At 41.7% G+C, this 144,179-nt stretch overlaps 4 protein-coding genes and 1 non-coding gene across 6 annotated transcripts; 3 read left to right on the forward strand and 2 right to left on the reverse strand.

The window, feature by feature from the left end:
- The first annotated feature begins 5,088 nt into the window (after positions 1-5,088).
- On the forward strand, positions 5,089-26,826 carry TMEM181 (transmembrane protein 181). Its single transcript, XM_065732858.1, has 17 exons — positions 5,089-5,154; positions 10,282-10,385; positions 14,379-14,434; positions 15,720-15,810; positions 16,374-16,492; positions 17,112-17,231; positions 19,115-19,195; positions 20,147-20,246; positions 20,955-21,085; positions 21,307-21,398; positions 22,064-22,121; positions 22,752-22,854; positions 22,950-23,001; positions 23,642-23,724; positions 24,030-24,119; positions 25,553-25,619; positions 26,571-26,826. Exons 1-17 carry the CDS (start codon positions 5,147-5,149, stop codon positions 26,647-26,649), a joined length of 1,434 nt encoding a protein of 477 aa, XP_065588930.1. The 5' UTR covers positions 5,089-5,146; the 3' UTR covers positions 26,650-26,826.
- A 3,966-nt stretch (positions 26,827-30,792) lies between these two features.
- Positions 30,793-34,005, reverse strand: DYNLT1 (dynein light chain Tctex-type 1). The gene is made up of 5 exons (XM_065732674.1): positions 33,939-34,005; positions 33,002-33,043; positions 31,776-31,899; positions 31,504-31,581; positions 30,793-31,206 (listed from the first exon to the last, which is right to left on the reverse strand). The coding sequence occupies exons 1-5, from the start codon at positions 33,963-33,965 to the stop codon at positions 31,136-31,138; spliced, it is 342 nt and encodes a 113-aa protein (XP_065588746.1). The 5' UTR covers positions 33,966-34,005; the 3' UTR covers positions 30,793-31,135.
- Positions 34,006-35,541: 1,536 nt separating this feature from the next.
- Positions 35,542-66,443, forward strand: SYTL3 (synaptotagmin like 3). 2 transcript variants are annotated; one of them, XM_065732697.1, is made up of 17 exons: positions 35,542-35,810; positions 39,503-40,051; positions 41,445-41,660; positions 43,863-43,927; positions 46,465-46,516; positions 47,850-47,916; positions 48,486-48,558; positions 51,976-52,100; positions 54,455-54,598; positions 57,287-57,465; positions 59,703-59,805; positions 61,639-61,809; positions 62,011-62,125; positions 63,227-63,335; positions 63,845-64,047; positions 65,265-65,425; positions 66,054-66,070. In XM_065732697.1, exons 2-16 carry the CDS (start codon positions 39,942-39,944, stop codon positions 65,393-65,395), a joined length of 1,863 nt encoding a protein of 620 aa, XP_065588769.1. In that variant the 5' UTR covers positions 35,542-35,810; positions 39,503-39,941; the 3' UTR covers positions 65,396-65,425; positions 66,054-66,070. The 2 variants fall into 2 exon arrangements, with proteins under 2 accessions (XP_065588769.1, XP_065588759.1); XM_065732687.1 differs by having other exon boundaries at positions 65,265-66,443.
- EZR (ezrin) lies at positions 66,378-100,674 on the reverse strand. Its single transcript, XM_065732710.1, has 13 exons — positions 100,524-100,674; positions 84,412-84,495; positions 78,620-78,715; positions 77,596-77,870; positions 76,958-77,041; positions 76,196-76,342; positions 73,341-73,437; positions 71,344-71,507; positions 70,059-70,189; positions 69,321-69,481; positions 68,945-69,037; positions 68,163-68,411; positions 66,378-67,819 (listed from the first exon to the last, which is right to left on the reverse strand). The coding sequence occupies exons 1-13, from the start codon at positions 100,533-100,535 to the stop codon at positions 67,655-67,657; spliced, it is 1,758 nt and encodes a 585-aa protein (XP_065588782.1). The 5' UTR covers positions 100,536-100,674; the 3' UTR covers positions 66,378-67,654.
- Positions 100,675-120,603: 19,929 nt separating this feature from the next.
- LOC136049001 (5S ribosomal RNA) lies at positions 120,604-120,722 on the forward strand. The gene has a single exon (XR_010622253.1). It is a non-coding gene; the product is annotated as a 5S ribosomal RNA (ribosomal RNA).
- Positions 120,723-144,179: the final 23,457 nt, after the last annotated feature.

Below are 144,179 nucleotides of genomic sequence, written 5' to 3' on the forward strand. Positions count from 1 at the left end.
AGAAAGCAACACAGCAAAAGTAACTTGGAAAGTGTAATTGGGCCCTTTCCAGCATAGGATTTAGCATAGAATTAGACTGCCAGAGCGTCAGGAAGACAAAAGAGACTGTGAATAATCAGGGCATTCACTGCAAACAGGGACGGGATGCTTTTAAGAATAGAATGTTCTGCACATACGTTTGCACACACAAAGGCATTAAGCCTCCACTTACCCCTCAGCCAAGGCCGAGGTCTCCCCGTGCCCTGGGCCGCGGCTGCCGCTGTCTGTGGTGCTGAAGCGCGGCGCAGCTCGAGGCCCCGCCCCGAGGCGCAGCGCAGGGCGGGGCGGGCCGTGCGGCGGCGGCATGGCGGAGCGCGGAGCCTGAGGCGGCATGGAGGCGGATTTCGCCGCTTTCGGCAGCCCGCTGTGCGGCGAGCTCAAGCGTTTCTGCAAGCGGGTGCGGGAGACCTACCGGGAGATCAGGGAGGACCTCACGCCCTACAAGGATGACCGCTACTATCGGTAGGCGCGGAGCTCCCGGTGCGGGACCCCCGCCGCAGGGGCGGCACCGCGGGGCTGGCGGCACGGGGCTCCGGGGGTCTGCCCGAAGAGGAAAGGATCCGGGGTTGGTTTAATGCCCTGCTGATGGCTGGCTGCGGCACGGACGCCGCACTGCCAAGCTAACACCCCCCTTCTGCCTTCAGCATTCATGTCGCACAGGTGCCTGGCGCGGATGTCCCTCTGCGCAGCCCTGTGCTAGGCCTATCCCCTTCCATAGAGCTGCGTATAAAAAAGCCATGAAACAGCGCTGGGAGAGCTACAGAATTGGTTAGGATATGCGAGTCGTTGGCGATGGTGGATTGGAATGCCGCATGTCCATTCCACTGCTTCTGTGGCTGTCTGCTGTGTCCATAATGGCTGGAGAGTATTCATGTTCAGGGACTGCGCAAAGCCAGGAAGGTAATGAAAGTTAATGGCCTCAAGTTGTGCCAAGGGACGTTCAGGTATTCAGATATGAGGAAAAAATTACTCTCAGCAATAGTGACAGTGCATGAGAACAGACTGCCCAGGGACTCTGTGACTCCCTGGGCAGTCTCCAGTGGAGACTGTGACTCCACTCCAGTGGTGGAGTCACTGTCCCCGGGGGTGTTTGAGAAATGTGGCCCTGATAGACATGGTTAGTGGGCATGGTGGAGATGGGCTGATGGTTGAACTTGATAATCTTAGTGGTTTTTTCCAACCTTAGTGATTCTGTGACTCCAAATTTGTTGGAGGACAGAGCTATAAGTTAAATGAAATTTTGTCTCTGAGAAAGGATCTTAAAAAGTTGAGTGAAAATTAGGAGAAACAAATGCCAGGAATTACACAGACAGTAATATTCACAAATGCCAACTGGGGGACAAACAGTTACATAACATTTTTGTAAAAAAGGGTGTGGGAACTATGATGTTTTACAAGACAAGTGCATACCAAAAAAGACACAGATGCGGTGGCTACTCCCTTCAGGCAAGAGGAAGGCACATTGCAAGGTCTCTTTGAGCTCTACCTTACTGTGAATCTGAGCATTAATACTTCTGAGTGTGCACAGTTCTCCCGCTTAGGTCATTGGATTTCAGTATGCTGTGCCTGCTTTCCCCAGTGAAGGCTGTGGAACAACATAATGAATCTGGCCTCTTGTTCTCAATAGTACGGACTGCAGAGCATCATACATGTTGGAAACAGCACCTGACAGCTTGGCACAGTTTATTTAACACAGTCATAGTCTGTGCTATCAGAACAGGGCTCCTTGCACCTGTGTGAGGTACTGTGGAAGGTGATGAGGTGTGATGAAGATGTACTTCTGTGTGTCTGGATTGCAGTAATGAGTTTTGACACTGGAATGAGGGAAGAAGGGAGAAATAACCTTTGGATTAACAAATGAGAGGTCCTGTGAAATGTATGTGCTCGGCTTTGTTTCCAGAAGAAACCCAGTGTCTCTGAAGTAAATTCGTGCTTGCACTATTATGTGACTGCAGGTATGTATGGAGGGACTTCTTGTGTTGAACAGAGAAGATACAACTCCACTGAATCAGATGGGCTTGTAGAGTTAGCGTTAGATTGCCCTTCCTTCAGAGAGTGTACCCCCAGGAGGTATCAGTTGGAGAACTTTTAGGATGGAAAATGCTGCAATTGAGTTATTTTGTGCTCTTGGTGGAGGAAATAACTTTTCATGACAAAGATACCATGCTCATATTTCTCTGCATTCCCAGGATCTTAACCTCACTGACCTAAATCAATTAAGTTTCTTGCTACTTTTACTGCATACCTGCTATGGCATGAATGAGTGGATGGATGGGTGCAGCAATGCTATCTGCTTTTAGATTCCTGGTAAGGTGGAAGATTTCTGGTCACTAGATTTAGATACTACAGTGCATACTTCTTACAGCCAACTGTCACTTATGGGAAGGATAATTAAGAATTTAATCCCTTTTCTCTATTTTATTCGGTACTTCTGGCCAGGTTACACTTGAGCACACTCAAGGATGCGAAGGGGAGCCTAACTGCTCTGAAGACAGAAGGCATTTTGGAAATTTGACAAAAGAATTGTGGTGTGGCCTTCAAAAAAAAAAGAGGTTGTCTAAAATAATGAGGTTACTAAAAGCTAATATATCAGACCAACAAAGTGAAGAGACAATAAAACCATATAAGAGCACATTTTTTCCTCTCACGAACTGTATCCATAAATGTGTGGCTATTGACCTCTCTCGGTCTTAACTCTCTCCTCCTGCTGGTTGAGCAGCCCATTTGGCATTGACTGATAGTCTCCATTGCCTTTATGGAAATTGAGAGGTACAGTCCATTAAGCATCGGAGAGGGGCTTGAATTTGCAAGTAATCAATATTTGCCAGGAAAAAACTGGCAAAAAAAACCTGGCTGCTGCAGTTTCACTTCTGAGTTCTATAGGGACATTTTAGGGAATGCCAACAGGGAACAGGAATTCTCAGGACTGAAAGGTTTTGGGGGAGAGGTGATACAGGAATGGAAGAATACAAAACCATTCCCTTTGTGGCTGGCAGGGCAGTAGGTCTTTTCAACTCCACTTACACATTATGTTGGTATGTGCTCAACCTTAGTGACTGGGGAGTCAGTAAGGGGGATGACCTTGCTCAGAGGCAGCTGGTAAAGCTCTTATCCCATGGCACTTCATGGTATGCTTGTAAAAAAGAAGTTTGCAGATTAATGCATGTGATACTAAATAACCTAATTGGTGACCCCAGAACAAGCTTGGATGGACTTAGCACTCCTATGTAAGTTAGTGGCATGCTGAGAGATGCTTGGTGCAGTTGATAATCACAAAGAAGTCAGAAGAAGGGAAAAGTGATACATTCTCCTGTCAGCCCTTGATTTATTACAACAGTGTCAAGTTCTACCTTTTAGCCCTGAAAAATGGCTGCAAACAGGCTACTTCAGTGAGCACTTTGCTTCCTGGTGCCTTCACTCCCACCAATGGGTTCCTTCCTTCCCCAGTGTGCACGTGGGGCCACGGCAGGGCAGGAGGAGCTGGTGGAGAGATAGTAGCTAATGACTCTTCTTTGCATTAAGCAATTTTAAGTAAAATACTGGTAAAAATGAGCTTACCAGTTACGCAAAAACACCTGCACATTTTTCTCTTGAACATGTAATCAGTGAGGTATGCCAAGCTTACTGGAAGGTACAGCCTGGCAATCAGCTGACATGTACTTCTGTGTGAGTTTCATAACTCTGTCCTCAGGCTAACATTGTGGAGTTCAGCATGCTGGAAACTTTTTGATAGGAAAGCAAGCAATTAAAGTGCCTTCCTGATACACAAGAGAGAGCAGGAGGGTGGCTAAATAGAGGTCTGACTTCAAGTTACAGAAGTTAACTGTAACAACTTGGTGTTTGTGAAAAAACGTTGTCAGGTTAATGAATGTAGCCCACTGGCCTATCGGCTTATACAGGGAAGCACTGTGCTGAGTTTAGCAGTAATACTCCAAGATAAAAGAATGACCTACAGGCTGCCCTGAATGGCTCCAATGTGAAGGACACAACTGGGTCTGGAAGGGTGTGAAGCAACAGGAAACCAACATCATTGCTTCATGGTGCATTTAAGCTGCCATAAACTGCTGGTGCTACCAAAGGTAGCAACCCTAGCTCGCCTTTCCCTAGCCACATGTTTCCACTGATTTCCTCACCTGCCTCCAGATGTTCTGTCTGAGGTGATGGGTACTGTGTCACTGGCTGGACCCATTGCCAGGAGCCTTCTTTTGGGTTCACCACAGCCACGCGGGGACAGACAGAGCCGGGAGCTCACCAATAATAGTGTGAATTGCGCCTAGGCCAATGTAGTAAAGATACTGAAAGCATATTATTGATGTTAGGTGCCTTTAGAAATAGACTGCAGTGAAACCATCTGGCTGTCTAAGCAAGCTTTTAATGGAAGCACAGAGATGTTTTTAAATCATACATTGGTTGCATTTTGCGATTATTTCTGGGGTCACACTGAGGTGGCTGTACCCCATGTATGTGACAGACGTCACAGCTGGAAGGTAGCTCTGAGTCTCATCCTGAGCTGGGCACCAGGTATCCCTGCGTGCCTCTGGGGTCGACCTCTTCTTGCAGGTAACAGCGATAGGGTGAGAGGGAATGCCTCAAGTTGTGCCAGGGGAGGGTCGGGCTGGATATTAGGAAAAAATTCTTCTCAGAAAGAGCAGTGAAGCACTGGCACAGGCTGCCCAGGGAGGCGGTGGAGTCACCATCCCTGGAGGTGCTCAAGAACCGCATGGATGTGGCACTGAAGGTTGCGGTCAGCGGGCATGGTGGGGGTGGGCTGGCGGTTGGACTCGATCTGAGAGGTCTTTTCCAACCGTAATGATGTGGTGATATGGTGATTCTATGGTAACGCCTCGCCCCCAGGTTCCTTTCCCAGCGCCCGAAAGCGGCAGGAGCCTCCCAGGCAGCGGGGCCGCCCCCCGCGCCCCGTGTCCGCTGCCGCTCGCCGTAGCGCCGCCGCCCCCTCCCAGCGGCGTCGCCCTTGGCCGCCGTGGCGGCGCGGCGCGGCGAACGGGTGACGCAGGCGGAAGCGGTCGCGAGGTACTGCCGGCGGTCCTGCCACGGCTGCGGCGCCGGCTGGCGGGGTTGGCGCCTGCACTGCGCATGCGGCGCCGGGATGGAGCCGTGAGTGGCGGCGGCGAGGGGCGGCTGGGGGCGGGCGGCGCGGGAGCGGGGATCGCGGGTGCCCGGGGTCGGGTGGGGTGCGCCCCGGGACGGCTCTGCCCCGCGGCAGGGCTGAAGGACGCTTGGTCGGGACGGATGGGAGTCCGAGCTGTTGTAATTCGGAGCGTGCACCTCATTTCTCGCTAACGGAATAATAGTAGCGGGGCTGGGTTGATGTTTGTGATTGTTTGGCTTGATTTCTGAAACAAACAAACAAACAAACAAACTCGCAGAAGCCCCACGCGGAAAGTTTTGCTTCCGTATGGTGGATAAAAACGCCCCACAATGTCTCACTCGTGTCGGGGAGGGCTAGAGAATAACCTGTTCCTCAGGTGTCCCTCCGCACGAACGGAGCAGTAATCGTGGCTGATCGCTCTGACGTCAGAGAACAACCCCAAAAGGACATAAAACAAGCACCGGGCACGGGAGCTGTGTGGTGTAACCGTGCTCAGCTGTCACATAACAGTGCTGCACAGTGCTGTTGCTGCATTCGGCTCTTTGTCCCACATCCTCCTTTGGCTGTTAAGTGTCAGACCATGCATCTACAAGGTGGATTTCAAGGTGTGCTGGGGGACACTGGGACCAGCAGTGTCCATTAAAAGGCACATAGGGAGGCTTTGTATTCCTTATGTAGTTGGCATTGGTGAGACCATGCTTTGAGTATCCCACACAACAAGAAAGACGTTGAGGCCCTGGAGTGTGCTCAGAGAAGGGCAGTGAAGCTGTGAGGAGCTCAAGACTAATGGGAAGCAGCTGAGGGAGCTGGGATTGTTCAGTCTGGAGACGAGGAGGCTCAGGAGAGACCTTATCACTCTCTACAGCTACCTGAAAGGAGGTTCTGTGAGGTGGGGGTCAGCCTCTTATTCCAGGTAACAGCAGTCAGCCTCAAGTTGTGCTTGGGAATGTTCAGGTTGGGTTTTAGGAAAAATTCCTTCTCAGAAAGAGTGGCGAGGCATTGAAACGTTGCTGAAGGAGGTGATGGAGTTACCATCCCTGGAGGTGTTAAATAACCTTTTGGATGAGGCACTGACTGATGTGGTGGGTGGGCATGGTGGGGATGGACTGATGGTTGGACTTCATGATCTTAGTGGTCTTTTCCAGTCTTAATTATTCTAATTACAGCCCTTTCTATCAGTGTGATTCCTATGCTTCCATTTGGGAGAGTCTAAAATGGAAAGGAGCATTTGGAGGCAGAGCTTCTTAGGCTAATATGTTAGAAAGCAGCATGCCTAAAAGTGGACTACTTGTGGTTTTGATAACAACTGCTGCTTAATCCCGCTTTTGTCCCATCCTCCTCATCTGGAAGTGATATTCTTAAGTGAAAAGTGTTGTAAGTATAATACAGTTTGTTTTTACTGATGATGGTGTAGTACAGGCAAGGGAAGTGATATGATGATGAGGAAATGAGAAATAGCCTGAGGTAATCACTTGTCTAACACCTTGACCCAAAACTTGGCTCAAACAGCAAAATATAACCCATCTTTACATTTCTTATGTGAAGGGCTACTGAAAGATTGCTGTTGCATTTCCATTGCTCACCTGTCATAAGTTACACTAGCATAGCATAGTTTTTACTACCAGTTTTAATCTAATGTAACTGTAAAATACCACTTCCTGGCCGAGTTAGCTTAAAACCCCAGACAGAGTGTGAAAGCTTGCTGACAAATCTGTGAACATGGGATGTTTTCCTTGAGCCTTATGAGACTGCCTTGGCTGGAGCCAAGAAGGCTTCTTCCACTGGTAGAGGGAAGCCCAGTTCTTTATTCCCTTGAACAAGTGCTTGCAGAGTGAGGCTTCTTTTTGCATTTTCCCATAAGTGCTCTCCAGATGTCTCATTCTTCCTAGGCCTTTAGGTTGTTGGTGGGAAATGATCAACTTGCATTTCTCTGTGTTCCATAAATTTTATATGATCTCTTTCCAAAAGGCAGATGTAAAACAGTGTGCAGGGTTGTTTTATCTGCCTGTTATGTCAGATGGTGATAAGCTGAAATGGGACACCACAGTGTGGCAAAGAAATTCTGTTACTGCAGGGAGGGGTGGGGAAAAATGCAACACTGTGGGAGCGCTATGAATTGTTGCTGGCTGTCATGATAACTGCAGTTAATATTTGTCTGAGCTTTCTTGTTTGCTCTTTACGAAAAGCGTTGTGTGGTTATTGTGACTTAAAACAGTGAGCTGTTTTCACAAAGTCTCTGAAAGTTCTCTGGTACAGCGCTTGTATCGCTTCAGCACTGTTAGAAATGTTGGGGTGTAAGCTGCTGGTTTTGTGGGTGAAAGCCTTGATGTTTAACTGTGTTTTTGTCAAAAATCACCCTAGTTTAAGGCCTGGCTTCAAATGATTTCTGAAAGGAGTGAGATTTTTCTTGTAAACCTTTAGAGAATGCACCAGAATGGACTTTGGTGCTGTGTCAATAGACATTTCTGGAGGACTGCTAATAATGTGGTGGCTCAACTGGTTTTATCTCCAAATTGTTACAACATAGGACACTTCTGCTGACCAGCTGAATGCTGCACAATTGTGGACTCATAGACCACTTTAGGGTGCGAGGTTCAGTTATCCTATATGATCACTTAGGATTTTAATTCACAAGTGCACATCTTCCATCACATCCAACATGGGTCAGTATTTATCAGTGTTTTTTAAGTTACCTGAAACCCCATAGAAATGTTCTGTGGGTCTGACTTGTTATTCCTGTTCCTCTTCCTGTTTCTGTTCGGTTGTATTTTTCCAGCCTTGACTCTCAGTTACTTTGCTTTGTTTCCTTCTGTCCTTTCTTGCTTTCTGTCTTCCTGGTAGATATGACCTTTTCAGAAGACGTGTATGTGTGTATAAATTCTGTATATATAGCCTGGTACATCCAGTCTGCTTGAAGTTTGCATTTGGTTGTGAGGAATGAGGAAATAAAAAGGAATAGCTTACCTTTTGTGTTTCACTTATTTTGTGTTTGGCTCTGAAACTTCCACGAGTCTATACTTTCAGATTTTAAGGGTCAGAAATCAATGGATTTCTTTTAAAGAGATGAAATTCTGTAGCTTTAAAGAGTGCTCCTTCTCTCTGGAGGACAGTATACGTTTTGTTTTACATTTAAATTTATGATTGCTGGTAACATGGCAATGCAAGTACCAGATTCTGATGACTGCTGATATAACTGCATGGGATGGTTAGGAGGTGAGTCTGAGAGGATCTAATTCTGCATACTCTGGTACCTGAGCAAATCCTGTGCATACTAGATGGTCTTTCAGGTCTCTTCCAACCCAAGCCGTTCTACAGTTCCATGATACTTCCCAGTATGTATCTCAGTCTCATTTTCCAAATCCTTACATGGATCGTTTCAGCGAATGTTCTTTTTCTCAAATGAGCTATTTCATCTCCATTTGTGTGTTTGTTTTTGTTTTTATGCTGGTCTTTTGCCTGATCTCTCGGCAGATCAGTGCAGCCGTATTGACCTCTGAAATACCTACACTCACTCTCTTAAATGAGACTTCGGGTGTAGCAGTGGGAAAGAAGAGGGGAAAAGACATAGCATGTCCCTACTTTGTCTGGTTTTCTCTCCTTGTGAAGTATCGGCACACCTGCTTTTCATATGCAAACCCATTTTGACTGTTAGATGTTGCACTATCCAGAGAAACAGGAATAAAGAATGAGCCAATGTCTGGAACAGGTTTCTTCGAAAGCTTGCAAGCATGCCTGTGTTCTGGCGCAACAGAAAGGGAAGGTACTGATTGCTGGTAACCATACAGCTGCGAGTGCTGGCTGAGGGAGCCCTGGTGACTTCCCCATCACAGAGACAAGAATGTGCATAGCAAGTCAGAAGTGTATCCTGCACCGGGCTGTGGCTGTTTAGTATATTCTCAGATATAAACTAAGTTATGCATGATAGTTCCCTGTGTATATGTGATATTCCTCCTGTTGTCAGCTGTTCCCAGCTCATGAAATTAGTTTTCATGTACTGAGCAGTCCTCAGCTTCCAGGAAGCATTTGATATCCACTTAGTTTCTTACGTTCAATTTAGGTATATTGGCGTTTTTAATATGATTTTCCTGTACCAGGGATTTTCTTGCTGAGATTAGAGAGTTCTTGTTAAATCAAGGCAGTGCCCCATACGTTGTATTCTTAGCTAATCAGGGAGTGCCAAATCACCAGTAGAACTGAAGGGACTGTTGAAAATTTTTCAGTCAGATAATATGTTTTATTTATTGATACTAGAGCAGATGTAATAGCTTTTAAGTGGTTCAAGTGCACAAAAGCTGAGATGTTAAGACTTGGTTTAGGAAAAGTAGTGTAGTTATATCACTGCAGAAGTTGTGATGACAAGCCTTGGTTTGGAATGCCTCTATTAACTGGGATTTTTGGAAGTCAGCTTAAAATTACATTTGTCTGTGAGGCCTCTGAGTGATGGTCTCTGCAGCTGAGATCTGAACTGTTCTTATTTGTGATTGTGATAATTTCATGTGCTGCTCATGTATTTTCCTTGGACAATCAGCTATTGTGGCCTTCTAAAACTGGCCTGGATAATTGCTCAGTGCAAGGGCAGGTGGTCACAAAAGGTAATTACCCTGTTTGCTGATGCTGTCAGAAGCCCTGTAAAGCCATTTTGCACAAACTTGTAACATTTACAGTTACTTGCGTGCATTCTTTGTGTTCTTTCTTTGTTTCCACATTGTCATTAAATTGAGATTTTGATCTTTCAGACTCTACCATAAATAAAAAGTATAATTTACTCTGTAATACCTAATCCTTTATGAAAATTTGGATTGTTATTAAATGTTTTCACTGGTTAAAAATGAATTGTTTGCCTTGCTTTCTCTTTGGACAATAGAAAATCTTAGTACAAAAAGAGCATGCAAAGTTTGTCTGTTTTGGGATGTGGGTGTATGTTCCTGTTCGTATGTCTCATAATCCCTACTAGCTATCTTTGCTCTATGAAGTAGCATTGGTTTGTATTCTTTTCATAGCATTGCATGTTACCACAGAGACTGGTTTAATATTCTTTGTGGAGGAATGAGTAGTGAAGGGGGCTGGTTTTTGTTTTTGTAATTTGGAAATATGATTGACAGCTAATTCTGTGCTTCCTTTTGTTTCTGTAGGCTGGCACCAATGCGATTATATACGCTGTCCAAACGACATTTTGTCCTGGTCTTTGTAGTGTTCTTCGTCTGTTTTGGTTTGACAGTCTTCATAGGAATAGCAGGTAAGGATGCTGCCTTTTAAAAATATTACCTTGTTGTATTCTTTGTCTAAGTGTACTGGTAGGTACAGACGTGTGTGAAAGCTAATGACCATAGTGCCTCTGAGGCATTTGAGGAAGTATTACCTCTTACGGGAGGGAAAGAACATTTCTTCTATGATATTTTTTTCATAGGGATTCTACCATGCTACACCATTTAGCAGCCATTTTAGGATTTTATCAAGTCCCCCAACCCAACATCTTATTTCTCAGTCAACTGGCATGATCTGTTCTGCTCTCTGACAACTGTCTTGACCTGTCTCTATCTCTATCCCCATCCCCACCCTTCACTTCCCTTTAAAAGGAAGAGGCCCGCAGAGGTGTTAGGCTCATTTGGTCCTGCCTGGTTTTTGTGTGTATCCATACCTTATAGGATGTATTCTATTCTTGGTAGCATTAAAAATGTATCCTTGGTGTAAGTCCTCCTTTCTTGCTGTTTGACTCATTGTAGAAGCCTGAGGTCCAAACAGTCTGTATTTCGGTTCTTAATGATAAACCAGTGTTGTTCCTCTGACTTTCCTGAGGATGCTGAAGAGCATTATTTGGTGGCTAAAGTACTGAACAAATACTTTTACATTTTGTATGAATGACAAAATGGGAAACTGGAATTAAGTCAGTATCAGTTGCAGGAATTGCTTAAAATTGTTTCACCTGAGAATGGGCAAAGAGCCATCCGTGCTGATTGAGAATATCATTCTTAATTAGGAGTAATTCCTAAAAGAGAGTTGTTGGTCTTTTGCATTGCATCTGCCTGCACACTGATTTAGAGCTGTGGGTGCCCTTGTCCCAGGGCTACTGTAAGCAATGCTCCATCATCTGTACTGTGCCAGGCTTCCAGGACTCATCTGTGCTTCCCTTCAGGAACTGGCAGAACTGGAGAGCTCTTTTCCATGTGAGGATGGTTTGTTGGATGGCTTTGTTGACAAAGCTTGGATGCAGTTCATTATTATAACTTAATTATTTTTAAAAGTTGTTTACCTTGGGAGGAGAGCCACTGAATCAACACTTTTGCTGTGGTGATTTTTTATGGCTTTAGCTGACAGCTTTATGCTTCCTGTGAGCAGAGGGAGGGGCACAAACAATAGAGTATTCACTCATCAGCTCAGTCTGAGCTGAACTCACCAAACCCACCAGGTAAATGAAAAGGTGGGAGATGCGTCCAGATTTTCTGTGCAACTTCTATACACCATTCCCCATACTTGACCTCTCTGTGTTTTGAGAAGGTTAGCAGTCTTAACTACCCATGTGAGTAAAGAAGATAGCTTAATTTGAGGTGGCTGTTGCTCTTCAGTTCTTGTGAGCTGAGACAGGTGCAGATTTGTTTTTTTCCAAGTTAACGCTTGCTTTGTCTTTTCCCAATGTGTCTGTGATCTTTGTGGTGAGATGAGTGCAAGGACAGGATAAGGTGCAGAACTCATTTTCTGTACCTGTGCAGTTTTCATGCTCCCCACCTCATAGTGGTTGACTGCTTCCAGATGTGATTCTGTTAACTTAGCAAGAATAAAGGAAAGCAATAACATGTAATTTAATTACAGGTGTTGTTGTTGCTGTTTTATTCAATAATAAGACCACAAGATGTTTGTGCCAGTTGCTTTAAAAAGCTCTAGAGTATTGCTTGCTAGAGGAGCAGCAGTTACAGCAGTAGAACCAGATATTGTTTGGGTTGCTGTTCAATTTTGAAAGTTAGGATTATGATCTTCTCTTTGCTCCAGTATTTTTTTAAATCTTCTGGTTTATTAAAAAAAAAACACCAAAAACAAAAAAACCCACAGCTCTCTAGGAAGGTTTGTTCTGGTGTCTTTTTTGTTAATAATTAACGACTGAAATATGATGACTAATCAACTCTGAGCACTTATGGAAAATCAATTATGCTTTTTGAGACAAAAATACTTGCCAGAAATATACACAGTCAGTTTGTATGTTCTTGAGAACTGCGAAGTTCAATAATTCTGAGCTGACTTTGTAGCCCGTAGCTGTTAGTGAAGTTGGATTGTAATATGAAACTTTGGCTGTGATAGGATGAAAATATTTCATTTTTTTCACTTAAGATCTGTAAGATGGTTAGTGCTGTAGTTAGGGTGATTGCAGAAGCCCAAGCATGCTTATGTTAGCTGTCGTGTCAGCTGACATAAAATTCTTGCCCAGAATGAGCTCATGAATGAGCTCATTTATAAACCCTTCTTTTCTGTTCCTTCTCTGTCAGAACTTTGAAGTCCATGATCTTTGTGGAAGAACTGTTTTTATTGCATAGTTTTTAATACTAATATTATGGCTGGAATAACATGTTTTAAAGATCAGTAACTTGTATTAAATTGTCATACCAAATAGGAGAGAATATTTAGAGGCTTCCAGTCCCATTAAGCTTTCTTCATCCATGGTGACCCAAGCACACACGTGGAAGACCTGTGCATCTCAGTGTTTGTTCACAGCCCAGTAGATAGTTGCAGACCTTTTCCTACTTTCCCCTGTGATTTTTCTGGTTTAGTCATTTTGTGTACATAGAAATGCGTGCATGAGTATCATTTCCCATTCTCCCCAGTCTTCCATGTTCTTGTGTATTTAAGCAGATGAAGAAAAGGCCGCTGTCTACAACCTCATCAGAGGATAGAGAGCGGGTGAGCCTAGACTCTTCTCTTAGGTATGCAGTGATAGGACAATAGGCAACAGGTGCAAGCTGGAACGCAGGAAATTGTAGTTAGATATTAGGAATTATTACTGTTATTATTTTTAATCATCAGAGTGGTTAAATACTGCAGCAGACTGCCCAGGGATGTTCTGGGCATCTCTGTGCTTAGAGGTTTTCAGAGCTTGCCTAGGTGTGATCCTGAGCAGCCTGATCTAATTGTGCACCTGTTTGGAGGAGGGGATTGAACAAGACAGTTGCTGGAGTTTTCTTCTAAAATATTTTGTAATTTCCCTATTTACTGCATATAGATATAGAGGGGGCAGGGTGTGAGAGGACAGTTGTAGTTGATCAGTGTATGTTCAGTGTGTGTGTCTTCATCTCGAGCAGTTGGAGCAGTGATTGCCCTATGAGCAAAAGTGTGGGAGGAAGCTGGACATCTCCCACTACAGCTGTACTTGAAACTGTTGATTGAATGGATTGTATGTTTTAGGAGAATTTGTTTGTAAAACTTCCGTGCAATTATATTTATTTGTAATGGTATGCATAATATATTACAGCTCCCCGTTCTTATATAAATGAAGGGTCCTAATCTGGCTGGTCTGAGCACTATTCTAAATAGATTTATGTATTGCCTTGCTTCAAAAGCCTCATACAATCAAGATCCAGTGCAAGCTACAAAGTACTGTCTTTGTTTTATGTGTGTTTGACTGCATAATCATACATAAAAAGGCATTATCATCACTCAGTCAGGTACAATGGAATGTGTTTGTCCAGTTCTGAGTACAGTGTAATGTAGACATTATCTTCGAAGTCAATTGGGTAATGGTGGCAGTTTGGCCATAAAAACTGGAGAGATAAGTGCAGTTAAAGAAGCTGTTTTTTCAGATGCTTTTGAAGCCTTTGATTGGGCTTGAAGATGCTGTAACAGCAGTGCCTCTGCTGCTAAGTTAGCTTTTTCTGCAGCTGACTACTTTCATGACTGCAACACATTGATTAGCTTGAGGGAAAATGTGCTGTGGTTTTGTTGTATGAGTTTTAGAGTATGCTTGTAGAACTTCTGACATGGAGTTTTGATTTATAATTTATGCCCTATTTATGCACAAGTATATTATGGCAGAGAGTCTTCAAGGAATCTAGGATGGGGAGGAACGTTTTGGCCAGGCTTATTGATGATACTGAGAAGCCAAAGTGACTTACTCTGCAGTTAGAACATCTGCCAAGTGGGATGCCAGTTACCTGCTTAGCAAGGAGGTATTTTGTACAACATTTTGAAATCCTATGTTTGGTATAGTACTTCGATATTGTTCTCTTCATTCTTGTTTACTTTGTAGGTCCTAATGTAATTGAAACTTCTGTAGCAAGAACTGACCTAAATAACAGCATAAAGGTAAGGATTGATAAATAGTGTTGGATTACCTGAATAGCTTTACTTGGTATCCATAATGTTAAATATACCCTTTCCCCAGTCCCATTATTTTAAGTAGTTAGATTTTTTACTAGAAGTCTTTTTGGCCATGTGATGCTTTCCAATTGGAAACTGAACATTCAGTACATTTACTACCGCTATGTTACTTTGTGAGTGACCTAACACCAACTTCTAATCTCTTGTGAGCAGGTAAGGTAGAGAGTTTTGTGATGGGCAGTGTTTCTTCACAGTCATTCTTGATGAAGTAACACTAATAGTATTCCCTTTTGAGCTAATGTTTGGAGATTCTTTTGAGGGTCTAGGATGAGAAATGAAGATCAGGAAATAGAAAAACAATGTTTTCAGTGACAAGTAATAACTCTCCTGTGATGCTTTTTTTTCCTTTTTCTCAGCTGGGAAGGAGTGTCTGTTTTTCTTCTTAGCTGTTCATTGTCAAGTGGCCAGGACAGTGCAATCTGACCTCTTATCGTGATCCTTCACTTCATTGTCTTAAGAATTTCACGTTAAGGTTACATGTCCTAATTCTCAGATTCTTTATTTCTGTCCAGTTTTTCACTGTCAGACTAATAGCCATAGTGATGTTTGTGAAATTGCTAATAACAGCAACAACAAAAAGTGTAGTAGTTTCTTTGAATCCACTGAAACTTCTAGAGGTCTCTTCTGGTCTATAAGTCACTTACATATGTTTGAGTTGGTACTGTATTATGGATGGATTTAAAACAAAAAACACATTTTAATATCAATTAAAAAAAGGATTTATTGCGTTAGATTTTATCTGTAAATGTTATCTACTATGCTTTTAAATGTGGGGTTTCTAGAAAATCAGTGGAGAAATAGTTGTGCTTTACGTACTTGGTTTTAAACTGTTTCAGTTCTGTTGCAGATGGGCAGGGGTCACAAATCTGACTCTGTGTGAAGTGCAAGAAATAACCTTTTTTTTTTTTTTTTTTTAGGCTAAATCTCTCATATCTGAACTATTTTTATTGCTGCTGGTTTTATATGCTTTAAGTAGTCAGTGTGTTCCAGTGCTGTGCAGAATACATGTGCTGCTTTAGCTGCTTCACTAGAAGACTTATATGTGAGGTGCTTATCGTACTGTTCATACAATACCTCATATTAAATCTGTTCCCCAAAATATTACTTTTGAAGTACCTTTCATTGTTACTGCAATTGTATCATGTAATATAATGACTGATGCTAACCTCGGTGGGGTTTTTTGTTGTTGTTTTTTGGTTTTTTTTGACAGCTGAAGCCTTTTAATTTAAGTTCACCACCACTGTCTACTTACAACCAGCAGCTGTGGCTAACCTGTGTTGTTGAGTTGGATCAACATGATGGTGAGAATTTTGCCTAGAGTTTAGAAAACTTGCTATAGCAACCTATGTTGGTATACTTTTATTCCATTGCATATACAGTTCTGTTGCTTTGTTGGTTGTGCTTGGTGGGTTTTTCCTCTGACAGATTCTCTCCCACTGCTGCTTGCCCTCAGTAAAGAGATGGATTGAACTGCTTTTGAGAACTGGATGCAACAGGGGCATGCAAAAGGTTGGGCATTATTTCTTTGAAAACAGCAGCATGTAGAGAGTCTGGGAGAAATTACGTGTATAGATGGTAATATTACAAACTGTGCAGTGAAGTTTCCCTTAAATACATGAGAAATACTATAATCAGGAATTCTTAATGTTAGGATCCAGTACAAGGAATGTATGACTTAATGCCAAAATATATAAATGACTAAGGTTGTTTATTTATTTGTTTTTAAATTGATAGAATTGAACCTTGCTCCAGTAAAGTGTAACCAAGTACTGTTGGATATCATATCCATTTTGAACTTTGAGTCATTTTTGTGATTTTACTTCTCCATGCAGCAATACCTTAACATTTTCTCTCTTAATTACAGTGTCTCTCAAAAAGAATGTTACTATGACAGTCAAAGTACTTGGAGTGGTGAAGGATGGAAGCACACCCTATGTTAATAATCAGGTTCACAACCGGACAAGGTTACTCAGTTGTGCACAGGTACATGCCTTCCTGAAGAAAACTGTTGCAGCGGTTATTTTAAATACATGTGTGTGTGCATGCTCCGTAATGTTGCTAGTTTGTTTCTTTCTGCGGCTGCAATATATTAACTGGAAAAGACACTTCTTTTTTGTTGTAGCTCTCTTCCAGCAAATACAGTGTGCTGGTAAATAGATGAACAGTACTGTGAGAAGGACTTGAATTTACTTGAATTAAAAAAGGGATATTGGGCTCTAGAGGGGAAAAAAATTCTTGTCATGTACCTAGCAGTGCATCTGCTTGAAAGAAGCTAGCTTCAGTGCTTCAGAAACAATTTTCTTCCCACCCATGAAATTTTCAAGTTTCTGGTAAAATTTTAACTACAAGTATTGAGTTTAAAGATTTCTGAAGCAGTTTATCCAGAATGAAATCCTTTAGGAAGAGGATAGATGAAGTTTTGATTTTATTTTTTTTTTAATGAGAACTGTATAGCGTAAATCAAATTTTGTTTGTTGATAGGACATGTAATCAACATCATCCATACCTACCTATTTAGAAACAAGTTATCTAACCTATATTACCAGTAAATTTTGTAGAGTAAACTGAAGGTTTTTACATATTTCTCTGTATGTGTTCACAGAAATGTAGTGAAATCATTGTTGCTCACCTTGGCTACCTGAACTACACTCAGTACAACATATTTGTTAGTTTTGAAGATCTAAATAAGTTAACGTATGCCATACAGAATATTACTTTCACAGTAAGTATGAAGTTTTATAGTAGCAGAAAAGATCTCTGGAGAAGTCTGCTTTAATTGTAATTAAAAAGTTACCTTATTTTTGAACTTGAAACATGAAGATGCATCATAATGAAGCTTTCTGTCACTGCTGGTTTCAGAGCTCTAATAGCATTTGTGTTGTTAATGTTCTGGAGCAGTATTTATCATTATAGGAAAAGCATATTCTTTCAAATCTGCTACTCCTGTTGTCTGGAACAGATAATTTTAGTGTAATTCCTAGGAGATACTTAATGGTAGACAAGCTAGACTAGAACATCCAGTTTTCTGCATCTTGTCTCTCTGAAGCATGGTATCTTTTTTAACCTTTCCAGGAGGTGTATCTAAATTAGCAGGATTTTTCTGGACTTTACAAAAGCACTGGCCAGAAAGATTAGAGACACAAAGACAAATGAAAAAATTGTTTGACTTCACTTATGAGAAAGAGGAATTTTTTTGTTGTTTAGCTGAAATAAGCAGGCAGTCCCTAGCAAAATGAACTTGTCAAGTTACAGTGATAAAGGTTGTCTATGGAACAGTTAAGAGAACAGTGTGTGTTGACTGATTCCAAAAAGGGGTTTAGAAGCATTTGCATTAGAAGAAAGTGAGCTAAACTAAACTTAAAACACTAGTTACTATGGTGTGTTCTACCTGTATATAACATTCTTTGTGACAGAGCATGCAGAAAAAGAAAGCTTACTCTAAAGTGGTTTTTATATACTAAGTGATCTAAATGAATCTTGACATTTGATGTATTCTAATGTATAAAACACATTGTGAAAATAAGTTGTAGGGAGAGAAAAAGGAAAAAAGCAAAGTGTTTGCTTAGTTCCAGATTTCAAGCAGGGTGAGGTATCAGGGCTTTTGTAGTTTTATAGTTTATCATCTTGTTTTGAAGGCTTTTCTTCATGCAGACAAAACCAAAAACCCAGTCCAAAGGCTCTGCTTTCCCATAGCAAGTGAATGTACCAATTTATTTGTTAGTACAGTGGCTTGTAGCATTTCCAGTTGAAATAACAGATTATTTTGTAGATGAGGATCCTCCACATAAAATTTTCATTTTACATTTGCACTTAAAAAAGACAAGACAGAGGTTTACAGGCAGATATTAAATCCATTGAAAGGTAAAGCTTCTTGTCAGATGAACAGAACGTATGTGGTCCGTGCATTTCAAAAGTAGCTTCTGAAGAAAAGCAGACCAGATAGGAGAATTTGTCAACAGAGTTCATGCAAAATGACGTGTTATAATGAATATTTCTGCCCATCTAATAGTTAGAGGACTAAGGCAGCTTTTGCTACTTAACCTACAGAAAAATTTCTTTGTGTTTGGTTAGCTCAGGTATTCTTTTCTTGAGTATTCTGTTTCACTTCTGAAACAAGAAGAAGCTTTAAGAAAACAAACTCATTACAGAAAGCACAACTGTTCCTTATCAATGTTTTAATAATCAGGTTATGTATTTGACCTTGGTAATAAAGAACTCACAGAACTTATTCGATTATCAAAGTTCAAACTTTGAAGGTGAGACAGAAATGAACACGGAGCATCCTTTTTGATCTGATAAGTGCTTTGAGGTGTGACAACTCAATGATTGAGTTACAAAGTGGCAGAGTAAAGGAGTAGCAGTGATATAAAGCTGCTTTGAGTAGTCTTTTTTTTTTTTTTTCCACTTCTCCAAGCTTTAACTTGGAAGAAAATGTGTGAGTTTATCTTTGTCATTCCATAGTGACTTGGGAGAATTTGGTTATACCTTCAAATTTTGAAAAGCCAGAAAACTTTTGAGTATCTGCAAAAGGGATCAGTTATTAAAATTGTATGAACCCTCTTAAAACACTGTTTGTTGAGCTATTTTTCTTCTGTTTTCTTGTAGTGGAAGACATACAATCCAACATTTTCACAAGTGGAAATCTGGTTCCGATTTGTCTTTGTAGTTCTCACCTTTATGGTCACGGTAAGATTTTGCTTCATTTTTTTTTGGTAATGCTACATGGTAGTGCTTTATTTAGTAACTTAGCCCCAGGCAGTAGAGTTGAGAAATTACTGAATGGGTGTTAATAAAGTTTCTGAAATACTAATCTACTTGCTGCTTCTATGTAGTTATAAGTGGCGTCGCAAGGTCATTGAGAAAATAGAATAAATGGGAAGAGCTTGTCTTCTCTACACTGATTTTTGAATTTAGGAGTGAGGTTTGTTCAAACAAAAAAAATCTGATTAGATGACAGTGAAAGAAAATGTCTTTGTCAGGGGGCTCAGACATTAGAATAGGCTGTCCAGACTGTCTTTGTTCTCTGTCTTTGAAAATGAGTAATACTCAGTTGAATATGACCTTGATCTAACTTGAGTGTCATCGCTGTCTTGAGTAGGAGAGTGGACCAGATGACCTACAGATGTCTCTTACAACCTAAGTTACACTGCAGTTTAGATTATCTATCCCTTCACAGTTAGGCACCTGGAACAGAAATATTTGGGGGCGGGGGGGGGTAACCAATAGAAAGTAGAACAATAAAAAGCAAAATTCTCTCAAAGATTTGAAAATACTTAGCCACTTCCATAGTATTTGTGTATGTGAAGTTGCTCACTGATTAACTGTAAATATGGTATAGAATTTGGATTTTTTTTTATATAAGCGACTTTAATAAGTAGAAGTTGTTTATAGTGTGTGACCAGTACCTAGGCAGTGTTTTTTCACACACACGTTTGTGCAATACTATCTGGTTTCCTTTTTACTTTGAGAGTAATTTGAGTAATTTGACATTGAGGTAAGCCAGCAAGTTATTACCTAAGAAGGAGTAAGATGTGACTCCTGTTTCATTGTGTTATCAGTGTCAAAGACCTTGCGAAGTAGTGTTTGCAGTGTGCTGTACATTGATTTCTTCCTTCTAAAATTTTTGTTTGTTTTTAGTGTCTGTTTGCACATTCTCTACGAAAATTCTCCATGAGAGACTGGGGTATTGAACAGAAATGGATGTCTATCCTCCTTCCTCTCCTCCTGCTTTACAACGGTACTTGTATCCTGAAATTTTTATAAAGCATCTTTAGAAAAAGCAGAAAAGAAACAAAAAGTGGAAAAAATGCAGTTTTGCCTTGAAACTTTCAATTAGCTGTCTATAATGCTTCAGAAAACTGATTTATAAAAAAAAATCCAACCCTTCTATGTATTAAATATAAATTTACCTATAATTAATAGGTAGGCTTTGTTCTTTTCCCTCTTCTCCATTTAACATTGATTGCAGCAGGAGGCTGCAACCATGCTGACCCTTTCACATATAAATGTAGTTTCTGTATTTGCCTGATAAGCCTTACTTCTGTATTTTTCAAATACTCACTCTGTATTTAAAAACAGAAGCTGCCTTCGGTCTTGTAAACCACATCAATTTCTAACACTTTCTAGCAGTACCAAAAGAGTGTTTGTCTTTCAGGTGGTTCGTCACCTAGAAATGTGGTTTAGCAGAAGGTATGATAAAACACAAAGTCTTTAAGAAATGTTGGCAAATACATATTAGACTAGTTTTACAGAGAATTGCAGCTGGAGGCACTGTTTCCTTTGCAGATTATATTAAGATAGAGCAAACTCCAATTTCATTTATTGATGTAATCTGATAAAATCTTTTTATTTCTTCTGAAGATGGATTTAACCTTTCTTTTTCTTATGAAGACTACTTTCCCCCCCACCCCCTTTTTAACTTTTCTTTTCTTTTCTTTTCTTACAGATCCATTTTTCCCCCTTTCTTTTCTGGTGAACAGTTGGTTTCCTGGCATGCTAGATGACCTATTTCAATCGCTGTTTCTGTGTGCACTGTTACTGTTCTGGCTTTGTGTCTACCATGGTATAAGAGTACAGGTAGGGATGCATCTGTATGTGGCATACTTAACTGAGAAGAAAGTACTTGTTTATTCAGTTATCTCAGAAGGTGACGAATTAGAAACATAATTTAAAAAAAATCTAGTCTCTTAAACCAATTCATCAAATTAAACAAAGGAAAGGTTATTTTATTCTGTCAGTGTGGATCCAGATATCAAATGTGGGTTCTTGCCTTGACCATGCTATTCTTTTATCAACAGGGAGAAAGGAAGTGCTTAACCTTCTATCTGCCCAAATTCTTTATTGTTGGACTACTATGGCTCGCCTCTGTTACATTAGGAGTATGGCAAACGTAAGTAATTTAAATTTAATGCAATAGTAATGAACTGAAATTGTTCAGGAATTGAAGTTTGTTTGTAATTAATCATGTCTTTTTCCTCTTACTTTCATTGTGATATAGGAATGGAGTTGAAATCCTTATGTTTTCTGTTTTGCAAAATGCAACTGATTTGAAAACGGAATTCTTCATGGACAATCTAGTAGTGTATAATTTTATAAATTAGCATAAGAACTGGAAGTCATTACGTCAGTATGTTAGGTTAGGTCACTAAAGCAGTGAGGTCCCCCTCAACCTCTTCCAAACTAAATGATCTAAGTTCTCTTTGCCAATCTTCATAACTCTCAATTCCTATTTCCTTCACGTGCTTAGTAGTTCTTTTCTGCATGAGAGTAGGAAGACTTGACATGCTGGCTACCAAAATAATCCATATTTCTTGGAAAATGGGATTTAGAAAAGAAAAGGATGTCATGTAATTTGTTATTGAAATCACCAGCATTGCACCGATTTGTACAGCCAAGATCAGTTGGCTGATCACAAGATCAAGATCAAGCCAAGATCACAGATCCTTGTATAGTAACACCAAACCCTTTCTTTGTTAGTAGATGTCTTTGTCTATTTTTTGACCTTGTCTTTTGCAATGATGCAAGTACCAATTTTTCATGTTGAATCTTTTCTAGTGTTAACGAAGTACATGATCCTACATATCAATACAGAGTTGACACAGGTAATTTCCAGGTAAGTCAGAAATATTTCCTTGATGTTCAGTTGTTGAATGTAGTTAGGCAATACAATAGTGAGTGTTTGCTCTTCCACTGGAATCTGTCACAGTTTAGTAAATTGTTGGCCTGGTGGTCTTGCTTGGCCTACAGTACTTTCCAGTTTGTTTCAAGTCACAGTCATAGGCTATATTGAGCTCCAACCGATGGAGAATGTCTTGCAATAATCTTGAATGTCTGGAGACTCAACACTGTGTGTTTTATCAGGGACTCATGATTGTGGGAACTGAAAGATGATTTTTTTTTTTTGTAAGCTTCTTATCAAGTCAGTTTTGCATATCTTGACTCTTGCCAAGATCCTTTGTACTAGAAAATTTCAGACTTCCTTGTTGAAGAGGAAAATATAATTTGTATGGTTTCCTGTATAATCCTCAGGAAATATGTTTGTAAAAAAGCCCACATTGACATATGCCATCCTCATTTTGTACATTTTGCTCATTTTGCTCATTTTCATGAGCATCCTTTCCCTGAATAAACGCAACATTCTATATTGTGCTTTGGGAAACAGCATTTTTTGTTGCAGGGTCCAACTGAAGAAAGAAGGAATAGACCAAACTATGTTAAATAATCACTAATATTCTTTTTATAGGGAATGAAAATCTTCTTCCTTGTGGTGGCAACCACATACATTCTCTACCTTCTGTTCCTGATAGTAAGAGCATGTTCAGAACTCCGTAACATGCCATATGTTGGTAAGTATTTCTTTTGGTTCTTCGCAATGCAGGCTGTCTTCTCTTACATATAGGTGTAAATTCTCTAATAATAATTTTCTCTCAATCTTTACCAGATCTCAGGTTAAAATTCTTGACTGCATTAACCTTCATGGTGCTCATCATTAGGTAAGGCTTTTCAGAGTACGTTTCTCAGTACTCAAACTTCTATATTTTCTTTAAAGGCTTTGAATATATTTACTTTTGATAATAATATACTCAGTGAAACTAAGAGATATCTTTGATATGATCGCTATGGTAATCATAATTTTTGGAACCCTTTCTTAAGGCTTTTATAGGCTGTTTTGTATTATTTCCATCACCACCGTAATACACTGGAAGATTTAGTAGAGAGGTATTTTGTATTGCTGAGTGGTTTGCAGTGCACTGTTGATCTCTTTTGGAGTTTTGTAAGTCTCATTCTGTAAAGCAGAAGTTTAGAATTAATTTTACATTACTGTTTATATCTGTTTTCCCCACTCCAAACAGTTATTTCAAATTGCTGTTGACTTTTGGATTGTCTTTAGTGGGTGAAGTATGAGAAAAATATATCATCATTAGTTTTTTTCCTTTACTAAATTGACTGCTGACTTTAAATCACAAAATAATTGTTATTAATTTGGACATATGTAAACAAAATGTCTTCAAATAAACAGGATTTGAACATATTTTAACATACACTTCTATCAAGCTTACACTTAAATGTTGCAGTTTAAAGGCACAGTATACCTATATGCTGTTACTTTTTTAATTTTTTTTTTCCCCACAGCATTGTTATACTCTATCTACGCTTTGGAGCACAAGTTCTACAGGACAACTTTGTTGCTGAGTTGTCAACTCATTATCAGAATTATATCCTTGTGTTGGGGTGCTGCTCAAATGAGAGTATTATTCTGGTTTTCTTCAGGAAGTATTTCAAGATGGTTTACCTTGGGACTGAGTCTCTTGACTTCTAGATGGGCTTTTGATGCTCTACCAGTTTTGATAATTAAATTAAATTAATAATTTAAAATGCCATTTCATTCGTCCATTCATGCTTTCAAACTTTACTGTGGTAAACATCTTTTCCATTGAAGTAGCTTAGATACATTTTGGTTCTTGTTTTGAAAGTTAATGTGTATGGAGCTGTATTTGGTAAAATCCTTGACACTTTCTACCAGCAGAATTCTTATCATTTTATGGGTTATTGAACTTCTATCTCTACACATTAGCCTTCGTATATTCCCCCTCAAAGAATGCACTATATGGTAAGTGTTAACCAATTGTCTGTCAAACTTAGATGAGAGTAGTTGGCATGTTAGAACATACTGTGTAACATCCTTGTATTTTTACTTGTCTCATTAATTTCAGTTTGCTTTGCACTAACAGAAGCTGTGCTGCTCCTGAGGAATTAACTTTTGGAAACTTGAAGGAATACTAAAATGTTTACAACTAATTAGCTTGACTTGAATTTCTCTGATCTGAGCTTATAGTTGGTATATTTGCAAATACTGCTCTAACTTTTGAACTGACTCACAGACAGCCCTTAAGGAGCAAGAATACTTCACTTATACTTTGTTATAACAATGTTAATATATTTACATGCTGTCAAATTTGACTGGAATATGGAAAACAGGATGATGGAAATGTAGGAGTTAAGCTGATCTCTAACACATGGGAATCTTGGGGAATCTGGGGAGACTTGCTGTGGGGAGAGGGGTGTACAGAGCCAGTTTGAAAGGGAGGCAAAGAATTAAATCTGTGGCACTTTTTTGCTTTCATAAGTATAGGATATAATCAGACTCATGTAGTGATTATAAAGCTTTATTCCTATCTAACAGAAGAAGGTTCAGTAAAGTACCTGTTTATCCCAAGTTCATTCTCTGCTTTAAGCATTTAGTTTAAAATATACTGAGAGTTATGGTGTAGGAAGGCACTAGATTCTGAAGCTGGTACTTTCTCTAAATTATTCAGAGTTGAGATAGATTGTACCGTTGCAGGAAGATGCTGGTTTTCTGTTATGACAAATGGTGGGGTGAGGATAAAAGGTTGCAAGAAGTATTTTTCTGCAGAAGTTCTGAAGTAAAAAACTATGAGGAAAAAAAAATGCTTTTGGCAAAGTGATGGATTGGACTTGTATATAATTAAAAACAGCAACAGGTGGTACAGGAATTGATGGTTTTAAAACAGCAGAGAGATTTGTCACAGCCAATGGAAAGTATGTACTTCCTTACATTGCACAATAGAGTTACAAGTCCTTCCTTAATCTATTACATGGATGGAAAATAACCAGCTAGCCATTGACTTACAACTTTGGTCTACTATGTTGATAACTTAGAACAAACAAGGTCATGAAGTCTGTGCTTTTTAAAAAAGTATGAATGTTTGAATAATCAGAACAGTATGACTTAACTTTACTCAAATTAAAACAGTATGGCATGAAAATGTACAAGGGAAGAAACCTGCTTATACAACAAGGAGAATATGTATCTGAAAATATGAAGAGACCATTATGTCATTTCATAAAATCTTAACAACACCGTGATGTTTTGGGTGGGGAATTCAGAGGAAAGAATTCTTGGATATAGTTGTGTTGTTGCCATGATTGCCTTGGAAGTTTTTGAGCTTCAGTGTTGGGGTAAAAGTGCAGTTGTGTTTCTAAATTTAATGTGCTAAATTAACCCCTGGCTGTATTTTCCAGAATCACAGTTGAAAGACAATCCTGCTTTTTCTATGCTGAACGATTCAGACGATGATGTGATTTATGGGTAAGATTATAAAATACATATGATGCTTTTGGTGTGTTATTTTTTGTAATATTATTTTCCATGTTAATTAGATAAATGAAGTCTTCATAGGTTATTAGTGAAAGTAGACTGCCTGTAATAGAAACAGCATATCCTGAAACAGAAATACAATGTGAGAATGTGTGTTACTTCGGTTATTTTTGTTTTCTTTTGTTTTTTTAATTTATTACTCAAAGGGATTGCCATGGTGCTGATACAGATGGGTAAGTGAGCATATAGATGCTAATAGGTTATGGAATGAAGGAAGCAAGGCATGTGAATGGAAAGGAATCCTTTCCAAGTAGGAAAAGATTTGGAGAAATCAGGTGGAGTTAGTAAGGGTAGACGCATACCAAAAGGCTACAGAAGGATAATGGTCCTTCTTAAGCGTCCATCACTCATCAAAATAACAATAACCATACATAGCAAAACTTCCAGGACTTGTGTGAGTTTTTGTAACATAAAAAATATAATAGCAGTTGAAAACTCATCCAGGTCTATTTTTTCTGTGCTAGGAACTTAACAAAGTGGTTATCTGCACTTGTTTACAGGGCACTGAAAGGCTGAACAGTGGGGATGGCTTAGTACTGCAGTAACCTGAACTGGCCTCTGCTAGATTAGCTGTCTGCATTGTTTGAAGTGGTTTGCCTTCACGTAGTTGGTTGAATAGTGGAGTAGCAGTAGTGCCAGCTTGCTCATGTACTAGTCCTTCTCAGTAGTGGTTTGTAGCTACTGGAGTAATTTTTATTACATATTGTTCCCTGAAGAGAACTCGTACGTATTTTTCATAACCCCAAAAGGAAGTAAAACAAAAAATACAAACTTCTTACTCAAGTAACAGTTTGATGCCTCATTGTATTTTAGAACTTTTCTATTTTAGACCTTCCAACTGATCATCACGTTCACAAGTTTTAAAAAATACCTATTTCACAGGAGCGACTATGAAGAAATGCCACTTCAGAATGGCCAAGCTATTAGAGCCAAGTTTAAAGAGGAATCAGACAGTGACTGATGGAGTGATTTTGATATAGTCAGACTCGTTCAGCTGGAATTAAAGCAATTTTGAAGTTTTCCTAGATGGACCACTTCCTTGGCTTTCTTACAGTTTGCTGTCACCTGAACATGGAATTCCAGGAAGGACATTCTGCTTCTGTTTCTGTTTACAAAGTTAAAGCTGAAAAAAAAAGAATGTGTGAAAAGGTTGTGGTGGGTACTCAAGGAAACCAAAATGTATACACATTTTAAAAAATACCGGATGACAGGATGTCTCTGGACTAAAATGTTTGAGTCTATTTCCATTTCGAGGTTTCACAGATTATGTCCTGATTTTAAAATTGCTTCTTTGCTACTTGGTGCTTTGTTGTTGTTCCCCCTCCCCTTAGGATCATGTAGAACACAGCATCTTAAACCTCTTGCATTTTAGCTAGCTCCTTTTATGTTGTTCACTGCTGTATGAAGTGCCTCTTTTCCCTTTCAGTTTTGTACCTTTGTCATTTGGACTGGAGGCAGGGAAGAATGTGTTTTAAGGTTCTCTCATCTGCCTCTATATATTGTTTTGTGTTATTTTTAGAAATAAAGAAAAACAAAAGCTTCCCATTCCTCCTTCTAAGACGTGAGGTAGACTTCAAACCATTCTTTTAACTCATTTAAATGAGTTTACCAGATACGATAAGTGTGGGATATGTGCAAATAATCAGGTTCTAGTGAGCAAAAATAGGCTGTGATCCAAAGTTATTTGTAGGATACAGGTTTCCTAACATGCTTTATCTCCCCAGCAAAACTGTTTGTTTCATTGTTGGTTTTATTTCAGCAGCCCTTTCAATTGAAAATATTCGGGCATCAGTAAGCCTAAGTAGGAAGCCAGTACTTTTGTTTGTGTTTGTGTGTGTTCTGGAGGAGATTGTTACACTTAACAAGAATATAGGATGAAGTTGCATAAGAGAAGTATAACTTCATATTTCCAAACATTTCATTTTAGATGTTTTTTCTACATCAGACTTCTTCATGAAGTTGTATTTATTGACGGTTAATGTGTGTTCTGGGAACTGTTATGGGTGCTCATGCCTCGAAGTTGCTTAACAGCTTTTGAGCACATCCTGTGCATAGCTCAACTTCTCTGTCATAACACAGTTGCCAGCTTGAAATTTTCACCCATACATTTAATGATTTTGTATTCCAGTCTGCTCTGGAACAGAGGTATTACAGGAGTGCAGTGTTCCTCATACAGTGCTGCTGCTTTTCAGTTTAAAAGCCGTTTTTCTCCTACACCACTGTTCAGCTCTATATTTATGTGAATGCTATTTGTTTTCAACTACTTCTGTATTTTCAAGGGCTTGACCAGTCCAAAAGTCTCTCCTTTTTTTTTTTTTTAATAGAATCATAACTGTAACGTACTTTTGTAATATTCTCTACCCTGCTGCTGTATAAAAGATGTATTAGGCAGAAAATGGTGCTGGCTTACACTAGTAAATCATGCTTACGACAGAACTAGTCTAAGCAGACAGTGCAATGAAGTCGTACAAAACTTACTGAATCACACTGGGGGGTGTAGATTTATTCTGCGTTTGTGCAGCTGGTTTAGGCTGTCACAGCACAATAACCTCCTTGTAGATGTGCAAGAGCATTAAGAGGAGACTTTACAGGGTTGCAGTTTACTTACAGATGACCAAAGGAACTGCTTCATGTGGTTGCAAACCTGTAGTTCAGATTTAAATCAGCACTCTGCTAGAGAGAAATGCAGGATTGTGTGTGTGTGTTTGGTATGTAATTTTTGAGAATATTTGGAATTTACAGCTTTGTGTACAAGATTATAATTTTTAGAAGCCAAAGCATTACTGTACAGCTAAAGCAAGGAGACAAGGTGAATGGAGGTGGGAAGAGGGGGAGAGAGTTTTAAATTTTGTTGTTAATTGCTGTCCGTTTAGAACATATGGGGAAAACGTTGCAGAGATGTGCCAAGTTGGTGGGATTTTTATTAGTGAACTGAAGGAAGCCATACTTTCAGCATTTTCTTGTAGATGTTTTTAGTAAGTATAGGGAGTGATATTTTTAACCTAAAATTGGTGAACCCAGTCTCATTTTTCTTATTCCCTATATGATTTTCTTGGGGCTTAACAGTCATTTGAATTTGCAAGCCAACTGGATGTTCCTTGTGTACCCCAGGCCCCTTTCACTTCCACTGGAGTGAGTACAGGATTAGACTTTCAAAAATTCAGGTCCTTACATATTCAAATCTCTTGGATTGTCATACTGTTTAATTCTGAGTTGATTTGAGTCGATAAAATACTTGATTTGACAAATGTGCAAAGTGTACTGCTTCTTATCACAGTCTGAGCTGGTTGTTACAGTTAAACCTGAAATATGGTGTCATGCTTTGGGATTTCATTGCCTAAAAATATTTTAAATCTAACTTGGAAAATGTGATTTTCAGAGATGTTCTCAACCCTTTTCCCTTGCCACTTTGTCAACCTTAACTTTTCCACATGACTACATTTAAAATGAAAATAGGAAAGCTCAGGTAGGGAAATAAGTGCTTCAGGTAAGTGTCCCACTACAAAAATAGCTTAATTTTTTAATATGTTATCTAACCTGTGTTTGCCATACAAAATAGTATTTCAGAAGTGCTAGAGTGTAGTAGTAGGCTTGATTGAAGAACTGTCATGGCAAATATGGTACACAGTAAAAAAGTGAAGCGGATCTGCTAGCAAGATATCTCAACTTCACTCTCCTTATCAGAGATAGTTTTTGAGAAATATTACAGTCTGGATTGAAAACAGCTCGGGAGTACGTGGCATAAATTCACTACCAGTTAATGTATTGTGGCCTATAGATATAACAGAAGCCAGTTTAAGGCTTTATTACTGTTAAAAAAAAATCAATATATCATTCAGAATTTGGAAAACAAAAACAAACTACACCACTGTAGTGCTACTGCTCTCAGGGAGATGACTGCTAGCAAGTAACTGCAAGACTTCCATGTCCATTGTGATCAAGATGAGACTTTAAAGGAATCAATTATAGTTGAGAATGAACCCATTCATGGCAGCTGTTTTCTGCAGCATGCATTTTGAGTTGGTATTAGGAGTGGAAACTTTCCTGGGTCTGGTGAAGAATAAGTAGCATAACATTCAATGCAAGTAAGGAAGTCCAGCAGACCTATGGAACTAATATGGTAAAAAATTGGAAGGATGTTTCTAGCTAGAAAAGACTTGAATCTCCTATCTCTGAGCCAAAAGACAACTTGTATCCACAGTCACATAGTTTTTGCCCACTTCCTTTTGTGTATGCCATGTGTATGGAACTCTGCATTACTGTAAATTTTTAGAGGTTTGTAAATATGTAAAATGAGGCTAAAATATGGAGTATTTGTGTACCAAAATGGTATAAAATGTGTAAGATAAATGCTCTGTTTAATGAGAAGCTGTAAATTAAATGTTGCTCTAACAAAGCGTGCATGGGGACCTGTTAATATTCTGTGTCTAAAGGTTGTATTAAGGACAGCAAATAATCTGTTAAGTTGGAAAGCTTCATCCTAGTCTTGAATGTGAACCAAAAAACTCCTACCGCAAGCAGAAGTTGAGTATTGAGTTTCTTGGAAGACTTCATGTGCATAATCATTGTTAAATATGTTCATAATAAATTTTATATCTTTATGTTGTATCTTGGTTTTTACTGAACTACCTACCATTTTCATAAATCCATTTTTTGTGTATTTTATGTATATTCAAATTTTATTATGTGGATTGGACCCAGGAGGCTGTGTTTGGATAGATTAACCAGGGAATTTTGGTTATTTTCTTTTGCAGACAGTATTAGCAGAACGTTTAGCAGGAAGCAAGCTCATACTAATTGAATGCATCAGCAAATGAGTACATATGTATCTATCTTGATCAGCACTTCCAGAATGCAAAAAAACTTGTCCTTTTTTAAATGAAGACACTTTATTTCTTCTTCTCTTCTGTGCCTTAAGTGTGCTGTGTAGGCAGATTAAACAGGTCCCAAAGATTGCAACCAAGTTACTTTCCAACAAATGTCTTGGAATATGTTGTAGGGAGTTATATTCTGCTATGTACCTCAACTATTCTGAAAAGAGGTAACAGAAGTGGAGCTAGTAGAAATTCCAACAGTCTTAAGTTTAAATGAGTCACACCACCGATTATCAATTTCAATAATTTAATGCTAACCAAGAGTACAAAGTGTGAAAGTCAGTGTCTAATTTAATTTGGTTTTAAAAAAGAAACCTAGAGAAAATGTTTACGATGCAGCAGATTTCAGTATTAGCACCTTAAAGAGAAGTTCTTGAAGTTTTAAGACAGCGTGGCAACACTGATACAATACTAAAAATAGAAACACAAACCAGGTAACAGCACGTTTTCATATTTGAAAAAAGTTACAGAAAAAGTACATTAAAACTGGAAGTTGTTCAGTGCATTCACAGTTTGAGCAGAGATGGAATCAAGTGCTGGAGTAGAAAAGAAGTACAACTGATTCCAAGGCAATCATATTGCAAGTCCAAAGGCACTGACAATACAGTACATAGTCTTATTCTCCCATCTCACAGTGCAGGTTCCTACAAATACAAAACAAAGCTTTCAGAAACAGAAGAGTTACAGTGACTTAAAAAAGCATGCTTCTATGTGCATGTTTATTGATTGTTCAAAGTAATAATTAAGCTTTCACAACAGCTAAGTATCCCATTTGTTACCATTTATTAGTCAGAATCACAGCCACATGGAAAAAATACAAAACTATGTTACTACTCAAAAACTACAGCACTCAGAAAACTAAAGTAAAAAAAAACAAAAAACAACCACCAACTATGCTGCTTAAAGTTGCAAGCTGAAGCATCAGCAGTTTTGCTCCTTACCATCACTGGAGTTGTCCCAGAAGCAAGAGCTCGCTGTATGTAGCCCAGCACCATTCTTTTGCATAATCACACAGGTCACTATCAGAGAAGCTTTTATTAGTGTATCACTGTCACTGATATTTAGCTACATTTATGCTCATTATAGTACACACATATATACACACAGACATGCATGCTTACAAGTGCTTAACAGACATGGTTGTGTTTTGTTTAAGTGTCATCGCTGCATGTCACTGTATCAGCTTCATGAGAAAACAGGAAGTTGAGCTCACCGATATACTTGAAAGGTTTCCCCAGCTTGGTGAGTTGGCTTAGAGATTGTTCCACCACACTTGTTGTCCACTGGTTCACCTTGTTGTGCTGGTAGACATTGCCACCTATTGCACTTTCAATGGCCTATGGGCAACAAACACATAACAATGCCATCACTCTACAAAGATCCCATTAACTTATCTGAACGTGGAACACTGAGTATGAGACAGCACACGCACAAAAGTAGTCCTAAATACTATTTAGGATTGCTGGAAGTGTTTAAAAATGAGACAGAACTTGCAATTCAGAGTTTGAACCAAACACAGGTATAATCACATATTCTTTCCTCTTCGTTTTGTGATATCTTTATTCTTCTTCGGTAATTCCTATCCCAGTGTCCTGGAACCTGGGTTATGAAAAGGGTCTCATATTTAAACATTCCTGAAAAGATGGAAAAATTGCACAGAACAGTGGTTCACCCACAGATATTATTCTGTAGAAATAAACTACAGTTTCCAGCAGCCGTTTTTGGGAACAAGGACCCAAATCAAAACAAAAGATCCATGTAATTTTTAGTTACTAATACAGCAGAAGCCTTTAGCCAAGCAGTCCCATTTATTTATGAGGAAAGGTTCTCCTTTAGGACACAAAACTACATGAAAGTTGCACGTTTTTCATCATTACATTTTTCTGATAGAAACCATTCAAGAACTACAAAAGTATTTCAGATTCAGAAGAGGCAGGAGTGCATAGCAAAGCTTGCCTATTCAGTTTACAGACCAGCCTGCTCTACAAGAGGAACAGGACACAAAAAGCAAACCTCTTAGCAACAAGAATTAGTTCAACCGTTTCAAACAAACAATTCATTTTGGAGGAAAAATATCTCAAACAGGCAAAGTAACGTGCACATGCAGGTGACCTATATAAAATGTTATATGTTAATGATACATAACAACTGACAGATTTTAACATACAGAATCCACCCAGAAATTCTGATTAGTGGTACACTGGAACCAGAAATGAGTACATAAAATTATTTTCATCGTCTTCTGAATTTGTAATACATATCACAACTAAGGCTAGATATCATTTCCACTTAAACAATGGGTAAGTTAACCCATGATTAGCTGTGCCTCAATAATTACCTAATTAATGTGCAACAGAATTCCAGATAACAGACTAATGTGAATGCTTTTTAGCATACAGCATCGTGTGCTTCCATACCAAAATGAGAACGTCAGCTCACCTCTTTAATGATGTTACTGACTTCATCGACAACAAAAGAAGTCTACAAAATAAAAGGAGAAATTTAAATAATCAGTGAACACATTCTTACACACACGCAGATCAAACTTTGTTAGGGAAACATGCTAGAAGGTTGACTTATGCTTGTCAGATTTCTTGTGAGCCAGATGCCTCGTCTGGCATAGCTCATAGTTACTCAAGCTCCCTGAACCCACTCAAGCATTTTAGCCAAGTAATCAAAAGTAACAGGTGAACTGACATTGACCTTGAGTTAAAAGTTCCCAGATTTAAAAGTGTTACGAAATAATGCATAGAGCATATCCGTACGTATGTAAACCCATTTTACAGTGACCATCGTTGCCTGTGGATTGCAGAACGGGCTACAGACGGTCTCAGCGCTCAGACACAGCTTACAGTTGAACGAAAGCGACATCTTCAGAGCACTGATGCAGACCAAGCACCGACTCACAGCTCAAGCAAAAGCTGTCACTACAATTCCAGCTGGCGATAGAAAGAAACCCGCCTCTTGGAAACGAAAAGGGAAAACCCAGTTCCAGCATTCCCTACCGCCTTCAGCCTTCTCCCCAGCTCCACGAGGTACAGATGCAGCACATTCGGGCACCTCCAGGGACGCGGCACCCGCAGTTATCACCTCTTAACATCACCGCCCGCGCAGCACAGCCCAGGCCCGGCAACCAGGACGAGGCAGCATCCGACACACCTCCACCGTACAGCTGCTCCGCTTTGTCTGACCGAGGCGCAACGGACGCGCCTAAGAACAATGCGGCGAGCTCGGGAGCAACAGCAGCGCCGCGCGGGCACCGGAAGGAGCCCCGCTCCTGTCCTCTGCCAGCCGCCGCCAGCATCGCCCGAGGGGGGGGGAACGCGAGACCCCCCGCAGCCCGCAGCCCCACCGCTACCGTGCCCCCGGCCGTTACCTCCTCCCCCGCCTGGAAGTCGTCCATGGCCCCGCCGCAGCCCCTCGACGCAATAACCCACCCTGCACCGCCCCGCTCGCTACCTCGCACTGAGCATGCGCGGCCGCCTCCCCGACTGCCCCCGCCATGCGGGTCTGCTCCGCGCCTGCGCAGTCCACGCGCACGCGAAGATAGGCGCGGTCGGACCCCCCCCCCGGGGGTGAATGGCCGGCTCGTGGTGGAGCGTTGCGTCAGCCGCGGCTGCCTTGGTGTTGCGCGGTTTCCATAGCAACCGCGCGAGGGCTGGGCGGGGAGACCGCTGTGGTGCTCGTACCCAGAGTGTGAGGTTATCGTTCGGGCCTGGTCCGAGAGGTCCTGCCCGCGCAAGGGGATTCAGCACCCTTGTTTGGAGACAGAGTACGAAAAGAAGGGCTTAGTACGCTGTGTGTGTTCAGGAACTGAAAACAAAACAAAAGAAACAACAAAAAACACAAAACCAGAGTAGACATAAAGAACCTGTATGTTCTTATGGGTTTTTTTCTCTGGGGCGTGCCTCAGCTCTGTATCCCAAATCCCACACCCGACCCCATCTCCGGCTGCCCCTGACCAGCGTCTCGGGGTGAACCCAACCTCCTCAGCCAGCAGAGAGCCAGCTGAGGGAATAACAAAGTGAGATTTCTAGGGTGGGTTGCAAAGTCCTCTTCAGTCTCCAAGAGCAGTTTAGGTTATTATTTTTGCCCTGCTCTGGTAGATGTGTTGATGTTGGCCTCAGGTGTAGCTTCATAGCCTTGTACCTCCCAGCCTGGCTTAACAAGCCTGCTACTCATAGTAGTTACCCTCCATGGCTTATTTCATTTAGTTAAAGTTTTGCGCAAAACAGAGGCTCAGATTATCCGCACGGTCTTTGTTTGGCTTAGCTCTGTACTGGTGCTCTCTCTTGAGCAAAACTCTTGAAAATGGTTAGGCTTGATGTGCACGTGTGGAAACATTTGAACCAACTGAACATAACGAGTTGACAAGATTGCAGGTGGATTCATTTTGCCCTGCGAGTAGAACTGCAGTGCTTGATTTAATTTTAACTAAAACCAGTATTTCTTCTAACACCAGACATGCTAAGAAGGGCTCCCATAGTCTACATATGGTTTGTCTGATAGTTTGTAAGGAAGGGCTTTCCAGACAAGTTTTCTGACTTCTAAATAAATTAAATACAGTTTGGAACTTCAGCGCTCGTTCTTGTTTCTGTAATGGAGGGAACTGAAATATCCAATTGAAATATATCTTTTTATCTTAAATCAGATTTACTAGGTGGGCTAATTTTCTGCTTTTCCTAGATATGCAACAATGAATTATTTTGATCTGTCTGCTTTTCTTTATTTGTCTCTATAAATTGCTTTGCCATTCAAAGCTGAGTATTTTATTTTGAAGAAAGAACTGCTTATGATACAAGCAGTGTTTTCTGTGTGAGTTCTGGCAATGTTGAGGTTAGCACTATTTTCACATCTATAGTGTCAGAAAAAGAAATTATGTAGAACTCAAAACTACTTCTCTTCCTGTGTGTGGCTTCAAGACCAAGTCTCCTTTGCTGTTATCAGACAGCTTTTGTGTTCTGTTGTGCTAAGTCTCTTTTTGATGTTAGAAAGATGACTAACTTCTCTTTGATTGTTTGTTGCTGGTGACAAAACCAGAGACTGCAGAAACTACTACAAAGCTAGAGCTCTTCTTTCATTGCTTCTGCTTTTAGCTGTTTTAAGGTTGCTCTTCTGTACATGCTTTGGTCTAATTTTGGTGGAGAACAGCTACTGGTTTTCTTTCAGGGAAGTAAATACCAAGAGTGCTACTCATCCCTTGAAGCAGTTTACTTCCACACATCTTTCTTTGATGGCTGTTGAAAAGGTAAGGACAGCTTTTATTTATTTATTTTAACTGTCCTATATGACGTTACATGAGGGAATGAGTTTTTACTTACTGAGGTGGCATTATTTGACTGTAATAATTTTGTGGAAAGGCCATAATTGCAACTTAGAATATTGTCTTTTTACCTTAACTGTTGAGGTGGGATTATTAAAATCACAAGACATAGGTCTGGTAATATATACATATGATTTTAATATATTAATTTGTAAGTGTGCATGTGAAGTTGTGAAAATGGAACTGTTGCAAAGTTATATAAAAAAATGCTTGTAAAGTTCTTAATTAAGAATAAATTTGTTTGATTGATATCTACAAAACATAAAATAGTTATGTGTTCTGGTAGCATTTGTACTGATAATCTTTATTCTGAACCTCTTAAATCTGTGTCTTAGGTACTGATGTAATACATCTACCTTTGGTGTTAATGAATGAAATTATCCAACTATTTCAGATCAGTGGAGGCTCTGGCTTAAAAAGATCACCTTAAGTGTACTTATTTAGCTATCTTTATTTTGATAATGATTAAGGATCTGAAAGGGGATCAATAATACATCATTTGCAAAATTGCTTTGAGGGAAAGTAGCTTGCTAGGTCATGCATTTGTAGGCTTAAAATTGTATAAAATATGGTACTTTTTGCAAACTGCAAGTTTTCTTATGTAGGCCTTTTCATTAACTTCAAGCTTCATAGTATCTTATCATGACTGAAATGAAAAAAAGCAGTCTTCTGAGATTGAATGGATGCACGCCTCCCTCTCCTAAGGTATGACTGTGTTGGTTCTCTGATTTCCTTTATGGCGGGCTGACACTATATTATCAAAAAGCTATTCAAATCCTGATGCTAGATTTTCTTAAATACATTATTTAAAATAATGTATGGGGAAAGAAATATGTATATACGAGCTTTGTGCTGAAGAGGGAGCAGTATCATGGTGTTTACTCACCAGGTTACTGTTACTTCTGGTTTTACAGAGAAGGTGTTTGGCTTTGTGAGCTTATCTGACTGTGTAAGATGGATAGATTTGGTGGGTAAATATGAAAGTAGAGCATCTGTAGAGGTTTTAAGTTGTTTCCTGTAATGAGCCTCCTTGCAATAAAAAAGCAATGTTAATGCTGCTGAAAAACAAATTCAGTGTTAGAAAAGCTCTTCTTTTACAATGGTGGTGAGCTTTTCAGTCCAATTTGAATGCTTCTTTGAAGTGATTCAGGACTCAAATCTGTTGTGTATAATAAGGATAATTCCATTTGGAAGGACCCCATTAATGTGCGAGATTTTGAATTACCTTTGGATATGCAGAAATTCTGATGGAATGCAGTGTTTGCTTGAGGTTAAACGTTCACAAAGATTAAAAAAATAACCACAGTACTCATAGAACTCATGATTCTGTGATGAAATTTATCTTTATTCTCTGTAGTATATGATGATTTTGCTCAGCAGTGAGAACCAGGGAGGCTTTGTATCTCTGTGCAGTTTAGATGCTGTTAGGACAGGGCTCTAGGCACTTCTCTCTGTGGTAGATCTGTTCTGCTTTTTGGTGTCAGCAGATGGTCCCAGCACCTTCTGGATCTCTTCTGCTGGCAGAAGATTCGGTGCTTAAAAGATGTATCACTGTGAGCAATATGAAATACTTCACTACGAAGTAATAGACCAGCTGGTGTGAGTAATGATGTCTGTGGTATCACCGATGGACTGAGGTCAGAAGTCTTTTTGGGGAATCTTGCTGCTCTTTCTGGAGAGCATAGCTGTGGGAATGACAATGTGGAAAGAAGGAAGGCTCCAAACTATTCCTTCCCTTGTACCATTTACATTTGTACAAGCTTGAACTGCTGAAAACATAGTTAAATATATATATTATGTGAGCCTCTTAAGTGAGATGCTGTGTGCCTTCAATGTTTCTTGAAAATGAAGATGTCATTTGAAATTCAAGGAATACTAAGCCGTCAGTGCCTTACTGAGTTACTAAGAACACCTCAGTTTGCAACAGTTACTAAGAGCAACATCTACTTTTAAGAAAACACAGGTACAGTCGCTGCTTGGTATCCCTAACAATGGCTGTCATGAATTTGCATGCTTATTCTGATGTTTCAGCAGAATTTTCTGATGATGTTGTTAATATGCCAGCAGTGGGGTTTACTATAAACTCCCCCTTCCACCTTTTGGATGCTGTAATGACTGTTTCACTGTCCTATATAGTGCAGAACTCCCAACCTTGCACTGACTGCTCTTTCAGATTGTATTGACTTAAACAGAAATGAAGGCTCTAAGCATTCATTAATCCTTGGTTTTATCCTTGAGGTGAAAGATTAAAGCAGGTGAAGGCAGCAGGGACCTTTGAAAACAACATGTTAAAAAATTGCTAGGGCTTTTTGGGTTTCAACTGAGTAATATCCTGTGAAATTGCACTTGGTAAGGAAATAAAATGTGGTTATGCCTATCTCTGTCTCTTTTGTTTCCACAGGAAACCAATCTTTTTTTTTTTTTTTTCTTTTTTAACACTTCTCTGAAATGCTTTGTCCTTTTGGTGTCTGCTGAAGAGTTTCATGAAAAAATAAAATAATGGAATGGTACTGTTTAGATCCATAGTAATTATCATCTGCTTTTTTTGTGTGTGTGTGAAATTCCATAGTTAGTTGTGGCAAGCTGTATGTAAGCTAATTCCCTGTGCCTTCAAAAATTCATTGTCACTTACATAGCTGAGGATTATTTTTAACCTTAAAACTCATAATATTTTAAGGTAATTATTTGTTTGGTTGGATTTTCAGCTGGAGTGCATCAGTGAAATATATCTTAACTGCTTCAGTGAAGTTTTACCCTTCTGCCTTAGTGGAAAATCTGACTGTGTTTTTAGTTCAGATGAAATACTTGACCTGTTTTTGCACATGCATCTCTAATATTTGGTGTTTTGTAACTGGAATGCACTTATATTTGCTATAATATGCACTAAACAGTAATATTAAAACTGAATTTAGCATGTTAGCTTAACTGGATTCAAGAATAACTTACTTTCTCTACTTTGCTTCATTAAAATTTTGTTATATTTTAGTAGGAGTTTTTCAGAAATGAAGGTCAGAGAATATATGCGTGAATCTGTTGATTTTTATACTTCTCATGTATTTGTACATTAATATAATCTGTTTAGTGCAAGAATGGATAGTTCACTGAGCCAGGAAAAATACATATCTTAACATTTTGGTGTTTGTGTGTATTAGCAGAGATAATGTCATTGTGTGAAAAATGGCTTATCTATGCTTAACAGAAGTAAGGTTGTTGATAGAAATGACTCTTAAATGACTCTTAAAGGGTCTTTCCCATCTTTCTTATAGACTTGTGTTATTTGGTCTTTTCAGTAAGACGAGATTAGAAAGGAGGGTTTGTGTCTCGACCAGTATGACTCATCCTGTCATGGGGCCTCTGGCCTGTGCTGCAGACTATCTTGTGCTTCTTTATTGGTTGTTTTACACTGACCGTCTGAAAAACATGGAGATAAATTAATGGATGATACGTTGAGGCTTTCTGAAGAATAGGACTGTCTTGAAATCTTTCCTGTATTTGAATTTGTGTGTGAAAAGTCTCGAGTATAGCAAAATGTGCTCTCCAGAAGTTATTACTCAAATACGACTGAAACACTTAAAGAGGTGAGGAGAAGGGATAATAAAACATATTTTTCTCTCTAGATCGTGAAATTCCAAATCTACAAGACCAAGTGAAGCAAAACATTCTCCCAAGTCTTTTATGCTGTCTGTGAATTCTCCCTTCACCTGGTGGCAGATAAAGCCATACCTGGGATCCTGCTGTAAGATCTCAAACCTTTGGGAACCACTCAGCAAAGAGCAAGTTCTTTGATGTGAAAAAGTCAAGGCTTCTGTGACCTTGCTGTTCCTGTTCCCTGGGTAGCAGAGACACTTAAATGATGAGTTGTGTGAAGACAGACATGGTTATTTTTTTCTTCAAGAGCATGACACAGCGAAACCTATCACTAGTGAAATAAGAAGACAGCCAACACTCGATAAACACTCGGATCTCTTAGGAGCCCCATTGTATTCTCTAAAGTAGCATCCATTGTTTTGGATGTGGCATAGAGCAGTAAGTCAGGAGTTGTGAGGTTTGGGGAAAATGGCCTGTGAATTTAACCTAAACTTCCTCAAGGAACTGGAGCGAGAGGCTGTTCTGGAAGTCCTGTACCGTGACCAGGTGGTGAGAAAAACAGAGGAAGAAAGAGTAAGGTACTTGCCTTTCCTCTTTTTGTGCATTTCTGTTCCTTTTCTTTCTCAGGAGTAATCTTATTTCTCTTTGCTGTCCTTCTCTATGTATTCCTCCTTTTGTTTGTTGTTAGCTAGTAAGCTTTAATTCTGTGGGAAAGCTAGTTATCCAGAGTCTCTTGAGTTTACCACACTACTGACTACATTAAAGATGAGCAAATACTGTTTGGGTAATAGTCTACTTAGTGAACTTTACTTAACATTCATAGGTAGTTCAGTTGCTGCCTGTATTTCTTCCTCAGTGAAGGCTTAATGCCATCCTTATTATCCTGTTCCTACATATGCCTGTATCATCCAGATAATGCAGAACACATTCAGATCTATGGCTGGCTCATTTAACTTCTGTTGCGCCAAGACTGAAGTTAAGGATTGTCAGATACCTCCTGACTGTGCTGAATCCATCTCTGCTCCTTCTCATATATAGCAGAAAATGAGAGCATTGCACTTTCTCAGTGCAGGTCAATAGGTGTCATTGGTTAGAAGAAGGATTCTATGTAATTATTTCACATTGTGCAAATATCCCAGTTGTAAGGGACAAAGGATAATCCTTCAGCACTTCATTTGCTTTGTATTAGGGATTGTGTAAGGATTTCCCTGCAGCCTGTAGCTTGCTTTGCCACACTGCTTCCTCGTGTAAAACAGAGTATTTGTATTACTAAGTTAGAAGGTTTTAGGTTAAATTAACTAAACTTTGTTTACAGCAAACATTTATATAAGTATATTAAATGATTATGAAAAGTTAAGTAAAGGATTATTAAAAATCTGAATTGGTTAGAAAGTCACTGACTACTATTAGTGATGTAGCTAACAATTAAAAGCAGATCTTGTCTCTCGGTGCTTGTTATGGAAACAAGGTTAATGGAAGGGAAGGGTTTAGATATTTTGGTCAGATGTGTTTTTTGTTTAACCTTCAGGAGATGCATTTGTTACAATTATTTCATAGATGATTTGATTCTTCAAGTCAAGTAATCTTGACAAATATAATAACAACCTTCATCAAAATATCATCAATAAACATCATCAAAAAGGAGCACAATTTAGACTAAATTCTTCTATGTGAGCACTCACATACACAATTTCAGTGCCCTGTCCTGAGTGGGTATAGTTGGCCTGAACAGAACCCTGTTTATATTAGGCTATTACTCTATGTTTCTTTGTGATTCTATGTATAGCACAAGGAGTGCACTGTGTGTATGGGTGCCTTCAGACAGTGCTCACAATAAGGTCACACTTGAGGATACATCTCCAGCTGGTGGTGATATTGTGCAACCAGGTCATCAGCTTGTAACTTGCGTTGTTGTTTTCTGGGCTTTTTTTTTCCCTTTTTTTACCTTTCCTTTTTGACCTGGATTATTAGGAAACTGAAAATGCAACTGCACCAGCTTCGATGGAAAGGGGCAAGAAATGCAAGCCATGAATACCAGGAGAGGTCTTGTGCTCGCTGCCAGAAATCCCTTGGGTTTTTGATGAACAGAGGTGCAGTGTGCAATGGGTGCAGTCACCGAGTGTGCTCTGAATGCCGTGTCTGCCTGAATCCCTCCCTTTGGAAATGCACTGTTTGTTATGCTCACGGGTAAGAAATTTTAACAGTTTGGGTAAGTGATTGTTTATGTTGGCTTGGTTTACAGTGGCTTAAATAGTGGATACTCTCTGTTTTTGTGTGTATTCATTGCTTTAAACGGTTAATGAACCAAAGCCTTTGGCAGGAAGAATGAGTATATATTGGGTCAAGTCCTCACACCAGAGTAATTGAAAAGGATTTTGCCTTGGGCTTGATGGAGTCAGAAGTCCTTTCCCATTTTTAGCAAAGTGCATCTTCAGAGTAGGGCAGAGATGGTGTCATCTCTATCACAGAAATGTTAACTGCAAAGAACAAAAACAGGAAAAAACTGAAACAAACAAAAAATCCACAAAACCAGAACAGTCTTAGCATCTGAACTCTAGATGGCGCTCTAGTCCCCTAGTCAGTTCTGAACTGGCACATCGTAATTATTTAAAGAGCAGGTTTTCCACGTAGTGTAGCAAATTTCTTGACGTTCCTGATCATTATTATATTTTTACTTTTTTGGGTTTTTTTCCTTCATACCACTGAGGTGAGGAACCTAGATTAACGAATGGGATTCTTCTTTTAATTTTGCATTATAGCAAAAAAAAAAAAAATAAAGTTCAGAATTCACATTTGATCTTACTTAATCCTAGTGCAAAGTCCATTAAGATAGTCACTCTTCTTCAGTTACCTCCAGTGAGCTATGCATCAAGGCTGCAAATCTTAGAGAATGCAGCTGTGTGGTAAGTACTAGCCAGCACCTTCTGTTTGCTGTGGTGAGGGAAAAAATGGTGACTAAGAAATGGAAGTGCTGATTTTCGAATCCTGAGTGGCTGTAATTTTAAGTGTTGGTTACCACAAAAGTAATTTCTCCTGAACAAACTGTCATCATCAACACCATGATCAACGCCTTTCCTAAAGACCAATGCTGCAGTCCTAGACCCCAGATTATTTTGTCCATCCGACTTTATTTCTTGTCCATTTGATCCTGAGTGGTCAAAGGCCACACAGAAGTTCTGCAGCTTCAAAATTCATGTACTTACAGAACTGACTGGCAATGCCAAATCAGGTTGTGCTTGCACTGGGGACAAAAGGCTTGAATCCATGCTGTGCCATTGTCCTCCTGCATGTGTCTAGAGAATGCAGTAGAGTATAGAATGGTTGGTCCAGGAATTTTGTTTCCTGGCTTTTGTGGATGTTAGTATAGCTCTTGCATTTAGAGATTTTTTGCTTTTCTATGGAGGCAAGCCCGTACATCAGTTTACTGTCTGTACATTTGTTGCCAATGTCAAAGAAGACTGGCAGAGGAGATGGTAATGTAGATCTTTCCTTCAAAGAAGGAAAATTAACTATTGGATAGAAAGTAAAGTTTACTGATGCTTGCACTTGAGGAAATTTTTCAGTGGAACTTTGTCCTGTAGTAAGCATCCCAGAAACCACATGGAGCTGAGATGTATAGTATGCCCTAACATTTAGGAAGATGTTTAGGTGAGAATTTGTACCTTAAGGTTCCAGAGGATCCTCAGTTAAATATATATATATATATTTACCTTTTAAATAATGGATGAGTTCACATTTGTTTATTTCAGTTGGAAACTATTAAATGCAAGAGCCAAGTCTGCTGCAAGTCTGCTCTTGACAGCTATTTAATCAGACATAATTTTATACACATTAATCATTATGTTTCTGATACTGGGATCCACGTACCTATGAATTACAGAGCCATCACTGATACTGGTCTCTTCAAAATGAAGAGAAGTGGGCCACGAATCCATAATTCCACTATAGAAGTGAAGAAGGACTCTTTTCTTTCCTGCTTTGGAGTTGTTGAATTCAGTATGTACTTCCTAGCAATTATCCCAAGTTGTTCTCGGGAACATATCCTGTCATTGATTCTTTTCCCACTCCTACCAGGCTGTGCAAGTGCCTGGAGCTGTGTTACAAATTGTTTGTATAAACTGGAATGGACCTAGGACTCCTGCCTTCAGATTAGTGCCTAGAGCAGAATTGATTGCTTTCAGTGAGCTGTTCTACATAGCAAAAATGAGAATAAGAAAGAAGAGAGAAGTAATTTGTTTGCAAACCCACAGCAAACTGTGAGCAGTCATGAAATTTTAATTTTCTGGTAGGATTAAGGACTGTTAAGTCATTTAAGTAGTTATTAAACAGGTGAAGAAATGCACTTTCTGGGAAACGCTGATTCAAATTTCTTTTGCTTGTTTTTTTCAGAGATGTGAAAGTAAAGGCTGGTGAATGGTTCTTTGAGGAACGAGCGAAGAAATATCCAGATGAAGGTAATCACTGGAACAAGCCATGTAATTTGTAGTCCTCATCTAAGTGAAACACAAGTTGTAGTCTACCACTGTATTTAATGCTTCAAACATTCGGTGGAAGGTCTCTCAAGCATTATCTTGCCTTGCTTATGCTTCATTTAGCACATAGACAAACATAAGCTAGCAGGAAGTGCTTGAGAGTATAATTTATTTTGTGTGAATAATGAAAATAAAATTATCAGCCATACCAATTTGAATTGATGAGTCTGTAAGGCTGCTAAGAAATACAGTGACACATGAAATAAATGTGGAACTGTTAAAATCTATGTGCAGTGCAGGAAATGATCTTGCATCTGTTGTTTGTCAGAGTTAGAACTTTGGTTATTTTCACTGTTTCAAACTTTAAAGGTATGGTGGAATGGAATAAAGAAAAATGGATAGCTATAGATCAACAGAGAGCTAAAACCACCGTTTCTTTATTTTCAGCCAGCTGTGTGGTTGCCTTCTGTTCAGTCTTTACAGTATGTTTAGAAATACAAAGCGTTAGAAGAAATTATAGAGGATGTGGATGGATTGCTCTATGGCAGATGTGATTCACAAACCAAAAGGCTGTTGGTCTTCATTTTTCACCCACAATGACTAATAAAGTGGAAAGGATTTCCTTCATCTTTTCTGAAGCTCCATTTCAGATAGGTAGCTGTTTCCCTTTGTGCCTGACTGTTCCTTAATGTTATTTTCATTTCCATTATCTGTATCTTATTTAGATCTAGGAACAGCTGGTAAAAAGGCAAGCACTGGACCTCGAATATCTGTTGCAAAACCTGAACTGAAAGAAATCAATTAATGGAAGAATATAATTAGGTGAATTTCAAGTAGTATTCACCAAAGACAGCAGTTTTAGGAAACTGAACGATGGTGTCTGCTAAAACAATGTCTTTTGAAATTAAAACAAACAAAAAAATTGATTCGATGTTAGCTAAGACATTTTCTGATTTTTTTTTTTTAAAGGATTAGTGACCGGTTGTTGAGAGCACAGTTGTATTCTGTGGTCATTATTAATAATTCTCCTTCATGTTCTTTTCAGAAAGTCTGTAGCTAACAATTGGTTATTGAATAGTTATTGAAAAAGAATATATTTTCTTCAGAATTGAACCTGATATTGCATGGTACTGGATGTCCCTCTCTCTAATAAATGAGTTCTCACTGTACAGTGTCAAAGCTTTGTGGGTGCTTTGAAACCTTTTGCTTAGTTAGCCTAATAGTATTGTTGTTGAAGTTAAAGAATTCTAAGGACGTACACAAGGTAAGCCTGTAGGGTACGGTAAGTTCTGTTTGCTTGCTTTGACTAGACCAGCTGGTGTATTTAAAGGAGTTAACAAATGGAAAACTTGCCAACGTCCGCTTACTTACTTCAAACCTTGAGAGGCAGTGCCCCCTACTGGTTGGATAATTAAACACGAACGAAGCGTTCACTGCGCACTAAGTTTGTAACAGTGAATTTTCTCGTGTTGCAGAGTAATAATAAGAAAAGGTTATATCTGAACTGCTTTCTATTAATGTTCTGTAAGTTCTACCTAAAAATCATGTTTTCATGAAAGTGGTTGATTGCCTTTGCTGACTAGTAAGTTAAAAATCTAAGAAATCATGTAATGCTACAGTAAATTGAGATGTCACCTATTAATAATAGAACATTAAATCTGGAGTTCTGATTGAAATTTGAAACATGAGTAAGTTGGTTATTGTTCCTACCATCACCAGAATGTGTCACGTACCTGTAAAAAATGTAATTATATTTTCAGTGAAGCATGGCTCATGTGATACTGTTCTGCATTGCAATTATTAGGAATAATTAGTGATTCAAACCACTCCAGTGGTGTTCGTTGCATGCATTTAGCCTTTCTTTCTGTTTATGATCACTCAGGAGCAAACTGCATTTTAATGAGCCTTCATAGTGCCTGGTGGAGCTCTTGCTCCTGGCTGTTTCTTACACGATGTGGCTGCTTACCTGAGGAATGTGACATGGTTGTTATTTCCCATGGGGGAGTGGGGAGGAAGGGTTTTGTGTGTATTTATGAGCTAGTCATACATCATCCAGTTCTGCAGCAGAAAGGGTGAAAGAAATTGTCATAAGATGCAAGAAATTGCCGAGTGCTTACTCTTTCAATATGTTGTAAAGTTTTACCAAACGTTTGAATTGTATGGTTTATGTTTTTGTGCACTACTGGCATCCTTGGGAGGCTGAGGGCACTTGGAAACTTGAGGAAATGGGCCCACTGGCATCCCTTTGTGATTGTCCTCGTGATTTGTGAAGAGCATGTCTGAATGTGTCACCTGAAAAAGAAGTGAAATCACAATAAAATTGGTGTTATAGGAGAGAATTGTGTGTTGCCTTGCACATATGTTGATGTATGAGATGGGGATTGAATTAAGGTACGTTTGCATGCACACAAACTCCTGTAAATACAGGTTATTTCTTGGAAAGACATTGATTTTTAAGAAGTGCTATGTAGGCACTAGTAACTGATGTTGTTGCTAAGTGTCTTTTTTCTCCTTCACAGGCAGACATGAATCAGCTGGTGCAAAGCTCTTGAAATCTTATCAGAAACTGAGGTAATACTCATAAAAGGACAAATGTTCCTAGGACACTAAGACTTTGCATAGGAAATACAGCTGGTTAATAACACACAATATCACTTTGTGGTTTTTTTGATTGGTTTGTTTGTTTTTATATAATTAGAACAAATTTAGGTATCATTGAAGTACAAATGATAAAAAATATGGAAAGAAAGCACACTGATCTCTTGGCAACCCATAGGAAGGGTCTCAAGTACAGAAAATAGTACTATTTTTGAAGCAGTAGTTTCTTATTGATTGGAAATGAAGGAGTGTGCAGTATTTTTGTTATACCTACTTATATTTTTTGTGTATCTATTTTCATCATTGTTCAGATTTACCCACTACTTTTAAAGGATGAGTGGCAAATATTATTAGGCATAATAGCAATAATGTTTATATTTGCTCAATAGCAGTTTTTGCTGACTTGATAGCTTTCAAATGAATATGACACAAGAAGCTGTATGTTCAGGAAGATGCATCCCTTCTACTTTCTACTAAATAATACGTTGATGGTTTGAGGCCTAATTCAAATCATGTTTAAGTTATCACTGGTGATAAATAATACTATTTTAAATAGATTGTTATTCAATTGTAGAAAGTAAACCCTATTTTTTTATTCTTAAGTAAGCTACAAAGAGGTTACATCAGTTTTATGATAATTGTTTGGCAAAGTATAGATGCATGCGACAGAAACTTATAGAGAGCTATAGATCCTAACTGGGGCTGCATAAGGACTTGCCTTTACCTAGATATAGCATATGTAAAATGGAATCAAAAGGAATTTTTCTGGCTGTGACTGTATTGTACTGTGAGTACAGACTGGAGTCAGAGTTAAGTATTTATTTATTTACAGATTAGGGCTATTTACAACAGATGAAATAGCTGGAATGCTGTAAAAGGTCTCTAACAGTCCTGGCCACAGGCATGGAAGGATCCTTATAGTATTGTAAATAAAGATAACTGCTTTCTGAAAACATCTCTGAAAGAAAAATGGGGTGTGTAGCACAGGAATTGCATTTCAGCACTTGGAACACAAATTGCAGTGCTGCCAGCCAACAGGAAGTCTAGAAAATCTATTCTGAATTATAGATTTCTGATGATTTTAAGATGATAAGTCTGCCAAGAGCTGCCCCAGTTGAGGAGAAAGAAGGGCAGGCTTAATTCTTACAAACACAGACAGTAAGTCTATCCTGCAGCAGATCCTAGATCTTCAGATTTTGCAGGAAAGGTAGATAATAAAGATACTGAATATATAATTAGCTTATTTTTCAATGTATTAGCATGAAATATTAATTTTTGCACTATTTATGGTCTCTTAACTTTCTAGTAAGATTTCTGTTGTACCTCCAACTCCACCTCCTTACAGTGAATCCACGGCAGGAAGTAATGTGAAGGTAAATATATGTATGTGCAAAATATACGTAGATATTCATGCACCTCTCAGGGATTCATTCATATACAGAATTACAGTAAGTAGCAATAACAGCTGTAACATTGTACTGCCATGTGAATGTTGCCTTATGTTGGTTTACTTTTTATTTTCATGCTGCTTTGGTAGTAGAAGAAAGGTTAGACTCTGTCATGAGAGGTATTTTCAATTCATTTCCAATTTTTGAGGGAAGTGACTAACCTCCTCCACTTCTTGCTTGCATCTAGAGTACTGTGTCAGGGTTTGGGGTTCTTCGCTGTAGACAAGATAGTGATAAACTGGGAATATGCTTAGCAGTGAGGCGCCAACAAAACTGAGGCTCAAGTACTTGTCCTGCAGAGAAAAGCTGCTGGACCAGAGCTTGTTCAGCCTGGGGCAGAGATGGCTTTAGTGGATCCTGTAGCAGCATCTTTATCACCTGTTGGTGGGGGGTTAGCAAGGCAACGAAGCTGGGCTCTTCCCATGGGAGGAGGATGAAACTTTATAACAGCAAGTGCTTTATGTTTTCTTACTGTTGAACTCCTCCATTTGCAGGAACTTGGACAGTCCAGAAGTTTTAATAAATCTGTGGAAAACTTGTTTTTGTCTCTCACAACACATATAAAAAGTAAGTAGCTTTCACTGCTTTTGTATTCTAGAATAACATTGTTGAGCATTTCAATTTTTTGGCTGAATTGTTGGCCAAAAGATAGCTGTTAACAAAGGGTATTGACTAATCTCCCATTGGCAAGACTGAGACAATCATAAAAATAAAACAGTAATGTTACCAGTCAATAATACTTTTCTTATAAAGATGTAAAAAGACTGCATAAAGTTATTTTTAAGTTTACTGGATGTTCCCATGGAGTACCTTTAACTCAAGTTCGCGTAGAGTAATAGCTACTTTCTACTGTAGTGACCTTCATGTTAACTGACAGAAAAGTTCTTTTATGGAATATTCTATCATGTAATCAGAATGTAGTATTTTCTTTCTCTGTCATTTTTCTAGGGAAATTCCTCTTGGTCAGTCTGTCTAGATGTGCTTGTTTGTTTGTTACTAATATGTGCTTCTAACAACCAGCCAGTTCCAACAGCTTTGTTCACTCTGATAATTTTATTTCTTTCCATCCATTTATGCTGCTTGCTGTTCTTTAGGGTGCAGACTCTGTATGATCCTCTATGTGCTGGGGGCAGCTTGTCTCTGTGAAGAAGATATTAAAGGTATCACTGACCAGAGGAGAACTACCTCTGAGTTTTATGGAAATTGCAGGGACTTGCATATTTGCATGCGTTTGAATCAACCTTAGTATTTTCTCACTAGCTTCATTTGAGACAACTCACATATAAGATTAGATTAGAAATTTATTGATAAATTTGGCTTTAGTATCTTTCCACTTTTCCTCATCTTATCCACTGTGCGCAATTTCCTCTTCCATCCATCACAAAGGCCTGTTCTGTTTTCCAGTAACTACACAAATGTAACACAGTATCTATGTGAAGGCGTAGTAAAGGTATGCAGAGATACAGTATCTGTTTCTCCTGAACAGAAGCATGGTGCAGGATACCATAGGATACTTTGTCCATGGAAGTATGTGGCTAAAGCAGCACAAAGTTGAATGTGAATTACTGTATCCTGCTTTCTGTTCGCAGCCCGTTTACTGTTACTGTAATGCAGTTCAGAACACCATCAGGATTACAGCAAGTTATTTTAATGGTTCGTTTCTACTAAAAGGAAGCTCCTACTCGCCCCTGTCTTTCCTCTGTTGTGTATCTGACCTTGTGCTGCCATTGCTTAACCTGAATTAACACCAGAGTTTCTGGACCTCTCTGGAAGCCAGTTAGAAGAGCAGACCACTAACCTAGACAAAACAATTGTGTACTTCTCTGCTGGTCTATCAAGTTAAATTAGCTGAAGTTGGGGTGTATATGTTGGAGCCCACACAAAAGTGGGTGCTGGACCACGTGGCCTGGAGGGAAGGACAGCAATTACAGAGTGGGGGTGTGGAATCAGGTTGTTAGGTCAGATTGGCTGTATCTGAAAACCACATTCAATTGATGCTATCTTCAGTTAGGATAAGAACCTTTTAATTTGTGAGAAAATAACACACTGTTACAATCACTGATGTCAATAATTAAAGTGTATGGAAGCCCTAGTAGAGGGGAGGACTTGGGCTCTCTGAGAGAAGAAACTAGCTTTTTCAGACAGGGTGACCTCTTAGTAAAACCAGGTACTGTGCTCATAAATGCTTTCAGTTACAAGTGTCTAAAATTGGTGCTCTGTATCTTAGATAAAAATGTCATGGTTTGCAGAGGTTTTCAATACAGGATTTGATTTAGTAGTTGGATTTGATTGAGTAGTTGGGTAGGGATAGTGATAGGAGGATAGTTGGACTAGATGATCTTGTAGGTCCTTTCCAACCTTATGAACCTATGAACCTATACCCCTAGATCTTATGTATTGTAGTAAATAAACCTGGAGAACCTAGTTCTGAACCTGCTTCTGATTCTATTACTGGAGCTAATGTTTGTGTACATCTGAGAGCAATAGGAGCAAAGGATTAGCATGTGCAGCTCAATGCCTCTGTACAGTCTCATTACGATGACATTACCTCCTGTTCTGGCATGGTTTAGTGGCAACAGATTATAATCCAGTGGTTGCTATTTGAAGGGTGTAAAATGAATTGCTGGTTGTAGTTTTACTTGCAGTGCAAAACTGCTCTTGGAACAATGTTCCCATCATGCTAAGCGTTTGGATAAAAATGCCAAAGGAGGAATAGATCTGAAAAATACAGATTTTGTTTGTTTGTTTCTTTGTTGCTTTTTTTTTTTTCCCCAATAACCTGTTTTGTAACTTATTCGTTTTAAGAGAGTGTGAGGCAAGCTTTTGTTCAACTACTTAGATTGTATTTACTCCTGGATCTCTCACTCCAGTCTCTTTTATGGTTTCTGTTTCCACTGTGTATCTAAAAACCTGATTTCACTTACAGTTAGCGATGACTTAATTTGAGCTTACTTATAAATATGGCACATGATCCCCCTAATGGTGCACAGAGTATAATAAATATCTGACAACTAATTGCTGCTGAGAACAAAACTAATCCGAAGTGGCTTTAAAAGTCACACTTGAGAGTGCCAATATTTTTGAGTACCATATTGACGTACTGTCTGCTATCTGAGATTCCTCCATGGAGATTTGTATTATGGGAGGAACACTTATTTCTTCAGGATGAAGTAAACATGATAGCTATTTCATGTACCACTTCAAAATTATTAATTCTTCATGAGAAGCTATCTAGGATTTATGACAAAGTGTCTGCTTCTATGCCTGCTGATTTTCATCTCCAGAAATTGCAGATGTCTGCTGCCCTTCCCTTTAAATGAAGTTCTGACTGTACCCTGAGGAACAGGAAACAAAAAGTGGTGCACTAAACCACTGAAATCCAGTTGTCCCATATATTTATTGACAGTAGACTAGATGTAGTAGAATTAGCACTTTAATGACATACTTATATGGATAAGCTTACATCCACATGTAAGTAGTGTTGTTGAAGTCAGCAAGAGCTACTTCTTGAAATTATATGTGATTTGGGATTACAGTACATAATCTCTCTTGTTCATATTTTGAATTAATTTTTCAATATCTCTGCTTTTTAATTTTCACTCTTGTGTTACTGAATGTTGTTATAATGATCTTTCTTTTATCCTGAACCAAAATACTTTACAAATCAAATGGCATATAGAAACTGTACTGGCTATTTCTGTTAGAAAACTATGTTCAGTAGCATAAAACTATCTCTTGCAGCAGCTGTAATGAAAGGAGGCAAAGACTATAATTTCTGGTTAAAATGGCAGGAAAGATTCAGGCAAGCAAAATATAATTAGACAAAATGGGTTGAGTACATGCCATCCCATTTGTTTCTTATTAGGAGTTCTGTAGCAAAACTGTAGGATATGTTTGAAAGATACATTATTTGTCTGTAAGCAAGATTACTCCAAGATTACAAGCAATGTTTGTTCTAGTGACTTCTTTTTGTATTTGTTTCAGAAATCTCTAAGTCCCAGAATGATATGGCTGACAGAAGTCTTCTAACAACGGATTATGGGCGTAATGTGGAAAGAAGGAAGCAAAGGAGGAGCCAGTCTGATACTGCCATCAACATCACGAGCAGGGTATCCACATTGTTGTACACACAGTCTAGCTGCAAGAGCTGTTATGGGCGTGGAATTTAAGAATCATGACCTGCATGCTGGAATTTTACTTGCATTTATTTGCAGAGCTGTAGCTGATGTTCACAAACTGTGGCCAGACCTCTGAATCACGTGACTTTTGACTGAGTCTCTGCACTTGATGTCAGCCCAGATCTGGAATGTTAACTGGGATTTTTACGAAGACTATCGCACAGGGAAAGGATGGGTCACTTTTCTCTCAGGTGCTCACAGCCCCTGCTGGGTCTAATTGGCATCTGCTCTATGTGACTATTAGAATGTGAGGAGGTTCTCTGTTTCTTGTCCAGGGTTACCTCATCCCAGGTGGAAAATCTGACATTTGCCCTTACTGACATGCCAGAAAGTACTCTGATTTTTTTCAGTGGATTAATTGAAAAAAAATACATACATATTTTTCCCTGGAAAGTATGCATGTTTCTCCTAAGAGTAACTAAGAAATAATAGATGTAGCTGCCCTTTTGATTATGTTAGGATATAAGACTAGGGCACCACTTTAGTCTCAAGAGCAAGATCTGTTTCCCATGTAATATCTCTCTATTTGTGGTATGCTCTGAGCTTAATTTATTTAGATTAATGTTATAAGAGATTATGTTTGCATTCAATAATAGTGGGGAAAAAAAAAAAAGAGAAATAAAAAGCAATCTCAAGCACTGCCAGCAAGCCTAAAGACTGAATTTAGGAAGTTAATTGAATAGCATTTTCTATGGCCTTTCACTATCAGCTCTTTAAGTTCATTAGATGAATTTAAGGAATTAGGTGCTATTATACCAAAGTCAGTGGGAGAACAAGCACAAGTGTGCAAACTTTAGAACCTGTTTGAAGTGTGTGTATACCTGTGGGTTACTGCTCCTGTGACAGCAGATGTGTGCTGCTGCAGGGTTAGAGCTGGATTTGAGTCTTGCTTATGATCTGAAGCTAAACTTAAGCATTGGCATTTTGCATTGTCAGTCACTTATTTTTCATTTAACACGGCAGAGAAGTCTTTTGGATTCAAGCAGCTAAAAAACAGCATGAAGCATTTTGTTTTGGTTACGGAGTGAAACTGGTGTTTCAGATTTTTGAAAAGCAGGAGGAAATCTCACTGCTGAGAAATATTACGGTTTGGGTTTTTCTCTTTGAGTCTCTGTCCCAAGTACATTTTCTGTCTTTTTCCTTCTTACGAGGAAATGTATTAGGTTCAAATACTTGTTTTTAAGGCACAGTAGTTATTATACGTAAAAATTGCTGTGTGTTACAGTAACAGCATGCTGCTTCAGATTTTCAACATCCTGTTTTTTCAGAGGTAGTCTCAAGGTATTCCCCATCTTCTCTGCTGTTCTCATTCTTCAGTGCTTTCTGCTGGTGGTGCAGAAGAATTTCCTAGGTCTGTTAAACGTACAAAAACTTTTTTTTTCTTTTTTTTTATGCAAACAAGTCCTTATCCTTTTGTTGATTCAGTCACACTATCATCTTTCTAGTCTTTTGGGTAATCCTTGTCATACAATTGTTTTATTAGACCCTAACTCTAAAATCTCTCAGTTCACTCTCTTCTTTTGGACCGTGAATGTACTTGTCATAGATTTTGTTGTTCATGGATAATGCTGTGTCTGAATGACCAATATATATGCCAGTGTTCTGGCACTTCATTCAGTTAGCTCTGATGTTGCTGGTAACAGAGGTGCTGAAGGTAAATCTGAAGGTATTCTGCTGCATAACTTCATTTTCCACAGATTATCAAGGTTTTCATGGGAGGAGTGAGAAAGTGAATGGACTTAAAGTCAAGAAAAGCTCCTTTTTTCTATAATCAAAGCAAAATAAGAACTTGTCAGTCTCCTGTTTTCAAGTTTCTTTCAACCTATGTTCATACTTGTCTAAATAGGCATGGGCATGCATGCGTCATGCATTTTAGAAAATACTATTTTTGTTTTCAGGGAGGCAAGATATATTTTTTTTCTTTTTCAAAATTACTGTTTTGTTAAAGACTAGGAAGGCCTCTTATTGATTATATTACTACTTTGGGTTTGTTATTCATAGGCTGTGATTAACAGTTGCAGTGGTAGCGAACCATGGCTTAGCTGGTGGCGTGTTGATTTAAAAATATGATGGAGATAATGAATGTATTGCCAGCTGAAATGAGCACGTTGCAAGTTAACATTTAAATGAAGTTGCTACATTCTTCTTGGAAACATGCCATCTGTGTGACGTTGGTCAGTGTGAGCTGTAGATATTTACTTAATTTTCTTGTGATATTCTGAAGGAAGCGAGACTTTTTTCTTAAAAAACAAAAACCACAAAATGAATTGTTGAATCTCTTACAGAAGAAAAGTACACCCAGTCTTCAAGAGCTCTTCTATGGTGCTCAGGATAACAGTGAAATTCTTACCAAAAGGAATTCCAAGCAAGAGGAAGACATAACAACCAGTCCCACAAGTGATGCTGTTTTCTGTGACGGCAGGAAATACGTAAGTTCTAGTGTGAGGCACAGCAGAGCAGGTACCAAATGGAGATCAATGTAAAAGCTAAGATACTGATTTATATTACAGAATGTAAGAATTTTGCTTGAGTTTCTTTCTGATAAAATGTTCTCTGCCTTTTTTCTCTAGCCCTTGAAGAGACACTGTGAACTTCTTACAGCACAAGCCCAATAAAATTAGTAGCAGATAATTGATAGCTGGATATAGGCATTAATAACAAATAACTAATATATTAGGTTCCTCTGAATTTTGCAAATGCAGCTAACATTCTTTCCATTTTGTGTTAGTATTGAGATACTGAACGTGATTCTTTCTAGTCTAGTAGCTACCTTTCTTTTTTACCTTAACTTTATTTAACTCAAGGGTTTTGTTATTCTGCAAGAACTGTGGTAATGCAAATGTCAGTGGAAATTCAAATGTCAGAATGATGGTGAATGAGGAGAAAGCTGGCAGTTAAGGAAGTCAGGGGTACAGTTGATAGGCTTGGAGGATGTTACTGAAACTTCCTCTGTTGAGTGGCTTGATGAATACTGAAAATTACAGAGAAGTAAGCTAGCTGTGAATGAATTCAGTATATTCTTTAAAGTCTCCATGATTAGCTGTGGGACTTGATTTCTATGTATTAGTGATGAGATTAATCATGGTGAAGTGTCCAAAGAATCCATCTCTGATCTTGGAAAGAAGAGAACTGAAATGGCTTTTGAGGAATCAAAATTAAACCAGCTTGCTCACTGTAAAAAAACACGAGGATTTTGTCTTTCTCTCCCTGCTTACTGAGCTGTGGAGTTGAAGGTATTGTACTGACAAACGGATAATGATTTTGGGAGACACTTGTAATTCTATTGGCAGCTATTTGAACTAGGCTATAGACCACCACAACCTGATTTTAAAAGTAGAATTCCTTCTATGGGTAAATGTTTGTTGTTGAAGACCGCTCCATGAAAATATGTCTTCCAGAACATAAGAAGATATTCCTTCCAGTCATGCCAGCAGGAGTGCAGTACATAAATAATTTCCAAGTACTTTTTACAAAGCAAAAGCATGAGTGATATCTATGCTGATTGACTATAGGTGATTTCTGATCGGGTGGGAGATGTGTGTAATGGCATTCAAGCCAAATATCATTAACCAGAATAGCTATCCAACTTCTAAGAATAAGAGGTTCTGTGAAATAAATGTTGGGTCAGTTTTGTGGAACTTCTAGTAAGATACATGTGATAGGAATGCACGTGGATTCTTTTTTTCTTTTTTAGTGAAAGATTTTTGTGGAAAATTTGGTCAGAAGACTAAAAATATTCTATGTTAGGATATGAAGGAGCAGAACTGAACGAAGCTGCAATAGGGATAGGTTGCACTGATATACAGCTTGTGGTAAGAGTGAGATTACGTGCAAGCAGCATCAGGTCACAGCAGCCCTAGCACTTCTTATGACTTCCTTAATAACCACTCTGATCCTTGTTTCGTCAGGTTTGAGCCCGTAAGATTGAGTTGATAGCTTCTTTGAGTAAGTTTCTATTCAGTTGCCATGAATATTAAAATGATTATTTGGCAAGCTGCACATCTGCAGCATTGGAGAGAGCATTTTGGCAGGAGCATCTGCACAGAAGATCTGATCTTATTAACACTACTCTGCACTCTTAGCTGCTGGGTTGTGAAATGCAGAACTCCTTGGTTAACAGATCCTGTGTGGGTTGGTGGTGTTTTTCAGAGGGATGGGAGTGGTCTAACAGATATTTTAGCAACCTAGGACGATGTTACCGTGAGATTAATTCCAACAAGCTTTTCCTCATGGTATGTGATATGTAAAAAGATGCTAGAGCATATTTTAAGAAGTACCATTATAGATGAATGAAGACCAAATTATTCTGGTTTAGTTTATTACAGTGAAGTCAGAATAGCGCTAGCAAGTTAAGTGTCCATACTGGGGCCATAGAAAAGGCTGTGGACTTCCCATTCATTTCAGAGTCATGGCTTCTGTAAATGCTAGAAAAAGAATAACTGTTTATATACATCTGGATGGAGAGCATCCAAACCTTTGCCCTGTAAGCACAAGTAGATGAAAGAGCAAAGTGGCTGAGGTGAGCCAGAAAAACACCTCCCTAATGCAGTAACCTGTGACAGCTGGATGTCTTTGTATATTAATATCTTCTGAGCAGTCTGCTATAGTATGTCATTTTTATATGGAATTGGGTCGTCTTGTAGAGTATTTATTGGTTGTGCCATGATGCTTTTGTTTCCATTAATGCCTAATAGAAGCTAGCATCTCAGCAATGATGCTGTAAGTATCAGTTGCAGTCTAGTTCTGTAATTTGTGTTTGCAAATTTCAGAGATTTTTTTGTAACTATTACTTGCAGACAGAACTCTCTTAGCCCATGTTATGATGGGAAACCACATAGCAGTTTAATTGTGAGACAATTTCTAGACCTATAAGTTACCTAAGGAAGTACTTTCTTAGCATAAGTTTATTAGAGTAGAAAAGACAGAGCAGTAGAATTGTGATTAGTTATAATTTCCAGAGCTGTTATGTAAGCAACAGAATGATTTTTATACATGTTACTTGAAATCTTCATGATTTCTAATAGCTCTATAGACAAATAGTACTGACATTTGAAGGAAATAAATGTTTTGTTCTACCTGATCTGAAGTTACTTTCTGAAACATTTGTCTTTCCTTAGGGGAGTTTGTACAGTCTAAACAGCACTTGTACTGAATCTGGCAACTTTGGCAAAGCTAATGTCACAGGAGAAATAGAGTTTGCCATAAGATACATCTTCAAAGCTTGCATCTTAGAAATTTGCATCAGGGGATGCAAGAATCTGGCTTATGGAGAGGAGAAGAAGAAAAAATGTAATCCGTAAGTATTTTACAGAGAAAGAGAAAAAAAACAGAATATTTTGCTTACTCTTTTGAAGGTACTTGCATATGCTGTAATTGAAATGGATTACTATGTGGTGTTACGCTACACTAAGTCTTCCAGAACGTCCAGTAAATACCTGCACTTTTTAAGTCTCTGCACTGGGAAGCACACATTTCATATTTATCAGTTCTTGATTTTTTTTTTCTCAAAATTTTCTGCTATTAATTGTCTGTTTCCCTGCCTGTGAGCAGGCAGCTGGTTATCTGTGCTGTTGATGATCTTTGGATCTTGAAAGTGGCAGTTTAGATTCTAGCTATTAAGCTGTGCCTGCAAAATTAATACACACAAGGCTAAAACACAAGATGAGAAATTGAAAGGTGAGTCATGTTACAAGTTCATCTGCTGACTCAGTGTGGCTTACTGCCACACACGCAGACTGCACACGTACTCCTTCTGTGCTTCCATCTTCCTCATCACTAAGATTGGAAATTTCAGGTACAGCAATGCTTCTTAAAACTTAAAGATGGTTAATAATTACTTACTGCCACAAGAAGTAGGATGCTTACTTCTGTGGACAAAATAATGATTGTTTGGACAGTTAAGCCTTGGTGATTTGTTTGTTTGTTACTAAATGATCTCTGACCACGCAGTAATCATTTGTAGAAAATCACCAAGAAGAATACCTAACTACATGTTCTTGTCCCTGCTGTCACATGGTTGCAGCCACCTTCGCTCAGAAGGAATGTGACTTTGCATAACTTGTGGAGGAAGCTCATAAAGATGAGCTTGGTGATGAAAACAGCCTTGCTGGAAGAGCAGCTCATGGAGCAGAACTGTGGGAGTGCTTCAGGAGTGGGTCAAAGTTCTCTAAGTCCCCTGATGATTTAGCAAGACAAACAGTTGCAGGAAGCCTGAGAAGTGATGTGGGAAGAGCTGTGTAGTGAACATGTTGTTCTCTACTAGTATATATGTATTGGTATATTTATCTTGGTTTCCAAGCCAAAAGAAAAAGTGTGGTCAGTGCACTCAACAGAAAAAGAAAAAAAAAAGTAAAAAAAAAAAAAAAGAAAAAGCAAAAAACCCTTGTAAGTAGTGTTTGAAACCTGTTGAACTGTTTAGCTGGTTGACTCGTTTGAAGTTTTGAGTGCCAGTTTCCTAATTAAATTGGTCTGGGGTGATTGAGTAAGAAGCTAGAAGTTGTAGTACCTGAATATTTTTAAAAGGTAATTTTAACTATAGATAGATTTTGAAAGAATAGGGAAGATGTGTAAGTTCTGCACTGATGATATGAGACCTTTATCATAACTCTTAGTTAAGAGTGAGGTGATAAGGTGATTTTAGAACTGGTTTAACTCATATTGTCTGAAAGGTGTACCAAAAACACAGTTAAATATCTTCTTGCCAGGCTGTGAGCCAGTACTCTCTATTGCTAATACTCATGAGTTTTGAAGCCGTAGCAATAATATGACCCATTGAACCCATATTAGGGAGAATAATGACTAAGTCATAATTTTTACATGACAATTACCCATGTGTAAATGGTGTTGGTGCTCGATATCAGTTCAACTCAGCTTCCAGAAGACTTTAACTGTTTTTCCTTGAGTCAGCATTAAAGTGATTTCAAAAACTACTTTCAGTCTAGTGGTAGGTATAACAGTTGACATTTGTAAAAGTTAGGAATGATTGTGTTATAGCTGCGACTGCGTCTTTAATTTGCTACATAACTTACTGTTGTAAAGGCATCTTCTTAACAGCAAGCAGCAGTGAACCTGTACTTGATTAAATTCATTTTTATTTTTATTTTAATTTGAGCACATATTACACTTATTAGCAGCTTATGTTACTTATATTACACATATTACACACATTAGCAGCTTCTTATGGAGCTGCTACTGTGACTGAGAAGGTGACCTCCTTGGTGGCTGCTTGTTGGATACCAAGAATAAGAAACCAGAAGGTTCCTATCCATACCTGATTATTCTGGTTAGAATAATAGGATTGAAGCACATCATCTGAATGACATACAGGGATCTTTGTAGTCTGCCTGCTTAGTTGAATGAGAACGGAGATATATGCATAATCAAAACTTGCTGTTTTATTGCTTAGGAAGTTAAAAAGCCAGTGAAAGTGAGTTAATTTTTATTCTCTTCTAAATAGTTTATTTTTCTTCTTAGTTTTATTTCTCTCCCCACCTCCCCTGTGGTCACTTTCTGTATTCCCTCTCCATTTACAAGGTATGTCAAGGTTTATTTACTTCCTGATAAATCTTCTCGGAGTAAGCGGAAGACAGCTGTCAAAAAGAACACAGTGAATCCAGAATTCGATGAGACTTTGAAGGTACTGTTTGCAATTGTGTGCTGCCAAACATGCTTTTCCATGGTAATGTCTCCTTCTACGATGCACAGTCCTGTGAGTTCAGAAATGTCCTGGTGGGGCAATTCTAAAAGTCACTGACAGTAGCCATTAAAATATAATGGGTTTCTGCAAATGCTTTTGGAGTTATGTTACTAAATTGTGAACTCTGTTTTTGTGTGTGAAAACATGCAACAATTTTGTGTTGCTCCGAGTTACCTTGTGGCAAAAGCAAAGTGTCTTTTATTTGGTGTGTTCGGGAACTGAGTGTATTGCAGAGCAAAGTTAATTTTATGTTTTTAACCCTTTCAGTTGATACCCTTTTATGTGGTGTCCTTGGGAGTGTCTCTCTGCAGTTAGCTGAATGCTAACTGAGTTCCACTTTGCTAAAATGTTGTCTGCTCTCTTGTGTGTGCACAGCTGATGCCAGACTGGCTCTTTGGACTGTCTCATTTAAAACATTAGTAATCCCACCAGAGAACAGTAGGTATGATTTGAATTCATTAGTGCCTTACACGATTATTTTAGCATCCTTCTAACAACTTTGTGTAGAACATAGAAGCCATTATTCTCACTTCACAGACACTTAATGAGATAGGAAGTTGAAGCCAAGTGCTGTTGGAGGAGAGAGCTGAGATCGGTTTGCTTGTTTCTTGCTCCAGTTCTGTGCTCAGATCACTATAAACCCATTTCTTTGTGTGCATCAGTAAAGCTACAGCAGCAAATAAGATGAGTTCTTCAGCAACACGTTGTAAGAGAAAGGAAACAAAATCAATGGAGGGATGAGTTTGTAATATTTCTCCTTAAACTATGTGAAACTTTCAGTAAGTCTGAACATCAGGGCTTAAGTCAAGAGAGAAGAAGCACCTATCATTGAAATATTTGGTTCTTATTTCGTAGTCCCTTTTCAATGCCAGTGATGCAGAACAGATACAGTGAGAGCCATGCCTAAGCTGGCTGTGTGAACACTCAGTTTAATTAGAAATAATTTAAATTTCTTTAAACGTGCAGAAATGGTCAATTGAACATAGTGCCAGTGCAGACAAACTACACTGAAATGCTGAGAGCCAACTCAGTGGGACCTCTGCAAATCCTGGCATGTGCACTTAGGTGGCTAATTGTGAAGAGTACGGGTGCTCTCAGGAGTCACTGAGTGATTCAGGGCTGTTTGTCCCATAGTCTACAGCCAGCTTATGATTCAGCACCTGAATGTTGGTAGTAGCAATGCCTGCAGCCATGCCATCATCTCCAGCTTGCAGTACAGGTGGCTGCAGGTCACCTGAGGGTAGTATCAGGCTAACCAATCCACTGTGGGTATCTTAGGTACATAACAACAACTCGAAGGGCTCTAACTATGCTTAGGGAGTAGATCAAGGCATTAATGACAGATCTCCTGAACTACTTCCTCACTCACAGTATCCTTATTGAGTACATCTCCACTGACCAGAATGGATCTTTGTTCGGTGTCTTAATCTCGAACTGACCTCCAACTGTAGCAGTTAAACTGTACTGAGAGTGTAAAACAGAAAAAAATAGTGATTAAAAAAAAAACTACTATAAAATAGTCAGGAATGATTTAAAGATATGGACTAATAATTTGAGTGCAGGCCAAGGTATTTTTGGGATGTAGTTTCACATTTGCATGGGTATTACTTTAGCATTTGAGGAGTGAGGTAACAGGTAAATTGCAAGGCACATTCAGACAGGTACTTGTGTCTGCATCCAGGTGCCTTCAGCCATGCTTCAGCTGGGCTGCCTGCGAGCATCCTGCCAACATTCATCCTGTGCACTGCTTGTAAATGCTGTTTCTCTTTCCAGTACAAGATTGAGTGCTCCCAGCTGGGAAGTCGGCAGCTTCAGATCTCTGTGTGGCATGCAGGAGCACTCAAGTACAGAGTGTTTTTGGGGGAAGTGGTGATCCCACTTGCAGCGTGGAGTTTTGAAGATAGCTCAATGGAGTCATTCAGCTGGTACCAGCTCACATCCAAGGTGACTGCTAATTTCTCTGCTTAGCTGAGTCTTAAGAAGTGGATGTAATGATAGAAAGCTATGAAAGAGATCATCCTTCTGAAGTCACTGGGGGAAGAATGCTGTCAATCCAGCCCTCGAGTAAGGCCTGCTACAAATATGAGTCATGAAAATGATGTGGAATAGAATGTAATGCTGATTTCTGTATGTCTCATTCTCCAGCATGAGAAGCCTGAAGATAATCTTACTCAGTACAGCGGAGAACTCCTGGTGTCTGCGAGGCTGTCAGTACCAGCCCACTATAAAAATTTCCAGTTTCAAAGGTGGATAATGGAAGGTATAAAATGTTCCAGTATGTGTGAAGCCCTTGGCTAGAAAAGAATTGAGACCAATGGAGGACTGACAGTTTTCATATGGAGTTTATGTGCAGTTTGTAGTATACCATATTTTAATGTTTTCAAAGTCCAAACATTTTCTAGTTTCAGCTTTTTAATGCCAGGGAAAAAAAAATAATTAAAAAAATAATTGTAATGGCTGCAGTGTGATATATCAAGATGTCAGGCAAACTTGTACCTGTTGTGTTACTGGTAGACCTTACACTGAAGGTGATGCAGTCGTTTCACTGTCCAAGGTAGAGGATACCAATGTAGGAAAAAGGTGCAAGGCTCCAAAGGTACTGAAGTAGCATCCTTTGCTTCCTCCCATGGTCTCATTTTAGGGAGATTGTTTCACGTGAGTGATGTTAGGTTCAAAATGTGCAGCCAAGATTCAGTTCTTGGTGATGACTGACTTTCATGGTACATTTATCATACAAGCAGTGTATCAGATCCAGGATCTGCTGATGTGGAAATACAAACGTTCTGAGGGCTGTGGATAGGGCAACCTCATTTCCTAACCTCCCTGGTTCATAGTGAGGTATGTAAAAGTCTAGAGTCCTAGTAAAGCTGTGTTCAGGACCATTAGAACAGGTAGAGACCAACAGAAAGACCTTAATTAGCTGTTAGGTCAATTTTACTGCCTTTTTTTTTTTAACTCAATAACCCCAAAGCCACCAGCTAGCTTTCTTCCACTTTTCTTCCCTCTGCATGCCTGTCTCCCTGCCCTGTAAGTAGAGCTGTAACGGAGCAGCGATACCACACTACAGGTTAGGCCATTTCTTTCTGCCTTTATTTCAGAGAAACACTCCCATGGGCACTGTGTGCATGCTTTTTGCAAATACAGCAGAAAGCTCTGTGTTTGGACCAGAGATCACAGAGCAGTCTGGTACTGCTCACTTTTTTTGTGTCATCAGTGCACTGTATGAACAGGTCCAAATCTTTCAAATGATCTTATGCAGCAGGGAGTCCTTATAGGAATTGTAATTTTCCTTCTTAATTATAGTGACATCTTATGTTATCAACTGGTCTGATTTTTAATGTGATAACCTTTCCTGTTTCAGGAAAAAAAGACCAAGGATTTTCCAACTGCCAGCTCCAGGTTATGATATTTGGGGCCAGGAACTTGCCCACGCTGAGACCTGCTAGAATGCCAAACTCATTCGTTAAGGGGTATGTATGAAGCTTAACACTTCAAATGGAAAACGTCACAAACATCGTGTGCAGAGGAAAAAATTAACTTACTTTCATCAGGAGACTGTTGTGTGGAAATGGCACAGTTCATGCGTGGTCAGACTTCTTCTTAGTGGTGCCAGTTCGCACTTGAATGTCTGCAGAACAGCAGCACTCAGAGGGGCAGTCAGGGCGGGATCCTGAAGGTAGCATCAGAGTGCACTGTTGTCATTAAGATTTAGAGATTGCTAAGGATTCCCTCAGCCATCATTGACAGCAGAGGAAAAGCAGACTTGGAGACCCACACTGAAGGAGGGAAGGAAGAGCCAGTTCCAAAAGGGCACTGAGTACCATCGTGTTCTTCCTTGTGCTTGAGCTATTTAAGGCGAATAGAAGGGCCCTGGTTAAATCAGCGCAAACATTGTTTTCTGATTGAGAAATGCACTGCTTGGATCAGTAGGCTTGCTGAACATTCATTTTATTTTATTTTTTGGGGTTGGGGGGGGAAGCTCTCTTATCCTTTCAGACCAAGCAGAGTTAAAGCAAAAGACGCCTGTGGTGAAGAAGGAAGACTGTCCTCAGTGGAAGCACTTGTTTGTCTTTGATGTTACCCCAGCTCAGCTACAGCAGTCATGTCTACACTTGACTGTCTGGGACCAGTCAACTTTCGGCTCACACGATCAGTTTCTAGGGGGAGCCAAGCTCGGTGCAAGTAAGTTCTTTGTCACTGAAAGCTGATGCTAATTTGGATGGAAGAAAATGTTTATTTAACTTTCTAAGCCATATTGGCACTGCACTGTTATTGTGTGCCTGATGCACAGGCCCCCAGTCCCTGTCCTAAGCATCTTGCACTCTCAGGCCTTGATCCTGCCGAAGCAATGTGTGTATTTTAGTTCAGGTCTGTGCAGAAGCTCAGGGTCATCGATGTGAACTGTCAGGTGAAGCTATTTGTTAGCATGGGAACTTTGTGGGTCAGTGCCTAGCCCTGCAGAAGACAAGCACAGTGTAGGTGATGCATCAACACAGCCAGAGCTTTGTATGTGTCTACCTGTTCTTGGGCAGCTTACTATGAATTTGCTGTTTTTAAAAATGCTGTAAACTACATCAAAACTGACCTCAAGAAGTAGCAATGTAAAAGAGTTCAGCTTTGCAGATATGTGCTTAGTTTATATCCACACCTAATTCTAGAAGGTGGTGCAGAAAGTGAAGCTCTCTCAGAAGCCTCAAAGGGACTATTGCATGTCTGAACCCTGGTCTGACGTAGAGAGCTTTCTGAAGGCTGAGAAATGTCCAGGAAATCCTTCACTCAGTGACCAGGCCTTACTAAACTGGGAGTTGAACAGAGAAGTATTGGCACTCGATTGCCCAAGGGAGTCTGTCATGCCTGCCTTCCCTGATAGGAAATGCTTGGGTGTCAGTATTTGAGATGAAAGGCTTAAGACGGAGATTTGTGTTGCCTCGTTATACTACTTCAGAAAAATATTATCACCAGTAATATGGTGTGCAGGCTTCCTCAAGAGCTTTGTTTGGATGTTCTGTAGCATTTCCCTTTCTGCTAGAGCTTCTGAGTCATGCCAACAACATGCCCTAAGCCTAATAATGCATTACAGTCACTGGAGACAAAGCAGCACCAAGCTGTTCTACTACTTTTAATGTGTGCACTTGCTCCTCCGCTTTTGAAAAAGTTCTTCACTGAGTGATCCAAGTTTAACAGGATATAAATGCTACTTCAGAAGTCTAACTACAGTTTATTGCAGTTAAGACACTAAGAGCTCCAGAACAGCTGAAATTGCCATAGAACTGGGATGAATAGCTTGTTCATGCAGTCATGTGGGCCAGAGGTGGTGCAGCTCTGAACCTAGTCAAGTCTTTGGGTAAGGCAAAGGTTTGAAAAACAAACCTATGTCCTTTCATTGTACTTTCTTGCAGAGCAATCACTTGATTTCACAGACCCCATTTCTCCATCGGTGCTTCAATGGCAGGAAATGTTCCTCAGGCCAAACACGTGGATGGACTTTACACTTATACTGCATTCAAATATGGAAAACTTTAAGTCGTGAAGATAATGGCCTAACTGTCTTCCCTTCTCAGTGAGTGATATTTTGAGTTAGTTGGTAGTTGAGCTAGTACATATACATTCTAGGCATGGAGAAAAGGGTACACTACAACTGTACCTACTCCAGTGTTTGGGGGATTGAGTTGTACGTCTGAGCAGCTGTGACACTGAAGGTTTTATTTCTGAAAGAACTAAAGCTTTGTTATCCTATACTTCGCCTTGAGATAAAGGTTAATATTGTTTCCCAGGACTAACAAACCAACAGGCATTATGCTGACAAGGCAGTAGTAGACAGATGGTATGCAGCTTTCTGTTTCTGGGTGTAGAGCTACAGTTGTTCAAACACAGATAAGGAATAGCTCATAGAGATAGATGATCATTTCTTAAAAAGTTATCTCACTCCAAATGTCATGCTTTGTGAGCAGTGGGGAGTGAAAGCTACCTCCTCTCTTACTGCTTGCTGTAATGTGGCAATGATAATATGCATGCTTTAGAACTATCTCTAGTTCCCATGCTACTGATCCAAAACCAATTCGGCCTGCATGCCTCACAGCTTTCTAATGTGTGTTGTACTATCCAGTTATAAATCCTCCTGCAGTAGGAGTGTGCCGCATCAGCTAATAGAGTAAATGCGGCTACAGGAAGTTCCTTGTTTTTATCAGTAGCTGCTGGGAACAGGTGTTAACAAGTCAGACTGATCCATATGGTATATGGCACAGCTCAGCTTATCACTTATTCATGTGGACTGGTGGAAATGCAAGCTTAAGGCCCAGCCACCCTGTCTGTTCCCTTTGCCTCCAGTGAAGCAGCGTTACGGTCAGAAACCTCATCTATACAGCTGTAACCAGTGCTGCTGTTACGTACCTCTCCCCTGGGGCTGAGGTGAAGATGGTCACCATTCGTCATTACAGCAAGTATTATCCCTTCTTTCCAGCTCAGCAGTGTTCAAGGACATAACAATGAAAGGAAGCACACAACTCAAAATGCTTTGTTACTTTGCAGATCTTTTATTTAGATGTTTGCTGCTGCAAATGATAATAAAAAACAAACAACACCACACGAGAAGATTCAACTCGAGTATAAAGCAGCACAGATGTTGTAAATGGAAGAGAAGAGCTGACACCATGCTGTATCTCACTTTCTAACAGATTTTCAAGGAAAGGGGGGAGATTAGTGGGGAAGGAATGGTCACAGAAATGCTCTCTAATAGAGAGATACACCTGTGATATAAACAAGCAGTCCCTTCATGTTTGGAGTCTGAAACTTTAAATCAAACATTTAAAAAATTAGAAAATTTGTTAGAAAAATAGGTGCAGTAAAATTGTATATAGTGGATCATGTGTACATATCAATTTTCATTAAGTAAAAAAATGATCTTTACAAATAATGCTTCATAGTAAATAATCAGTTGTACTGCAGACTACAGTGCTCAGGCGTCTTTACAGATGCGAGTCATTAAATCTGAAAAGTAACAAAATATACAGAGCAAAACTATTTCCCTTTTCAACTAGTACTTCAATCCACATAATGCATATTTTATATATATATATAAATACTACACTATAACTGATCAGTTATGAAACTGGAATGCAAACACAGTAGTGTATTATTCCAACAGACTACTTGCCTAGTTGTTACGGGAGGAGGGGGCCCTGTTCTATGCCACACTTCTGTCGCTGCAGAACTTCTCCAGTTGAGCACAGCGATCAGGAAAAGCCTTATTTCAATGCAGTGCAGTTCTGAGGTGGTGTCAGTTCTCTTCTGTTTGTGTGTCAGGTGGGCATCAAGACAAGGAAGAAAACAGTGCGTGCACATGCATCAGTGCACACGCAGGTGTTTGCAATTCCTGACTTGTGACCTCTCACCTGTTGGACTTTACACTCTACTTTACAAAAAGACATATGGCACAAAATTCACCCCCAGTTGCTAACTTGTAGACCAAGGTGAATCCAGCACCTGCACAGGACATGCATCTATAACTAGATGTGGATTTGCATTGGTTAAAGAGAGACATGACATAAGGCCTTTTGGCACTAAGCAAAGGCATGAGCAAGTTACCAGGATCAGAGGTACGATCGATTTTTAGCTATACCAAATCTAATACATGGTATGGAAGAAAAGGGAGATGCAAACACCTCTGGGTTTTTAGAGACCATTTGTTAAATACCATACAGTGACCCCTCCTCAGGGTAAAAACAAAACCAGAACCACAGCATTAAGATCTGCCTTTCCCACAGTCTCGCCTTCCTGTGGTAAGCTCTCACTACATTGCCTCGAACTCATCGATTCTCTGCTTGGTGTTGCCTTGTCGGATCTGCCTCAGCGTCTTGTACTTGTCACGGCCCTGTCGCACGTTCTCTGAGTGGATGATATCGTTTTGGGTCCTCTTATCTTCATCTCTAGCCTGCGCCAGCTCATCTGTCAGTGCCTGCGATGGAGAGAACGTGAAATGCAGATTATACACAAGGAGCTTTCAACTTGCAACAGCAGTGGTTTGGGTGAGACTTCTGACAGTTCGTAGATGAGCGGACAAATGAGCGATATGGATTCAATGTGTGGTTCCCACAAACAGTACCACTGCTGCGAGTTTCTGATGACCCAAAGCCTGAATGACGAGACCTAAATTTCTGCACACAGCCTGCTGTTCAAACTGCCCCGTAGGATCTCTAAGCAAAGAAATCACCACGCTTTGTGTGTTTAACCAAGCGGTTAAATCATCTATTTTCCACAAACAAAATCTTCCATTACTTCCCCTCCAAACACTTCCTTACCTTCAGCTGCCTCTGTACACGCTCATTCTTCTCTGCTTCAGTAATGCGTTTCTCCTCATTGCGGTCGTTCCTGATCCCCTCGCTGGAGAACTCTGCGCTGTAGGCAGAGTACTCGGAGCCTTCATCGTGCAGGTTATCGTGCACATGGTAGTTCACTGGCTCGTAGATGGGTGGGGGTGGAGGTGGAGCAGTCATTACCAAATGTAGCTCCTCCTTTGTCTTTACCAGATCCTCCTGGGCTTCCCTTGCCTTTGGGAAGAAAAAACAAAACAAAAATGAAAACTTCCTGAGGTTTTCACAGGCCCACTTCTTGAGCCTCTCAAGATCCCCCCAGATGGCATCCCTTCCTTCCAGCATGTCAGCCACTCCACGCCCCTTGGTGACATCGATAAGCTGGCTGAGGGGCCACTCAATCCCACAGCCCATGTCACCAAAGCTATTAAGCAGCACCAGCTCTAATGCCATGAGAAGCACCACTTGTCACTGGTCTCTGCCTGGACACAAAGCTGTTAACTGCAATTTTCTGAGTGTGGTCATCTGGGCACTTCTTTAGCCACCACGTGGTCCATCTGTCAAATCCACATCTCTCCAATTTAGAGACAAGGATGTCACACAGGACTGTGTCTAACACTTCTTATTTTGAATTCTGACTAAAGGCTTCTGTCCTTTGCTCATGTGTGAATATTTGTCTCCACATGCACAGAGCAGTCACTCCAGGCTAAGCACCAAGGTACACGCTGCCCAAGCATAGAACTTCAGAACAACTTTGACAGAGTACTCACTCTGATCTGCCATTCTTCGACCTCATTCTCCTTACGCTTCCTTGCCTCTTCAAGAAGTGCAATCTTGGCTGTATACTCTGCGAGCTCTGCGGCCTGTTAAATAATAAAACTGGGATAAAGGACTCAAAAAAAAGCCACAACAAATAAGCACTTTTGACTGAGAAAAGACCCCAGTGTTACACTCCCCTCTAGTTAAGTCTGAATAGGAAATGAAGAACAAAGTATAGATTGCTTGTGACTAAAACCACTGCCACAATGATGCTATCACGTGGTCTAGTACTTCAGTGCATTTTTTTTCTCACTTTTGACTACAAGGGCTCTACCTTATTTAAGTAACTGGCACAGTATATCTTAACCAAAAGTGGCCACGTCTTACCAGCTGTTCCTGGCTCTTTATCTGGTCAATATTTTGTCGCTCCAGCTCTTCCTTGGCTTGCAGAGCAGCCAGACGATCAGCTTCCAAACGTTCTGCTTCCTCCTGAGCTCGTCTCCTTTCTTCCTCCAGCTGAAGAGCTCTTTGGATCTGATCTGAGAGCTCTGGGAAAAGACAAATCAATGCTGTTAGTCCACAGGCCCAGCCAAAGCACAGACAAACTCTTAGGTTAACTCAATATTTCTTCACTGCACTTACTTATAAGCAGTTATTGCACAAAATACATCAAGTAACCAAATTCAGAAGCTTCCGTTGCACATTACAATTAGATCATCTACAGAGCATTTGCACTGACATGATTCTGCTGCCCTTAGCTGGCAATTTACTGTAAGGAACAGATGATGCTGTCTCCAAGCTGCTCATCTATGCACTGAAACAGAAGCTTCCATTTCACTGGAAGGACTTGTTACCAAAGTACTACTTCTGCTAGGAGCTGAGCTCTGGTTCTCACTGCTGCAAGAGGCTCATGCTAAAACTCTCTTGGCAACAGTGGAAAACAGAGTAAGCGCGAACAACAAAAGCAGCAGATGCTGTGACTTATGCCTTGGATGATGACAGCAGTTCATGCATGTACATAAGTAGATGTCAGTATGCCTTGCCAAGAGATCCCAGTGTCACTAGACTTACGCTAAGTGTGGAGCACAATACACACGATCTGGTCAAACAATGCAAGCACTTTACCTTTCTCTGCTCTCTTAGTCTTCACTTCATATTCTTGTAGCCTCACCAGCAGTTCTTCCTTTTCCCTCAACATTTGCTCCTTTTCCCTCTCAATGGTCTCCCTCTTCTTCTTTTCATTTTCCAGTTGTTGCCTGTTTAGGAACAGATTTCGTGCTTGAAACTCACTTTCAGACATAAGCCACAGCAAAGCAGGAAGATTGGCTGGATACCTCTCCAGACAGTAAAATGGGACACAGCTATGTGACTGCTACAGACAGGAGCCAGAAGGCAGAAATGCACAGAGAAATGCATCCTTAACTGCTTCTGAGCTTTTGCTCAGTTTTAAATATTCATGTTTCATAAAAATACTTCTATTCTCAGTTGCCTGCCCTGAAAATTTAGAGTACCAAATAAACACTGGCTGCAGAGAGAGAACCATGGCTCTGTGCTACATGGCAGAGGAGAAGAATTTTACTACTTCTGTTTTAAGGAAAATCATGGAAGTGTAGAAACCAGCACTGAGGAATGCAGATGAACAAGCCATCAATACAGAAGAAATCAAGGATTATTTCTTGAATCATAAGCAACCTGCAGCCATTGTAGAGAGTCCAGTCATTAATCCTTTTTCCCTCGTCTCTAAGAGGTCTTCCAGTCCTCCTCTCACAGGATACACACACATTCCCTGTGAAATTTGCTCCCTTACTCCCAGCCACTCCATGGTCCAACACAGATCATAGTCAGGAGAACCTCCCTCTATGTGTATGACTCCACGCAGAAGCCCACAGTGACTTCATGCGCATGGTTCCTTAAAGAATCACAGAATTACAAGGTTGGAAAGGACCTACAAGATCACCCAGTCCAACCACCTACCGATTCCCATTGCTACCACAAGCTAATAACTGTATCTTGTGGCTCCTCATCCAGGTGCCTCTTAAACACTGCCAGGGATGGCGACTCCACCACCTCCCTGGTCAGGCCATTCCAGCGCCTGACCACTCTCTGAGAGAAAAAGCTTTTCCTTATGTCCAATCTAAACCTCCTCTGGTACAACTTGTGGCCATTTCCAGAACCAGCTCTCAACACTGTAAACAGGAGAGCAGACTGCACCGGTCTGACCCAGAAGAATTTTTCACGCTCCTACTGCAGGATAACCTGAGTCCTGCCACTGTAAGCCAGAGCTCTAAGACTACAGACACACACCTTACTCAAAGGTAGGTGGCTCACATTTAAAGCCATCTGAGGAACCCAGGTAGATTTGTATCATTTACCTGTGCCTCCTCACCCCACCGACTGTACACCAGCTCACCTTTCCAGCTGCTTCTGGTGCTTCTCCTCCCGGGCCTGGGCCTTCATCTGCTGCACCTCAATGGTGTCAGGCTTCCTGCGCCGCATATACAGTTCGTGGTTGCCCATGCAGAGCTGCAGGATCCTCTTGTTAATTCTCAGACGAGGGGCATAAAACACAAAGTCCTGGGAAAGACAGCACACAGTCAGTTTTTCAAGCACACTTCTCCCAGCTGACTGCAGACATCATCCTGCCACTGATCCCACTGCAACGCAGACATTCACTGGCTAATGGAAGGACCACCAAGGTTAACTGAAGCCTGACATTTGTTGGTTATATAATCCACTTCAAGTGCATATGGAGCTGACAAGTTACTCCTCTAGAAAAAGTAACTTCTAGAGAGAATTAACAGGCTCAAAGCTCTCCACCTAGACAATGCTTTGCCAAGTTCGGTACAGTTGCAGAAGACCCTGGGCTGGCTGGTAACCATCTGTGCAATATGAAACAATTAGTTCTAAGCTTTCATGGTTTTGTGACTGAAAGATAAAGCATAAAACTAAACATGTGCTGCAGACTATTAAAATAACAATGTAGATTTTTCTGAAGACAATGATGAAGCCTTATGTTCTTTATTGCATTTTGCTAATCTAATCAGCACAGTGTGCTTCCTCCCCCCAAGTCCTGCCAGAGGCATTCTGAGCTATGCGAGTCTAATACTGCTCATTGTGGCTGCAAGCTATCCGTCTGACCTCCTGTTTCTAGCAAATTTGTACACCATGATGAACAGGCCTAAACTAGAAGCAAGGTTCACCTGCAGTCAGAACTAAATTCTAAGGGCACAGATAGTGGTTGCGTTCATCATTTAATGCCATAATCCAGCGACAAAACATTCACATAAGAACATAAAGAGCTCCCTTCCCTTCCTCATCCTCCCCTGGACTAGCACAGCTGGGAGCTCTGCTGCTTGGTATTTTAAAAATGTGCTGAAGACGTTGGAGTACGTAGGCAGGCAGACATCAACATGAAAAAGCTTCTTCTGGGTAAGGTGGCAAAGAATGACACCCATTAAATTAATGTCCATTTAAACAATGACTGGAGAACAAAGGGGAGCTTCCCACCCACATCTAGTGGGGACCGAGTATTTTTGCTTTATTTACAAATGCTTGCCATTTTCAAAAGAGATGCAAGCATATGAAAAGATCTGGACAACTTCCTGGCCGTTCAGAATTAGTGTTCACATCAATTCTTCTTTCATGCATTATTTTCAATAGGGCTGTACTGATCCACCAAGGTCAGTAACTGGGGTGGGGGAAGAGAAGGACAGGTCTTTCTCAACTATTCCAGCAGTTTCACAAGGCTTACAGAATGACATCCACCTATACCAGTTATTCAAGTTCTCAACAGCTCAAAAGAAGTTGCAAGTTTTACACTAAAAGAACTGAAAAGAAGCATGTAAATGTTAAAAATCAACATTCAAGTGCAGCTACATTTCAGTTCTCCACAGAAAGCCTACCCTTGCTGTTTGCCCTAGTATCTGAGTAGGTCGCTGGACATTGTGGTCTCTACATGGCTTTCAGTATTTCTGTAGGGTGGAAGTGAGCACAGAGGTGGACAGCCTTATGAATACACACGGCTTTGCAGCAGTGTCTGGTAATAAAAAAATAATAATCATGCAACCACAAAAATAAATAAATAAATGTGCACCAGCTCCTACACACTGAGAGGTGGAGAGAAGAATCCAGCTATAGAAAAGACTCATGGAACAAGCAGAGAATCTCATTTTTAAGTATACACTGATCAGTTTGTTAGAGGAAAAAACTAGATAACCTTGCCTTTCTCCATGCTTGACACCACCAAAAGTCCTTTACTAAACCACACAGAAAAGCAGACTGCTCTAAATACATCCTCAGTACTGATGCTAATTTTGCATCTAAAGTATCTGCAGCTTTCTTTGAAGACAACTTCATTCTGAAATGAATTGGTATTAGTTATGCAGTGTCCCTTCTCAATATACTTACAGGTGCCTTCTTGTCAATGGGCTTTATTACAAACTTTTTGTCATTGAAGGAGATGTTCCTGATTTCGCTCCAGGGGAAACCGATCTTTGGAGTCAGTCTGGAAAAAGGAAAAATACATTAAGAGATGCTGCAATGAACTCTATTCTTTCCCCCTTGTTACTTCTAAAACATAGACTCAGAGGGATGCAATGCTCCTCAAAGCTCTGTCAACAATGAGGGGAACAGCCGAAACAAAATCCCATAGGAGAGCAGGGGAGATGCATAATCGCTTCCCTTACAGTCTCCTCTGATGCTAGTCAGTCTGGATTTTACTTTACTCATTTTCTTTTCCCTTTCTCCAGAGTCTTGAATACAAAAACCATCCAGTTATTCATCACATCAAATGTTTCTGGGCCATCCTAGTACTCCATCTTTACAAACTCTCCCAGCTTTGCAACAAGTTCAGAGACCTGCATATCCAACTGCAATGAGTTCCTTCAAATCGCCTTGCCCCAACTAAATACCACTTTGTGTGTTTAATATCACATTACACTTCTTTTATCATTCTGTTACAGAAGATACATTCTCTAGAGATAGCAGTTAATCATTACAAATTGGGTTGCACATAAATGTTAATACCAACAAACAATCATTCTGCTGTTATACAGCCCCTCCAATGCATCTCTTTGGCACACTGAAGTGCTGACAATTACTTCCAGCAAATGGGTTGAAGGCACGAGCATGCAGGATTCAGCACTTAGAGAAGCATATATCAGCACACTGAATCACAGAATCACAGACCTGTAGGGGTTGGAAGGGACTTCTAAAGGTCATGGAGTCCAACCCCCTGCCAAAGCAGCTCCCTAGCCCAGGTTGCACAGGTAGGCGTCCAGGCGGGTCTGGAACGTCTCCAGAGAAGGAGACTCCACCACCTCTCTGTGCAGCTGTGCCACTGCTCCATCACTGCACTGGGAAGAAGTTCCCATGCACATTTGTGCAGAACTTCCTATGCTTCAGTTTGTGTCCATTTCCCCTTGTCCCATACCACACTGTAGGAATTTTCTATGGAGCTCAACGGTTAAGGAAAAAAGCAGTAATTTTGGAGGAATTTGCTTCGTCTTCATAAAAATCAAAAGCTCCTACACAATTTCATTGGCCCAAGGCTAAAATAACCTGCTTAGTTTTAGTCAGAAGTCGATAATAAAATACTCTTCAGGATTTACCATCTCCTAACCTTTAACTCAATTGTGAGATTATGCAACAGGATGCCCATGTAAGGTTAATGAAGAACTGTACAACAAATGAATTGATTAAACTAAGTAATTACTCTAGCCTCCTTCATACTACCTTAGGAGCTTCAGCCTTAGATAAGGTATGACATTAACTGAAGTATTTTAGTTGTCTAAGTTCCATTGTAGATTCTCATCCATACTGCAGAGAAAAGGCTTGGCTTGAAAATGCCTAGAGGTAGGAGCCTGACATTCATTGGGAACGGATTCACATCTATGGCACAGGATCATTTGCCTCCTCAGGCTGAGCTTCAACAATGAAATCTTTGCTTTTTCACCTTTGCCCCAGTCCCAAAACTCTGCACGTAAAAGGCATAGGTAGGGTACACATTATCATTTTTTCTAGTCCTCCTATCTACTCAGAAGACTTAATTACAGAGTTATCAAGAGTTATGGCAGAAACAAGCCATTTATTCCGGCATTACATTTGTTTTGCAAACACTCTTGATGGCTCTCTCCAGTCAAGGGCTACGTTCTGTCTGCTGCTGCAGCCCGAAAAACCTGTTTGTGCGACCATGGTTACACAGCAAGACTTGTCATTCAAGACTCAGGTATTACATGAGCGAAACTACTTTTCTTTCAAGTGACACTCCTTGTTTTCCGGGTGACAGCACATATTAGCATTGCAGAGAAGTCTGCATTTCTCTTTACCATCTTAACAGAAGCTCCAGAGGGTTCCAATTAATATTGTAGCTGCATTCAAAGCTTTATGGAGGAAAACAAACAGAACGGGTGAAATCTCCTCTGTATTTCATTGAGGGTCTGTTTCAGATTTATGCCATGAAAGCAAGACTTGGAACATTGACTAAAAAAAAACCCCTACACATTCTAGCCAGCTCCCCTTCATTTTAAAGAAGTTCATTTTCAGTCCTCTTCAATCTGTGGAGTGTTAGAAGTGACTGGTAGGCTTAGACACAGCTGTCCTCACCCTCTTTATATGTTTGTTTATGGATGAAGTCAATTATTGCCCACCTACTAGCCAATAAATAATACCTCTGTCCTTACCAGAAGGGCTGATTAAAATTATGCATACCTCAGCAAGACCTCATTTCATTCTTTGGTTTATAGTATCTATATAGGTTAACTCCTCCCTGGATTCTGGGTGTTATCTGGTGTTGGTTTCACGCCTACCCCATAACCTGCCTTTCCCACAAACTGGCAGTTGAACACGCATCTATCATTAATTTCAGTACAGGGATGGCCTCACAAATCCTAGCACTCTGCAGATGTACGAGCCTATCAAGGTTCCCATATTGTATTTGCTGCTGGCATACCTGGCCACCTGCCTAAAGGAGAAACTTGGTAGACTCTGTATTTTGGGGTTCAGCTCTACATGCATTACTTGCTTTACAAGATGACACTTTACAGCTCACATCTGTTCCTGTATTAGCAGGTCAGACTATACAAAGATCAGGAAAGACGTGAAAGCATAAAAGAACTGAAGTGCCTGTCTTCTAGCACATGTTTACCTCCTACTGGACAATGAGCAAGTTCTAAACTTTGCCTTCACTCTGTTAATGAGAAATGCCCTTTGGCTCCCAAAGCAGCCCTGACTCCAGTAGATCAGAAGAGAAAACAAGGCCTTACTTATCATCTTTTTCGTAGATGTTGAGCCCTAGGGCATCAACTCCCAGCCAGAGGTCAGTTCCTTTCTTATTCTTGATTTCAAAGTAGTTGATTCCATACATCTCAAGGTCTTGAGCAATCTTCAGGTATTCCAGCATGGCATTCTCTCTGGTTGAGGCAGGAAGGAGAGCAGATGTTAGCTTCTCATTTTTCCCTGACTATCTCAGAAAGCAAAGAGGCCTCAGAAAAAGATAACAACAACAAAAAAAAACCCAACAACTTTTTTCCTAAACTTATCAAAATGCCGCAGTTAAAACAGAACATTCTGCATTTATTGTTCACTTCAGAAGATATTTCTTCAGTTAACTCTGTGTACGTGCACACACACAGACTCTATGCTCTCTGCCAAGCCCTGGTATTTCTAGAGACAATCACAACTTTCATCTCTTCCAGCGTTCATCACTGTCACTGTGAAAATTACAGTACCTACACTTTCCCAATCTGACAATGAAAATGCTCTGATACTTAAAAGTTAGAGACACACCCTGACTTTTATCCATTAAAGTCATCACTAAATCACTGTACTTCGGTGCAGGATTTTCAGAAAGCCACTGGTTCCCAGCACCAATGTGGAAGTCCAACTGAATTTTACCATCCGTGCTGGATTAGGAAACAGACAGTAGCAGTTCCCCACACAAGCGACTCTTGGAGTCTATTTCAAAGCATATTATAGAATGGTAAGCTTGAGGCAACTAGACCTAGGCAGCAACATGAAACACTTACTTGAGCATACCACTGTGTTCAGCATGCCAAACCTGGATTCGTTCCTCCCACTGCTCTCTGGAGAGCTTATGCTGATCCATTACCCTAAACAAAAGGAGAGAGAGATTTGCAAGATTAGATTTTGTGTTCTCCTGTATCCATTGATGCTGATATCTGCTATAGTCCCACTCATGAAGTGTCACTGAAACCAAGAGCAAGATCCTGTTCAGCCCTGAGATGTGCCCAGTGGAGCAGAGCTATTCAGAATGGACAAAAAGTTGGTGCAGAGCATCACCACAGGGTATAAACACAAACTATTTGTCTGGTAACGTATATTTACCTTGTGTGGGGACAGACTATCTAGCCTCATAACACGTTTTGTAGATGTGGGATTTTTAGGACTGTACATTGGGATTAAGAACACGTAACCCGCATTTCTCCAGGGAGGGCATATTCACGACTGACACCTCCTCTTCTTAAAGAGGAGACGTTCACACACATTACCAGCATGGCAGCATTGCTTACAAAAGAACAGCTGAACTCTAAAGAGATTTCCTCTGCTGAACTCACCCAACTACCTCTCTCTAACCACCCCAAAGAGACAGTAAAAACATAATCTAACGTAATGGACGAAGGGCTCAATCAATTGATTCCTTTACCTCTGGGGAATCAGACGCTCTGAATTGAGGTATCCAGGCTTGTGAACATCCTTGTTGTAATCTCCAAATTTGGCCTGCACAGCATAGGAGCCAAGAAGAACTGCTGTTTCAGGAGGACAGTAGATCTCATCACTGAGGATCCCTTCCTTCACCTGAAGGAAGAAGAGCTTCTGTGTGATGTCCTGTATCAGCTCTTCAGACACATCCTCTGGGAAGAACTTGGCACGGAACCTGAACTGGAGGGGGTTCTCCTTTCTGATTTCTTGAGCAGAAACCTAAGAACAGAGATGACACCACACTTTAACAAGGCTGCAAACAATAAAGATTTGCTTTTGTGCATAAAAAGGGATTTAAGACTTTTGCCTTAAAAGGCATTTGTTTTCAGAAGTATATTTCTATAATACTTCAGGCCCATACCCTACAGTGAGAACTCTCCAGTCTTTCACCTCCAACTAAACACGCAAAGCTCCCCACAGAGTTCAGGCTAAACATTCCAGCACTGCATTAATTAGCTGAGAAGTCAGACTCTACAAAAATATATTTAAAAACAAATCAAAATGTACAGACACACTCCCTTCTCATCTCTTTCCTTTCACTAATGAAGACAAATAGGTATCACTTCAGAGTGAAGTGGCTGCCGTCAGCCCAGTGCATCTCCTGTTAACCATGCTAGCTGGTGGCATGAGATAAAGAGGGTGCATCCATTGATTCTACACAAGCAGAGACTAACGCTGCTATTACTCAGGTTGTTCCTCCAGAGGCAGAAAGCCAGTTGTTTCTACACAGCAAGATACAGTATCAAGCTGCTGCTCTACTGTGAGGATTTCCACTGCTCATACAGAGAGAAAGATCAAGTCTTCACCGTGCCACGCTTCACAGCTCCCACGGAGGTCACATAGTTCTCCCCTAAAATAATTTGTAAACCATGCATCTTGAAGAATGATCAGTAAGTGCAGGGTTTATGAAGTGGCAGCTGAGAACACATCAGGAATCACACAAGCTTTAACTTCTTATCAGCAATTACCTTTTTATCCAGCTTCAGCCAAGTCTGGAATCCTTTGTTGTCTACATACTGAAGACCAAAGTACCACACTTCTCGCAAGCCTATAGTTTTAACCACCTGTAACAGAAAGGCCAAAAAAAAAGTCATGATAGATAATAGCTCACCAGTACCTTTCCTTCATGTACTACTCCTCCCCACAGCCATTGGAGCTGCAGGGAGCCTACTCCTCTTGCATCTCTTAACTTCATCCACTTGACAAAGATACACAGTTGCCTCAGTAGAAGATGCTGCTGTTGGCTACGTTCACACGCTGTAAATACCAGATCAAAGATCCCAAAACACCCTCCTTGTCTGGATCATGCACCTGCTAGTGAAAATAGACCTCTTTTCAACAAGTTCCTTCTCCTCATTTGAAAAGATAGTCTAAGTTCCCAGTCTCCTATTCTTGCCTGCTTATTGTTATAGCTCAGTAGTTTGTTGGTAGCTCACATCTGCCTGCAAAGTCATGCTCTAGGCAGAGCTGTGATCTGAGAAGATCCACTGCACATACATCCTGAGACATCCTTGATGCTGATTTGCAAAGTAGCCCCTGGTACAGTGACGTGAGCACTACCACAGAGCTGAACTGAATCGAAGGCAAGAGGCTTTCACAACTACTCTGCAACTTAGGAAAACATGCCGGATTCCAAATGAGTGCTGCTCTGAAAGTAATGCCTCCTATTCCATTGCATCAGCCCATGGTGTCAGAGGCAGATTGTGATATGGCCACAGAGGCTGAACCTTCCCACCAATATTCCATTACATTTTGTTGCTGTGCAACAGATGGCAGCAGAGGGGCAGTCTGACAGAATGGCATTTGACATGGGAACACATACAGAGGCACAGTAGATTTGAATTCCTCCATGCAAAAAAAAAAAAAAAAAAGGTACCCAGTGACATTCACTGATGCTTGCTGAATGTTTGCTGGGAGCCAACAGTGGAGGTGAACGCAGTGAGGTGATGGGTGGTATGTTTCAGCAGTGGCAACAGCAATGTGAAAGACAAACCATGTTCCACATGGCCACACACAGCTGTCATGCCATGAAATGAAGAGCATCTCGATCAGCTCATCCACATGAATTGGCAGACCAGGGAATTGTGTACAGAGCTGAGTATCAGCTTCAAAGCATGCAATAGCAGCAACCTTGGAATATCCTGAAGTTTGCCCAGGTGAGTCCCAAGAATGCTCATGCAAGAACAGAAAGAATGTGTGCAAGTCTGTCAAGACCTAATGAACCAATGAAGTGGAATGTAGTAGTTTCCCAGATCACACCATTATAACTGATAATGGTAACATCTCTATGAGCCAGAGTCAATATGGCAGTCCACAAAGTGGCAACACATCAAATCCCCATTGAAGAAAAATTTCAAGATACAACCCTCCATGGGTAGAGTGATGTATTCTATCTTTTGGGATAGGAAAGGGGTAATCCTTCTGGATTTCCTTGAACCTGGAGAAACCCGCAACTCTGAGATCTACTTGGTGATGCTGACAGCTCAAACTTCCAGAGTCAGCCCAGAGAAGACGACAACCTTTCTCCTGCAACACGGTAACGCCAGGCTCCATAGCAGTTTGAAGGCCACGGAGCACACTGCCAATCTTGGCTGGGTTGCCTGACCACATCCTCTGGATTTAGTGCCTTCTGGCTTCCATCTGTTTGGGCTGATGAAAGATGGACCGCATGAGCAACATTCCCCAGCAACAATGTCATGACAGCAGCTGTGAAACAGTGGGTCACCTCTGCTGGTGTAGATGTTTTTGTTCATCACTGGCACAAATCCATAGTTAATGGTGGTGACTATGTTGAAAAAATACTGCTTTGTAGCTGTGAATTTGCTCTATCAAAACGTTACTGATCCCTCTGTAGCTATCAGGGCAAGCCCAGTTACCTGGGCTATGATCTCAAATAAGGATATTTCACCCTCCCCATGTAAAGTATTGCTGAAGACACCGTGGCCAGAGAGAACACTTACTGGAACAAACTGAGCTAAATGAACACTCTGAGCAGCACAGGTATTTTGTTCCAAAGCAAATAATTAGGGGATACCTTATTAATTTTTTGCCGTACTTCCCCTTAGATTTGCTTACTAGCGAGCCAGAGGACAGCAGTTTGTACCCAAGAGTTTCCAGGGGGTGGTAAGGGATGTGGGGGAAAAAAATGCATCATCCTGGCTAGCACTTTGCAAAGTACTCTTTATTTGCCATCTGCTGATCAATAGACAACACAATGCTTAGCGATACAAGCAGACCAAGAAAACTGCATATGCATTAGTGTAACTCCATTCCCTGAAACCCCAGAACATTTTTTTTAATTTTAAAAAGAGCTGAACACTGACAATACTTCAGCCTTTTCTTGAAGAAAACTCCTCTTCCCTCATCCCCCAAATGCCTGTTTCACCACAAAGGTGCCAAGTTTTCTGAAGGCCAGATGTGTTTTTCAAGGGTCAGAATCAGGCTTTACTCAACCTAGCAGAAACCCAGGCATATGTTGTGTAGTGCTTCCTGTTGCATAGAGAAAGAAGTGTTGCAACATTGTCAGAATGAAGAGTTGCACAAATCAAGCAGTTATCAGGATGTTATCTCTGGACACCTCTCATGAAGAAAAAGTATTCTCTATAAATTAAGACATTAGAAAGCTTACAGAAGTTATGACCCCTCAGCTTCTTCCCAAAAACCTAAAGGCAAGGAAGAGAAAAATATTAAGCTAAGCTTCACAATCTGGTTGTCATGTACTCTGTTCAGAGACAAGAATCTTTATTCTGAGAAACAGGTTTGTAAACTTCCTCCTCAACAAAACAAGAAAAAAAAAGAACCAAAACATTTCTGATATTCAAGATAATGGGCTGGAGGAATGCACAAAAATGCATGAAACAGTGAATCTTAGGCCCATCCATTCTACCAAAATGGACAAGGAACCCCTCAAAACCAGGACTGAAGCATAAGGTGTATTCAAACAACAGAACTAGGCAAGTCTACGTTTGCTTAATGAAGTCTTTAAATTCTTCAGTCTTATCGTATGCTCAAAAGGAATACTGCAGTTGCTCCAAGAACCTCAATTAGCTGATGGGTCACAGGACTCTGCACACTTTTGCTTGGCCCTCTAAGGCACTGGCTATGCCAGTTTGCTCTCAGACACTGCCAGTGGCATGCTTTCCTCCATGTGAATTTCTTTCCCTGTTAGCAGAAAGGCACAGGACAGCCTGGATCACCCAAGGAGATGTCCTGGAGCCAGCTTCAGAGAGCACTATGTGGGCTCTCAGAACACCTGAGACACAGATGTGGCTTGAGTGGAGCTGTACTTGGTATTCAGTGGTTTCATTATTTTCCCCTCCCTTTATGAGGGAGTTTTAACTCTTACACATGATATATTTGAGGTAGAAAAGTCAATAAAGCACAAGAGCAGTGCCTGAGTAATTTTCCTAGTTGATAGCCAGACCAAGAAATCATGCTGTGGTTTTTAAAAATAGCCTGCTTCTTCAGCAGTCTTTTCCTCCCACAGTGATTCTACAGCTCAAGCTGGGCCACTCCCCATTCCTGTGTAAACCTGTTGTCTGCATAGGCTTTATCTGAGTGCAAACTCCATCCAAGATAAGGGCCCAGTAAAAAAGAGAAGAAAGGCAGACAGAGAAGCTGAAGTGAAACATAGTGCCCAAGCCTGTGCTGCAGTCCTACCTAAGCTCCCTCCTGATGCATAGAAGTGCACCCCAGCAATGTGCAAGCTACTGATAACCTTGCACTCATAGGTTTTAAACCCAAGGCACAGGAGGTAAGGACCAAACCTTCAGGAGGTGATTTCCCATCCCTTCAGCACATCAAGTGCTGCAACAAGAGCAGTATGTTGGTTGGCATAGGCCCACATCTCAAGCCTGACCAAGTCTCACTGAATGGCATCCCTTTCCTCTAGCACGTCAACTGCACCACTCAGCTTGATGTCATCTGCAAAATTGCTGAGGACACACACAATCCTGCTGTCCATATTGCCTATTAAGACATTAAATACACTGGTCCCAGCATCAATCTGTGAGGAACACCACTCATCACCAGTCTCCATTTGGAGACTGAGCCACTGGCCACAACTGAGTGTGACCATCCATACAATTCCTTATCCAGTGAATGGTCCATCCAATAAATCCATTTTACTCCAATTTGGCAACCAGGAAGTCATGAGGAACAGTGTCAAATGGTTTGCACAAGTTCAGGTAGTTAACATCAGCTGCTCTTCCTCTATTCACTGATGCCATAGTTCTATCACAAAAGGCCACTAAGTTTGTCAGACGTGACTTGCCTTCGGTGAAGCCACTTTGGTTATCACCAATCATCTTTATTTTCTATGAGCCATAGAAAGGCCTTCAGGAGGACCTACTCCATGATCTTGCCAGGCACAGAGGTTATGTTTTCCCTCTCCCAGTCAGTAGGAACTTCACAGACCACCATGATCTTTCAAATATGATGGACAGCAGCTTGGCAGCTTCATCCACCAAATCCTCATGGATGGATCTCAGTGTCCCATGGACTTGTGCACCTTCAGGTTCTTTAAATAGTCTTGAACATGATCCTCATTAACAACAGGCAAATCTTCCTTCTTCCAGTTCTTACCTCTGCTTCCTGCAACTTTGGCTTGTTTGAAACTTGTTTGGAGAGTACTCCTCTCTGTAATCCACCCCACTGCCATAAAGCCTAGCAAGTCTTAGTTAACTCCCTGAAGTGAGAAACTCAGAATGAACAAACATTGTTCAGCCAGTTTCACCTACTTGAGTTAAAGCTCAACTGCCCTTTGCTATCAAGACTAGCATGGGACAAGGGGAAGTGCAAAAACAATTGCTGCAGCACTTCATAAGTACATGGAACTGAAGTCTACATAGATTTATTAATTATCACTTTTCAGAGTTTCAGCAGAAATATCTAGGAAGCAAGCTCTTTTTACTATCTTTTCCCATTTCAAATTCCAGAAATTGAGTTTTCTAATGATAGCAAGGTCTTAAATCAGTTTTATAAGGGCAAGCTACTTAAGACTGATGAAGTTTCACGAAGTGCTCTTTGTGTAGCTTAGCTGTCATTACCTGCCCTTTGTAGATCTGTCTCCCAAACAGACCTGTATGCTGTTAATGCAGCTGCAGGAAGACTAGCAGTTAGGAGAAGAAAAATTCCCTGGAGAACTCATGTACTCTACTTCTTTAGGAATTTCTAGAGGCACACTGGGCAAGTCTCTACCCTGTCCTGTTGCACAGAGGTTTCATAAAAAGGCATGACATGCTGTAGCTTCTGCATAGACAACAAACCCTTCTGGTTTTCCAGTAGTTTGGAAAACTCAAAAACCCGTGGCAAGTTGTAACCTCCAACTCAGCTTCTGGATGAACACATTTACACCCACATTCATTAACCGTCTGAAGACCTCATTCCAAAAGGTTTTATGCATGGGGGACAACATTGCAATTACAGAATTTAAGAAATGAACAAAAGTTAAGCTGCATTTCAAAGCATAAGTGCATTTTTACACACTACCTATGTTGTCTAGATTCCCTGTAATGCATCATCATTCAACACCGCTAGGAAATCAGGTTTCACTAGAATCACTAGAATATAACATACTTGCAGGGATTTTTGCTTTTTTCTTTCACTGTGATGGCATTTAAAGAACTTAGGACCAGGGCCCTTTGATTAAGGGGCAGAGAAAAGAAAGGTAGGTAAGGTAGGAATTCAGTCTTAAGAAATCAGCAGTCTTAAATATGCTCTGAGTTTCAGCAACAAGAGCCCGTACTAAGCCCGCACTGACCTGGTCAAACAGCTGTTTGCCTGTAGTGTTTGGCTGGATGGCAAACTCCAGCTCTGCATCCACAGTAACAACTCGAACATTGATCTATGGAGAAAAACAGAAAGCACTGTTTAAGGTACAATGAAAGCTGTTTCCCAGTGTGAATACAATACTTCATACGCAACGCCGTCTCCATTTTTTGGATACACTAACGTAACCCTTATATTCTACACATTTAAGCCCCAGTTATATTGTTGTTATCACACCAAACTTAATTGGAGTACTGACTCTGATGGTCTTATTGGATTGTTCTGCAGGTTTTCCTATTCAACACAGAACTGGATTCTGCTACAGTTTAAGTGAGGGAGCATTCTATAGTTGCCAATCTCCAGGTTTAAAATCCCCTAGAATAAGGGTTTCTGCAAAGCATGCAACATAGCTGCCTACAGGACATCTCTTTGATTACAAAAGGTTCTAATGACTAAATTGAATTTAAGACTTATAATTTAACTTCCATTTAAATTAGCACCCAAATTAATCTGAGATTTTAAAGGCAAAAGGCTTCAGATTATTCTTATGAAGCAATAACCTGATAAACATTCATTCTTCAAATCATAAAAAACTACTCAGCACAATAACAGCAGATACTGACTGATAACATAGGGCAGGAGCTCGTTAACAGCTAACATTAGTGAAGAAACACTTCAACCAGATTTGTTGCAATGACAGGAGTGCAAGACAGAGGTTAGCATTGTATGCAGAAGGCAAGTGTTTAACTAATGACTAGAAAAGTCCATTAGCATTTAATCAGGATACAAAGCAACAACAAAGCTTGCAGGGAACAGCATAAGAAGCAGTAAGATAAAGGGAAATCAAGGAAGGATTACCTCCAACTCTTCCACTACAGCAGGCTATTACCACTTGCAGTATTATATCACATTTCAGAAAGAAGGAAGCAGGACAACAAATCAAATTGATAAAAACCCAAACTCAGACAATCAAGTAAGATTTGTAGCACAGATTTTAAAAAAGAGAATCATACAACAGTTTGGGTTGGAAGGGACCTTCAAGATGATCCGGTTGCAACCCCCTGCTGTAGGCAGCAACACCTCCCTCTAGACCAGGCTGCTCAGAGCTCTATCAAGCCTGGCCCTGAGTGCTTCCAGGGAGAGGGCATCCACAGCCTCTGGGTAACCTGTTCCAGTGTCTCACCACCCGCACTGAAAGCACGTCTTCCTTGTACCTAGTCTAAATCTACCCTCTTCCAGTATAAAACCATTTCTCCTTGTCTTGTCATTACATGCCCTCCCCCCAGCCCTCCTGTAGGCCCCAGACAAAATGCAAATTACACAGCATTTTAAAAACATCATGTTGCAGACCCGGAGATCCTGCTACAGCTAGCACCGACTGCAGAGATGTGTGTGAAGGAACAACAGGAAGCAGTGGAATAGGAATTGAATCACTCACTATAAAAGCTGGATGCTGCAGCAGCATCTAGCCATTTAATTATATACATTTAAACTCTAGAATAAATGTCAAGTAAAAGAATGTGTTACAATTAACTGTAGCACTTGGAGTATGCTCACGGCTTTCTTCCTGCAGCTTAAACAAAAGTTTCTCAAACAGTATAACAAGGTGAGATAAATTCTGGAGGACAGGAAGACTGCAATTCGAAGCTGCAACCTTAAAAAGCTCCTGCTGCTTAATCCCTCTCAGCAATAAATCCCTAATCATATTCTAATCCCTTTTTACCCCCCCTCAAGAAAACATATGCTGATAATCTGCTGTTTTGCATTGTGCAAATTATTTGCACTTCTGGCTGAAACGCCACAGCGGGTGCAAAATAAGTATCACTTTACAAGTTAAGTAAATGTAAAGGATGTGCTTCTCAATACAGTAAAGGCACAGGATGTTGGTCAAGCACTGAATTCCCATCAGTATCGGGACACCCATCTTTATCTCCTTAGTGGAGATCTGCTAATTAAAAACAAGCAAAACCCATGAAACGTGATGCTTCAGTGTTAAGACCAAAAACTGAAGTCCCTTGCTTTGTGCTTCAGCTGTTGGCCGTAAGCACAGAGGAACGTGACCGCTTGCTTATCTAAGAGCTCCCAAAAACATTTGGGGTGGCAGTAAAGGTTTATTTCTGTGTTCTCAGAAGGGCTCAGTGATCAGCAGGATAGAGAGGAATTCCCTGGTGTGTTATCTGACAAGCCCCACACCACACGACAGGCGGACTAAGAGAGAGGACTGCCAGCAGCTGTCATTTCTCTGAACAGACGACTGCTTGGCAAAGTCCTTTAAGTGTCCTTTCTGCTGTATCACATCCTCATGCCTCATCTCCAAACCTCGATTCCAAGAATATAGAGGTTTTAGCAGTATTGCATTGCATGTTCTATAAGCACTCCATGCAAGCTTTTAGCCACAGAAGCAGGTAACGAAACAGGCAGTCAGAGCTTAATCCACCTGAAGCCCTGGTTCAGGCACTCTGGGAAAGCTTCACTGTCTGCCAAGCCGAGAGGGCTTCCATGTGGCATATGGTTCAGATCATATGAAACTCCCTGTGGCACCATGACTTCCACATGAAATGTGTTTTTAAATGCACAGTATGTACTTAAATTCCTAGACAGAAAGATTCAGCTCCCTAATCCATAGGCTTATGCTGTAAAAATTGGAGTAAAAATTAAAAAGCTTAAAATGAAAGAAAAATGTGGCCTTAGAAACCTTGTTAGCAAATAATATCAAAGCACGGCAGGACACAAGGTTTTCATCCTTCCGTCTCAGGAAGCACGAGATTGCTAACAAATCTGATTTTTTCCTGCACAGAGGAAAAAATACACAGTTGCCAACACAATGCCATTTGCATTAAAAGGAAAAAAAAAAGCTCTGTGAATCACAAAGACAACAGAAACCAAAGAACTCATTCTACCAAACACTAATTCCACAAATTCACATCGCTCAGTGTAGAACAATGACATTATCTACATTTCCAGCAGGGACGGAAAAGTAGAAATAAATAAAAGACTGAACTGGAGAGAACCTCAGAGCAGACTTGAAATAATCTTAACACTATGGAAAGTTCCTGCACTGCAAGTTAGGAAAGATCCCATCCTAACTGCTGTATCAGTAGTGCCTTCAGGTTTTGCACTTATTTTCCTCGAGACAGTCACTCTTACAATGCTAACTCAGAAATTCAGTCCATGGCAGACTGCAGTCTTTCAGTGACTGTGCACCTGAAAAATAGATTCAGAAAACGCTGTCTCTTAAGGAGGCAACATGTAGCCAAACACAACAAATAGATAGTGGCAGCATCTTCTCTGTGCAAGAGCTAGGACCTAGATAAAAGCCCAAGGTGATGCTGCCTCTTCAAACCTTCTCTCTGTCAGATAAGCAGCCCCCAGGTGTGTTGGGCACTGAATGCACAGGTAAATTTTTGTCTGACTCGTGGGCTTGTTGGTCCAGAATCTGTCTCTGGTCGCAGCCAACGTGCTGTCTTTGGAGTCAACCACCGAAGGTTAAAAGGAAGGTGAAACAAGGAAGAAAAAAAACCCACATAGTCCATACTCGCAAGCTGCTGTGGGTATTTCACGTACCTATGCACAAAGGAAACCCAATCACCCTTACATTCAGTGGGACAATTTTATTACACAACCAGCCATGAAGTTTTGCAAGTCATTTAAAATGCCATACTATTTATTTCCATAAGATAAAGGGCAGTAAATACCAACCTTTACACACATACATAAGAGAAACCAGCACTTTACATGGTCCATATTATCATTACGCAGCTCAAAATGCCTCTGATAATGGCCAGGAATGTTTTCTTCCTCTTTTCAAAGAGGGATAAAGAGGAGAGTCTCCTAAATAGCAGGTTTGCAGGTGCAAATGCTAGCAAAGTGTCTTTCCAAGTGGCAGCAACAGAGCACTACCATAATGGAAAGACATAAACAGGAATGCCTTCTTTCTTCAGGCACAGTCTGAAAACTTCCTAAGTAAAAAGTACTTACTAAAAAGTAAGTAGCTGGTACACATAAGCAGACCAACCACGTACCAGAGGGGACAAGGGTTTGTTGAAGTGATGCAACTGCACAGCACGTACAGTGAAAAGTGCATACACAGCCCCATTAAAGCTGCTTGCATGTACCCAAACTGTCTGTGTAGCACATGGGTGTGGTGTGCTGAAGGAAGCAGACTCAGCGAAGAACTGAAAGAAACAGTGTAAGAATCACAAGTCAGCTCAGTTTGCATTCTTGCTCTGCAGGTCCACATGCTATTTCTGCTCCTCCACCACACAGACTACTACTGCTGTATTTGCAATAAATGACAAGATTTTTCCCCCGAGTTGCAACGCGTCTGCATGGATGAAATAATGACATTTCAGCCATAGCAACCAGGCCTGTTTATAGATGTGTACAGCCAATAATAGAAAAAGCCATTTCACACAGCAGCTTTAGGAAGGGCACTGAAACTGCTCTCTATTCCTCTGCCTTCAATGTATTAGTGTTCATTGGAAACAGGCTCAACAACAAAAAGAGAACACTGTCAACTCTGTTTGATGACAACTATTGTGCTGCTAACTGAAGGCGTAACTGTAGGCCCTGATGCTGGAAACTATTTGGGGGAAAATACTCATTTTTGTTCAGGGAAGAAACCCTTGAGGCTCCAAGCTCAGCTGTGTCCAGCACCTTCCTCTTGTCACTTTAGGGATACGCATTCTGATCCTTTCAGGGTTGGTCAAGGAGTTGAATGGGGGATGTGTGGTGGAGTGCAGGGAGTAACAAAATGCACTTAAGAATTCTCACTGTTTCTGGAAGATGGAGCACACAGGTCTACAACCAGCAGCCAGGGGAAAACTGTTTAGAAGGACAGAGCTAGAATTCCCACTACTTTGAGACATGGTTATGTGTGTTACACATAGAAAAGTAAGGACAGAAAAGAGACGGACGAGGGTGATGAACAAATTACAGGTTTGCAAACAACAGGCTGTTTGCCCACAACCAGCAGGACTGGAGACAAGGATATGGTCTGTTATAATCCCCAGGAAAAAATAAATCACATTTCCTGGTGTGATGCTATTACATAGTAAGAAAAAATTGCATTCTTGAGTGCATTGGTCACTGGAAGTGTTACAGAAGGTGACTACTCTTTTCTGCTTAGATGATGACTTGCCAGCTGGAATTTTGTCATCCAAATTCAAATGCTTCTTTTGAAAGGGAACAAGTTAGTCAGGGAAAGTTGGCATTAAACTGCAGATCAGTTTTTCTCCTGAACGATAAAAAACTGGATTTGATTTGCTAGCACGCCACTGATCTCTTTAAATTTGAGATTGTTTTTTTCTCCCCTGAAGCATTTGTAAAGACAACAGCAATTTCTAAACCCAAAAGGAGGTGAAAACACACACACAAAGCCCACAGCAAGAAAAAGAAAAAACAAAACAAGAACAAAGCATCCAACCTCAGGCCCTCTTATTTTGCAGATAGGATAATAGGAAAAACAGTGAGTGGTAAGATATTGGGATACTATACATCCACTTCCACGCAGCCTTCAGAAACACAGACTGAATGCACCCTGCCCAATTACAGGTTTCTATGATTTGGAGGATCTCCAGAGCAGGATGCTCAGAAAGCTGAAATTAGAAGGTAAGCTACAAACCTGCAATTTTTCTTCTGGGGGACGGAGATAGAACCTGATTCCTCTGAGAAAAGAGCCATACAGCACAACAAAACAAGGCCTTCAATATGACCCACATGCTCATCCCTGTCTTTTGTGTGGGAATCCTTTCCATGCTACATGCCCAAGACCCAGTATTTCAGAGAGGGCAGCAACAGCACAGCAAAACAACCCTGAGCATTTTCTTCCACACTGCTGAGCACAGTTTGCTAACAAGAGAGAAAACAGCCTCATCGGCTCACAGAACACGAACAGGAGACTGCTTCATGGGCATCCACCTGACCAAGCAGCAAGCTCATTGTCCCAATTTAGCAGACCAGTTTCTCAGCATACCACGTTAAATTGAGAAGACCTGACTGCAAACAAAAGGACGTGCTCCCTTCAGGTCTTATTGTGTTAAACACTGCTTCCTCATGGCAAATAAATGGGAACATTAAGTCACGTTCCACAGGAATTCCTCTGAGTTTATGAAGCAGAGTTAGATACCACTGCATTTGCAACAGGTGAGATTAGAGTTGAATAGGCTGCTCTTTGTTCCTTAAAAACTTGCTCACCTTCCCATGACGGGAGGAAATACCACAGAAGGTAAACAGACTGGCGTGTAACAGCCTAAAAAGCCAGCAGTTAGTTTCAGATTGTCCAGCATAGTTGTCAGCCTTATCTATTAGTCAATTTCAATGCTTGTACAATCGTAACTTTTTAATGTAGTAATCTTCAGTCTTTGTGGACCAATAACTGTGCCGTCCACAATTAAATGAAGTTTCTTACATTTACTCAAGGCAATGGGAGTCCAGGTACTTGCAGCTTTCACGTAAGGTAAAAAGCAAACAAACAAAAGCCCCAAAACCACAAGCTTCTAACAACATTCGTGACAGCTTTTCCTCAAGAGAGTAGAAATTTGAAGTGAAGCCAAGAATAACACTGTCATAAAATCTCAAAGCCAAAGACTCTTATGGATCTCATGCATGAGGAAAGGCTGAGACATCTAGGACTCTTCTGTCTGGAGAAGACAGAGTGTATCTCATGACTTTATAAACATGTCAAGTGCGGGAGTCAAATCGATAGGGATGAACTCTTCACTGGTGAGCAGCAACAGAACAAGGGGCAACAGGCACAAACAGGAACACAGGCAGTTCTATTTAACACGTGGAAGAAATCCTTTACTGTCAGAGTGGTGGAGCACCAAAACAAGTTGAGAGAGGTTGTGGAGTCTCCTTCTGCAGAGATATTCAAGATCCATCCGGATGCCTACCTGTGTGACCTCTTGTAGGGTACCTGCTTTAGCAGCAGAGACTTGATTTTGAGAGGTCCTTTCCAACCCCTAAAGTGTTTTGATTCTGTGATGAAGGCTGGGAAGCACTTCATGTGGGTAGGAAGGACTACTCAGATCCAGAAATTCCAGTTTTAACAAAGCAGGCTGAAATTTCAAATCAAACTCCCTTTTCCCCCCAAAGCATCCACAAATAGATCAGAAGAAAGCCGATCTATTAAGGTTTGGTTTTGCACTAAGGTCACTTGGCTCTTCCTTGTGAGACAGCACAAAACCTTACATGCAGTTAAACATGAAGATAACCCCAGACCGCAAATTCAAACTTACTTAGCCTACATACGTAAAAGATGCATACTAAATCTTATAACTATTAAAGTTACTTTAACCAGAGCCTGATATCTTCTACCAGTATATAATAAAACTGCTTAGAAGGCATTTATGTGAAAAGCTGAGCAGCAATCATTGCTGCATTTCACTTCTTTATCTAAGGTCAAGCAGTAACACCCTGCATGCCAGATCATGAGCATTTCATGCAGGCGTGGGAAGCATGCATAACCCCGTATCTTTAACTGTCCTCGCTCTTAAGCGAGTAGATCTCAGCTGCAGACATCCAGCAGTCTTCTCTGACCTTTGGTCAGCTCTGTTCAGGTAGCATAATCTCTTCAGTGAAAGAAGAAAGCCAAGAGAATGCTCCTCCCAGAGAAATAAAAATAAGATAATAATTAGAAGAAAACAAAAAGCTACTTTCTTCACCAGCCCAAAGGTCTCCCTCAACTCTTCGTTAACAAACAAGCTTCCCCCACTGTCTCCAGTCTAGGGGGCATCCCTAGGTTCTAAAAACTACATTGCTTTATGTTTTCTAAGTCTGAGCCCTTCAGTAATCCTTCTGTTATAGAGCTCAGAGGTCCCTCACATACAACATTTGATCTTACTTTCTCTGCTGCTCCAGATGGTTTACTCTCAAGGCAGACCAAGTTAGGAAATAGCAGGAGGGTTTAAGCTGCTTCTTCAGAAAGAAAAAACGACCTTTAGAGACTCCCTAATGCTGTACAATGGGAATATCTGTGTTCAAGCACAGAACACACAACCAGTGACAGTAGACTTAGCAGGGGTCTGCTGCTTGGATGAGCCAGCTGCCCTCAATGAGCATTAGGACAGATTTAAGAACACAGACTGCAGCAACAATTGGTCCTTTGTTCCTGAAGGATAAACACAGAGGGAAGCTGGAGGCCACTGGATCCAACTCCTTCATACGTAGTCTGTTTTGTCATTACAACCATTGCATTCAATTAAACATAATGAAGGTGCAAGACTAAGGCCTTACACATGACTTTTATAGAAGACCTCACAACCACTCCTCAAATAAACTTCATCTCACAAAGTCAGTGAGTTCAGAACGAACCATCCAGCCGGTCTTCTGTCACAAATATCAACGTGGGGCCATGTGCAGATAATATTGAGGGTGAAGCTCCCAAGTTTTACAGTCTTTAAAAGCAACTTGGCTACCATAACTATTAGAGACGTTAACTACGTAAATTAATGTGATCCTCCTGCAGTCCTCACAGAAGAAAAATACCTGAGTATCCCATGCTACAGATCCAAAACACAAACACCATTATCTATGCATGCCATTTCATTTGGAAACAAGAGGGCAACAACTTGCACAGCAGCGGAGCTTCACAGTACAAACATGCAACAAAGAGAAGCAGGGTCTGAAGACATGAATCATCAAACAAAAAGCTGCAATGGCCTCAGAGCTTTCCATTGATCTAAGCACCAGTACTGGTCCCTTTTATTCCAGTGCTTATGCAAAGGCATAGGTTCTAGGAAATAGTCTGCACACATACACAAAACATTTCTGGAGAGTCAAAAATTCAATGTTCACCTTGGGACTACACAACAGTGCAACCTGACAGCTCACAGCAATTTTTCAACAGACCCATGATGAGCAGTATTAGCACAAGATGCAATGATTGTACTTCTGAGGTGGAAGAAAGGCACACCAGATTGGAGCAGAATGGGCTATGTAAACACAAGGAAAGACCATGATTTACTCTCAGGATTATGCTGAGAGTTTGCAATCAAGAACCAATGGTTGAAGAGCCATTTTCAACAACTGCACTCCTTCCAGATGTAGACATCACAGAAGACAAGGCAGTATTTTGCATCAGACATGAACTAGATGAAGTCTGCATGGAAATTATTCTGTGCAAGGATGAACTGAACTGGTAAGGATTTCAGTTTGAAAGAAAGTTAACCGCAACTAGGACATAAGAGCATGTAAAGTCATGGGTGATGTGAGCAGAGCAGACAAGGAGCAAGCATTCATTGCCCTTAACAACAGAATAAACAGGGCATCAAAACTGGTCAGTTCTAAGCAAGAGAAAGTAATTCTTCAAACAGTTCTGTAGCAAGGAGTTTTGTAGATAACTTTTCAACACTGTGAAGGTTATCTAGGACGGCCTCATTATGGCACACTCTGGATGCACAAGTTCACATGTTTTCAAGGGGAGGCTGGACGAGTCCACAGAAATCCACTTAGTAACTCATTATATAGGAACTCCCAGCCTCCAGTACCTCGGCAGCTCACAGGAAGGCAATGGTGCATATCTTTCAAATGCTCTTCCTTAGGCATCAGCTTTTGGCCAACAGCAGAAGTATAGCATTTGGCTGGAGGGCCTTTCCCCTTGGCCTTTCCCCACATTCTTGAAGAGATGAAGGTGGAGGAAAGAACATAAACTGCATTTACTTAAGGAGAAATAGCAGCGTAATGTCACGTAAGTCTAGTTAATGATGTATGTTCATTCTGCATTCCACTTATGAATCCATTTGTCAAAGAGGGACTTATAGATTTGATGCCCCACCCTTCTGTTTTACCTGTTCTGTAATCAGGTCCTTTAATTTTATCTCATGGACTTCGATGGAACACATCACGTGGCATTTGCAAAATTTATGAGCAGGATTATATGATGTGATCACCTGCGATAGCATGACAGCCTGATCTACATCCATTCCACTGCAGTGCCTATACTTTCCAACAAGGTACTTCAAACAGTATGCAACAGGTACTATTTGCTCCCAGATAAAGGTAGGTCATTGCAAGTCCCAGAACGTCAGCTAATCACAGAGATTCTCATGACATTATGGGTAGTATAGGAAAAACTATTGGAAAGATTAGCAAAATATTCCTTTTCTGACCACTAAAACAACTTGAGGACTTCTGAGATAAAACTTCACAGGTCCTCCAATACTGAAGCAACAAGTACAGCAATTCACAAAGGGGGCAAAAAAACCTAACCCTGGAAACTTTGCCTGCAAGCCTGCATCAGTTTCTAAAGGGAAAAGCTGTTTTCTCCCACTCTGAGTTCACTGTCCATCAGCCATGGAAACCCTGCCAATTTACACGTTTCAATCATCAGGATAATTGTATCATCACCTGTCTCTACAAAGATAAAATAACGTTAAGCCAGCTAAGCTTTCACAATTAAAGTATATTCTCTGTAATTTAAAGAATAACTTTGGCTCCCACAAAGAGCTCTGAAACCAAGATCCTAAGCAAAGTATTTTACATCCTCTACTAGGTGAGTCAGGCAAAATCCAGGCACTCCAGTACAAAGCGTGAGATTCTTTAATCCCCATTTCTTCACTTAGTAGGCAGCCTGTAGATCTGCTCTATGCTCCTGCAGAATGCTGGTCTCTTGCCAGAACTGAGAAGCACTGCTCAGCTGAAGATTAACCTGCAGGATGTGCACCTACTCATATCCCTAGAGAAGCCTCTCACACACATCCCACATCAAGGATTAATGGCAACAGTGAATCTGGACATTTCCATGCAGGAAAAAAAAAAAAAATCAAGAAAAGGATGGTGGTAGTGGTATCTTTTGCTTTATGCAATAGCTAGAGCACTTGCTCATGGAAGTCAAAGGGAGAATCAATTGCCACATGAGATAATCCTCCCACGTGGCGATTCCACACAAATCTCAAAACTAGCAAAGGTTACAAAAGTTGTATAAGGAGTCCCAGCACCTCTTCCACAGAACCTACCCAACAGGTAGCCAAACACAACAGCCATTGCTATCAAGAAACAGTTTCTGCTCCTTACTCAGAAGTTGAGAGTCCTGGATTTTAACTCAGGATTTTTATTTTAATTGACAGCCGACAGTGTCAGGTGCTCATCAATCCCAGCTGAGCACACGCTACCCACACTCTCCAAGTTGAAGGTAGATAACTCATCAAGACACTATAAAGCAGGGGCTAGAAACAAAATTGGGATCTTAACAAACAACCAGAGTAAAGGCAATGTAGTTAGCTGTAATACCAAGCTAAGCCTTCTTTATGGATTCAAATGGCAATGATTTTTTTCCTCTTCCTGGAAGGAAAAAGTGCTGTCTGCTGCTCAGTAAAAACCTGAGACTTCGGTTGCTTCCGTGGAGAAGTATTTCTCAGCTCACAGACAAAGTATTACCTAATGCTGAAACCAGGTTTCAAAAACAACCACACAGCACAGCCAAGATATATTACTTAACAGCATGTATTGTGGTTCAATGATCTTAGGCAGCACTGCCTTCCTTCAAGGTCAATTGAGTGATTATGGGATTTACACTGCACATAAAGCTCTTTGGACACAGCGTACCAAACAAGAACAACACTGATGCAGGAACCTTCAGTGGTCATCAAGAAGAATTACTCTCAAAAAGCCCTGACATACCGCTGATTTTTTCATTTCTTTATTTTTGTGACCAGAGGAAGATCACACAGGCGGAAGTCAAACAGGAAGGCTTATCTCCACCCTCTGCCCTTTAAGAAGGCTAAGAAATTCTTTAAGTAGTGACTAACACTAACAGTTAACACTTGATTTCTCTAATGCAGCTAACAAGAACAGACTGACCTCAGGAACGCTTATTCAGCTCATACAGCAATTTGGATTCTGGCACAATTGTGAGCTCATTCTCTTCTAACTTTAACCATTTGTGGACTACTCCCTTTATTTACTATTAATAGAACCCTTCAACTTCCTTTTGAAGCCTTCAGTGAGACTTGCACACTTGGTTGATATTAACTTCCTTCCATTTTGCAGCAGAGTATGCACTCTTGGTAGCAAGTGCGCTAAATATATCATCTGATGTATTCCATTTTTTGCTCACAAGGAAAAAAAATAATCTCATTCCTCCATAAATCTATAGCTATCCATAAGCTATGAGTATGTTAATTATTTATGATTGCTAAAGGTGTTGGGTTTTTTTTTAATTTCAGTCCAGTCATCAAAAGCTGCTGTGAAGAAACTGAAGATAAAAACTATCACATGCAATTACAAGATACAGTTAAGAAGAAATTGGGAAGATCTGGAAAATATTAATGATTATTAGTATTTAGAGTAAATCCCAGTTGCTTAGTATTTAGAGTAAATCCCAGTTGCTATACTTCCATCTCTTCTGGCTGACTTATGACAAGCACTCAATTGTAATGCCATTAGGTGCTCACAGACAGTTAAAGGTTTGGCTAGAAGACTTGCATGCTGTCCTCATGTTCATTTTTAGAATGCATGTATATTCAGTAGCAAACAGGTACGGAGGACTCGTCTAACTACTTGGTGCCAGGTACACACTAGCACATTAATAATAACACAGGACTGGGAAAAGCCTTTTGAGTCATCATTTCCAGCTGCACACTCCTACGAGCAGCAGCACTATATTGTGTCCTTGTCAGACTTTATCTTAAGGGCATTAGGTCTTAGAACACTCCAGGGGGAGGAGAATGCAACCAGAAACTGAACCACCCTGATATTTACAAGTCTCCTTAACTATACATAACTATAAGTCTTGCTTAAAGCAATTCCTCCCTCTCTTTGGCATTTTAATCCTTTGTATTCTAAACTAAACTAGCTCCCTTTCCGTGAGGAGGCTTTCCTCCTCCAGCTATCCCCAAATCCCTCTTCCAGGTTCTGCTTAGGATTTGCATTTTCTGGACAAGGGTAAGAATGACAACCTATCTCCAAGAAAGTTTCTCACTAACACCTTCTATTAATGCTTTCCAGCCAGGAAACACCACAAGTTGCAGATCAATGAACAAGACAGTACCTCCTATCAACAACTAATTCATAGCCTTCTGTCCCATACAGTGAGAGACCTCCTTCCACCACCCCTCCAATTAATGAAATGGGAAGGGGTTTGTTGGGTTTTTTTTTGAGGGGGGGAGGGGTGGCTAACCTCTGTACTTTTATACTTCTTTATATGGTGGCTCTCTATATCAGCAATATCCCACCATGAAAAGGCAGATACCATTGGTATGCTCAGCTTTCTGAGCATAGGCTATTAGTCTACAGAAAGTGGTGCTTTGATATATTCCCACGTTCTCCTTTAGCACCAGAAGTTGTTAGACTGCATTTATTGCTGTCTTCTCTTTTGAAGTGTTATAAAAATGTAGACAAGTATTAAAGGTTCTCATGTGACGCTACACCAAATGTTCTACTGCAAAGCCAACTTCCTTTTTTGTGAGGCTTCCTACCCCCCCTTCAAAATTCTCTCTTAAAGAATAATCCACCTTCAAATAAGTACCACAGAATGCTGATAGGTCAGATCAAATTAACAGGTCTATAGAGCAGAGATCACATTTCCTTCTGTAAGTAACATTCAGCAGTCTGCAGCCCTGTGGCTCTATCTGACAGGCTTCCTATGCTGAAGGATGCAATTCAGCTAAAACACCATCCATGCAATGAGTCAAACAGAAATAGGCTAGTACCATACAGATCAAGGAAAAACAGAGGGAGCACACAGACACCCCAGCAGTGAAAAGCTGTGAGGCTGATCAAGTCGGTTTATTGCACACTTCGCTTGTTCTCAGAAAACAAAACAAGATTTGGACAAGATAACATCTCTTGTGTTTCTTTATGTAACAGCATACCATTCATGAAACTTAATGAACTATCATACAGGCTAGATGAAGTTAAGCTTCTGAACTGTTGGTGAACTTCGAGCTAAAAACACTGACAAGCTGGGAACCAGAAGTTACATATTTACAACTTACCTCAGATCTTGTTACTCTATAACCGTTATACAGGGCAGAAAATCTGTGTTGAATTATAATTTATAAATTGCACTTGCCTTTATTAGCAAAGAACATTTCAAAATTATTTCCTGAAATGTTGCCAAGGTTTATTTTGAGCACTCCAGATATGTGTCTGATACAACAAACAGCGATAAAGCACTGCTACAGAATCTGGCATTCACTTGTCTTCCTAGTACCTCACTAAGGCATGTTATTAAAACACAAAATCACTCATGTTTTACTGCCACTGGACTTACTACGAAAGACTAAATCCCAGTCAGTAAGCTTTCTGTGTGCATATTTTCTGTTAAAACAAAAGCTCTGTATAAAGTTTAACCTTTGTTGTTTTGGGGATAGGTGGAAAGCAACCGCCAATAACTGGGTGGGTTTCTTCTACTTAGAAATAAGAATTGTAAGATGACAACTGACGACCAGCTTGTAAAACCACGTACCTATCAGCATGAGGTCTGCCAAACACTGTATTTACTTACGCCAAGTTGATAAGACACACGTGAACAAGTATAGGTAGAACGTATTTAATACTCATGTATTTGACCTATCATCCCCTAAGAGTTCATTCTATCAGCTCCCACACACACCAAAGGCACTTATCATGCTCCTTCTGAGCACAGTTCTGCTCTGGAACAACAGCTTCACACCCATTCCCGCCTTACCCTGCAAACTGATAGGAATCCTATTTAGCTGCATTAAGAACAAATGAGCAGGATTTGAAGGATCCAAATACACTGCCTCAGCCTGAAGCAGTCAAAGTGTTTCATTAAAAAAAAAAAAAGCTTTCACAAAATCCTCCTTGTCTGCATCCACTAAGGTGGCAGTCAGCCCCACTGAATGGGGGCCTGAGTGCAGATTGCAAAAAGAAGTGCTTATACCACACAAACTCTCGATAAAGAGTCTTCTCCATAAACCCTGGACAGTAGGTCACGTCTCAGAAAACATTACAGCATGGCTGTCCTTCCCCAAAGAGATTAAGAGATTTTTTTCCCCCCACACCTACTCATGGCTTCCAGTATCAGCTCCTGTTGTTTAAATATAACCAGTGAGGATGAAGATCTAGCACTTCTTCAAAGAATTGAGTACTTTTTGTTTGGTTGGTTCGTAAGTTTACAGAAACTGTCATGTAAGTTAACGTAAGCACTCCTTAACTAAGTTAAATTTAACGCTACAGTGGCAAAATATCCACTGCTTATTACCCTAAGGATAAGCTGGCTTAGTCCCCTTCCAAAGGGTGTAGCTAATAATCTTGAAAGTTCTTCACTGTGCCGTGTTTTAAACACTGCCTCGGTTGGAAACAGTCAGCAACAATCCGCTCTGGTTATGCTCTTCAGAGCTCCAGAGCCGTCTGCTCCACTGAGCGCAGGCAGCTCTGCAGCAGCCAGCTCCTCAAGGGAATTACCGTTTCTAACTGCCAGGGTGGCAGCGGATTTCAAAGCAAAACAATCCAAAAACAACAACAAAAAATAAAACAGCCAATCAGACCACGAGCGAACCGACGCAAGAGGGGGCTCGGAGGGGAAGAAAAAAAAAAGAAAGAAAGAGAGAAACGTTTGAAGGTAGGCAAGTCTGTTCAACTGAAAAACAAAACAAAATAACAAAAAAAAAGAAAGAAAGAAAGAAAGAAAGCAAAAAGCAGTAACGCTTTTTTGAAGACTGTTATTGTCTACCCGGCAGTAGTCCCAGCGGTAGCGCTGTGGGGAACGGTACCACGAGTCCCTGGGACGCAGTTTTTTTTAATCACAGAGACAGGAAACGAGGAGCTGTCATTAAGCGTTCACAAATACCAAGTGAGAGCCGGCTCAGCTCAGCCGGCGCAGCTCGGCCGGTTCACACGACGGGCAGCACCGTAAACCCTCCCTCTGTGCGCCCGGCTCCCTCCCGGGCACGGCGGCTCCGGGGCGCGGCCGTCCCTTCCAACCGCCGCCGCCCGGCGAGCAGCCCCGAGTTTCGGCGCGGCTCCCGAGGGCGGATCTCGGTTTGAGCGGATCCTCCGAGCCGCTCCGGCTGCTGCTCCCGCTCTAAGCGGCCGCTCGGGTGGTTCTGTGGGACCGCGCGGCGCTTCCCCGAGCAGAGCTTCGCCCGGGGGGAAGGCGGGACCCCGGCGGGCACCGGGCAGCCCCCGCGCCTCGCTTACCGGCTTCGGCATTTTCAGCGCTGTCTGTGCTTCCCCGGCTCCAGAGAGCAACGCTCATGCAGCAGCTGCCCCGCCTCAGCCGAGCGCCCTGTGAGGAGGAGGAGGAGGAGTGAGAGCCACTCCCGGCCACGGCGACGACACAGCCCGCGAGTGCGGTGCCGTCCGCCCGGCGGCGGTTAAGTACGCAGGTGGGGCCGCGGCGGTGACTCACCCGGCACCGGCCATTCCCCACCGCTCCCCCCCGCGCTCTGTGAGCACGGGGAGGCCTCGCCCAGCGGCCCGGCACGCCGCCGGCAGCGCCTCGACACCCCGCGGAAAGGATCGGGGATCAAGCAAAAGGCACGATTGATTTTTTTATTTTTTGTATTTTGAAGCGCATTTTCAGCATGAAAATAAAAAGTTTGAAAGTCCACCTAGGTCTAGAAACTATAAAGCGCCAAAGCTACCTCAGCTGGCCGTGCTCTTGCATCGAGACCGCAGAAGGCTGTGCAGCCAGCGTACCGACTCATAGACACACAGAGATGACGCACTGTCTGTGCCAGTGCCCCCTGCTCCTCACCCGGCACCCACCGCCATGCTCCTGCACAGCCCTCAGGTGCTTTTCCTGCAGGAGCTGCGAGAACAGATCGTATTTACGTTGTCACGGGCAACGGACCATAGGACACAGGTCTTCCGGTGTGCCGGCAATGGCATGCAGGTGAGCTGTGGGATTAAGGAAACGAGCAGATCCAGGCTGCCGTCTTCTACATCCTCATTTCAAGAAAAGGCATGGGACGGGAAGGGGAAGCTTCAAAAGAAGGTAGCAGCCAGCATACGTCAAGGGTACTGTGGAGACCTTGGAGAATGCCAAGGGATGGTAACAGAAGCACAGCCCTGTGTTTTCCTCTAGATCCTGGATGAGAGATGGTGGTAGGCAATCACTGGTATTGCCACATTCAAGTAAAAGAACTGCCTCTGCTTCGGGTGTGAGAGAAGGGAGGGGAGCAGAGACTGGCAGAATTCACAGCTATGTTCCCTTCCTGTTGTGTGATCCTAGGAAGCAGGAGAAAGCTTTGCCCTCAAAACTGAGCCGTGTGTGCAGCAGCTTGCAGCAGCAGGTGAGAAGGAGCCATCAGAGCTAAATGGTTTCTGAGAAAGAGAAAACATTTCTGGGGAAGTGCTACAGCCTGTTTTCAGATAAAATAATCCCACTGAGATGAACCTTAATCAGATTAATCTAACAACATACAGTTTGTGAGGAGACTTCCTCCTTTAAGCAGTAAGTTTATGGTGGGACATAAAGATGCAAAAAGCATATAGGTATTTTCATACCTTGCTGTTAATACCATATTTTGGCTTGAATGAAAAAAGCATTTTTATTACAGTTACCATTGCTTCCTAACTACAAAGAAGCAGAGGCAAAAGGAATTTAGGTGACTAATAATTAAATGTGGCAACATACAATCTCTAGGTTCCTGTTTGCTACAGCACATAACCCTGTGCCATTCTCCCACAATCCCCTGCAATATATGGGGAAAGATAGATACCTCAATGGTATCCATAACTACCAGCTTACTCAACACTGCTCCACCCAAGCCCAACCAACGAGAACATGTTGAACCTATAGAGGCAGAACTGTCATCTGTGGAAGGAGAAAGAACAATTGTCAGGCTGGAGTGTGCATTACAGACCTTATCCTCCTTTTTGGGCTTTTACCTCATGCAAAGTGTGTTTTCAAACCACCTTGGCTACAGAGCACTGTGAGTTACTAATTTCTCAGTTCAGCAGGGCAGCAAGTTGTCTTTGTTACAGTGAGAAACTCTCTTCTGAGTTCCTGAGGTTCTTCCTTTACCTACTTCCCTCTCCAAATGGATGGGAAGGTATATAATGCTATCCCCTCATTCCATTTTATACAGAAGTCTATTCATCCTTTGCAGATGCAGCAGAGCCAGTCTAGCTCACATCTCCAGAGAAAGGATGAAAACATTCAGTTTTGTTGTTTTCTTGACAGTGTCCTGACGGTCAGTACACTGAATTTTTGGAGCAAGGGCATCACGTGTAATACCAATAAGCACTAAGAATGCTTACAGACTGAATCCCCTCTTGATTTGGGGGTGAAGGAGCATCAGAGCAGGCATAAAATCAACTCTCATCGGGACAGTCTGAGGCAGGAATATGAAAAATCGGATACAAATTTAGGGGCTTCAGAAATTTACACACACACACACACAAAACATTTATATATGATACTTAAATATATAGTTGAATCTAGATATAGGCATTGGCTAAGCAGGAGAAAGCTTTTATAGGCACCCTAACTACAGCATTTTCCCAGAATTGTAGGGGTAGGGAATGGACCTTTAGAGATAGAGTCCAACCCCCCATTTTGTGCCAGACCTCACGATCAAACATAAGACCCAAATCAAAATAAAGAGATTTAAGTTACAGGATTAACAGCCTCTCTGATCCAACACTTGTTCTTAATGTGCTCTATTAAAAGTATAGCATTACTAACAATTTACAGGAATTACTAAAGCAGGGGAGGTGATGAAAGGACCTAGATTGCTCAGCAGGTCAGTAGCAGGACCCAGTTTCTGTTTTCCTCTCTCTAACAGCTCCCGTGCCTTACTGCCCTCTTACCAAACTCTATTTTAAAATCTTCCATCTGCTTTGAGGAGAAAACCAATTTAATTTTGCTGCTCTTCTTGAAATAACGTTTCAACTTGATGTGAAGCATTTATGAATTCAAAGAACTGGACAGAATTTTCTTAAGAAAATCCTACCTTTATAAAATAGTTCTGCTTAACAGATTCAGCGCTAGACACATTTTAGTTAAAATACATTTTCCTCAGCTTGATTATCCTGAAATTGAGAAATTAGGAAGCATGGAGCCTTTTGTCCTAAAAACACCACTCTTGGTTGCTCACACAAAATCAATGGTCTCAGTAAGAGGCAGGTTTGAATTCCTTGTTTCTGAATATAGGAAGAGATATCAAAATTTTTTGCATGGTTGGAAGTCTTGCAGTGTCTCTGGTGATTTGTTTGCAGTTTTACTTCCTGGATTTTTTCTAACTGGAAACACAGAGTGACTTACTTTTGACAACTCACAGGCCATGCATTCAATTTAGCAGGTAAAAGATAGGATACTACACTCTGAGACATTTTGTATAGGTTTAAAATCAAGAGGATTATTTTCTTTGTCAATTCTAAGAGCTGTAGGAGAAGTAATCACATGGTATTACTGACAGTGGCTTCTGTTTCGTTGTGCACGACTGTGAATAGGCAGTTTATTCCCCATTAGAATTCCTGAAATATTGGCATTATAATTCCTGCAGTGTCACACTCCAGGAAGAGCAGCCAAGGATCTGTCGAGTTCCAGTTCTGCTTGAACTGAGAGCTGCTTCCTTACTACCCACACTGAGCCTAATGAAAACCCTACAAATTCAGGTCACAGTAGATGAGCGTTTTCTTTCAAAGCTCTGTTGACATTCTCCAGGTTTCTTCTGTTTCTTTTGAAGGGGATATCCATGGTAAAAGAGCTCAAAGCTTGTTCCTTAAATGAGAAGCTTCTGCCAAGTTCAATTGAAGTGTTTTTCCACTAAGTGTGAGTTTGTGCTAAAAAGTGGTTAGGTGAATTCAGGCCTGGAAATAAATGCTGTTAAATGATCTAATAGTTACATGCTGGAAGACCTTTATCTTTACATTCATTTTGTTTTCCAGCTGCACCCACAATTGTTCCTTGAGGTTACACGATGCTCTGCTTGACCGTTATGGAGTCCTATGGAGACATACTAGATAAAAGCAGATTTAAACATGCATGTGATCAGGCAGGGAAAATCTGTAGTAATGGTCTCTGTAACTGAAATCCACAGTGAATTGTTCATTTTATCAATGAAAATAAATAAACCAGAAAAGAAATGAGAGTTTGCTGAATCTATTGAATGAGAACAACCACATCACAAAGCATTGTTTAAAAAAAATATTAAGTGACAATAGATGTTCGCCATGTACAGGACTTATAAAGATTATTCTACACATGTAAATCCAGCCGTGTTTGTTCAAGACCTGAAGCAAATGGAAACTAGGGGCAACTCAGCTTTTACGTCTCAATATGAAATAATGATCTTAATGCATACGATAAGAAAGGAAAGAGGAAGGGAGTTCCCCCGCACAGGTAATCTCTATTTTACCTTGATATCTTCCTTTGTGCAATTTTATTTGGAGTCTGATTAGAAGCAGAGCTCAGTGCCATGTATTTCAAACACCCCACTGCAAGACTGAATTATTTCTGCAGGGACCAGCTCTTTTTTTCTTTTATAAACATCAAACTAGAGATGTATAAAGACAGTGTTGACAAAAAGAGCAGGTCAAATAATGCTGACCAACTTAGTTCATGTGCTTCCCAAGTGGAACACAGATGTGTGCTTACAGCAGGTGTGAGTAGTACAGGGAGGTGGAGGCAAAATAAAGCACCCACTGGTTGATAGAGAGAAAAAATACGTAGCACTGACCTTTATAGTACTCTCACTGTAAGGACGATGCTGTAGGAATTCAAAAATAAAGTGACAAGCTATTTCAACTTAACTAAGAGTGCCAAAATTCAGAATTTGAGGGCTAAAATAAGCACACAAAATAAAATGTACAAATAATGGATATCAAGTATATTTTCTTTTCCTGTGTTATCATACTGACTCACAGCTTTTAAGATCAGAAGGGCCATATTGTTTGACTTTCAGCGTAAAGTAAGCTGTTGAGTTTCGTTCAGTGATTCTCAAATCAAACCTCTGTTAGACAGGCCTTAAATCTCAGTCTCAAGACTGAGTGGCAGTGATTCCACCACCTTTTCAGTTCTTTCCACAGCAAAGTGCTCTTTCAGTATAAGCTGTGAAGTTGTTTGCATTGACTGGTAATTCTGGTAATTTTTTTTTCTGATTCCACTTTAGATGGTACACTGTGAATAATGCAATTTACAGTTAAATACTGAGCCAAGATAGAACATCCAGCATGGTTCTTGCCTCACCTGTCAGTAATATAAGCTGTATGTTCTATGCCAGCTATCACAGTAAAAGAGGGCTTTTCCCTAATTCAAACATAGGGAATTGCTTGATGTAGAGGTTACTTGGTAAATATCAGATGGCCCATTTTTTCCTGTCTTCCAGATGTTTTCTTCATATTTTGCCAAGTTTCAAATATTTAAATGCTCTGTGCAACAAGACCTTGCTCCCTTTTAATGTTATTGATCAGGATTCCTTTGTAGCGTAAGATTGGTTAGCCTTAATAAGTAATATCAGGGTTGCTGCTTCTTACTGGTATTACATCAGCCTTCCTACTCTGCCTCGCTTGCTTCTTGTAGGAAAGAACATTCCATAGTGACTTGAGAAGCAAAAACTCTTTCTGCTCCCCACTGACTGCAGCTGTCCAAAGGCAATCCAGTCTGCACAGGGGACAACCAATGCAGAATCAGAAATGAATATTCAGCGGAGGCTTCTCTTGTGGTTAGAGGAAGGCAATTTGGACCTTGGTATATGAGTAAGACACTAAGCTGGAGGCTGAAGTACAAGAATCTTCCTATCTCTTGGGAAATCCTCTGTTTGCTTTGAGATAACTCAGTAATGTTGAAAACAGGCGGGCACCAATAAATATGTAAGACCAAATACAAAGCAGGTAGGAGCAGAGTGACATTGCTAAAGAAAGCAGAACACTGCCTACTTTCACTAGATCTGAATTCTAACTCTGGTATTTTATAAGGACTTACCTAGAACTCTACCTCAATTAAATATTCATTCATGAGAAAAAGCTATTTGTGTTTCACAGCAAACAGCTCATATACAATTTACAAATGGATACATATATCCTTAATTAGTTTTCAATGACCTTGCTACACAGTGAGGGCAAACTAAATTCATTTTCTATCAAGGCTGCAGATAGAGCCACTTTATCTAATCAGCCCCAGCTACCTTAAGGCTAGTAGCTCAGAAACAAAGAGGCTGCCATTCCCAGTAACTTCTGCGAGGCCTCACTGGAGGAGAAGGGGATCAGGTTGGTTATTGCTCACCTCCCATACTGAGGCATTCAGGTAACCTGAAACAAAGGGAGTTTTCAGTGCTTCCCAGTGACACACCTAGTTTGTGAAGTAATTACCTCTGACGCATGACACAAAAGATAAACACCAAGTCTTGTAACGTGTTGACTAGCAACTCCTCAAAACACCTTGGAAAATAGTATAATTAGACTGCTTTTAAAATAGCAGGTGAATTTCACCTGTCTGCAGTGTAGGTAACTCAGGAGCTAGGTACTAATTGAGCACCACTTGAACCTTTGAAACAGAGTTGGAGTGCTGCCTCAGATGTTACCAGGATTTTACACAGATGTGATTTGCTCCTAGGCAGAATGCAGCTCAGCTTTGTTTCACTTACTAATAGGCTGATTTTCTTTAAAAGGTTGCATGATTCTTTGGTCTCTTTTAAAAAAAGACAAAAGCAAGATGAGGGGAAAAATCTATTTGGTTATACACAACATGTAACCTTACAATCACCTCTCATGCCACGGTTTCATCCATCCACGTATCCTCCCAGTAATTGCTAGGAATGTCTTTGGAGTCAGGTTTGCTAGTCCATGGCTCTGTTTTGACATTCAAGCACTTACAATGTGGGAGGATAAGGGTGAGCTGCTGCTAGACTCAAGAAGTAGGGTGTTTTGTCCTTCCACCTGGTATCTATTGAGGCAGATAGTTCATGAGCTACTTGTTCAGTTTGTTTAATTATCATGGTGTGGTAAATCACAGTAGTTGTGGCAATCAAACATGAAGTAGAGTTTCTGTATCCCAAGAAGTTTGTCTCTTTTTCCCAATGTCATTTGGTCCTGCAGATCAGAGACCAGGAGCTCATGAGCTGGAAACATCTTGTAGACACAAGTGAATCATGCCGAACCAAAATACACTGTTATTTTTGGCCACCTCCTAGGGGTGTAGTGGGTTGCTCTTTGTTGGTCTCCCTGACTGTGGTCTATCTGCCAGGACAAATGGAAAGTGAGGTGTAAGTATAATGTCAATCATGGTCGTCTTTTGCAGAGTTCAGTTTTAAGGTCAAACGTGGCTCTTACATGGATGTGGTTAAGGTAAGGGCTTATTACTAGGCCATACAAGGTAATGTGGCCTGGTTTTAAACAGTGCGTTGAAACGCAGACTTCCTAGGTATGACCTCAATTCAGAGTGTCCAAGCGCTCTGGGCATGGGGCCATGAGCAGCTTCTTGGCTACTGTCCGTGAGAAACTGGTCTTTAAGGCTGGTTTGCAAGAGCTTGAAAGAAGGGCTCAACACAACCCATGCAGACACAGCAGGCTTGGCCTGTGGGGCAGTTCTGTTGCCAAGCCATCTGTGGCTGCTCTGCAACACAGGACAGCAGCACCAAGAAGAGCAGGAGGACCAACAGTCCCAAGTTTGGTCCCATCTTTGCTTCACTAGCCTTATGCTATGAGACAGGAGAATGCCAAAAGGGCCTTAGAAACGACAACAAAACTGGGTGTGAATGCGCGTCTGATTCACGGGGTGGAGTGAGACTGGATGTCCTTGTGAAGAATGCCACCCGTCCCTATGTGGGGACCCCCTGCACAGGAGGTGTGCCAGGGAGGGGCTACCAGCATCCTGGAGACCTGCAGCTAAGGTGTCACAAGAAACCGTTGTGGACAGGACTCCAGAAGGCTCTCTCTTGGCTGTCAAGCAGCATTTCATCCGAACTATTTCTTTCTCAGCACAACTGCCTCCAGCAACACAGCCTTTCTTCCAATTTCATTCAAATTGATAGCAAATTTCCTGCTCCTTTAAGAATATTGTCCCATAAGTGAGCAATGTCAGAGCAAAGAACACTTTTCTACTGTATTGCTGATATCTAAATATGCTCTTTCCTTGCGTTTCTACCCTCTACCCCTACTGCCTGAAGTAACTGCTCACTCATCACTGTAGTGGATTTAGCTGTGCTGTACGGATCTTTAGAGATAAAACACAATAATCTTTAGATAACAGCACAGACTCTTGCACAAAGTTCCTTCTTGTCTCAGAGTTCAGTCTGCACCCTTATTTTCAAAAAAAAAAAAAAAAAAAGAACAAAACAAATAAAAATATTTTGTACAGGAATTATATTAAAATGCAGCACGCAATATAGTTAGTGCAGTGCTTAAGGACTTTTGAAATAGCATTGTTGTTTCAAGTAAGACTGTGGCGACCATTTCACCATAGAAGCCAATGTGTAGTATTTGAAACGATTGCTTTCTCTATGCTTCAACAAGCAATTAAGTATTATATTTCAAATGCCACTATACAGCAATGGTGAGTAAATAATGGCTAAATAAGAAGTAAGAAAATGTTTTGTTTGCTTTTGCAGGTGTTAAATTTCAGCAGAACAATCTAACTCAAACAAAGCCCCAAACATAAGTTATTGGCATTCCTATCTGACAACCTGAGTTTCATGCTAGACAAGGCAAATAATGAAAATTCTCTCTCCTAGCCCTGAAATCTCTAACCACTGATATTAACCATGGCTGTTAAATCAAGACTGAGGTTTTTAATTTTGAGTATAATGTTTTTCTTCGAGTTGTTAATGCTTAGGGAAAACAATTGCGGCAACTGTATGTGCTTAAACAATTTATTTCTGTAATTAGTATCCTTAAGGAACCCAGTAAAACTTGCACTGACAAGCACATTGCAGGGTTGAGATGTGAATTTAGGTTATTTTCTTGTTCTTCTAACAAACCTAGTTTTTCCTTCCTTTGGAAGAAATGCAGTGCTGCATATCCAGCACCCAGATGAATTCAAACTCACAGCTTAAAAGCGACCTCAGAATGCTAGGAAAAAAGGTAACTGAATTGTTTTTAGACAAGAAACTAATTCTTTGGAACCTATTTATGGCAAACTCAGCTGTAGTGAAACTACTTGCAGAGAAAAGAATGAAAACTTCAAGATATTTCAATGCAAGCAAGCAGTCCCTTCCCACAGGTTTCAAACTTGCAGTCCTGCCTCAGTGTCAAAGCCCTTCAGTCCAGACCAGGCCTGTAACCTAGAGGTTTTGCAGAGAAAATTTTGTGACTTCAGTACAGGTTTCCATTGCAATTCTTAATTGGTTACTTTAGATTACTGTCTCAGCCAAGCCCTGTTAATGTGAAATGATAACCTTGAACTGTGTTTGTGGTTTAAGCATTATCCAAAGACCTGCACGCAGCATATACAGGGACAAAGTCAGAAATTCTTTTGCACTTGTACGAAGTCAGAATCAGACTGATTCTGTCAGTCTGAGCATAGGATCACAGTAATCCACCTGTTTAATGGGCCTTATCAAGCACTAGATCAGGAGCTTGTGCATGCCCTTTTGGAGTTAGTAAGAGTTTATAGGCCTGATGCTGCTCCTTTTAGTCATTGTGCTATTACCTGATTTCTTCTGCAGTCTAATTTAAGCACAAGTGTGGAAAAGGTGAGCACTCTGTTCTTTAGGGAACTAAGATGACATGAATGGAACAAACGAGGAGCTCAGCAACTCTACAAATCAGGGAAACTAGGGGATTTGGAAGTGGTGCTGGTCAGAACAGTTGCGCTATTAGTTTTAAGCTCAAGCTAAATGCCTATGTTTGTTGTTTGTCCTGGAATGAGAGAAGGGAGAAATTCTTTCAAATAGCAGCTTCCTTTTAATCTGATCCTCAACATAATTATTTTCAGGTTTCCAGTGTGGTTTTTTGTTTTTGTTTTTGGGGTTTTTTTTCAGTGTGTTCTGTTACATATACATTAATTTGGGGCACCACAATATAATAAAGACATAAAGCCATTACGGGCCCATTAAAAGGAGGGCTACGAAGACGGTTAAGGATCTGGAAGGCAAGGGTATATAAAGAGCAGCTGAGGTCCCTGGGTTGGTTCAGCCCAGAGCAGAGGAGCTGAGGGGAGGTCTGATGGCAGCTGCAGCTCTCACAGAGAGCAGAGGGGCAGTGCTGATCTCTCTGCTCTGTGTGACAGCGACAGGGCCCGAGGGAACGGCATGGAGCTGTGTCAGGGGAGGGGCAGCTGGGGGTTAGGGACAGGGTCTGCACCAGAGGGTGGTGGGCATGGAACAGCTCCTCAGGGTAGTGGGCAACGGCCCTGAGTGCTGAGTTTGAGGAGTGTATGGAAAATGCCTTTAGACATAAGGCTTGAGTTTTGGGTGGTGCTGTTTGGAGCCAGAGGTTGGATTCAGTTCTTGTAGGGCCCTTTCAACACTGGATATTCTGTGATTCTAATTACTGCTGGTCCTTATGTGCATCGACTCCTCTTTTGGGGAGGCTTTTTAATCAGAGAAGCATTAGGTTGAAAAAGACCTCCACCCAAAAGATCACGAAGCCTAACCATCAGCCCATCCTCACCATGCCCACTAACCATGTCCCTCAGTGCCACACCTACAGGGTTCTTGTTCCAATTGACACTCTTTCTGAGAAGAAATTATTACCAATATCCAACCCAAACCTCCCTTATGCAACTTGAGACCATTCACTCTGGTGCTATTGCTAGTGATCTGGGAAAAGAGGCCAACATCCACCATGCTACAACCTCCTTTCAGACAGTTGTAGAGAGCATTAAGGTCTCTTCTGAGCCTCTTCTTTGCCAGACTGAAAAATCCCAATTCCATCAACTGCTTTCCATCAGACCTATGCTCCAGGCCCCTCACCAGCTTCATTGGCCTTCTCTGGACATGCTCCAGGGCCTCAATGTTTCTTGTTACGAGGGGGTCAAAATTCAGCACAGTACATGAGGCGCAGCCTCAGCAGTGCTGAGTACAATAGAGGGACAATCACCTTTCTAGTCCTGCTGAGACTACACTATTTCTGATACAAAATGATGTTTGGTGGCAGTGCTCACATGACAGAGGTCAGGCAGACTTAACTATGCATAAGTAAAAAACAAAGAGAAGAAGTGTATATGTGAACCTACTGTTTGAATTATTGAAGTTTCTCCTTCACCCCTCCTTCAAAGATTATTACGTACACCAGATTTCCAGCTTGGAGCTACGTACCTCACCTACATGCTGCTTCCTGGGATCCTCAAACGCCTGGCTGCTCTCTCCTTTACAGTTTTGCACCCTCTGACCCAATGTTTTTTGTTTTGTTTTGTTTTTCTAAATTACTTGCTTTGTGCCTCCTCTGTTTCCTGTCACAGTCTGCCAGTGGTGCTGGAGGAAGCTGTACCGAGGGCCATGGTTCTTGCCTCAGATGAGGAAGGACAGGAGAGGATGGTGGAGTGAGATATGGAGCAATACTTCTTGTTCCTAGGAAGGAAGGCAGGTGTGACTCACCCTGAATTTGTCTGAAAAACTCTTTCACCTATCAATAGCCAGCAACCAAGAAGAAGGTTTCTCAGGTAAGAATTACTTGGAATTACTCATCCAGGCCTTGCCACAATGGCTGGGCACAGTGGGACTGAGAGCTTTGTTCTGTGTAAGCAGTTAATAAAACCCTTGCTATCAACAGGGTGGGCTGGCTGGAGGTGCTCCAGGCTGGGAACAGACTGCTGTGAGACACTCGAGGACCTTCACTCTCACGGGTGCATGGGGCAGCATGTGCAAGAGAGAAAGGGCCTGCTACAGCAGCCAGTAAACACTGCATTAACAGCATAACAACATTTACTGTTCTTCATGCCTTTCTTCATTAATAATTAGAATTCCATTAATATGGCTCTGAGAAGAATGTACCCCCAGGAAAAGGAAGTAACTTATGGCCTTCTTTACAACAGTGCCGTGTGAATACTTTGCTGCGTGAAGTACTGCATTTCTATGGGAGCACTGGCACACTCAGGTGAGCAAACACAACACTTCAGAGGAAACCAAGTACTTTTAGTCCAGCCTGAGCTCTCTATGACACCAGCCTGCAGCCACATGAAAGTAAAGCAAAAAAAGCAACATTGTTAATGAAAAAAATGAGGAACTGAAAAAGATTCTAACATGCTTTTTTCAACTCAACGTTTCTCTTATTTCTATACAACCTCTGCTCCATGCTGCGTGAATACAGCATTAGAGAAACCCCAGCCTTACTCCAAAACTCTCATAAATTTCAGTCACTGAGAAGCAGGCCCAGGATAGGTACCTGATAGCAGAAGGTTAAGAGAGGAAATACCAGGAACTGAGATTATTCCTCGATACTAGTAATTTCTTACAATAATCTTAAAATATTCTTCAAAAATTGAAAGTATTCATAAAGTATTTAAAAACTGTACAACCCCTGGATAGTCCTGTCATATCTGCCTCTGTGTGAGAAGCAGATTCTCCTCTGCTCTTGTTCTCTAGTTCACAGAGCAGGTTTCTAATTTCATTTCTTTTTTTTTTTTTTACCTACAGGAGAAAAATGCTTGACTAATCTCTATGGGTTGAGTTAATGAGACAACTTTTAGAAGCTGTGATTGTAGTTAAAACTGATTTTCACATTGTAAGTCTCTGTAGCATACAAGCTGCCCTGTTTTCTTGCACGCATATGACCTTATCAGATGTTTGCATTCCTCCTGCATTCTGGTGCAGTTCCTCCCTCTAATGAGCATGCATGCAAAATGACCTCTATGTTCTCCTCTACAAAACTGTGCACTCTTTCTGCCAACTCTGGAACTCACATTTTTCTGATAAAAGTTACAGTTATTTTTCTATGCTGTAACATTTGCAACAAGCCACAGGACTGGCTTTGCAAACAGATTTTCAGTCTCTCATTAGGTTGCCAAGAGTTGGCTCTTGGTGGAAGAAACCTTTGCACGTGACAAATAAAACACTTTATTTAACAACAGCCTTTTAGAAGAGCTGCCATCTGAATGCAGAGACTGACTCCTTCTCAGCCTACCTTTCCCTGTGCACTGCAAATTGTTTAATAAAGAGGCAGGTAGAATCTGATTTTATGAAATTGATTATGAATACGTTAACAACTGTAACCTAAAATTAGCACCTTTCATGACTATAAATTCCCTCACTTATAAGCTGTTATGGTTCATTCCCTGCCATTCTGGGGACTGAGAAAAATTTGAGCTGTGCATTGCAAAGCTGGCCTCGGCACTGGCAAGGCAAAACCAGGATCTACATGATTTTCAAACACTACTCACAGATCCTTTGTTCTCCTCCAGTAGAAGAGATTTTTTAGTGAATGCAAAACTTCACTGGTGTTCCTTGTTTGCAGGTGGTAGTAAAACTGCTGGTTCTACTAACCTGCAATTAAGACACTTAAGTGACAAAAAGCACGCAAGGTCTCCACTCAAAATGAAGTTTCACTCTTTTAATGTTGGGGAATGACCCAACCACTCCTCATGGAACAAGGCTGAAATTATGTTGCATATCTTTGAACCTTAATGTCTGTGAACCTTGACTTTCCAATCTCTGGAAATTGTCTTAAAACTGAGTGTATTATTAAAGTGGAATTTACTTTTGTTTGGATAGAGCTACTGAAAACAAATGACATGGACAGAACTAACCAGATGAGGCAGATCTGTGTAAAAACAGCAAACTTTCCACTTCCTATCAAGCTTTTTTCCCAGTAAAGACAGTTCAACAGTGGGCTTTATCAAAAATCCTGGGAATTTTTACACACTGAGGCTGTGTTAAAAAATATATTAAAATTCTTGAAAAACCTCTCATAAGTTTTAATGGCCTTCTAATTAAACTCTGAATGTGATGAGCAAGAGATTCCCTCCTTTTATTGTCTAGATGTGATTATCAGTGATGAAAGCTCTGTGTAAAATCTGTATGCTGGGAACCCCATGGTAAGGAATATGGAAATTTGTTCTGAAAGAAGAAAACATGATGCTGCTGAGAAGAATACATATCTGTCCTTCTTTCAACAGTTCTACATATGTAAATACACATAGAACTAGCACAATACAGCTCTGATTGTATGAAAGACATAAAGGATTGCCCTTTAGAAATTACAAGGAACTATTACAAAGAATTAACAGCAAATTCTTTAAACAATTAAATACTTCTGAGAATAATTATTTGAAGCAATAACAGAAGGAGGTTCTGAAATCCTGTAGCAGAAGTTGGACAAACAGAAAAAGTTTCAGCAAAGTTTATGTGTTATGTTGTAACTCCACTATGCGAAGAACATGATCTGAATCAGGATACAGTGTAAACTGAACCAGTCAAAGTCCAGGTAATTTTACTATAGTTGCTAGCAGACAAGACTCTAAAAAGTCCTTTTTTCCTGTCTGTGTGCTAAATACACGGTAGATTTATCCCCTGGCAGAAGGCATCCAGGATTCTTTTGGCTCAGGCTCCAGATTAGTGCAGATCTTCTCTGCACAGACAAATTCCTTGGGAGACGAAGGGTTTACACAAGTATCACTGGGCCATACAAATATATTGTTGCATTTCAAACCTGTTTCACTGCCAGAAATCGCAGTGTGTACAGACCTTCCTCTTGTCTGGGGGTTTCCCACGTCTATCTCCACGCAGCTCAACTGCTACATACTCCCCATTACTACATCCAAGAATTCTAGGGATGGTGATTCCTGGAAGATTTAAGGGAGGCAATTATTTCTGCTTGGCAAGTCTTGCGCTAGCTACTACTTGAGTCGTGCCTTTTTCAGAGTGCTATCTTACTTCAACAGAGATTAATTGAAGAAAGATCCACACCCATAGAAGAATACCAGGCAATTACAGCTTGACTGTCCTCTCCGAATGGACTGGCACACAGCACTTACTGCTGAGCTCTTTGACCACATAAAATGGCAATCTTATTTTTCTATGCTCTCCGTGGAGTTTTTCTGACCTCAGTATCAGGTGCATACCAGCAGACCTACTGGAGGCAAGAGGTACTGCAGCTACTGAAAGCATGCATCTCAACTATAATCACAAACTATTTCTATAAATACAGAGTATGAAAATAACACGTCTTTTATCTGCCAGGTGTTCCGGCGGCTATTTTTGAGTGGCGCCAAGACCTGATAACATATTTAGCCTATGTGGTAAACGTTCATAAAGTGATTGTAGTATATGCCAAAAATAAATCTTTAGTGGCCTGAGCTGTGCTCCTCTACTCTGTGCTGGTGAGACCTCACCTGGACTACCATGTCCAGATACGGGAATACAGGGGAGACATGGATCTGTTCGAGCATGGCCAGTGGAGGGCCACAAAAATGATCCAAAGGATGGAACACTTCTCCTATAGGGACAGGCTGAGAAAGCTGGGGCTGTTCAGCCCGGAGAAGGCTCTGGTGAGACCTGAGAGCAGCCTTTCAGTATCTTAAAAAGAAGCTGCATGAATGAAGGAGACAAACTCCTTAACAGGCTCTGATGTGACTGGACAAGGGGAAATGATTTCAAGTGAAAAGAGGTGTGATTTTGACTGGATATAAGAAAAAAAAATACCAAGAGGGTAGTTAAGCACTGGAACAGGTTGCCCAGAGAGGTGATTGATGCCCTGTTCCTGGAGACAGGGAGGGTTGGGCTGGAGAGGCTGTGAGCACCCTGATCTAGCTGCAGATGTCTCTGTTCATAAGTTCATAAGTTCATAAGTTCATTAGGTTGGAAAGGACCTATAAGATCATCTAGTCCAACCATCCTCCTATCACTATCTCTACCCAACTACTAAATTAAGTCCTTTAGCACCTCATCTAAACGCTTCTTGAACAGCACTAGGGATGGTGCCTCAACCACCTCCCTAGGCAGGCCATTCCAGTGCCTGACCACTCTTTCAGAAAAGAAATGCTTCCTCAGGTCTAATCTAAATCTTCCCCGGCGCAACTTGTGGCCATTCCCTCTCGTCCTGTCATTACTTATCAGGGAGAAGAGGCCTACCCCCTCCTCACCACAACCCCCCTTCAGGAAGTGGTAGAGTGCAATAAGGTCTCCTCTGAGCCTCCTCTTCTCCAGACTGAACAATCCCAGCTCCCTCAGCCGCTCCTCATAAGACTTGTGCTCCAGGCCCCTCACCAGTTTTGTTGCTCTTCTCTGAACACGCTCCAGGGCCTCAATGTCCTTCTTGTAGTGAGGGGCCCAAAACTGAACACAGTACTCGAGGTGCGGCCGTACCAGAGCTGAGTACAGGGGGATGATCACCTCCCTGCTCCTGCTGGCTACACTATTTCTAATACAGGCCAGGATGCTGTTGGCCTTCTTGGCCACCTGGGCACACTGCCGGCTCATGTTGAGCCAAGCATCAACCAACACCCCCAGGTCCTTTTCCTCTCTACATTCTTCAAGCCATTCTGCCCCAAGCCTATAGCATTGCATGGGGTTATTGTGGCCAAAGTGCAGGACCCGGCACTTGGTCTTATTGAACCTCATCCCATTTTGCTCAGCCCAGCTGTTCAGCCTATCCAAATCCCTCTGAAGGGCCTCCCTACCCTCAGGCAGTTTGACACATCCTCCCAGCTTTGTGTCATCTGCAAACTTACTGAGCATACACTCAATTCCCTCGTCTAGGTCATCAATAAAGATATTAAACAAGATGGGCCCCAAAACTGACCCTTGGGGGACACCACTCGTTACAGGACGCCAGCTGGACTTAACTCCATTAACCACTACCCTCTGGGCACGGCCCTCCAGCCAGTTCTCCACTCAGAGAAGAGTGAACCTGTCCACACCACGTTCATTGCAGGGGAGTTGGGTTAGGCAACCTTTAAGAGTCCCTTCCAAGAGAAATTATTCTATGATTATGTGATCTTGTTTTGGAGGAGTAGGGTAAGTGAGGATGCTCTTATTTGGAAACCAAAATCAGCGAAGCTGAATCGAGCTAGGGTTCACTGTACATCTAGAGATAGACACAACAGGACCACTTCCTGCAGGTTCATTTTGCACCAGGGGCCTGCAGAGGCCCACGTGCAGCACTTCTGCTAGCCCATGTTTTTGCAAGCCCTTGAGCAGCTGAAGGCAGCACAGCTACCTGTGCATTCACCCCTTAAGAGTACCCTAGCGCTTTCACAACTTAGGTCGACACCCAAAGCAGCCGTGGGACCCTTCCCTCTCCACTCAAGTTCATGCCCACATCTGCCTCCCCTGCCAGCCTTTCAGCCCTTCCCTGCTGCAGGGGCACATATACAGGTGATAGCAGCACCGTGAGACGCCCGTCCTTTCCCGCACAAGATCCCGAGGCTGAGGTCCCTAAATCACGGCTCTGACGGCCGCCCCGCCCGCATTTTGAGTCGAAAGACTACAGAGGGCCATGAGTCACGGGCAACTCCTGTCTCCCTCATCCCTAGCTAGGGAAGAAGCCACAGCCTTCCTGCCCTGCCCAGCGCGGCCAGGACAGCACAGCCCACAGGCCCGGGAGCGAAACCCGAGGCGGCCCTGCTAGGCTGCCACAGGCAGCACCGCGTCCCCGCCTGGGTGGCGGCTCTCGGGCACTACGTATGGGCACAAGTGCCACTCCTCGGTCACCACCCCTAGCACCCAGGGGCGGCACGGGGCGGGGGAGCGCTGCAGAGGGTACTTTGTCCCGGGAGAGCCGCTGTCGTCAGGCGGGAGGTGGCCAATGAGGGAGCGCGATTAAAATAGCGCACTATAAGAGAGCAGCCCGCGCTGCGCGGTGCCTCGGGCAGCTGCCGTGTAACGCTGCGTGGTGCCTGCTCGGGGTGTATCTGTGCAGTTGTGGGGGTGTCCCTTCACTGGGACAGGCTGCCATAAGGACTAACGCATTCAGGGCCTCTCTTCTTGTGTATGTGATGGTCCTTCCTGTTGGGTTTTAGTTCACTTCCTCCAGGCGTGCTGTCCTTACTCAGACTTCAGAAGTATCCTGTGCTGTGCTATCATAGGAGACTGGCACATTCTTCAGGCATCTGTTTCAGGCTGACTGTTAACCAGTGGAGAAAGTGTAGCAATAAGCTTTACTGCACTCTATACTCTTCTATCTCCTCCTCCATTCATTAGAACTGCGCTGAAACAGAAAATGCTCTTGGATATGCTATGAGCCAAGGCCTTACCTGAGTTGGGTCCTTTTAGAAAGATGCAGGTTTGGCCTGGAGGTCACAGAAGTGACTGGGGCTTGCCGCTAGAGCCTCTCAGTCATGTAGAAGGCACACACAATAAGTACAGTGTATGGAGAAGCAAAAGGTGAGGTTTCTATACCATTTCCCTCTGTGAAAGGCTGGGCTGCATCACTGAGGTGGGAGGAGAATCACATTAAAACAGCCGCTTTGAAATATGTCTGACAACGTCAGTGGTCTATGTGAAGACTTCTGTTTTAGTATGTGGTCAGGAAAATGTGAGCAATATGCTGACCTCATGGCTGTAGTCAGACTGCACGTGCTGGAAGTGCTGTGGTTCACGCATGAGATGTGTTCCTCCTTGCTGAAACTTGCTGCTTCTGTGGAAATACCCATAGCACAGCTGCTCTTGATCTGTGCTGTGGGGTTGTGTTGTGTGTTCTCACCTTATTAATCACATATGTTGTGCTGCTACTATTGAATCAGCTAGGCTATCTCTGCTAGGATCACCAGTGGGTTTTGGTGTGATAATAGCTATTTGGGAAAGTCGGTGGTGCATCTTACATGCATATAGATATACACATACTTCAAACCAGCTGAATTCTCTAGATGTGAGAGATTTTTGTTCTCTCTATATAAATACATATTATTCTATTTTGTATACATATAAAAAGTTTCCACTGGATTTAGGGAGAAGTATTTACTGAAATGTTTAATGTGGCAGAGGGATCACCAGATGAAATTATGAGGAGACAGGTTCAAAAGAAGATACCTCTTCACAAAATGCACTTAAATCTTGGAACTCGTTGGTACAGGATGTTGGAAATGGGAGAAGTTCAAAAAGCAATTAGCTACAATCATAGAAGAGGAATCCATGCAGAGATGTTCAACACAAACACCTCTGATTCAGATTCAGGACCTCTCTGAGATGCAAATGCGCATCCTGCGGAAGCATTTTAGTAAGCGGCCTGTCCTGTCCTCCCTTTGTCATTAGGTGGATGCTGTCAGCTGCTGCAGGGGATGGGTCTGGAAATGCTACTCTGCACAGGCATCCCTGTGTTTAACTGTCATTTCATTCAGAAGCATTTAACAATCTTTAATCAATAATGAACAGCAATTCTGGTGATAAACTTTTATGTTACTTAAATTGTTGTGTCCTTACGTGTCTGTTCTTCCCTTCCTGTTGCTTTGATTGTACACTGGAAAAGGATAGAAGGTTGTTTCACTGTTTATATAACACCGTGTAATCTGAGCACTGACTTGTGTCTGTGGTTTCTAGCATCTTTGATATGAATAAGTATGATTGATCAGTATTTCTGAAGACAGCCACGAGTCAAAAAGTTTTCTGCTCATATGATCATCTAAGGTAAGAAACTGTGCACTCCAGTCCTGACTGACTGGAAGAGTTAGCCAGGTACACTACTTGAGAAAACGTTAAATACCAGCTGCCTAAATAGTTACAAATTGCATGAGCCAGATCTGCAATAGCTTGTATTTATTGTCTGGGAGCATGGGGCTGGGCCTTGAGAACCCACTGGTGGTGAAGGCTAAGATCAAGTATGAGACATCAATTTAGCAGAACACGTGTGGGGGCTGCATGGTTCCCATGCTTGCTTCTGCCCCATGTCATCTCTAACAGGATCGTGCTCATCTCTAATGCTAGATCTACATCTGCACTGCTGAAACTGGTGATGGCTTGTGCCCACGGGGAGGCCTCACACATGGAAGGTCTTCTACCCCACATCCACACAACTACCTTTGTGTTGGGTGCCTTCTGCAGAAAGAACAGGGCCTCCCTAAGGAGGTGTGTAGAGACTTGGGAGGGTTGAGTGGGCACCCACAGAGGACCATGCACTGACTGGAAGTGCAGAAATTGGGTCAGCTGGCCTTCTCCTCAGGTTTTGCCTTGTAGCAGGGAGAAACAGTTGCTGTGTTGTGTTGTTATGGTTTTAAGATTTTTGTTGTATTATTGATATTCCACATCATAACATCATATGGTGTATTGGGAGTTAAAGAGTTAATGCTCTAGCTCCGTTCTGGGTATACCTGACCGGGAATTGAACCCGGGCCGCGGCCGTGCAAGCACCGGCTCCTAACCACTATACCATAGCATTAACTCTTTAACTCCCAATAACTTTAACTGTATTATTGATAGTCCACATCATAACATCATGTGGTGTATTGGGAGCCCAAATCAGAGCCTACGGCCATACCACCCTGGAAACGCCCGATCTCGTCTGATCTCGGAAGCTAAGCAGGGTCGGGCTCGGTTAGTACTTGGATGGGAGACTGCCTGGGAATACCGAGTGTCGTAGGCTCTTTTTTTAACTCGCAAAACACATGATGTTATGATGTGGAATATCAATAATACAACAAAAATCATAAAACCATAACATGTGTGCTGCAGATAGCTCCTGTTCCAGCCTTGCTGACAGAGAGAGATGGGTTGAATGCACACATTTTCCAGAGTCAGTTGTCCATATTCATGTTTCCTTTTTTTTCCTTTCTTTCTTTGTTTCCTTTGTTTGTTTGTTCGTTTTTCCTCCAAAGACCTGATTTTTAATGCTCATGGAAGTGCCCTGGGGTCATATAGGGAACAGGGAACATCTTCATTTTACTGTATTCAACAGTATTCATGACAGAACTTCTGGAGAAGCTTTAATTCCTTTCCTGCCATGACTGGAGAGCCACTATACACTGTCATGGTGGTTTTGAAAACAATGAAATCCAGCGTATCAGGTGAAGAGGAGGACAATCCCTCCCCTAAGCAGGGGTGAAGAAGGAAGGGCACATGATTCTACTGAGGAGTATCCTTTACATAGGATTTAATGCCAGTGGACAGCTCTCTTGGCTCAGAGGCACAGCCTACCATATACCTAAAGATCCAGCTCAGAATGGATGTGGATAACCCAGCAAGAGCAAAATAGACCTGTTCTTTTTTCCTATTTGCTTCACCTGCATTTCTGGTTGCCCTGTTGATTTTGTGGGAGATTGGAGAGAGGCTGAATGCATTCATATTGAGAGTCAGCATGTGCTTATAGATGTTGATAATGAAAGCCAGGCCTGCTGCAAGCAGCCCTTGAGAGGTAACAGTTTCATTAAGGATGAGCATACAAGTGCAGCTGGGACTCAGATGCATATATAGGCCTTCTCCAGGAGTTCACAGGAGTTCTCCAAGGCCTTTCTCCAGGAGTTCACATTGCCTGCATACCATAGTCATCTTCAGTACTTCCCACTAACTTTTAACAAACCTCAGACTGTCAATAGATGTCCAAAGTAATGAGTACCATGGGAAGAGGGGAGAGATTAGAGGTACTGGCAGTGTCTCTGGGTTTGAGGGGTTTTCCAATCACACATGTTACTGTGGCACTGTGTGTTTTTTCTTACATATTCTTTGTTGCCAGTCCCAAAGTGCCTCTGTCTTAAAAGCTGAGTCTCAGTTGCTTCTCATGTTATTATCACAGAATCATAGAATCATTAAGAATGGAAAAGACCTCTAAGATCATCTTGCCAAACCCAGCCCCACCGTGCCCACTAAATCATGTCCCTTGGTGCCACACCTGCACATTTCTTGAATACCTCCAGGTTACAGTGACTCCACTATCTCCGTGGGCAGCCTGTGCTAATGAGAAGAGGTTTTTTTCCTAAGATCCGACCCGAATGTGATGAATCAAACATTTCCTTAATCATAGAATCATAGAATTGTTTGAGTTGGAAGGAACCCTTAAAAGTTGCCTAGTCCTGCTCCAGTGCAGTGAACAGGGACACCTGCAGCTAGATCAGGGTGCTCAGAGCCCCATTCAACCTCACTTTGAATGTCAGGGATAGGGCATCCACCACCTCTCTGGGCAACTTGTTCCAGTGCCTCACTGCCTTTATTGTATATTGTATATTAGATTTAGACTGGTACTTTTCACATTTTAACAGAAGGTATTTTTGCTCTTCGGGCTGCTTTTAGAGAGAAATTACAATTCAGTTTGAAATTCAGAAAACTCTTATTTTAAAATTTTATTTCAAATAATAATGTTGGGAAAATGTGGACATTCTTACCAAAATATGTTCTGGATCAGGTGATTCTAGGTGTATTTGTGAGGTGGCTCCCACAAGTCTGTCCTTGGTACTCCCTCCATAGAGTAGGTAGACCTGTGGGACTCTTCATAGGCACCTGTGAGGTCTGCAGTATAAACACCTTGAGGGAAAACCTAATGTTTGTGGGTTTGCTTTGCTGCATCAGTAAAATATACCTTAGAATACATGTAGGAAGTTTGAAAACGATGAGTAGAAAATTTGTCATTGTTGTCACGCTCCTCACACTGCCTGCAGCATAGTTATTAAATTTGCCCACTTTTGAATCGATTCGCTGCTTGTTATTTCAATCCATCTTTTGTGTTTTCACAGCTAATGAATGCCCTTACCTGGAAGGTTGTGAGGGGCAACAGGGCCCCTAAGGGGAAACCCCTAAGGGTAGTGTAGTATTTTCTTCATGCAACATATTTTTAAGCATCGGCTTTAAAGTATAAATATGATTTTCAAGATTCCACTCTATTCATTCTAATGAAGGAAAAATGACTCTCTCAGACGAACGAAAAAAAGAAGCAAGAAAATGAAGCGGGAAACATAATTGAACTTAAGATTTCATGTAACTTTCCAAAAGTACACTGCACTCGCACAACAGCTGATGGAGGGGAAAATTACAAGCAGCATTGGATGGAGCACTTCAGGTTGGCCTTAGAGACTCCCAACAATTATATGCAACAAACAAACTCTTCACATTCTTCTTCCAAAAAAGAAAAATGTTATTGTTATGAAATCAGGAACATACTTTTCTAGATATGACTAATCTGACTTTCTTTTGTATAGTTGCACATAGTTCACATTACTTCAGGTAAGTGAGGATATCAGATATGATGCATGTGCTTGGAATTTCTCTCGAACACGAACTTGACCTTTCATAAACCAATATTTTTTAATCATTGCAGTGGATGCAATTCATTATATTTTCTTACAGCTATTTAAGAACACAGATGATTTCACTGACAATTTAAACATAACATTCTCTGAACATTCTCTGATTTTTCCAGCTGATAAAGCACAAAGAAGAGGCAGAAAATCTTCTAAGTGACTTTCCCTTTGCACAGCCTCCAAAAAAAATATTCAAGTCAGAATTTTGTTGAATGAATCTTTTCACAAATATCTACAGCAATCCTTCTAGTGATGCTAAGTGTCTTGTAAAGATATGATAAGGAACCTATTCACTGTTGAGTTATCCATAAAACTGACATATAATACTCCACTGGAGAAGCTAAAACATACACAACTTAATGTCCTTTCCATTTATTTTTAACCAACTGATGTCAACCATGATGAGACTGATTTATATGAAATCATGGCAGTCTTCACCATTGTGGAAACAAAACCATTGTGAAATCTGTCTTATTGACTTCAGTACCTAAAACAAAGTTTAATTGCCAGTCGTCGTTCTCGGCTGTGCATGTCATCAAACTCATATGCTAACAAACAGGCATAGGGAGCATGGGCTGGGTGCTCCTGTGGTGAGCATATCCATGGACTGAGTGCATGGATTGTTTTCTTTTCAGACAGATGATGTAATTGGATGCATTTAGGAATGGGCAATAAATGAGAAATGAATAAATAAAAAATGTACTGCAGTATGTTGATTTACTGCCAGCTTACAAAACAGAAATGTACAGAGCAATATGCCATCTTTGGAAGTGTCCATGACCCACTAGACTAGTTTTGATCTCAAGTCATCTGAATGTAGATACTCAGTTTAACACAATTACATATGCTTTGCTCCAGTCATGTCATAAAGTCTTCTTAGAATCTTATATATAGAAGTATTGAAGGCAGGGTATGTTTTGAAGCCACAAGCATGAGTGGTTCAGAGAAAAATCTAAACATCCCTTCTTAAGAGTATGAGATGTGAAGCAGGTACATATCTCCACAGTGTCATTTCTGATGTCTGTCTTGGACTTCAGTCTGGCCTGTGGGGTTAGCAGATGTCTTCTCTGTACTGCAGAGAGGATGTAACACAGGGCAGCCTGGACAAGGTGGGACTGGTTCCACCGGTGCAGGTAGAAAGGAAATGGTGTCACTGCAATGGAGCAGCAGTGCACTTTTTAAGAAATGGAATGCCCCACTTGGACAGCTGGCCTAGGAACAACCAGGAATGCTGACCAAGTTTGACCCTTCTGCCTGCCCAGAGCTGACCCTCTGTTCCTGGGATAGCAGCAAGGGTGGCTGTTGGTGTTCCCTCTATGACAACAGTATCAAGCCCCATGAAGATCTCTGTAGGACAAACCTTTATCACTACAACCACTTTGTTTGAAACTGGGAGAAAAATTTTTGTTACCCTGTATTTTTTACTGTTGATTTTGACCTGAAGCTAGGGAAGGCACATGTGTGGATACCTTGCCAGGATGCATCAGTAAGCCAGATGCTGGTTTCCCCATCACTCCCACGGCCGTATGTTTATGGAAGCCTGCACCCTAAGCCTATCTCTGTGCAACTGAGCAGATTCTGGCAAAATGTTACACAACTCAAACTGCATGATAAGCAGGAACAATGCTAGAAAAGGCTTTGTGCTAAATAAGCTGCACATGACAAGCACGAAATTAATGGCTGCAACGTCAACCACGCGTGGCCGGGTTGCATGCTGCGGACAAAGGGTGGGTGTGCGAGCTGCCTCTGAGCGACCAGATTCGAGCCGCAGACAAACTGGCTTTGCCTTAGTGTCGTCGGTGACATCTAGCGGTTATAGACAGTAAATTCAGCTTAAGTCTTAAAAGTTTGTGTACGAATTTAAATGGGTAATCCCAATTGAGGTATGTTACAAAGCTAGAACTGCCCGAGTGTATTTCTTTCTGACAAAAAATAAAATAAAACAATGACCTTGCACCAGGAACAAGGACAAGCCTATGCACAGCATGATCTTTTGTTTGGTGGTGGGCAGCAATGGAACCAGGGAAGCCATCGAGGTATTTTCTGCATTTGAAAAGCAGTTTTAACAGATTTAAAGCAGATTAACTTCTTTACTTTTTATTATTGTTGTAGTCTTTGTAAGATCTCCAGGCCTCATAGCCCTTCCAAATCAATGAAGATGGCAACAATTCTACTCCCAGTCTGAAGTCATAGAATCGAATAGCTGAGTGGCTTGGGTTGGAAGGAACCTCAAAGATCATCTAATTCGAACCCTCCTGCCACGGGCAGAGCTGCCAGACACTCAACCAGACTGCCCAGGAACCCATCAAGGCTGGCCTTGAACATCTCCAGGGATGGGGCATCACAACTTCTCTGCTAATAAGTATGACAGTTTAAATGGGCTATGAGTGAAGGTAAAGGAGCTTAATACAGAAAATAGGAAAGAGAAAGGTGCCGTAAGACACTTTGCAAGAGACAGAAAGAAATCTCTCAGGAGTCACTGGGTATCTTATCTCCTGCCTCTTTTACTGAGATTCCCCACCTTTATGGTTCTAGCAGCAGACATTACAGGTAACTCTTGAAAACGATTCCTCGGATGACTCTTTACTGTGTAGACTTCTGAAACCAGGGTCTGAATCTTTAAGTTTCACCTCACCTTGAAGAGTAAACGGTTCTTGGAGAAGTTAACTTTGATAAGGCAAGTACAAAAAAGGGTGCTGATAGCATATCCACCAACAACCTATACAGAAAACATGTCTTGTGTTTCATAGCCTGTTCCTTCTGGAAGGCCGTGCAAAACAGAGACCTCTGGATCTGTAATGATTCTCTGCTTCTAGCTATGCCAGAAATGGGCTTCAGTTATTACTCCATCTATAATAGAATGGGACAGAGGCAGAAGTTTGACATATGGAATTAATTTTCTTCTGTGTTTATTATCATTTTGAACTTCTGGAAAGTGTTCTCACTCAGACCACTCAAGCTTCACTTGATAAATGCCCATAATGACCTTGTAGGGCTTTGGTGGTTCTAAACCCAGGCTTGGTACACAATACTGATGCTGACCCGCGGTCAGATTGTTCTCATGGCCAGCAGGCATTGTATTTACAATGTGAGGAGCCAGCAGTTGAGGTCACCCAACAGAGTCCTCACTAAGATTGGGCTTCATGGCTTTACTTTACTACTGCACCTGCTGCGTATTTCCATGCTGCATCTCAGACTTGTCTTAAGCCATTTCAAAAAGCAAAATTGCTTTGGCCTATATTTGCGAAGATTGGAGGAAAAATACACTTTCAGTCACCTTTTCAGATATCCTGGCAGATAACTCTCATCCTCTCCTTGCTTTGCAGGCAGAGTTTGGCATTCTTGCTTTGCACCACCTTCGCAGAGATGTCAGGGAGGGTCAGGCTGGGTGCTAGGAAAAGATTCTTCAGCAGAGGGCGGTGGTCATGGCCCCAAGCTGACAAAGTTCAAGGAGTCTTTGGACAGCTCTCTCAGACATCGGGTTTGAATTTTGGGTGGTGCTGTGTGTACCCAGGGGTTCGACTCAAAGATTATTGTGGGTCTCTTCCAACAAGAGATACTCTGTGTTTCTGTTCTATAATCTTGAGGTACCTCAGATGAGAAATTGGTGGAACTGTGTGCAGAGGTAGGCAGGAGGTTGGACCCCTGGTCTATGTTTTTTGATTCTCATGGAAACCTTCCTGTAATTTTCAGAAGGAAAAAAAAAACACACACAAAAAAAAAAAAACCAAAAAACTGGCAGAACCAAACTGCTGAAAACCAGAAGTTATTATCTGGACCAGATCTTCTAAGATGTTTATATCCCATCTGGGCTCCAAAAATATCTGGGAAATGTTTCAGAAGAGCTCAAGTGCTGGCTGCTCTGAGAACATGCCTGTGGGTACTGTTCCCAAGGAAATCCTGTCCCATGGCTCTCTGGAAATTATGGGATACCCCTTTCTTGATGGTGCTCCGCATCTGAAATTGGATACACAGGCAAGACACAGATTGCATGTTATGCACTACGTACAAATCCAAATTAAACACAAAGAAGCCACCTGAAAAAAATCACCCTGTGCTTTGAAAAATGCAGGCTGCTGAGGACTCATTGCCAAACTCGAGGCAGGGAGCTGTTTTGTTCTGTTTGTACTACATTACACCCATTTATCCTGCAGTCTCAGCACTGTAGCCCAGTCTTTCATCTCCCCACACTTCTGGCTGCTTCCCAGATACAGAGCTGCCAGCTCTGACACCACCCCCATGTACAGCATTGACACCTTCTCTTGGAAAGCTGGAGGGAGCACTCAGCAAACATTCATCTGATAACATTACGTTATGCACTTGTAGCAATATTTGCAGACAGATCTGGCTGCTGGTCCCCTTGCAATATGGGGCAGCTCAAATTCCTGTCACCTTTCTGCACTGGATTTTGGAATTAACCTACAAATGCACCAGTACATCGTGGTGTGCTAAGCTCTGCCAGGGCTGCTTAATAGAGAGTGCTTGATAGAGGCAAGTCCTGCAAGTTCCTGTTTCCCTCTGGGGAATGGTATCAACTCCAGACTTGGGAATAAAACCTCAGGGAGACCCTCAGTAACAGCTGAATGACTGAATCTATGCATTTAAACCCAGATGGCTTCACCACTGCTGCACTCTGCTGGCCATCAGCACTGAAGGCATCGTTTCTCTGAGGCACACGGGTTTTATGTGTCCCAGTGCAAAACCCCTGCGCTCTATGTTGCTAAATCTCTTCCTAAGCAGAGATGCTGGGCTGCGCAGCACACATGCCAGCACATATTAAGACTTATTCACTGTAGAGTGCCTGCCAAGGGACCAATTGAGTACACTTCCCAGCCCTCTGATACAATCCACAGAACCACAGACATCACACAGAACAGAGCGTGCACACACGTGCACATGCACACCCTCACCCCATGGTGGCTGTGGAACTGAAGTGCTGCAGGGGGACCCAGAAAGCCCAGCCGTATGACAGGGGAAAGCAGAGAGAGCATACGGCATTCCCATCGGCTGCCAGCTCAGACGACACCACTATAGTTTGCCAAACTGAAATGTTTATGGTTGCAGGATGTAAAGAACAGATTTTCTAGCCCTCAAGCATTCGTGATTTTAATGGTCTGTGTTGTTGGACATTATTCTTATGGAGCTTTTCTTATGCTTGCTAAAGCTGCCACAGTAGGCAGCACTCTTATGTGCTATGCTCTAGGTTGGGTTTGGCAGCACTCTCCTCTGTGTGTGCATGCTCACTTTGCTGGGCTGCCCAGGGTGCAGTTACCTCTCTTCCTAGCAGTCTATGTGGTGGTGTGCTTTGCATTTGCAGCTAACACTGTGTCGATCTCATGCTGGTGTTCTGGCTGCTGCTTAACAGTGCTCCAACAGCAGCAAGGCTTTCTATCTTTCTTCCTTTCCTCTTCCTTCCCCCCAGATTAAGCAGGCTGGGCTGCACAGGAGGTTGGGAGGGGACACAGCTGACCGCAGCTGACTCTACCCTACCATACAGTGCTGTATATATACTCTATTCCCTACCATACAGTGCTGTGCTCAGCAATAAAATCTCAGGACAAGAAGGAGGAAGGGGGACGTTCATGGTTACAGCACTTGTCTTCCCATGCAATCACGATGCACACAGAAAGCCTGCTTCCCAGAGAAGGGCTGGACGTCTTCCTGACAATGAGAAGCAGTGAATGAGTTCCACTTTTTGCTTTGCTCTATGCACAGTGTTTGCTTTTCTTATTGAATTGTCTTTGGCTGAATATCAGCAACACATTTCCCCCTGGGAACACACATGCCCTGCAGAGCTCAGGTGGCCCACAAGGTGCCATCAGGGACACCTAAGGGGAGCTGTCAGCATGAGGAATGGCAGCAGAGCCTGGGGCTCAGCATGTACAAGACGTGGCAGATGGAGTGCAAAAGCAGTGGCTGGCTGGCAGCAGGTGTTTTGGGAAGGGGCCCTCACATGAGCCTGTCTCCTGATTTACTGGGCTGTGCTCCAGACTGCGTTCTCACTTCTTTTTTTCTTATGCATCTGCAAGTGAAAGCTTGCATAAGTGTCTAGCTTCTCCATCTGGTATGAATGTCAAATTACAGTTCTTTATTATCTAGATTGGTGAATACCTGTTTTAATTAGGCTCCACTTTACATGGCTGTAAGTTGATGATCCTTATGGGTGCCTTCCAACTTGAGATGTTCCGTGATTCTATGATTCTATGTTGACATGTACAAGGCTTTGGACAGAACAAAGCATGCTTTGTTCTCAGCATTAGCAGTAAAATTGCAAAAAAGAAGACAAGCATGCTGGCAATCCTGCTTTTCATCTTCTTCCTTTCAGTGTAGTCTTCAGTTGCCACCTTCTGAAATTCTCAGGTATTTTATGTGCCGATGGCTCTGGCCAAGACATTGTGTGAGCTTAAAAAAAATAAAAGCCTTCTTTTTGCAGTGATCAGGAAAACATTTGTGGTGTAAACATCAGTGGACAGAAAGTAATGGTCTGTCTCTCCTGTGAAGGTCTGAAGACACAATTTAATCTGTCAGACTTGAGCTCGTATCAAATAATGAGCAAATGAGTAGGTGTAGTAATAAATCACTCCTGTTCATGTTATCTGGGAGCATATTGCAGCTTCCCCAAGAGCTGGCCTCCATCCCTGCCCAAGAGGCTCAGTAGAGCCCTCACTGGCATTGTGTTGCTGATGCCAAAGCTCACGGGGCTTCCCCACTGAATTTGCTGCCAGAGGGTGTCAGGGAGCAAACCCAGCACTTTGGAAATCAGTTTTGTTTATATATTAAACAGTAGATGCTCTTGGTAATGAAACTGATAACATGCAAGCGGAAAAAACAAATAAACAGAGAGTCCCTAGGAGTCCTTGGTTCACACCAGAGCCAGAAAGAAAGGGGGTAATACTGGCAGAGCCAGGGGACTGATTTGCTATGGCAGAATATGGGCAGAGCCACAGTGATTAGAAGCCATCTTTTAACATCAGCCTGTCCTTTAAGGGATCTGAGTTTTTTCGAACAGTGTTCTATTTTGCTGACTCTTATTTAATCACTGCGAACAGTCAGGAGCACAATAATTAATCTCTTCCCCTTCACAAGGTCACACTGGAGCTTGTTTCACCAGCCTAGTACCAGTTTCTCCACATTTAAGTGCCATCATCTGGACTGCAAGGGCCAGTGTCCCATCTGGAGGCAATTCATCACTGCCTGCAACAAATCCTCCAGTGTTATCTCCAGCTGCCACTCCTCATGGCCAAGGGAGAGGAGGTTGTTTGTGAAACATAGTCTGTGAAATGCTACAGTGGGCCTGGTGAGTGCCGGGGGAGCACAGAGCTGCAGCAGGTGCCGTGGGAAGAGGAACACTGGTGCTTGCTGATTTGTTGTTGGCTTTGCTGTTATCCCTGTTAAGAAGAGGTTTAGCATCGCTGCACAAAGCACGTTTAATGCAAGCACAGGCTGTGAGCTCTGCCAAAGCCTCATCCCTGCGGGGGTCCCTGCTGCAGTGGACTGTATTGCATCCTCTGGGAGGCCAGGAGTGCTCCGGCACCGTGCAGCCCGACCCAGCCAGCAGTGGGGAACAAAGGAAGAATTGCATCTTTACACAAGAACACAAAGTTTTATCACAATGTCATTGTCAGCTATGACACATAGACTTTCTTCTACAAAAAAAAAAAAAAAATGAGATCAGTGACAGCGGCTCTCTGCAGGAGTTGTGTACAAGAGGATGCATGTATTCTACGTAGAGCTTCAGAGTGTCCAGATGTAAAGGTTGGAAGTGTATTTTACACGCCTACGGAGCTGGCTTTGGGAAATGCTGGCAGAAGGTGGCCATTGTTCAGTAAGAAGGAGCTTGCTGAAAAAATAAATAATAAATATTTATTTATTAACGTATTAATATTAATAATGTATTTATTTTTATCAGATACCTTGCAATAGCACGGGAATGCAGTGTCTCAAAACTGACCTGGCTGTCCTTGGCCATAATCCTAAGAGACTTGAAGAGAGAATGGCTGCCCCAGCCCTGTGTATGTGTCCATGCTCTGTCTGCTTCAGACCTGGGGTCTTCCCATGCAAGGCCTGGTTTGCGCTGTGTGGCAGAAACAGGAAGACAGCATTTGTAGATTACAAAGTTCAGTGTAGAGCTGCATCCCAAGGTAATTTATTGCCTTAGGAAATGGAAGTGTGAGAAGGAGTATGGTGAAGAGTATGGAATGGATCATGAGAAGGAAGAGATAAAGCAGATAAGATCTGTTTACTGCTGCTCTATTATAAACTTAGAGTAACTACACTGACTCCAGCAATGTTAGCAGCAAAACTGAGTTGTGGAAGAGGTTTAATATAGACCAGCTCGAGGCAAATTCCAGCCTGATTTATTTCATATGAGCCATGGGATATGGGAGTCTGCAGATGCTACCCATCAGGAAGGCACTCACCAAGGTGTGTGCACAAGCTGCAGAAATGGCCAGGGCATGGGCCACTGATTAGGATACATCTATGCTAGAAGATTCAGCAGCACTTCAGAGCCCTCACTGGCACTGCCTCACCATCAGCTGCAGTCAGTACAAACTGCCCCTTCCCAGCCTCTCTCAGCTGCCTATCCACCTGTGCATGGTGTGGCTGAGAGGAGGGCCTGTGGAAATTTTGGTCCTGCTCCACCTGCAAAACCTGGTGTGGGGAAGGCAGCTTCACTTCACTCCTGGAGAGCCGTGCCTCACCTCCCTGCTCCTGCCTCCAGCTTTCTTACCTGCCCTTCTGCCTCCTGTTTTTGTCCTTCCTTGCTGGGTTTCAGCAGGCACAGCACACCACATCAACCATGCAAAGCGCTGCTTCCCCACAAGGGATTAACGTTTTCAAGAGGAGAAGGAAGTGGGTTTGCTGTTTCCACAACAACTCTCATATGATGTGACAGAACGAGGTAAGGAGTCTCTAATTAATCCTAAAAAAAAATTAAATGTGGGCTTGTAAATTTGGGGGCATTTCTGAAAGTTCTGAAGAAATGAAGGTCTGATATTTTAGGAGCTGGTTTAGTTTCAAGATCTCACTGCCCATTGCCTGATGAAAAGACTGTCTGAATGAAAGTCTCTGCAGATGGCAAAGGCTTTTCCCTGCATCTCTGTGAGTGACATAGCACCCTGAAAGGCTTTCCAGATGAGTAAAAACAGATGACAGATTCATGTCTTTAAATTGTTTTGTTACATAGTCCCCACCATTAACCATTCTTCTTTTTTGCCAGTGATGATCAAGAGCCCACATGCCGTGCTTACAAAAGACTGCACCAGTGAAAGTGACCACTGTTGATATCACCACTGCTGAAATGCATCACCCACTGCCTCACTGTGCTCACATTCACTGTTTGCTTTCCATAAACATTCAGTAAGCACTGATGAATGTCAGTAGGTGCCATTTTTTCTGCGTGGAGGAATTAAATTCCACTCCTTTGCTTCATACACACTTCCATTCCATATGGCATTGTGTCAGACTGCCCCTTGGCTGCCATCTGAAACCTGGCAACAAAATGTAATGGAATACTGGGAAGGGTCAACCTCTACCACTGTATTACCAACATCTGCCTCTGATACTGTGGGCTAACATAATAAAACAGAAGGTATTACTTTTGGAGCCGACCATATAAAACATAATTAATGTATATAAGTAGCAAAATTCATTTTAATTTTAATGGTTTTTTTTAAATTCAACCATTAATTTTTTATTGGAGAGTAGCAGAAGCATAAAACTAGTGGGATGTGACCTTGTTTTTGTGAAACTACTGCACCAGTGTCTGGTTTGATGGAAGTAGTTGCAATTCTCAGTGAGCTGTCAAGGTGCTCACTTGAGATTTCTGATGAAATTCAACACTTCCTGTACTTTATCCTTGAAAACAACTGTTCACAAATGTACGTGCTGTCAAAAATGAGTGCCATGAATAAGGGGTGAATAAGAGAGATTTTTCTCTGGTAAGATAGCACTTATAAAAGTCAAGTAAAGAGACATGATGGAATTTTTGAGTTGAGTCTCTGATTGCAGCTCTATACATTCCATTTGAAAATTTGCAGGTAATGTATCTACTCTGACTGAAAACGGAGTCACAAATATACCAAAAATGTGATGATTTTTGGCACTCTTGAAATCTCTTCTTAAACATAAAGCATGGCTACGTATTTTTTTTGCTGTTCACAGGACTGCATTTAACCAGTGCATCAAAATCCATATAATTATTTGCCAGAGTGCTGCAGTGCTTCTTTCTCATGTCCCAATTTCAGCCCAGGCAGTGCCAATCACACAGCAGTGTTTGGCTTTTGTGAGTGATGGTTGCTCTGAGCCAGGTCTCACTCTGTCTCCTATTTGATTTTTTGGATTGAGAAGAGTAACACCAGGTCTGGTACTTCCACTGGTGCCAAATTGCATGCATGCTTGTACATATATAACTTGAAATATACTGCTCATGTAATCTTTGCGATCTGTACTTGGTAGATGAAACTGTGACAATTCCTGAATGGAAGAAATAACAGCAATAGCAATGAGTTGTTCTGCGCTGGTTCAGGGGCAGAAATAAATCTGCTCTCCCTAACATCAAAGTCTCTCTGGTGACCTTCACCTGCCCACAGGAAAAGCTGAGTTTCCCTGAGCAGACTCCACCATCTGCTCTGTGGAGAGCGTACCTCTGGTCCTCCCGAGGTGTGTTCAGTGGTATCAGTATCGTGGTACCACTATTTCTACCAAGGGCTGCAATTTACTATGATTCTGCAAACCCAGTGATGAGTACCATATTTTTAAACTGGAGGTGCTTTATGTAGCACCTGCAGCTCAGTGCAGGGATAGTGTTGCACCAGCAAACAGCCCCATGTGCCACCCTGTCCACCACTGTGCAGAACAGGCCAAGCTTGTCCCCTGCTCCCAGCCTCGGGCCTGGTCTGCAGTCCTGGTGGGCACAAGCTGGAGGATGATGGCCTGCTGTGCCTTTGGAGAATAACCTTCCCCCATAGCATACTTCTACACTGATGGTTGTGACAGCAGCACTGGTGTCATCACGTACTTACCCTTTGTTGAGCATCAAACTTCAGAAATGCTTATGGTAATAATGAGTCAGTGTTTATCAGAGAAAAACCTTCTGCTCTGATAAGAGAAACACATACATAATATGCAGTTTCAATGACTGTGTTCATTTCTTTGATTTCTGATTGTGTATTTCAAGGTAGTTGTCAAAACCAGGCAGCAAAAGATGCTATGATAGCGCCAATGAAGGAGCACCCTCTGCATTTGAGGCCCTGCAGGCACAAAGTGGTGTCACTCAGCACGGCCCCACAAGCTCCTGCAGGTATTATGCAGGGCCAAGGACACCAGCACAAACCAGTGTCATCCTTCCTCAGAGACAGAGGCACCACAGCTGCCTGCCTCTGTCCCTAGCTGGAAGGGCTCTTCTCACATGTCCCTGCCGTGCTGCTGCAGTGTGTCTCCTCTGTGAGGCTGCAAGGCCCAGAGAGCAGCTCTGCGGGCACCAAGAGCAGGACTTGTCTGCCTGCCAGAGTGCTGCTAACAGCTGACTCAAGGGAGAGGTGAAAGCTGCTGAAGTTCTGATGAACTTGGGACAAAGTTTGATGAAAAGCAGATGGAACTTTTAGTCATTCTTTTATTTTGCTCAGCAAATGGGGCCAAACATTTGGAAAGCTGTCTGTCATAACGCCATGTTCTTCAGCCATCTCAAAAACCACTGAGAATGTGACTTAACCCTGCCCCCCCAAGGCAGGGACCTGTCCTTCATCAGCCTTGTGTCAGCCTTGGCAACCAACAGCCACCTCTTGCCTTTGATGCTCCCCTGCTGTGCCAGTTGTTCTCAAAATAGCCTCCTTTCCTGGCGCTTGTGCTTGGTGTACAAGCACGCCTTGTCCTCTTTCCATATATACTTTGTAGCAGAACCCCCTTTACACGTTCAAAAACCTTTGCTGGAGCTTCGCTGGATGCTAGAGACTAATAATGTGTTCATTCTTGTTTTCAGACCCTCAGGACCTATCATGAGTTACTTAGGAGAAGAGGCCATTACTTCTTGTACCACTACAAGAGGTAATGGCCTCAAATTGCTCCAGAGAAGGTTCATATTAGATATTAGGAAAAATTTTTTCTCTGAAAGTGTGCTGAGGCAGTGGCACAGGCTGTCCTGGAAGGTGGTGAAATCACCATCCCTGGAGGTGCTCAAGAACCACGTGGATGTGGCACTGAGGGATGTGGTGAGTGGGCATGGTGGGGATGGGCTGGTGGTTGGACTAAACAATCTCAGTGACTTTTTCCAACCATAATGATTTTGTGATTCTTTGCTGCCTCACTGCAATACACTGCCCTCTATTCCATCACTGACAACCCCAGCCCTGTCAGCCCAGCACGCTGCTGACAGGGCTGGCCATCGTTACAAGAGGCTCTGTGCAGGTGAAGAAGGCTTGCAGGGGCAAGGCAGGAAGAGCAGCACTTCCCAGGGTTCCTGCCTAGCAGAAGTTTGAGCTCTTGAGCATTGCTTGCTTGGGGATGTTGTACGCTGATCTGCTTGAGCACTTGCAGTAAATAATTCTTCAGTAATTCCTGTTTTTGGAGTGAGCACATTTTCTTCATTAATTTCTTGACATTAAGGTCAAGAGCTGTCAACAAGCTGTGAGAAAGGCTGGTTTTAACACATTTTCCTTTTGCTGGAAACATTCCTGCTTGAAGCCTGTGCAGTGGTCCTGCTTTGACACCTCCTGCTCTGCCATACAGCTCCACCTTGGAGCCCAGAGCCATGCTGCAGCCAGAGGGACAGGTGCAGCTCAGACACTGAATAAGTGCATGGGAGACACTTCTCTGTTTCCTTTGATACTGTAATTGATTATGTGATATAAGTAAAAAATATCTCATCTCTCCTAAACCATGCAAACTTGAGGAGCAGAGCATAGGAGCTACCTGACCTTGCATGGAAATGGGGCTGGTGAATTCTCTGAAGGAAGCAAAACAGAGCCTCAACTGCTTCCCTGGCAGCTGCTCCACAGTACACATGGCCAAAAAGACCAAGATCACTCATCTCACAAAAGGAAGTATTACTGCCACTGAACACATTTGGGGTTGTGAATACATCAGACCTCTGAGGTGCACGAGACGCTCAAGTGAAAGTTAGATTAAACTCAGCTTCCTCTGTGCTGCAAACAGTCTCTCTCCAAGACCTCTCAGCCCCACGATTGAACCATCAGTGGCTTAACCATGACGTGATGCAACACAGGAAGCCCACAGGCCTTAAGGAAAGAACTTTCTGCTTTTCTGTGATCAGCATGAAGCCTTCCTCATGCTAGACTCCTTAAATGAAAAATGTACTCCAGAAAAAGTTGCCTCTGTGCCATAATGTCCTGTCAGTGCTAAAGTGCTGTGGTCCTTGAGCTGTGCTCCAGAAGCTGCCTGCACTACAGCCTTCATGAGCACTCATAGAAAAGTCTCTACTACACTTAATGGCAGAAAACAACTCAGGGAACAGTCCACCTGCATAAAACAGCCACCTTTCACAATTCAGAGCAATTGCAGTTAAGAAGGTGGAATATCCCCTGAACTTTTCTGCATCTAGAAAGCCATACCAATACGAGAAAGCACTTGGCAGAGTGTTGTACTTCATAGCCACTTGTCAGATAGGAGGAATTTTGAGACAAAGCAAAAAGCTTTTGTGATCCAATTGCCACACCCATGAACTATCCAGTCCTTAGGGTTCCTGGTTTGAATGATGATTTCCCCAGAGGTTCACAAGCTACATGACAGGGAAAATACAGATAACTGTATTTATGAACCACAAGTTGTTTCCAGAAAATGGGTGAGTTTGTTCACCTTGTAAATTCAGCTGCCTAGGGACCACTTTCCCTCAGCTCTTAAGCCAATTTCTGTTTGCAGCAGCATGTAAGACATACTCTAATCATCTTGTGTAGATCCAAACTTTGAAAAGTGGGTTCTTGGGATAAATTCACTGCAGGGTCTAGTTTCTGGACCTATTGAGCTATTATCACAGCAGCATTTGGAAGGGATAGCATGAGCACACTCTAACTTTCATGTTCTGGTAATTAACCAGGAAGCAGCCCCAAATCCCTGGGATTTATCAGTAATAAGCCACAAGAAATAGGTAGGGGAAAGCTTTTGTTTAAAAACACATATTCTCCATAGTAGACTGAGACTCTGAAGGAAATTATTTTTAGGATGTTCTCTAGAGGACATTTAATCACCTTGGATATTTGTTTTATATCAGGCCTATGGTGTACCTCGTGAGTTTGTGTGTTGCACTTTAGGTGGTAACTTCATTACTCATGGCATGGAAAGGCATTAAACAAGGTGCCTCCTTTTCAGACTCTTGTGGGAACAAAGATCCCTTCCCCAGAGGGCTAGCACTGGGAGACTTAAGTGATGTAGTCCTGCAGATCAAGGTTGGCCCAGACCAACTCTTTCTTTGATTTCAAATGTGGTTAGAGAAGGTGAGAGGAGCTGAGGAGAGAGGGTGCCAGACAAATGGGCTTTCAGGAGAGTGAGGCAGGCCGGATTCGTGGCTTTTTTTTGTGCAATTTTTGGGAAAGACGTTGAATTAACTGCTGTCTTGATTTCCAGCCTGAGAGCTAAGCTGGCTCTGTGTTTCCTTACAGAGGCAAGCATCCATTCGTGAGATCTTCACGCTGGTAGAAGGCAGCATGGGGGCTTTTGTGCTCTGCTGCACTGGCTCCTTCCCCTACCCAGGCAATCAGGCCTAAGCAGGGATGCACAACAATTGCTGAACTTCCCTGCTGAGATTCTGGATCCCATCCCAGCACTGAAGATGCTGTCATCGTTCAACCGCATTTAGTCGCCTTTTGTTGTTTGCTTGTTTTTTGATGGTGTGACAGACATGCTCTGCCAAGCTGAGAAAGCTCAGGAACATAACTGCATAGATATGGAGGGGATGAGTCATGTGGAGCCAGGGGCTGGCGGCAGAGACCCCTGTGTGTGAGGCTGTGGTTATGTGAAGTGGGAGGTGTGTTGCTGGCTGCAGAACTGAAGTGGGCAGGCGTGGATGACTCAAATTAAGGTTGCTGTGAATCAAGAGCTCTGAAGATGAAATCAGGGGGTTGCTGGTAACATGAGGGACTTTTATGGGTCAGCTTGAAGACTCAATTTCCTTTCTATCCCCTCCTCCTACTTATTCTATAGAACCACAATGCTTCTGCCCCTCAGTTATCTTCTCATTCCTTCTAAGAGTCTTCTGCCATGTTCCATCCTTTCTGTGCTCATTCTAGCTAAATGTTTTAATCTCCTTATGAAGAAAGTGATATGAATTTTCTTTCATAAACAGACTGATGGGAAAATAATGAGTGAAAAAAAATACTGCTACTACTACTAGCACTAGCTGCATGGAAACATGGTGGGCAGGACGCTGAATTGCAGGACAAGGGTGGGCCCCACCACCCCTGCTCTTGTGCAAACTGCCTGCAGCACTTTTAGTGTAATGTTTGTCTTCTCTGCAGCACAAGTCCCTGTCTGTAACTGGGTTAATATTGCTGCCTTTCCTCATAGGGATGCTTCAAAGAAAGGAGAAGTTAGACAGAACAGTGATGGGACTCATCAATTCAGAGGCAGGCATAAGACGATCATGAACTTCAGACCTGAAGCAAACAAAAAAGCTGAGTTTTTCAGGCTAATATTTGCCTCTATTAATTGTTAGCATAATTGTTAGATTAGACGTAAGAAAGGAACTCTCTCTTCTGAGGGTGCTGAGACACTGGAATAGGTTGCCCAGAGAAGCTGTAGATGGCCAATCCCTGGAAGTGTTCAAGGCTGGGGCTTTGAGCAACCTGGCTAGTGGGTGGCAACCCTGCCCATGGCAAGGAGTTGGAACAGGATGGGCTTTAATGTCCCTTCTGACCCAAAATATTCTATGATATTTATATTTCTATGATCTTGTAACAGGATCCATGAGGGGGTCCGTGTTTTTTGACACATGAAATAAACTACTTAACATTAATTGCGAGTACTTTGCTTAAGAATCAGTTTTGTGAAAACAGGCCTATGGTAGGTTCAAAACAGTTCATAGAAACTGTTCTGATAAGAAATTCAGTGTCTGGCTGACATTACAGAAGCTGTCTACTTTCTCTGGAAATACTATGTTTTTGATGAAAAAAACATCACTAAATGCATCACCCAAACTAAAAAGCTTTTCAGTGGGAAAAAGAAGTCATCACGGTTGGTGGAGATCTTATACTTTCATTCTACCATTTTCCAGCCCTTCTATGAGTTCTAGAAACTTGGCCTTTGCAACTCCCCTTTGGGCTGTTGATAAATTACAGTGTAATGAAAGCTGCAGTCTGAATTTGTTTAAAGAGAACCAAAACTATGTTTTTGCATCAGTAGATCTAGGTGCACTTTGAGGTAGTATGACACTGCCGTTGGTTGAAGTCGTGCACACGTCCTTATGGCCCAAAGACCAACCACTGGGAGCTGTGAAGGGTTCATGTTCCCTCCAGGTGCAGGGGACCAGGGCATTCACACAGCACTAAAGGGGCTGGAGGAACTTCAGGCATTAGTGCCATTTTACTGTTTGTCACCATTTCCTTTCTGGATTTAGCCAGTTACAGCAGGTATTTCAGACATCTGGACTAACACATCTGTATCCAAAAATGGCCAGCACTCCATAGTGCTCACAAGCTGTTTTTAGAAAAGAATATTTTGTGTTTTTTGAAAAGTGACATAGGAAGGAGACTTTATAGTAGAGTTTAGTGGGGTGGAGGCTTCAGTCCTGTGGTCCTGTCAAAAGATTGGTCTGAGAAGAAATAGCCTCAAAATGAAGGATAGGCTGACAAAAATCACAAGTATTTTATTGCAGGACTCAATAGCAGCTAATTAACACCTGTGACAGCTTACATCCTGCCTGGTGGTGGAAAGGAAACACTTTGTAGGCGTCCCATTGCTGACATTCATGCTTGGCATTTCCCCTGAGCTACCACTGCAGCACATAGAGCATCACCAGCAGTGTGTTTGTGCACAGGCTGCCCACACCTTGGCTGAGCATGGACAGGGCTTGGGAGAATGGCTGCTGTCTGACAGGAGCCTCACAGGGTAAATGCAGTTCTGCCAGGCCCACTAGGAGTGTTGGAAGCCCTGGATTTAGCAGGATCTCCAGGCAGGACCTACTCACGCTCAGCAGCATGAGGCTGCCCATGGTAGTTTGTTTGGGTGTTCCCAATGTGTCTCTACATGGTCCAGAAAGCTCTGGCTAGTAGCTTCCCAGCTCCAGCTGGAAAGTGGCATGAGCTGGCCATCCTCAGCAGGCAGCCTGGACAAGGTCTCCCTGCTTGGCAGGGTGATGGCTTTGAACCGAAGAGATGTGGATGCTCTGTGTCATGCCAGATCCATGCACTGTGACAGCATTGTCATGGTCATTGTTGGTTGGTCTCACCACGAGGTAGAGGAAGACACTAGGAATGACATCCTCTGCCCTGTGCATGGACATGACCCATCCACGCCACTGGTACAGCTCCACTCTCTTTGTTCCCCTTCCCCACCTAGAAAAAGCACTTTCCCCTTTCATGATGTGACAAACCTGGGCACAAGACTTCCTGGTGCTATGAGAGCATTTGGGAGCTGGACCCCTGATTATCAGACCATCTACTCACTGTCTCTGGGCTGTTCTATGTGGCACCATAGCCTCTACCTCACAGGACTGCTCCTCAGGTGTCCCTGGCACAGAGCTTCTTTTGGGGCACGTAGTACAACCTCGGCTTTCCTCTGGGTGACTGCCTGTGTTGCGGCTGCAGGGCCCTCTCCAGTCTTGGGTGAGCCCTGGGCTGATGGAAAAGCAAACCTGGCCCTGCTGGCAGCAGCCTAGGGGTGAATTCTTAGATAGGACTCAAAACCAGAGCAAAACCAAGCGCAATGTTTCAGACACATGATGTTTTCCAGGCATTTTCCATTTCCATTGGGTTTTCACTGATTTCCTGCATGCTCACTGGAAATTCACTCTTCAGTATCCTCTTCATTAAGGAATACTGAAACTTACAGATGGGCAAAAAGCAAATAAGAGCTAGGTCCTCTGATTGCCCTAATACAGTGGCACTCAGCATGTACCTGTGAACCCCACTGCTTTCCAGTGGAGATGGGGACCTTTGAGATCAGGGAAGAAGAGATAACGGGGTCTGCCAGTACTGTGACAAGCCTCAGGTCTGAGCTGAGCCAAATGACTCTTGTCCTTCCCTTGCCTGGTGCATGGTTCCTCAGGCACATGCCTAATCCCTGTCAGAGAGATCTGAAGGTAGAAAAAACAAGCAAATGTCATCTCATCAGGGTGACATGACTGCAGACTTATTTGAAGATCAGCTTCAAAGTCTGCCATGATGTCAGACTGTATAGGATGTTTCCAGCCACCAACATGAATAGAACCAAAAGCTATATACCTTCTGTGCTCCCACATCTGGGAAGCTTTCAAGACCAGTTTTAAGCAGTCATCTACTGCCGCCCAGGAGAACTCAGCATCCAAGCTTAGCCAAGTATGGGTGCCTGCAGCCTTGTGTGACTGAAGGACCCAGGAGGTCGCAGTCTATAAGACCAAGGCTGAAATGGGTAAAGATTGCAACTTGTGCATGACACCTTATACTCCTACTCCTTCTCCCATCTACAAAGAACCTCCTACAAACAGCACACTTCAGTCTCCACAAAACTGGTTAATAGTAAACAGCAACCTTTGCAAAATTGCTGCATCCCTGAGCTGCCTGATGCCACGTGGACTGCACTGCAAGCAAAGCCTCGGGAGGAAGCAGCGTGAACCATGCACGTGTGTGTACTCCTCTCATTGCTCAAGGAGAGGGTGTTACTGGAGCACTGCTCCTCCTTCTCATGAAACACGTGAACCTGTCACTTGCTCATCAGGGAGTAAGATGTGACAAACCATGAGTGAAGTGGGGAACAGCCAAATGAAGCCACAATTTTCTGAGGTGGGCAAATTTTGGTGTGTCTTGAGGGCACACTTCACAACATGTTGCCCTGAATCTGCTCTCTTTGATGTTATAGAATCATAGAATGGATTGGGTTGGAAGGGCTCTCAAGGATCATAAAGTTCCAAAACGCTGCTACAGGCAGGGCCAACAACCTCCAGATCTGGTACTAGACCAAGTTGCCCAGGGCCCTGGTCTTGAGAACTTCTAGGGATGAAGCATTCACAACCTCTCTGAGCAGCCTGTTCCAGCGCTCCACCCCTCTCTCTGTAAAGAACATCCCCATGACATTCAAACTAAACCTTACCTCCTTGAGCTTAAAGCCATTCCTCCTTGTCCTATCACACTTGTCTACCCTTGTAAGAAGCTGATTCCTCTCCTGCTTATAATCCTCTTTTAAATACTGGAAGGCTGCACTGATGTCTCCTGCAGCCTTCTCTTCCCCAAGCTGATCAAGCCCAGCTCCCTCAGCCTGTCTTTGTAGGGCAGGTGCTCCAGACCTCAGATCTTCTTCATGGCCCTCCTCTGGACCCTCTCAAGCAGCTCCACATCTTTTCCGTACTCGTGGCCCCAGACCTGGATGCAGTACTCTAGATGGGGCTTCATGAACGCAGAGCAGAGAGGGACAATCTCCTCCCTGTCTCTACTGATCACACCTCTTCTGATGGAGCCCAGGATGCCATTGACCTTCCAAGCTGCAAGAGAACACTGCTGGCTCATGTTCAGTTTTTCATCCACCAGGATCCCCAGGTCCTTCTCCACGTGGCTACTCTCAAGGTCTTTACCCAGTCTGTATATGTATCTGGGATTACTCTGACCTAAGTTCAAAACCTTGCACTTTGCCATGTTGAACCTTGGTTTCACATTAGCCCACCTTTTGATTTTGTTGAGGTCCCTCTGGATGGCATCCCTTCTAACATGTCAGCCACAACACTCAGCTTGGTGTCATTGACAAACTTGCTGAGAGTGCACTCAAGCCCATTGGTCCCAAGACAGACCACTGAGGGACACTGCTTGTCACCAGCCTCCACCTGGACATAGTGCCATTCACCACAACCCAGAAGACTGGAGTGTTACCTATCAGGGAAACCACATATAAACGAGGCAGAAAATTCATTTGTTCTTCTTAATCCGCTGTGTAACAGAGTGGGAGGCCTAGGATTCTCGGGCAGACTTGGTCCAGTTCAGTACAGGTAGGGGGCTTTACTGGCCTCTGCTTCCCAACCTCCTCTATACCTAATAGCTGAACATGGAGGGCAAGAGGGGAACAGAAAAGTGTCCTCAGCTGTCAAGCCACGTGTGAATGTGCTGGATTGGGTGCCAGACTTTACTGCCCTTTAAGCCAGATGCCTTTTTCTACTTCAATGCATGTGCTTATCACCTAGCCAGACCAACAGAGGACCTTGCACTTTGATGTCTTTTTATATCAAAACACAGGATCCTGAGCTCCTCTACAGTGCCCGTGTAGAGGTGGGAGTGTAAAAATTAGTCCCACGAAGCTTCAGTCTGAGTCAGTGCTGATGGTTTTCCACATTAAAGAAATGGCTATTACCAAGATTTCAAGCACCCAGTGAAAAGCAGAGGACTTGAGGAGCTCTTACCAGAGGATAAAGTGCCTCCTGGATGCTTTGGCCACAGTTCTTGTGGAACACAGAATCACAAAATTACAAAACTGTAGGGGTTGGAAGGGACCTCTAGAGATCATTTAGTCCAACCCCCTGCCAAAGCAGCTCCCTAGCCCAGGTTGCACAGGTAGGCGTCCAGGTGGGTCTGGAACGTCTCCAGAGAAGGAGACTCCACCACCTCTCTGTGCAGCTGTGCCACTGCTCCGTCACTGCACTGGGAAGAAGTTCCCACACACATCTGCGTGGAACTTCCTATGCTTCA

Source organism: Cyrtonyx montezumae, unplaced genomic scaffold, assembly GCF_038088225.1.
Source record: "Cyrtonyx montezumae isolate F1298 unplaced genomic scaffold, pur_monq_1.0 scaffold_0, whole genome shotgun sequence".
Classification (NCBI taxonomy): domain Eukaryota; kingdom Metazoa; phylum Chordata; class Aves; order Galliformes; family Odontophoridae; genus Cyrtonyx; species Cyrtonyx montezumae.

Coding starts and splice junctions, on each gene's coding strand:
- TMEM181 (XM_065732858.1), top strand. Junction 19,196..20,146: donor TTCTCACCTTTATGGTCACG/GTAAGATTTTGC, acceptor GTTTGTTTTTAG/TGTCTGTTTGCACATTCTCT. Junction 25,620..26,570: donor GACGATGATGTGATTTATGG/GTAAGATTATAA, acceptor CCTATTTCACAG/GAGCGACTATGAAGAAATGC.
- DYNLT1 (XM_065732674.1), bottom strand. CDS start 33,965: ATGGACGACTTCCAGGCGGGGGAGGAG. Junction 33,044..33,938: donor ACTTCCAGGCGGGGGAGGAG/GTAACGGCCGGG, acceptor TTTATTTTGTAG/ACTTCTTTTGTTGTCGATGA. Junction 31,582..31,775: donor GAAACCTTTCAAGTATATCG/GTGAGCTCAACT, acceptor CTTCTCTGATAG/TGACCTGTGTGATTATGCAA.
- SYTL3 (XM_065732687.1), top strand. CDS start 39,942: ATGGCCTGTGAATTTAACCTAAACTTCCTCAAGGAACTGGAGCGAGAG. Junction 52,101..54,454: donor CCATCAACATCACGAGCAGG/GTATCCACATTG, acceptor AATCTCTTACAG/AAGAAAAGTACACCCAGTCT. Junction 57,466..59,702: donor AAGAAGAAAAAATGTAATCC/GTAAGTATTTTA, acceptor TCCATTTACAAG/GTATGTCAAGGTTTATTTAC.
- EZR (XM_065732710.1), bottom strand. Junction 77,871..78,619: donor GGCTGAAGCTGGATAAAAAG/GTAATTGCTGAT, acceptor CTCTGTTCTTAG/GTTTCTGCTCAAGAAATCAG. Junction 70,190..71,343: donor CACCAGAAGCAGCTGGAAAG/GTGAGCTGGTGT, acceptor GTTCCTAAACAG/GCAACAACTGGAAAATGAAA.